General features: G+C 38.3%; 15 protein-coding genes, 1 long non-coding RNA gene and 2 pseudogenes across 21 annotated transcripts in view; 13 read left to right on the plus strand and 5 right to left on the minus strand.

Moving 5' to 3' along the window:
- The window catches only part of LOC131298900 (UDP-glycosyltransferase 90A1-like), a 1,674-nt gene extending 45 nt beyond the window's left edge, over window positions 1-1,629 (plus strand). The window contains exon 1 of the mRNA XM_058324403.1: window positions 1-1,629. This exon is cut by the window's left edge and continues 45 nt beyond it. Within this exon, the coding sequence (XP_058180386.1) occupies window positions 75-1,481 (1,407 nt within the window). The 5' untranslated portion in view covers window positions 1-74 and the 3' untranslated portion in view covers window positions 1,482-1,629.
- A 6,973-nt stretch (window positions 1,630-8,602) lies between these two features.
- LOC131298901 (UDP-glycosyltransferase 90A1-like) lies at window positions 8,603-10,128 on the plus strand. The gene has a single exon (XM_058324404.1). It carries the CDS (start codon window positions 8,639-8,641, stop codon window positions 10,043-10,045), a length of 1,407 nt encoding a protein of 468 aa, XP_058180387.1. The 5' UTR covers window positions 8,603-8,638; the 3' UTR covers window positions 10,046-10,128.
- Window positions 10,129-14,546: 4,418 nt separating this feature from the next.
- On the plus strand, window positions 14,547-16,305 carry LOC131298902 (UDP-glycosyltransferase 90A1-like). The gene has a single exon (XM_058324405.1). It carries the CDS (start codon window positions 14,610-14,612, stop codon window positions 16,026-16,028), a length of 1,419 nt encoding a protein of 472 aa, XP_058180388.1. The 5' UTR covers window positions 14,547-14,609; the 3' UTR covers window positions 16,029-16,305.
- A 2,450-nt stretch (window positions 16,306-18,755) lies between these two features.
- LOC131298904 (UDP-glycosyltransferase 90A1-like) lies at window positions 18,756-20,733 on the plus strand (annotated as a pseudogene).
- A 16,007-nt stretch (window positions 20,734-36,740) lies between these two features.
- Window positions 36,741-39,611, plus strand: LOC131298905 (UDP-glycosyltransferase 90A1-like; annotated as a pseudogene).
- A 6,386-nt stretch (window positions 39,612-45,997) lies between these two features.
- LOC131298906 (UDP-glycosyltransferase 90A1-like) lies at window positions 45,998-48,012 on the plus strand. Its single transcript, XM_058324408.1, has one exon. The coding sequence runs from the start codon at window positions 46,047-46,049 to the stop codon at window positions 47,442-47,444; it is 1,398 nt and encodes a 465-aa protein (XP_058180391.1). The 5' UTR covers window positions 45,998-46,046; the 3' UTR covers window positions 47,445-48,012.
- Window positions 48,013-48,269: 257 nt separating this feature from the next.
- LOC131298907 (stress-induced protein KIN2-like) lies at window positions 48,270-49,701 on the minus strand. The gene is made up of 3 exons (XM_058324409.1): window positions 49,544-49,701; window positions 49,376-49,444; window positions 48,270-48,542 (listed from the first exon to the last, which is right to left on the minus strand). The coding sequence occupies exons 1-3, from the start codon at window positions 49,598-49,600 to the stop codon at window positions 48,468-48,470; spliced, it is 201 nt and encodes a 66-aa protein (XP_058180392.1). The 5' UTR covers window positions 49,601-49,701; the 3' UTR covers window positions 48,270-48,467.
- A 5,433-nt stretch (window positions 49,702-55,134) lies between these two features.
- Window positions 55,135-56,270, plus strand: LOC131298908 (uncharacterized). Its single transcript, XM_058324410.1, has one exon. The coding sequence runs from the start codon at window positions 55,388-55,390 to the stop codon at window positions 55,883-55,885; it is 498 nt and encodes a 165-aa protein (XP_058180393.1). The 5' UTR covers window positions 55,135-55,387; the 3' UTR covers window positions 55,886-56,270.
- A 7,331-nt stretch (window positions 56,271-63,601) lies between these two features.
- LOC131298909 (RING-H2 finger protein ATL46-like) lies at window positions 63,602-65,502 on the minus strand. Its single transcript, XM_058324411.1, has one exon. The coding sequence runs from the start codon at window positions 64,948-64,950 to the stop codon at window positions 63,859-63,861; it is 1,092 nt and encodes a 363-aa protein (XP_058180394.1). The 5' UTR covers window positions 64,951-65,502; the 3' UTR covers window positions 63,602-63,858.
- A 3,041-nt stretch (window positions 65,503-68,543) lies between these two features.
- LOC131298912 (uncharacterized) lies at window positions 68,544-69,290 on the plus strand. The gene is made up of 2 exons (XR_009190572.1): window positions 68,544-68,722; window positions 68,782-69,290. It is a non-coding gene; the product is annotated as an uncharacterized LOC131298912 (long non-coding RNA).
- On the minus strand, window positions 68,814-72,588 carry LOC131298910 (RING-H2 finger protein ATL48-like). Its single transcript, XM_058324412.1, has 2 exons — window positions 72,416-72,588; window positions 68,814-69,319 (listed from the first exon to the last, which is right to left on the minus strand). The coding sequence occupies exons 1-2, from the start codon at window positions 72,489-72,491 to the stop codon at window positions 69,159-69,161; spliced, it is 237 nt and encodes a 78-aa protein (XP_058180395.1). The 5' UTR covers window positions 72,492-72,588; the 3' UTR covers window positions 68,814-69,158.
- A 2,223-nt stretch (window positions 72,589-74,811) lies between these two features.
- On the plus strand, window positions 74,812-75,919 carry LOC131298500 (WAT1-related protein At5g40210-like). Its single transcript, XM_058323987.1, has 3 exons — window positions 74,812-74,948; window positions 75,229-75,342; window positions 75,733-75,919. The coding sequence occupies exons 1-3, from the start codon at window positions 74,812-74,814 to the stop codon at window positions 75,917-75,919; spliced, it is 438 nt and encodes a 145-aa protein (XP_058179970.1).
- On the plus strand, window positions 75,238-79,958 carry LOC131298913 (WAT1-related protein At4g15540-like). The gene is made up of 7 exons (XM_058324413.1): window positions 75,238-76,684; window positions 76,807-76,869; window positions 76,992-77,105; window positions 77,881-78,115; window positions 78,199-78,357; window positions 78,774-78,925; window positions 79,497-79,958. The coding sequence occupies exons 1-7, from the start codon at window positions 76,500-76,502 to the stop codon at window positions 79,654-79,656; spliced, it is 1,068 nt and encodes a 355-aa protein (XP_058180396.1). The 5' UTR covers window positions 75,238-76,499; the 3' UTR covers window positions 79,657-79,958.
- A 6,628-nt stretch (window positions 79,959-86,586) lies between these two features.
- Window positions 86,587-88,270, plus strand: LOC131298914 (uncharacterized). 2 transcript variants are annotated; one of them, XM_058324414.1, is made up of 2 exons: window positions 86,587-86,901; window positions 87,491-88,270. In XM_058324414.1, the coding sequence occupies exon 2, from the start codon at window positions 87,501-87,503 to the stop codon at window positions 88,050-88,052; it is 552 nt and encodes a 183-aa protein (XP_058180397.1). In that variant the 5' UTR covers window positions 86,587-86,901; window positions 87,491-87,500; the 3' UTR covers window positions 88,053-88,270. The 2 variants fall into 2 exon arrangements, with proteins under 2 accessions (XP_058180397.1, XP_058180399.1); XM_058324416.1 differs by having other exon boundaries at window positions 86,593-86,730.
- Window positions 88,271-90,714: 2,444 nt separating this feature from the next.
- LOC131298501 (xyloglucan O-acetyltransferase 4-like) lies at window positions 90,715-92,498 on the minus strand. Its single transcript, XM_058323988.1, has 3 exons — window positions 92,052-92,498; window positions 91,684-91,697; window positions 90,715-91,601 (listed from the first exon to the last, which is right to left on the minus strand). The coding sequence occupies exons 1-3, from the start codon at window positions 92,245-92,247 to the stop codon at window positions 91,182-91,184; spliced, it is 630 nt and encodes a 209-aa protein (XP_058179971.1). The 5' UTR covers window positions 92,248-92,498; the 3' UTR covers window positions 90,715-91,181.
- Window positions 92,499-94,367: 1,869 nt separating this feature from the next.
- Window positions 94,368-102,703, minus strand: LOC131298915 (uncharacterized). 2 transcript variants are annotated; one of them, XR_009190573.1, is made up of 5 exons: window positions 102,091-102,703; window positions 99,655-100,026; window positions 95,305-99,556; window positions 95,117-95,181; window positions 94,368-94,949 (listed from the first exon to the last, which is right to left on the minus strand). XR_009190573.1 is itself a non-coding variant. In XM_058324417.1 (4 exons), exons 1-3 carry the CDS (start codon window positions 102,232-102,234, stop codon window positions 95,333-95,335), a joined length of 4,740 nt encoding a protein of 1,579 aa, XP_058180400.1. In that variant the 5' UTR covers window positions 102,235-102,664; the 3' UTR covers window positions 94,368-95,181; window positions 95,305-95,332. The 2 variants fall into 2 exon arrangements, 1 of the variants encoding a protein (XP_058180400.1); XM_058324417.1 differs by having other exon boundaries at window positions 94,368-95,181; window positions 102,091-102,664.
- Window positions 102,704-117,528: 14,825 nt separating this feature from the next.
- Window positions 117,529-125,289, plus strand: LOC131298916 (uncharacterized). 4 transcript variants are annotated; one of them, XM_058324421.1, is made up of 10 exons: window positions 117,529-117,947; window positions 118,349-118,469; window positions 119,268-119,426; window positions 120,044-120,103; window positions 121,004-121,102; window positions 122,768-122,872; window positions 122,963-123,106; window positions 123,359-123,466; window positions 124,278-124,329; window positions 124,946-125,289. In XM_058324421.1, the coding sequence occupies exons 2-10, from the start codon at window positions 118,371-118,373 to the stop codon at window positions 124,978-124,980; spliced, it is 861 nt and encodes a 286-aa protein (XP_058180404.1). In that variant the 5' UTR covers window positions 117,529-117,947; window positions 118,349-118,370; the 3' UTR covers window positions 124,981-125,289. The 4 variants fall into 4 exon arrangements, with proteins under 4 accessions (XP_058180404.1, XP_058180401.1, XP_058180403.1 ...); XM_058324418.1 differs by having other exon boundaries at window positions 117,583-117,947; window positions 122,768-122,890; XM_058324420.1 differs by having other exon boundaries at window positions 117,604-117,947; window positions 121,010-121,102; window positions 122,768-122,890.
- A 3,836-nt stretch (window positions 125,290-129,125) lies between these two features.
- LOC131298917 (uncharacterized) lies at window positions 129,126-131,407 on the plus strand. The gene is made up of 4 exons (XM_058324422.1): window positions 129,126-129,258; window positions 129,534-129,566; window positions 129,698-130,349; window positions 131,083-131,407. Exons 1-4 carry the CDS (start codon window positions 129,214-129,216, stop codon window positions 131,226-131,228), a joined length of 876 nt encoding a protein of 291 aa, XP_058180405.1. The 5' UTR covers window positions 129,126-129,213; the 3' UTR covers window positions 131,229-131,407.
- Window positions 131,408-132,831: the final 1,424 nt, after the last annotated feature.

Below are 132,831 nucleotides of genomic sequence, written 5' to 3' on the forward strand. Positions count from 1 at the left end.
CAAAGAAGTAACAGTAATCAAAGCCCATTAAATAGCACTGTAAGAAGAGGAATCAGCGAGAGAGGGAGAGAGAGATGGCTGCTTCTCCACGTTCTTCCAAACCTCACATAGTTCTCTTTCCATTCATGTCCAAAGGCCACACCATCCCACTTCTCCATCTCGCCCGGCTCCTCCTCCATCGCAACACCACCGTCACCATTTTCACCACCCCAGGAAACCAGCCCTTCATATCTGACTCGCTCTCCGACACAGATGCCTCCATTGTCGAGCTTCCTTTCCCACAGAATATCGACGGTGTACCTGCCGGACTAGAGAGCACCGACAAGCTCCCTTCGATGTCCCTCTTCGTCCCCTTCGCAAACGCTACAAAACTCATGCAACCCAACTTCGAACGATCACTCGAGACTCTCCCCAATGTCATTTGCATCATATCCGACGGATTCCTCGGGTGGACCCAGCAATCCGCGGCTGAATTCGGAATCCCGCGGCTTGTCTTTTACGGATGGAACAACTATTCACAGAGCATATGCAGATCCATTATGGTGAACAGTCTTCTTTCTGGACCCGAGTTAGACGATGAGCTGATTGTCGTGACCAACTTCCCATGGATTAAGCTCACCAGGAACGACTTTGATGAACCCTTCAATTCACGTGAACCGAAGGGCCCTCACATGGACTTCATCATAGAGCAAGCCATCGCGACGGCGAAAAGCTACGGTCAAGTTATGAATAGCTTCTATGAGCTCGAGGCGTTATATGTGGAGTATTGGAACCGTGCGTGGAAACCCAAGGTGTGGAGTATCGGGCCCTTTTGCTTAGCAGAATCGGCAAAATCCGATCCTCAGTACCATCGGAAGCCCACTTGGTTACAATGGCTCGACAAACAGCTAGCCCAAGGGAGTTCGGTTCTCTATGTTGCATTTGGGTCTCAAGCAGAGATATCTTCTCAACAGTTGCGGGAAATAGTGGTTGGTTTGGAGGCATCAAAAGTGAATTTCTTGTGGGTGACGAGGAAGAGTGAATCGGAACTTGACGATGGGTTTGAAGAGAGAGTGAAGGAAAGAGGGCTGGTGGTGAGAGAATGGGTTGACCAGAGGGCGATCCTCGGACACGAAAGCGTAAGGGGGTTTTTGAGTCATTGTGGCTGGAACTCTGTATTGGAGAGCGTATGTGCCAAAGTTCCGATTTTGGCTTGGCCGATGATGGCGGAGCAGCACCTGAATGCACAGATGGTTGTGGAGGAGATCAAGGTGGGCCTGAGAGTTGAAACAAGCAATGGGTTGGTGAAAGGTTTTGTGAAGTCGGAGGGCTTGGAGAAGATGGTGAGAGAGCTTATGGAGGGTGAGACGGGGAAGGAGGCGAGGAAGAAGGTGAAGGACTTTGGAGAGGCGGCGAAGAAGGCTGTGGAGGAGGGAGGCTCATCTTGGCATACCTTGAACCGACTCATTGACGAGTTACAAGCGCTTAGAAGTGATGGTTAAAAGTTGTTTGCCCTATTACCTTACTACTCCCTCCATCCCATTTTATTTGTCCTTTTTTGATATTTGTGTCAATTTTTAATCGTTTATATCTTCTAATATGAATTTTAAAAAATATGAAATATAAATTTTATTTGATAGTTTTCGATTAGATCTATAATACAAAATTTTTCAAATTATGAAAAACATTATAGAATGAGAGATACAAGTATTTAAAGAACGATACAAATAACAAAAATGGACAAACAAAATGGAACAAAGGGAGTACAACATTATTGTGCTTCCTATCGAATAATCCGCACTCATTAATCATCTCGAAGGATAGAGATAATTGAAAAAAAAATCCTAATTAAGAATGGCAACAAACGACACCTTTTAAGGATTCATCGGCACACAGTAATTATCCTCGATCGATCGTCTTTTACTTGCTCTTTTGGACATAAGTTGTCAACGTTTTTCACTTAGGGTGCTCGTTTGGTTGGTCTTAGCACGAATTTGTGCAGAAGAAATGGTTAGTGGTACGTACGTCGAACCACCTGCAGCAGCATATATCCTTCATAGCCAGTGCATCTCGCTGATTTCTCATCGCTAACTACATGATGGATGGATGTGTTTGTGTTCTTGGTCCTTTTTATCTACTATGCAAAGGTTTGTTTTGCAATTTTTTTAATGCTAACGTTTTGTTTTAGTTTCGGTATTGAACTAACGATTTGTCGCGTATTCTTAGTGCCCCATGTTGGCTGTGTAAGCTTAATTAAGAGATGAGGAGCAAGATGAGAGAGTCATAGGAGAGCCGAGAGGTGAGCCATTACGTACGTTGTTTGGCCTAAAAGGACATTAATGGAATTAAGATGGGAGTTAAGAGAACGTACAGGGTCGGTCACAACTAGGCATTCGGTGAGGTAATGCAGTAATTGGGAGTTAGGCTGAAGTGTGGCTCTGGTTTAGTTTGTGCATGTATAAAATAGTCCGGGAGTACAGCCACATGATACTTTAAATCACTTTACAATCACACATTCTTGTAGAGTCTATACACTTAGTGGTAGACTCCACATGAATGTGTGATTGTAAAATGGTTTGAAGTACCACGTGACGGTATTCCCGGATTATTGTATAATTTCACGTGTACGTGTTGATTGTATCAAATGTGCGAAAGGAAGGAGAATTTTTTTGGGTACAAATAGGGTATTGCTAACGTGGTACCCCTGCAGCGCATCTGGACCATCCAAAAATGCAACCGACGGTCCGGATGCAAAGGTACCAAACGAATTTATAAAAAAAAAAAAAAAGGAAAACGAAAATGAATAGGTTGTTTCGATCTGGTCCGTCAGTTGCTCGGCTTGGACGCGTTACACGGGTACCACATACGTGGTACCCGATTTACAACCAAAAATTTCTCGAAAGGAAGAGAAAGCCGAGAGAGCAGAGACGGCAGAAAACGTGGGAATCCCTTTTTGCGGGTTTCCTCCCGGATTCGGGGTTGGTGCTGCATGGCTCGGATGTTGTCCGTTCGGCAATCTAACGGTTCAAATCTTATCTCGACAATAAACAGTTTAGATGCAACATGGGTGGAGATGAAATTTGAACTGTTGCATTGCCGAATAGACAGCACCCGAACCGCGCAACACGGTGCTGTGCAGCGCCTGCACAACACCAACCCCCAATGGTTCCCCCACCATGAGTGATATTGTGTACCCATGTCTTTTAACTTTTCCATGAGTTTATTTTTCCTCAAAACTCGTCTCGGAAAGCATACTCGATTGTTGGAAGAATCTTATTTTTCGAACTAGATTTTTATATGGTTAAAATTCAACATCCTCATTTCCTATCGAAATTCTTTCATCAAATGTGCCCAAACGAGGAACCGTTTCAATTTTCCTTGACTTCACCACACTAAACAAATTTTTCTCACAAACAGTTATCCAACACCCATTAAATTCTCGTCAATTGAACGGAACATATATAGAAGAATCGAAGTCAAGACCTCCGTAGTTGAGATGCTAAATATCACCAAACAGACGCCAATACTCTCTCTGTTCCAAATTGAGAGTCCATTATTTCATTTTGGGTTGTTCCAAAATAGTGGTTCTTTTCAAAAAATGGAAGGAAAATTGTGGTATTTTTCCAAAAGTGTCCCTCACGGGTGAATGTAAATGTTATAATTAAAGTAGGCAGGATATAGGAATATTAATGGAAATGATAGGCATTGTAGGTGTAATCATTGCATGTCTCTTTAAATAGTTGGAATCCCTAAGAGCATCTCCAATCCATCCAAAATAGAGGATGGATGTAACACATTGAGGGGAGATTTTGTAATTTATTCCATTTTTTCTTCACTTTTTGTACTTTTTGGGAGAATCTTTGAGGGACCCATCGTCCTTTTTAGAGTTTTGGAGGAATTTTGTACTCCAAATTTACTTTTGATCCTCCATTTTTAGAGGATCAAATTTACTTTTAGAGGACCAAACTCTAAAAAGGACGGTGGGTCCCTAAAAAATTCTCTCAAAAATTACAAAAAGTGAAGAAAAAAGAGAATAAATTATAAAATCTCTCCTCAATGTGTCACATCCATCCTCTATTTTGGAGAAATAGAGGTGAATTGGAGATGCTCTAAAAGGGACTTTCAATTTAGAACAGAGGGAGTAATAAATTGCAGGAAATCACTTTTGAGTATCACCTTGGGGACGTTTCTCTAATTCTAGAATTCCCTTGTCCTTTAATTTATTTACTGAAAACAACATTTAACAAACGCTTGCAAACTAAGATACCCATGATCACGAACTTTCCTCATCTTGCCAAGGCAAATGTATGACTTTCAAAAGGAAAAGAAAAACAACATAGAAAAAAACAGAGGAATGTGTAATTCTCCGAAGCAGACACGAGTTAGGTGCCAGAAACATAAAAGATCAAGGTGGGCATCTCTTCTCCTTTTGCCTACCACTTTGGACAGAGGCCTGTTTGGACCACAGGGCATAGACCTGTTCGGATCGACACGGCTCCATCCATTTACATCCATCCATGTTTATTCCGTCCTGCTAAGCACATCTGTCCGAAAACTACGATACGGGATAATACTTATGATTCGTATCATTTCCTTTTAAAAACGATACATATCTCATCCTTTTATGTTTTTTTCTTTTTCTTTTCTTTTTCTTTTTATAGAAATCCTACGATAACGAAAAACCCATCGACATATTCTCGTATTTTGATTCGTACGTATCCTACGATTATTTAATGAAAAAGTCACACTATATTTTAAGAAGCGAAACACCAGGTGCGTTCCAAATCGTTTGATATAAGTAAGGCGACATTCAAAGCATTTAGTGAAACCAAAATTCAAAAAAATGATAAGAGATATGGCTCTTCTCCCCTTTCCTTTGCCAGCGCATGCACCAAAAAGTCTCAATGTGATGGACCCCACTATCCCTGCATGGGAGACTTGGAATTTCCCTCCTAAAAACCTATTTCCCATGCAAGTATGTAACACTTAGAATCAATTGCTATACTTTACCCCCTTCATCAAAAAAAAGTTACACCTTGCCCCTTAAACTATCACTTTTTTTATTTGGGAAATGGCAGACACTTTAGAGTAATTTATAATCAAAATATCTCTTTCTCTATGTGACGTTGCTATGTATTATTAAATTGTATAGCTTATACTTAAAAAAAATTCTTGTTTTTTTAAAGTATATTATCTGATTTTATGAACATGCTTCTCTCTGTCATATATTTATTTGCTATGTGGAGTCTACTATGATTTTAATTTAAATAAACTTGTCATTTGTAAATATTTTAAATATCAGTCATAAAACAATTTCTTACAAATGTTTCTATGAACATGGAATCTTTCAACATAATGTATTCTTATGTGCATGTCATATCAAAATTAAAAACACTCAAATTACACGGAAGAGTAACAAAAGGAGTGTGATACTAAATGATAGATTAAGGCCATGTTCCGCTAAGGTTCTCATTTTTTAAGTACCCTTTGTCTTTTTTTAAATATCGAGTACAATTATGCGTGTCATTTTCAATTACCTATATCTTTCAATGTATATTGCTAAATATATGCAATATGAATCTTATTTTATAGATTTTAATTGTTTTCATAAGACAATGATTTTAAAAATATAAAATAACTATACGTTGAGAGATATAAGCTATTGAAAATGGCACGCAGAACTATAGTGGATACTTAAAAAGGGACAGAGGGAGTACTTATTTTTCGCTTTATGAGACATGTTATTCTCTCACAATACATCACATTGTCTATGGGATAAAGTGTAAGACTTTTTAAATGAAGGGGTAAAGTAGAAAAGGATGATAGGGGTAAAGTAGAAAAGGATGATAGTTTAAGAAGATAATTTCTAATTAACCCAAGAACTTAATTATCTTTCTTATAAAATTCCTTCTTTTTGAATCCTAGGTTGAAGATGCTCTTATTAGCTACAGCTACCTTTTAATATTAGGTTTTGTTAACATATCTTACGATTACACAATTCATATCTCGATATTATTCATCACATGAAAAAAATGATACCGATGCACATTCGATTTCAAAAGACTGCTAAGCATCGCATGTCCTTTATTCTCTCATTAATATCTCATTTGATTTTACAACAAAATGCAGGTCACCCATCTCTTACATCCATGTTTTTATGATAAATGTGTGTTCTGATTAACTTACGTACAAATTCCAGAGCTTTGAAATTAACGTTAGTAAGAGCTTTTTGGTAGGCGGTAGAAGCCAAACCTGCAAACTCGGGATACAAGCTTCTTACTTACTGTCGTTCTTTCACTTGACAAACCCCTTGACATATGCATGGAGATTTGCAATTTAAGGATGAAATTACGTTCATAAATGTACCTTTGTCATTTGACACGTATACCTGGTTTCGATATGCAACCAGAGCAATTAAAGTGGTCTGTGAAAATCATCATCAAAAGAGATACTAATATTTTTATATATAAAATATAAAACACTAAATTCATAGGGGTTGAGAATCAAAATTATTGCGAAACGTCAATAGTTGTGATAACTTAAGTGCTAATTAATTAACCCGCTAATACTAAAAGGGAAATGATAATGCTAAAACCGTTTTTATTGGTACCAAAACTCTAGTGCACAAAAGACTTGTACCATTTGCAATGTACAAGACTTTTATGCACTGGAGTTTTGGCACCAACAAAAACAGTTTTGGCATTATCAATTTCCATACTTAAAATACAAATATATTACGAAAACCTGATTAGCAACGGATTAAAATAACAAATAAATTCGAAGGTTGAATCAAGCCGTCCAACAGCAGCAGGGTAGCAGAACCATATTTATACTAGTTGATGTTTCTCCTCCAACTTCTTGGGGAATTAATAGTAAAGACGTTAGGTGGAGATGATTGTTACAACCAAAGCCCCAGGGTATAGAACCTGTGAATTTTTTTTAATTTAATAATTAATTTGGTATTGTATCAGCTTACGCGCATTTTAATTAATTATAGAGGACAAACCACATCATCCTCTAGCGGGGCCTTTTAAAGCTAGATAGATCAAAGCTTTGTATTGACTTATCTCAAAGGTGGAATCTGTGCACTTAGGAATAACATGCTCCATACTCCAGTTCTATGTACTCGTAACTCGACCAAAAGAAAAACGAGTTTTTTTTTTTATGGTAAATAAAAATATTGGGGCGGCATGTGACGGCGTCCAACGACAAATAAATTTTCAAAAAAATAAAAACAAGGTTACAGTCAAGCAAATAAGGCAGGTGATCCAAACAGAGGCAGAAACTGTGTCGGTGTGAAAAACCGATGCAGGGCTTCTATTGTAGTAGCTAGTCAATGCACCGGCAAATGAACCAAGGAGAGAGAGAGATATGCCCCCAAACGACCCCTTTATAGAACTTTTGGAGGAAGCTTGTTTTGCTTTCTTAAATAAGTATTTAAAAAATAAAAATTTATTTTTAAGATTAAAAATAATCAATTTACAAAAATAATTTTTAATTTTTTATAGGATTTAATAGATCTCATCAAAATCTATCAAATAAGATTCATGTTGCATATTTTTTGATTTTGGTAAGCCTACTATTTCAAAACTTGAAAATTACAAATAAGTAATTATTTTTAAGGACCAAAAGCAGAATGGGGCCAAGTGACGTTGGAGGTATTCTCTATCAATTTTTTTTATCAGCAAAAATAAATTTCATTAACTCATAACACAAAATACATAGATAATAGGGGCTTGAGTACACCAGTCTGACCACCCAAGACCTTCTTCTCCTGACCACACGGAGGAAATTGATTTAAGCCCAACAAGCTAAGCCCAAACTAGAAGAAAAAACCTTAAAAAAAAACCCAACGGTTAGTAAGGAACCAACCAACGTACCCAAAACAAAACCTACAAAACCACACCAGCTCACCGGACCACCACCGGGGCCACCGCATCCCCCAAAATCACTGATAAGCAGCCGCACCCAAACTCCAGCCACCTGCCGCCGTCCAAACGCCCACAACCCCGACTCACCACCATTAGCAGCCACCAAAGCCGATAATCGGCGATGTACGCTCGCACCCACCATCCATCGGTACCAGAGGAAAGAGAACAGAGCAGATGGCATCGCCGGAGGGGAGGACTATTCTCTACCAATTAATACAAGTGAACCAATAAATAAGGCTATGGCCGTTGTGTTCGTCCTTGCCTGCTTGCTTGCTTAGTCAATGGACATGGGCGTTGCAAAAGAAATGCCTTTATAAAACCAAAGACCAATTGTTCCCCAGTTGATATGACAAACAGAGAAAGAGACCGTAGTGGTGAGAAACCCGTGCGGTATTCTATTGTAACCGAGAGTCTACGCCCATCCCTATCTTTTCTCGCTCCTCCTCCTGTCGCACTCAATTTTACCGTTAAAATATATTTTGAACGGTTCGGATTTTAAAAAACTTTTTCAGGAAATAGTTAACTTTTTTTTTTTAAAATTCGAACAATTAATTAACAAGACGGACGGTGAAATAGAAAGAGTGGTGAAAGAAAGCGGTAAAACCATACGGTTGGCCACCTAATTAGTCCACGCATAAACAAATAAACCTCACAAGAATGACAGTAATTGAAACCTATTAAATATAGCACTCTAAAGGAAGAATCAGCTGAGAGAGAGAGGGAGAGGAATGGCTGCTTCTCCACGTTATTCCGGACCTCACATAGTTCTCTTTCCATTCATGGCCAAAGGCCACACCATCCCACTCCTCCACCTGGCTCGTCTCCTCCTCCATCGTAACATCACCGTGACAATTTTCACAACCCCAGCAAACCAGCCCTTTGTTTCCGACTCTCTCTCCGACACAAATGTCTCTGTCGTCGAGCTTCCCTTCCCACAGAATATTGACGGAGTCCCCGCCGGGGTAGAGAGCACCGACAAGCTCCCTTCCATGTCCCTCTTCGTCCCTTTCGCCGCCTCCACAAAACTCATGCAGCCCGACTTCGAACAAGCACTTGAGGCCCTCCCCTCTACCACTTGCATCATATCCGACGGATTCCTAGGGTGGACTCAACAGTCGGCGGCTAAGTTTGGAATCCCGCGCCTTGTTTTCTACGGCATGAGTAGCTACTCACAGGGCGTGAGCAGATGCGTTATGGTGAATGGTCTACTTTCGGGACCCGAACTAGATGACGAGCCGTTTATCGTGACCGACTTCCCGTGGATCAAGCTCACCAGGAACGACTTCGACGGACCCTTCAATTTGCGGGGAACGAACGGCCCTTTCATGGACTTCATCAGAGAGCAAGTCATTGCAACGTCAAAAAGCTACGGTCTACTTATGAACAGCTTCTATGAGCTCGAGGCACTATATGTAGACTGTTGGAACCAGGCCTTTAAACCCAAGGCATGGTGTATAGGGCCCTTTTGCTTAGCAGAATCGACAAAGACTGATTCTAAGGTAAGCCAGAAGCCCACTTGGTTACAGTGGCTCGACCAAAAACTAGCACAAAGGAGTTCTGTTCTTTACGTCGCGTTTGGATCGCAAGCAGAGTTATCTTCTCAACAATTACACGAAATATCATCTGGCTTGGAGGAATCAAAAGTGAACTTTCTGTGGGTGACGAGGAAGAGTGAATCAGAACTTGATGATGGGTTTGAAGAGAGAGTGAAGGAAAGAGGGCTGGTAGTGAGAGAATGGGTTGACCAGAGGACGATTCTAGAACACGAGAGCGTTCAGGGATTTTTGAGTCATTGTGGTTGGAACTCCGTTGTGGAGAGCATATGTGCCAAGGTTCCGATTCTGGCTTGGCCGATGATGGGAGAGCAGCGCCTGAATGCACGAATGGTTGTGGAGGAGATCAAGGTGGGCCTGAGAGTTGAAACAAACAATGAGTCGGCGAAAGGTTTTGTGAAGTCGAAGGGTCTGGAGAAGATGGTGAGAGAGCTCGTGGAGGGCGAGGAGGGGAAGGAGGTAAGGAAGAAGGTGAAGGAGTTTGGAGACGCGGCAAAGAAGGCCATAGCGGAAGGAGGCTCGTCTTGGCGCACCTTGAACCAGCTCGTTGACGAGTTGCAAGGGCTAAGAAATGACCGTTAGAAGCTTTGGCCTAAAATTTCTATATTTGTTGTTAGATCACAAATCATTGAGGGGTAAATATGATTAAATATAACATGATTTTGTTTCCTACTCTATTCAGCACGGATACCGCACTTGTTGATTCCAAATGCTAGCTTCTGATCCTCATTTTGTTTCCTACTCTATTCAGCACGGATACAACGCTTATTGATTCCAAATGCTAGCTTCTAGTCCTCCCATTCCTTAACAAAGCTTTAAATTAATTGTCAACATAATTTGCCGCCGATAACCTTAAAATCCAGTGTATCAAATCAACTTCCCCGATCGATACGGCCAATTCATGTGCTCAACAATTTGTTCACCAACAATTGAATTTTAGCAAATTAAAGCTAATAAAAACTTTGGTCCGTTGCTCTCTTTCACATTTATTTAATTTGGTGGTAAGAATAAAGAAAGTCAGAAGTTTGTTGCCTTGGATAGTTAATGGTCAGCGTTCTAATAAGGCTCCTCTATATTAATTAAACGCAAAAACAAAAGAAAAAGAGAAAAATTAAAAAGGGGGATCTTGAGTTTGAAAAACGAGCTTCTCACTATTTCGTCAATTTGGTAGGTCATAACATTATTTTGCTTCCTATTTAATAATCCCCGCTCGTGAAACATTTAGAAGGGTTAACAATTGCAAAAACGCGGCTTAAGGATCCGTCACCAATCTTTAAGAAAATCGAATTCAAGACCTCAATAATTACGGTGCTACTACTTCCGTCTCAAATTGTTATTCCTTTTTGACAAATCGTGTCAGTATTTGAGTTAGAATAACATAATGATTAGTATGTTACAATATTTTTTAGGTTTTTTGTTATTATTTTCCATGTTTAGTTAATCTTCATGTTTCCTAGATAGTTTATGTTTTCTCGTTTGGCCACAAAAAATTACTCCTAGCGACAAAGAATTACTCTTGTCCGCGATGAATTACTTTTGGCCGCAAAGAATTACATTTTGCTGCAATGAATTACTCGTAGCCGAGAATTACTTTTAACCGCATCAAATTGCACTTGGCCACATTAAATTACATTTGACCGCATTGAATTGCACTTGGCTATATCGAATTACTTTTGGCCGCATTAAATTACACTTGGCCGCATCGAATTACTCTTGGCCGCTATGAATTACACTTGGCCACATCGAATTGCGGCCAAGAGTAATTCTTTACGGCTAGAAGTAATTCAATGCGGCCAAGAGTAATTCTTCGCGGCCAAAAGTAATATTTTCGGCCATAAGTAATTCTTCGTGGTTAGGAGTATTTTTTGCGGCCAATAGTAATTCTTCGCGTTAGATTCTTTTTCTTTTTAACTAGTGTAATAGGTAAGAGAACAAAATTGTTGTTCAATACAACTTGAACTGTTGGTTTAGATATATTGGAGTTTCATGATCAGTCTGAGATTGAAAATTACAGATTTTTTGTTGCAGCATTTTCAGTAGACAGAATTTCAAACTATACTCCTTACTTGGTTATATATAATTTTGGAACTATTTTGCTTTTCTATTTTTCTAGGACGTGAATGAAGGAAATAAGTGCGATAGGGGTGTCACTTTTGAGTGAGTGGACGTTTAAAAAATTGAATTCGAGTTGGAATCCGATATGATTATACATTCTTAATATCTCTGATAATATCCCTAAATGCAACTAACGGAATAAAATAGATTTGGTAAACATTTGTTTTGTTAGACTATTTTATGAATTTGGTTAGATAGATCATGTTTGAAACTTATTCTTAAAATGAAAATTTTCGAGAAGTAGATTTTGAAGGGAGAAGGAAATTTTTTCTAATTCACAGTTATTTGTAATGCTCATCTCACATGAGGTGGAACCATACTCATATTTGGAACTCACCTCATATAAGATGGCATTAAAAAGAACCGTTGTATTCACAAAAAAAACTTTCAAAAAAGTGGAGTTTGATACTTCATTTAGACTATACTTAGAAAGCATTGCGCTGTGCCTTTAGGCAAGTATAGAAATCTTGTAGTCTAAGGTCCTGCAAGGCATCCTGTAGTGCGCACATGGGCTATCGATCTTGACAACGAATGGTTGGATGTAATCCGAGCTTCTACAAATCCTACCCGTCCATTGTTTTGATGAAAATCCGAGCCGTCCATTACCGAGATGAACGGCCAGATTGGCTGCACTATAGTGCATTAATAAATATTTGGATCCACAAATAATGTGCATTAATAAATGTTTGCATAAATGTTTGTTTCGAACTTTGTACGCCATTTAAAATTTTTGATTAGATCTTTTAAACGGTGTAAGATCATCTCCAAGGGAAGTATTGAAACCAAAATCAAATTAGAGTTGAAGAGCTAGCCATGTCAACAAAATGCACTCCAAAGAAAGTACGTAGCAAACTTGTTACACTAATTTGGTATAGTTCTCTCACTCTTCAAGTTTGAAGTAATACATAAATGAGTACTCTGCAAAGTTGCAACTAAAAAAGTCGTGTTTTCATGAATGGTGAATAAATTCATTTATTTGGTATTTTGCAAAATAGGCTCTTCAAAGTTGCAACTAAAAAAGTCTTGTTTCCATGGTCAATGAATTCATTTATTTGGCAAAATAGGTCCTTTAAAGGCAAAACAAAAAAAAAAAAAAAAAAAAAACTTAAAACTTAAAGAGTCCTTTAGAGTGCACTTTTTCTAAATGACTCTTCAACTTGTTATATGTGTCACCAAAGTTATACGTGTTATAGAAATTAGCCACTATTCTTGAGATTACATTATTTTTTTCATCCAATTGCAGTGTGACTAATAAATATCCAAAAACATGGATGGAAGGAGCAGAATCAAGAAACAAAAGCCAGTGAGTTTGGCCTAACTTTTCAAGCGACTTTTTAGCAAATGGTCTTTCTGATTATTTTATTTTAATTTTTATAAAAATCGGGTCATATGTTTACGATACTTTTTTTTTTGGTCTCGATGAGAAAAATTCCACAAGTATAAAAACATACACTAAAATTGAAAAAAATTCATATAAGATGCCGAAAAGACCAAAAACTCGGAAAAGTCACATTTGAGCCGTTGTATAATTTTCTAATCGAGATCATGGAGAAGCGTGAACCATTGCGATAACTTTACTTACTAAATTTAACGAAATCATGAAAACAAAAACTGGTATATATGGATTAAAAAAACCTCTAAGATAGAGTATGGAAGCAACCTACCCAATATATACCGAAATAACGGTCCAATATTTTTCCCATCTAACATCAGCAAAGAGCAGACCCGGATCTACGAACTCGATTTCGGGTATCGACTCCTATTCTACAAATTATGTGTGAGGCCTATTTTCGGATTCCATGTAAACGATCCGAGCCCTTCATTGATTTTGTAATAAATTTTCAAGCTGAGTCATTTATATTATAAAATAGAGTGATTTTTCTCTAAAAATGTCTAGACATACAAACAAAGTAACATCTATAGCCATTCGACCGTATTTTCTAATAAAATTATAGACGTTGGATTGAATGAATATTTCTTATTATATACACCTACACTAATGTAAAAAAAAGAAGAAGTTATACTCCTATGTTTTTCTAATAGAGAAATATACACTCCTTCCTTTTTCAATTGATTTATCAAAAGTTGATTTCCTTACATTCAGTTGATTGCTTTTAGGTTGATTTTCCTACAGTAAAAAAAGGAAACAATCATTTTTGGAATCATACACGAAAAGGAAACAATCATTTTTATAAGAATACACACAAATCTTCTACGTGTTTCTTCGGGAAAATAACTTAACTATTTTGAGTTTTTTTTTTGAATAATTAATATTGATTAGTGAAGAAGGATGCTATATTGAGTTTTTTTTTGCCTTTGCGTTAAAGAGGTTAGAGAGATATTCAAAAATAATTATTTAACCATCGATTCAGAGTCGTGCTTTTAGACACGGGCATGAGCTCTTAAACAATAAGCTCTATCAAATTAGTAGTATATGTATGCATACGTACTTGATCCAATCTATTAATTTTTTATTCTGAATTCAAAATCATGGATTCTGGATCAATTTTCCCCTATGTTTAAATTTATTTTATTTATTAATACCCCTACAAGTGAGCAGGTACTCGATGCTTCTGGATGACTTTTGAGCGGCGATACTTTGTTTGCATGTAAATATAACCGTATCTGTTTTTAACTTTTCTCTCTTTAATTAATACTACTGTACTAGTATTCAAATGGGGTGGTTGGCGATGGTTTCTACCACCAAAGCCAAACGTGGAAGGGAGAGAGAGAAGTTGATTTAGGAATGAGTAGTGTTAGGGGCACATCACTCTCAATCACATCTCAATTACATCCTCTCACATACAAGCGAATCTCTTTAAAGGGATCCGTGCCTCTAGCATTTTTTTTAGGAATCTGCTTTGATTTGGAGAGGCACGATTTCGCGAAACAGAGTCAAAGCCACATTTCTTGAACATTTCGGACAAAGAAAGAAGAAAGAGTCAAAGCAATCCAATCAGGACCCCAAAAAAAAAAACCCACTTGATATAGACTTTATAGGAATCACCTTCTCAAGAACAGAGAGAGAGAGATGGCTGCTTCTCCGTCTTCTTCCAGACCTCACATAGTTCTCTTCCCATTCATGTCCAAAGGCCACACCATCCCACTTCTCCACCTCGCCCGACTCCTCCTCCATCGCAACACCACCGTCACCATTTTCACCACCCCAGCAAACCAGCTCTTCATCTCTGACTCGCTCTCCCACACAGATGCCTCCATCGTCGAGCTTCCTTTCCCGCAGAACATCGACGGAGTCCCTGCCGGGGTGGAGAGCACCGACAAGCTCCCTTCCATGTCACTCTTTCCCCCCTTCGCCGCTGCCACAAAACTCATGCAACCCAACTTCGAGCAATCGCTCGAGACTCTCCCCAACGTCACTTGCATCATATCCGACGGTTTCTTGGGGTGGACCCTAGAATCTGCGACTAAATTTGGAATCCCGCGCCTCGTTTACTATGGCATGAGCAACTACTCAAATGCCGTGGTCATGAGTGCCGTTATAAAGAACAATCAGCTTTCAGGATCCGAGTTGGACGATGACCCGTTCGCGGTGACAGATTTCCCGTGGATCAAGCTCACGAGGAACGACTTCGACGAGCCCTTCAATTCGCGTGAACCAGAGGGCCCTCACATCGACTTCATCATAGCGCAAGTCAATGCGACGTCGAATAGCTACGGTCTAGTCACCAACAGCTTCTGTGAACTCGAGGAGTTATTTGTAGAATACTGGAACCGTGAGTCTAAACCCAAGTCGTGGTGTATAGGACCCTTATGTTTGGCTGAACCGCTGACGAAGACCGAACCTTGGTCACACAAGAAGCCCACTTGGCTACAATGGCTGGACCAGAAACTAGCCCAGGGTAGTTCGGTTCTCTACGTCGCCTTTGGGTCTCAGGCTGAAATATCTTCTCAACAGTTGCGTGAAATAGAAGTTGGTTTGGAGAAATCAAAAGTGAACTTTCTGTGGGTGACGAGGAAGAGTGAATCGGAACTCGACGTTGGGTTTCAAGAGAGAGTGAAGGGGAGAGGGTTGGTGGTGAGGGATTGGGTTGACCAGAGGGCTATTCTAAGACACGAGAGTGTCCGAGGATTTCTGAGTCATTGTGGTTGGAACTCGGTGTTAGAGAGCGTATGCGCCAAGGTTCCGATTCTGGCTTGGCCGATGATGGCGGAGCAGCACATTAACGCGCGAATGGTGGTGGAGGAGATCAAGGTGGGGCTGAGAGTTGAAACAAGCAATGGGTCGGTGAGGGGTTTCGTGAAGTGCGAGGGTTTGGAGAAGATGGTGAGAGAGCTGATGGAGGGGGAGATGGGGAAGGAGGTAAGGAAGAAGGTGAAGGAGTTTGGAGAGGCGGCGAAGAAGGCCGTAGAGGAGGGAGGATCATCTTGGCACACACTGAACCAGCTCATTGATGAGTTACACAAGCAAGCAATAAGGAGTGGCATTTAGAAATTGTGGCAGACTTGTTGCATCTGAAAGGTAGGGAAGTGATGAAGATGATATTTTGTTTTCCCCTAATAGTAGTATAAATTGTCTTTTTTTTTTTTTTTTTTCTGCCAATAAGGATACCATAAGTTTCCCTTGCTATTGGTACTTGTGGTCCTCACTAGGGGGTTATAAAATCAATGACTAAATGGTTCCCTGATTTTGGTTTACTTATTCTCCAGTGAGCTATGGTGTTTTAAAGACTGTCAAAATTAGAGTATATCTTGAATGATCATTTTCCATACAGCATCCTGCAAGTAGTTTTCCATGCAAGGTTTTAAAAGACCATCGCTGCATATCCAACTCTTGGGAGAATAATTTTGTTCACCTTCTTTTAAAGAGTGTGAACATTGCCCTCTTTATAATGCTTCCATCTCGGTTCTTTGTTTGGGGGCTTTCGGTTTGGGCCCCTCTCGATCTTATGAGTAGTTGGGAAGTAGTCTAAATCAATGGACATTAATGAACCATCTTATTAGTAGTTACGAAGTAGTTTAAATCAATGGATATTAATGAACCATCATTGATGGATGTTGCACATGGCTCGATCAATTCGACGGTAGAAGTTGTGTAAGGTCCACGGAATCAATACACTTTTTGGTAATAATGAGTTAGCTTGTGGTGAAACCCACACAATTTCAACCGATCACAGGAAAGGTAATATTCACCCTTTTAAAAGGAGGGTGAGCAAAATTATTCTCACTTTGGGGGTATCCAATAGCATTATACCCTGGGAGACAGGGAAATTTGTTGTTGTATCAGCGGTTTTTTTTTTTTTAACACCTTTGTTTTGCTGTATCAGCTTATTCTCAATCAGTATTATTTGTTGCTGGTTTACGATTGGTAGAGTAGATTCAGTAAATTGAAAGCCTTTTCTTATTTTTTTTACAAATTTTGATTTAAAAAAAAAATTCACAACTACAACAACACTGGGAATTAACGAGAAGAGCAATAAGTGTTTGTCCTCCATGAGATTGTCTTTTCGAATCCCACGGCGGCCAAAATTTTCAATCGTCGGGGCCACTGGAGGGTTTGTCCGTTCATTAACTTCAAAGTCTCAGAATTAGTCGAGGTGTGCGCAAGCTGACTCGGATTTTCGGTATAAAAAATAAACACCCTCACATGGACTTCATCACAGAGCAAGTCATTGCAACCTTGAACAACTACGGTCTACTAGTTAGCAACAGCTTGTACGAGCTCGAGGCGTTGTATGTAGAACACGGAAACGTGAGTCTAAACCCAAGTCGTGGTGTGTACGTAGGGCCTTTATGCTTGGCAGAACCGCAGAAGACCGAACCTCGCTTCACAAGAAACCCACTTGGCTACATTGGGCTCGACTAGAAATTAACTAGCCCAGTATAGTTTGGTGCTCTACGTCGCGTTTGCGTCTCAAGCAGAGATATCTTCTCAACAGTATTTTCAGTAGACGAAGCTGGTTTGGAGAAATCAAAACTGATTTTTTTGTGGTGTCGAGGAAGAGTGAATCGGAACTTGACATTGAGGGTTTGAAGAGAGAGTGAGGAGAGAGGGTTGGTCGTGAGAGATTGGGTTGAGCAGAGGGAGACTCTTGAACACGGGAACATCCCAGGGATTCTTCAGTCATTGGTGGTTGAAACTCGGCGCTGGTTCCAATTTTGGCTCCGCCAATGATGGCGGATCAACACTTCAATGTGTTAAGAGTAGTTGTCACACATTGCTTGCAAAGTCCTCATCATTCTCTGACTATCCCCTGTCGTTCCCGACATAAGATAAGCCAATCTAGGGGCTTCTACTTTTGAGAAACTCCACTACGATGATCAAATACTGTCTTTATATCTGATTTTACTCTATCAATTAATTTGGAGATGGGTATATAAAGTTTCGATATAGTATCAGAGCAGGCACATTCCATCTCCAATTTTATAACAAAAATTAAATCAAGCCTCACACCCTACGTTGACAGACCCAAAAAAAATAAATTGAACGATGATAAAACCTAAAAAGTGGCCACACAACAAACCTAAATGATATTTCACTAGATTGAATTATAATTTTTACATCCCATCGTTTGGCTCGACAAGTGATATCTTGCTTTGTCTCTGGATATCATTTTGTTGTGTCTTGTTTTGAACTTTTTTTTTTTTATTTATCTGCCAAAACACCCCTCGGGCATCTTGTTTTGAACTGAAAACACCATTTAACCAACTCTAGCAAATTAAGGAACCCATGATCAATAACTTTCCTAATGACGCCTTCTCAAATGGATGATTTTCCCAAAAGGAGAATACATAATATGAAGCAGACAGGAGTGGGGTTCCAGAAACATAAAAGATCAAGGTGGCATCTGTTCACATGTTTTTGCCCACCTCTTGGAAAGAGGCTTGTTTGGACCACAGGGTAGAGGCCTGTTTGGATACGGCTCAATTCATAACACCCACCTAAATACATGCTGGTAAGCATCGAAATGACAACATCGTCACCAAGCACGGCATATTGCCTGCTTTTGTCATCTGTCATGATCAGGATCTCATTTGATTCTACGGCCTAATGCACCTAAATTACTGTCCAATATCTTTAGACCATGGAACATCAGCAGATGACAGATCTACAGTGTGTTTCTAGCGACCGACTTTTCTCCTTCAACTCCTTTCCTAGGGGAAGTAAAATTGCGTCCACACTTCTTCAATTTAAGACGCAACTTGTACGGTTGTAATTTTGAGGGAGACTGAGAATGTGAATCCTCGCGATTCTTCAACTTGGAAGGACTTGAAAAACAGAGGGATTTGATCGGCTACTTAAGCTGGAATCATGTTCATAACCGAGAATTTGATTTCAAGAGAAACTAGCCCACCACGGTAGAGAAGCAATCGAGCTTTTGAACACATGACCAACCAGGTCCTATGTGTTTCTATAAATAACATTCTTTAAGTTTTCTCTCTAACAAATGAATAATAGGTTGGACGGACACAAACGCTTCAAGAGAAGCAGCATGAGAAGAGCGAAAGAGAGACTTATTTAGTACATCACAAAAAAAGTCCACGCGAAGACTGATAAATCCCACAGGAATGACAGTTATCAAACCCCATTATATAGCACCCAAGAGGACGAAATCAAATTCTCATGAGAGAGAGAGAGAGAGAGAGAGAGAGAGAGAGAGAGAGATGGCTCCATGTTCTTCAAGACCTCACATAGTTCTATTTCCATTCATGGCCAAAGGCCACACCATTCCAATTCTCCACCTTGCCCGACTCCTCCTCCATCGCAACACTACCATCACCGTTTTCACCACCCAGCGAACCGGCCCTTCATCTATGACTCTCTCTCGGACACAGAGGCCTCCATCATTGAGCTTTGTTTCCCACAGAATATCGCTGGAGTACCTGCGGGAGTAGAGAGCACAGAAAAGCTTCCTTCCATGTCCCTCTTTGTCCCCTTCGCCACCGCCACAAAACTCATGCAACCGCACTTTGAACAAGCGCTTCGGGCCCTCCTCAATGTCACTTGTATCATCTCCGACGGATTCATAGGGTGGACCCTACAATCGGCCACTAAATTTGGAATTCCACGGCTTGTCTTTTACGGCATGAGCAACTACTCACAAACCCTGGCTAGAGTCGTTACGGTCAACTTTCAGGACCCGAATTAGATGATGAGGAGTTTGCGGTGACCAACTTCCCTTGGATCAAGCTCACTAGGAACGACTTTGACGAACCCTTCAATTCACGTGAGCCGAAGGGCCCTGATTTGGACTTCCTTACAGAGCAATTCATCGCAACGTCAAAAAGCTATGGCATAGTTATCAATAGCTTCTATGAGCTCGAGCCATTATATGTAGAGCACTGGAACCATGAATTTGAACCCAAGGCATGGTGTATTGGCCCCTTGTGCTTAGTAGAATCTGCAAAGAACGAACCTCGGTCTTACCAGAAGCCTACTTGGCTACAGTGGCTTGACCAAAAACTAGCCCAGGGGAGTTCTGTTCTGTACGTCGCGTTTGGGTCCCAAGCAGAGATACCTTCCCAACAAATGCGCGAAATAGCTGGTGGTCTGGAGAAATCAAAAGTGAATTTTTTGTGGGTGACGAGGAAGTGTGAATCGGAACTCGACAATGGGTTTGAAGAGAGAGTGAAGGAGAGAGGACTGGTAGTGAGAGAATGGATCGACCAGAGAGCGATTCTAGGACACGAGAGCATTCAAGGATTTTTGAGTCATTGTGGTTGGAACTCGGTGTTGGAGAGCATATGTGCCAAGGTTCCAATATTGGCTTGGCCAATGATGGCAGAGCAGCACCTGAATGCGCGGATGGTGGTGGAAGAGCTCAAGGTGGGCCTGAGAGTTCAAACGAGCAATGGGTCGGTGAGGGTTTTTGTGAAGTTGGAGGGTTTGGAGAAGACGGCGAAAGAGCTCATGGACGGTGAGATGGGGAAGGAGGCAAGGAAGAAGGTGAAGGAGTTTGGAGAGGTGGCGAAGAAGGCCAAAGAGGAGGGAGGCTCGTCTTGGCACACCTTGAACCAACTCATTGATGAGTTACAAGCACTAAGAAGTGACCGCTAGAAGCTTTGGCCATACTACAAGCTACAGTGGCTAGAATAATAGGGTTTTTTACCCCTAGTTTGGAATGAGATTTTTCAATTTTCTTGCCTAGCGTATCTTAATATAATCCTTGGCAATCGGCTTCGATTCCCGCCCTTCATGTTCTACTAAGCAAGGGGATCATGCATTAGGGTCGCTTCAACCTGTGTAACATTAGTTGTCATAGACAAACCAAATTTTAAACCGCGACATCTAATGCCTGAACCAAAGCATTTTTTAGCAAGACTTAATTGTTTGATAGATAATTTGAAACAAACACTTCTGCTCAGACATCTCCTAACAGTTAACATACCTCAGAACATTATGTTAAATGACTGACCCAAACCATTGTAATAGTTTTTGTCATAAAATAGCAGGTTTCTACCACAAAAGGTGACACATTAAAAGAACACATTAAACCAGCTGTTCAGATCAATTTCATAGCAAGCTAGAGAACACAATGAGGATGACGATACGTGAACTTAGCTCTTGACTGAGTTCTCCGGCTCCCTCCTCAGCTGAACAGAGAAGCATTCGTTGACATCGTCGTCATCCCTATCATCTTCATATTGCTGCTGTGTTTCTTTTGCCTATGTCTCATCCCACTCTGTCATATCAATAAAATATGGCAATCAAGTTAGAGACAAAGCATGCATGCATCAGACACAATGAGCATGGCAAAAAATCCTATCCTTCTATCAGAGCAACAAACGGGAACAACAAACGATTGTCACACCAGTTAACAATAATCAAGTACGACATGACTATATTTCATCCGCCGTTAAAGTTGAATTAATACACGTGCAGTTACGTGCCCTGAAGAGGTGTAGGTGCATGTGCTAGTCCGACATGCCCTACACTCATCACGCTGAGATGGGAAAGTCATACAAGAGGGAGGCGGTCCGAATAGCCTTGTACAAACGCTGCCGAGGTAAGCCATGAAGTTTACTTCAATAACGCAAGGGGCGATTCAAGTAAGGCGCACTTAGGCGACAGAAGCATAAATTTGAGTAAAAGATTCGTTAATGGCAAAGTCGTAAACTGTTGAGGGACATCTAGAATTTAGTCTCCCTTGATTTGAGTAAAACTCAATTTGGTATAGGTCTGAGTCAAGGAGTGGAGAGAATTTTAAGGAGTTTTTACTCAAATTAGGGACTTAAGTCAAAAAGGGGTAAGGCTGGACATGCTCTTACTCCTAAAAGTACATTGCTCAGTTGTTGTGGGCACCCATTTCAGATACAAGTTAAGCTGGTCCTTCGACGACGAGTTTGGGGTTCGAGTTGCTCTGTACGTAGTGAAGATTTTTACAATTTGCAACTTGCACGATAGTTGATTCGATAGTGCCAAAAGCTTGGGGCCTACAATTGTTGTACTTTAAAGCCGTTAGGCGAAGTTGTATTTGGTATGCACGATAGACAGCTCTGATTGTAATATTTTGTTATTTGATTTGATTGTAATATTTTGTTATTTGATTTTCAGACCTGAGAGTTTTTCGTAAAATTTTACAGTTGTGTGATATCAAAGGCCTAGGGTGATTCTAAAATCAATGGCCATGTCACGGACTCAATTCCCTCGGGTTTGGGTCGTGACACATATATGCCAAGGTTCCGATTCTGACTTGGCCAATGATGGCGGAGCAGCGCCTGAATGCACGAATGGTTGTGGAGGAGATCAAGGTGGGCCTGAGAGTTGAAACAAACAATGAGTCGGTGAAAGGTTTTGTGAAGTTGAAGGGTCTGGATAAGACGGTGAGAGAGCTCATGGAAGGCGAGGAGGAGAAGGCGGTAAGGAAGAAGGTGAAAGGAGTTTGGAGAGGTGGCGAAGAAGGCCGTGGAGGAGGGAGGCTCATCTTGGCACACCTTGAACCAGCTCAATTGACGAGTTACAAAGGGGTAAGAAATGACCGTAAGAAGGTTTGGCCTAAAATTTCTATATTTTTTAAAATCACAAATCGTTGAGGGGTAATTACAATTAAATACATAACATGATATTATTGTTTATTACTTTCCTGAATATATATATATATATATATATATATATATATATATATATATATATATATATATATATATATATATATATATATACAGATTCAATCAGGTAAGGGCGCCCTTACCTTGTTAAGGTAAGGACCTCCCATTTTCCGTTCGAATTTCGATGATCCGAGCCGCTCAATGTGTTTAGAACGTGATTTTAAGGGTACTCGCAAGAAATCGGCAAAAAAAATGACCCGGAAGGGCTTTATCCGAGCAGTTTTTGTTTGTTTTTTATCGAACGGTTCAAATAAAAACTGTTCGAATGAAGCCCTTCCTAATATTTTTTTTTGCTGATTTCTCGCGGATACTCTTAAAATCACGTTTTGAACACATTGAGAGGCTCGAATCATCGAAATTCGATCGGGAAAAGGGAGAAAAAGGGAAGCCCTTACCTTAACAAGGTAAGGGCGCCCTTACCTGAAGGGGACTGTATATATATATATATATATATATATATATACAGACACACGGATACCGTGCTTGTTGATTCAAATGCTAGCTTCTGATCCTCGTTAATTAATAGATATCTGTGAACAAAGATACTATAGTGACCATCCTAATAAAATGTAATTTGACACCCATAATTGCTACCAAGTGGCTGGATGCATTCAAACAAGCAAGCTAACAAAAATTATTGTTCGATGTCTTTCATATTTATTTAATGTGGTGGTAAGAACAAAGATCACCGAGCCTATCTGGATTTGACAATAATATTCATAATTGGAATGAAACCAAAACTAAAAAAGATCACCAGTTTAAAAATTCTTGAACAACCCGGGGAAAGGTTTCCAATGGGCCCATGAATGGCCTCCATGGTTAAGTGGTCATGGGTGGAGGCCCAATAAAATCTTGGGCAACACGAGCCTGCTCTATAGAGTATTAGAGCAAGTACACTAGATGAACAAAAATACATTTTTTGCTATTTTACCTAAGAGAAATATAAAAAATAGTTTACACCAAATGAGCTAATAGAGGAAAAAAAAATGCATTTGTGAATAGTTATTCTCTATTTTTACCTATGCATTATTCATATTTCTTTTTTATTATTATTTCTTTCTCTCTCTCCTCCCTCCTTTCTCCTCTCTTTAAACAATAAAGATAATAAAAAAATGAGTGAAAAATATATTTTTTAATTGGAGTTAGGTAAAATAGATAATATTGGTGTAGTGTTGAGAGAAATATGAATAGATAAAACGAAAAAAATGCACTGTTTACTAGCAATTTTACTAAACTATTGATAAACTTGCTGTTAGTACTTATGATATGAGAAGCCGAAAGAAGAAAAAAGAAGAACGAATCCGAGCGGTCCAGGTTTTTTGTGGACCACGTGGCAGAGATCAGACGAGTAGATAGGGGAACAAAAACAGCCAGAAGCCCTTTTGCGCCCCCCAAATTCTACCAAGACAAAGATTAGAAAGAAAGGGAACCCTAGAAGGAAGGAGAAGTCTATCGATCGGCGAAAAGAAAAGAAATCTGAGATGTCAGACGCCGCTGTTTCCGATCAAGAAGGAGATGAAGTATCTATATACCTCCGGGTAAGGATGGGTGATGGCGGGTGCAACTGGTACGTAATCAAGACTAACTCCGATACATCGGAGGACTACAAACCTGTGCCTCCGGTCTTCGCTCGGGAACCCAATTCCCGCCGTATGGGTGCCTGCGTCGCCCTAGGATCCGTTATATACAGTCTCGGCGGTGAAGAAGATCCCCCCGGCTACGTTCGCTGCTCTCCTGGCCCCAACTTACTACGTTGCAACCCTCTGTCCGATGGGTATTATATTGACACCGCTTCTCCCGAAAGTGGTTGGAAGAAATTGCCCCATTCCATGATTACACCTCGAGCGGACCCTTACGCCTTCACCACCAACGGTAAGATCTACGTCCTCGGAGTTACTAGTTATATTCGCTTCAAGACCACTCTTATGCCTGAGGTTTACGATACCCTAAACGACGAGGAGGGTTGGCGTTTTTTAGCTGACCCAAAAAATCTACCTGCTTCCAAAATAGGTGGGCATGGCGTTATTGATGGCGGTAAACGGGTGGTTGTTCATTTTCGTGATGCGCCCCATCTGTATTGTTATGATGTGGAAGCTGATTCGTGGGAAATTCATCGCGAAAATATCTTTGATTTAGATAGTGGGGCATCAGCGACGGTTGATGGGGTTTACTACTTTCTAGATGACGGAGACCCTGGGGTGATGTTTGGGATTGAAGTCGGCACTAATGCTAGTAAAACGGGACCCGCAAAGAGAGTGGCATTAGCATGGCAACCTAAAGATTATGAGTGGATACCCCAACCTTACGACAATTCCCTCGTCCCGCGGACACGCTTACTCTCGGTGGGGAAGGGGAGGTTGGCTGCAGTCTACAACTACGCACGTATTGATACTGGAGACCTTCATTTTTACTGCTCCACAATGCAGATGACTAGGTTGACAAATGCGTGCGGTGAAACTGTGTTTATGGCAGATCCTTTATGTTGCTCTAATGTCTTTGTCAGTGGCTTGATCCTCGAAGCCTGCATTGCAGTGTAAGAAGTACTTGTTGTTTAACTGTCTAATACATTGAGATAAGTCGTACTTGGAATATGACACCCTGATAGGGGAAGAGAGTATGGGTGGATGCATGAGTTGCATGAGAACTTTGGAAGTGGACAAGATTAGTGATTCAATTGGCTTCTCTTTGCTCAACTGTTTTGTTTTGGTCTTAAACTTGTGCTGCATTTTATTTGTTTAAATGGTCTGTATAACAGGGTAGACTTTTATATAGCACTTGCAGGTGTAGCCTAAGGTCAGGAAATCAGTGAAGCCCCCAACAGAAGGTTCAGATATGTAGCAACTCTGAAAGATATTCTTGTGCAGTTTCCCAGAGCAATATCCTTGAATGTTGAGAGCAACGTGTTGATGCGATTGTGAATGAACCTCCTATTTCGTTTACCACTTCTTCTAAGGGATACAAAACTGCAAGGGGTGGAGGTGGTCTGTTGAGTAAAAAAATAAGCCTCGAAAGCAACATTACAAAACATTTTGAATATTCAATTGACCGGAAAAAGAAAAAAAAAAAGAAGTTCTAAGGAAGATCTCTGATGATGCAGAGGGATAACTCTTAAGAGATCAATATTCAGTCGAAAAGGAACCCTTAAAGTTCATCCTACCGATTCAGACAGTGTTTCTTTGTAAGAATGGGGGCATTTTTGTTAGCTTTCGATAAAGAGTTCTCAAGTGCAACAAAATCATATTCCACTCAAGTACAACATATAAAGCAATAGCTGCAGCATATAAGCTCTACCTCAAACATTTTTTCATCATGATGAGGATGAGGAGGTAGACCATTGCCCCTGAGAGAACAGAACCAAAATATTGCGCTGATAAAAAGACAGTTATCATGCAATTCATCAAATTGGACGGTAAAGCAAATTGAATATTTACATGCAAGAGCAAGCCTAATCTCCTGATATATTCTCTCTTTTCTTGCAACAAATGGATGAATGAATTTATTTGGGAGGAGACCTGTACAAATACTAAACTTACAAAGTTAAAGTATCCTGTAGAATCCAAAGAAGCAACTTCAAATCATCTGGGTATGCCTTGTAAGTTCATGTAATGTGTTCCACCCTCTCTTCCGGGAGACCAACAAAAGGCACATCCAAAGAAACTTACAAAGTTAAAGTATCCTGTAGAATCCAAAGAAGCAACTTCAAATCATCTGGGTATGCCTTGTAAGTTCATGTAATGTGTTCCACCCTCTCTTCCGGGAGACCAACAAAAGGCACATCCAAAGAAACAACTTCAAATCATCTGGTATGCTTTGTAAGTTCATGTAATGTGTTCCACCCTCTCTTCCGGAAGACCAACAAAAGACACATCCTTATAGAGCCTCAACAAACAGTTCTATGAAAGACTTCAACTCAGAAGACATATTAGCCAAAATCCCAGAAAGATCTACATCAAACAATTAAAGGAAAATCAAAATATTAAATCAAAACAAAAAGCATATCAAAACAAATAACATAAAACACACACTTACCATTAGGAGAAGACTTGATAACATGTGAAAACCTTGCAGAGTTCTTGGCAAGGTCAACAGAAATATTATTTCTTAATTCACCACTGTGGGCATCCAACCTCACAAGATGAACCAAGAACGACATCTCTGGCAATTACAAAAACAAAGGCACAAGGTAAAGGTTCTAATATGCCAACTAACTAAATAAAAAGAAACATAATTTTTTAGAAAACTAAAATCACCTGAATAGTTTTTTGAATTTGGGTTCAAGATAAACCCACCATTGCTGAGTCTGAGTCTGAAGATGTTGATTAGTAAAGTCCGCAAAATTGTGTTCAACCCAAGACTCGATATCCACGTTAACCCGATCAATGAAGACATGTTTTTTGTGATCATTAATAAAAAGACAACGAGCAATTTTTGGCCCCTCACAGAGGGTCATGGCATCCATATAGGTAGATGCAGCGTCACGATTCGAAAAGGTTATAATGCTAACCTCCTTCAAAGCCTCCTCCCGATACAAGAAGCCAAACGACATTAAGGCAGAACTATAGTTCTTAAAAGAACTTAATATTTAATGAAAGCTACAAGAGGAGGGTCTTTCACTGCTTCTTCCCTTGCTTCTTCTAAATTTGTAAATTTGAGTAAATATTTGGGTAAAAATTTTATTTGGTATGAAAGTTTCAACTCATGAACCCATATTTTACTCAAATCTCAGTCATTCACCACCATCACTGCCCAAAATCCCAGACCTCAGGTCTTTCACTCTCTCGCCCTCTTCTTTTTTGTTGGATTCCCACCTCTCCCCCAAACAAAGCCACACTACACAACTCAGACAAATCCACACATATATCTAGCTAGAGAGAGAAAAAAATAGGAAAAAAGCAACAAAAGCACCAAAAGCAGATAGATAGAGAGAGAGAGAGAGAGAGAGAGAGAGAGAGAGAGAGAGCCGGAAATGCTGGTGAAGCTGGGGATCCAACCAGATTTCGGCAACCATAGCCCGATGAAGGGTTTCACGAACACCACCAAACTTGGGTAAAAGCTTTGGTTGACATCAAATTTGGGTGAAGATTTGAGTAAAACTCAAATTTGGTATATGTTTGGGTAATGAGTGGAGGAGGGTTTTTAGTGATTTATACTCAAATTTGAGTTTGAGTCAAGATTTGGATAAGGAGTGGAGATGCTCTTATAGGGCAATCCACCGATCTCCCAATCTCTAGAAATGTCTAGTTTTACCCATGTGTTTAATTGTAAATATCTTTCTAGTGCCACTATTCCTTCTACACACTTCTAAGTATCTTTTAGCTTAGATTAACACTTTCTCTATGTTATTCTAGAAGATTACAAATTAATTTTCTAACGTAAGACCAATAAGGGGTTGCTTTTGTTAGAATCAAAATCCGTCGACTTTAGAAATCGTGAGGGTTCAACCGTTCAAGTCCCTCTATCCCCAAAAGTCCGTTTGACTCGTTTCATGAGAAAAGAGTTTTTGCAAACTTTAGCACAAATTATGTTTGGGTTCCACATGTCTTTTTGGACAGATTCGTTGATATATGTACGTAAAGATTGAATAATTACTTTTTCAAAAACCATTTAAAATGTGAAAGTTATTGGGTCTCAAAATTGGTCATTTGATATGAAAGGAAAGTTGAAGAGTCCCACAGTGGTTAGTTGGTGGAGATTCAATGGGTGTAAAATGTATCTAGGTGATGTGACTTTAGCATTTTTGGTGTAAAATATCCTAGGTAGATATGACATCTTCAAGTTGGGACACCAAAATTTTGTAGGAGCGAGGGCATGGAGATAAAGTGGGCTTGGCCACTTGGGCCCATTTACCACAAAAGCGCCGCGGTCTGGCTCAGGCTTTGGGCTTTGATTAAAATGAAGGGAAAATGGCGGCCCAGGACATGTTTTGATAATTAATACTCGCCAAGAACATGCTAATAAAATTTGTTAATGCTGAAAATTTCCTTAGCAGGTATTAATTATCAAAACACATTTTTGGCCGTCATTTCCCCTATAATGAAAGGGACCATTTCCAAATTATCATTTTCTTTTTCAGGCCAAATTTTAGTTATACTCTTGACCAGAAGAATTTTTGGTGCCAAAATTCAGTCACTTCCCAACCGTCAGTTGCTATCCAAGTTTCCAACTGTTATTTTTCCGAACTAGCATTACGCTACCGAACCATTGTGCCTTGCCGTCTTTGGCCAGTGGCGCTTTCCGTTCGTATGTGTTTGCTGCCTTTGGGCGCACCTCTTTGAACCAGTTTCGTACCCCTTTGGACGGGAACTTGTTTTCCTATTTACACAAGCCTTGCACGTCATTTCATGCTTTCAATATTTCCGCAACACGCACGTGACTCTTCTGTATATAGGATTTGAGAGAGTTCTGCACAATTTCTGTTTGTTGGGCACGCAGTCAAAGTGCTTCTCCTGGGAAGTAAACGTCCAAAATCCTGAACACCGTAGATAGGGAAAAATCTTCTTTTTAAGGACACTGATTCATCGTGCCTTGATCCATTGTTAAATTCCATAATTTCTGTTTCTGTTGCAAGTCGTATTTAATTGCATTAAATTTATTCTCTTTTGCTTTGTGTTAGGAGCTGTCTAGGCAGCCAACAATTCATGGTTTATTTCTTCCAAAGGGAGAGAAGAATGTTAACGTTTTGGTTCGATACAATAAATAAGAAATTGATGGATCAATTAAACTTACTCCCGCAATTAAATACTTCATTGTTTTAATGAAGGAATGAAATTGATGAACGCACTCCAAAAAAAAAAAGAGCAACAGTGACAAAAAAAATTATCACTAAATTGTCATTAAAAGTGTGTTGCTAAAATTTTTTTGTAACAGTTTTTCACCTAAAGTGACAACAACTGTTTTGTCAGCATCGTTCATTTTTTTTGTAGTGACGTTAACATGTGCTTCTATTTTTTAAGATTGCTTCCGAAAAATAATAGTACGATGAAAAGTGAAAAAATGAACGCAAAATTTTTGAATAGGTTTCATGACAACGAAAATTTTGCCAGAAAATCTCCATGAGAGACGGCCTGGATTAAATAATATTTTTTGGAAAAGTAGATTTTTGTAGTGTCTTAACAATTTGTCAGAATATTTAGGGTTAATAATTCGATTGAAGTTCAAAAAGGAAAATCTTGGGTTTGGAATGAGTTTCGAAAAATGATTTTAATTGTTGTTTTTTATGCCTGCCGCCACTTTAGGGAGACAAAATCTCCCACTTTTTCCCCCATTTTAGAATTGTGGTGGCTCAAATCTGGGGAACCAAGTCTGACTTTGGCTCCGAGAGCCAATTGACGTAGGCAACATATTTCATGGCTACCCATAGGCACTAGTGAAGACATCTTGTAGCGGCAACTACAGCAGGAACGAGCTACGGATGGATACAGATCATGATTTATCCACCCTCATCTATGAGCGAATGAGTGGGTTTTGACATTGAAGCTATTTTTCGGCTTTTTTCTTTGTATTTTGGGTACCAATGTGTCCTACGTAATAATTTGTGTATGGTTATGAATATACGTTTGTCTTTACTCAATTTTTTGATTCAAACTCATGCATTGTACTACAATTTTTTTCTTTTCTGAATAGTACAAGAAAATTTTATTGACTTCGGAACATTGCAAATATTAACCGGACAAAGAGGAAAACCGCATCACAATAACGAGGAAGCATCCCAACAGAGTTGACACCCTACCACTCGACAATCACATGCCCCTTCAAACCCAACAAAAGCAATTGGTTGGAGATTCCAACCAAGAGCAAAACAAAGCTCACTAGGGCAGGCCCCAGTGAGATTACAAGAACAAGTTTAATACAGATACAATGAAAGTTCAACAGAAAAAAGGCATCCCTCCATATTGGTAAAGGAGAGACTTCCCATAAGATCAAAGTAAGAATGCAGCACTCAACAGATGCAAAACTTGCTGCCATGCATCCACAATTTGAACAGCAAAATAAGGCCACAGTACTGTTTGCAGCCAAATACCACCATTTGCAAAATCTGCATGCATCGATCACTACAGGTAAAAGTGTTTCAGCAGTTATCCTTGGAGCCAAACTTCAGAATGAAATATTTGTTTGGTGGGAGCACACATTGATAACATGCCCAATCTTCAGTCATCTCTATCTCTTCAATAAAATTCCTTTAGTCCCTAGCTTCAATGCAATTCCTTGAGTCCTCTCCTATCACAGCTTTGGAGAATGAAGCTCTAAAATCCAAATTAAAACAGAACAAGTCCTCTGCCTTCAAATCATTTTCGTGAATAAATCTACTTCCTCGGCAAAGGGTATGAGTCACCAAGATCCAGATTAAAACAGACAAAGACTCCCAGAACAAATGACACAGACACAAAACACAGGACACAGACACAGAACACCACCGGCCGGCACACGACAGACACCCAAAAAAAAACAGGCACTACCACCAGCAACAACCGAAGAAACAGCACCCAAAAAACAGCATACCTCAACCCCGCAACAGAGCCACCCACAAAGACACAGACATCAACAGAACCACCCGAAAGCAGAGAAGAAGGGCCACCCCAAAGGACAAAATAATGACAGACAAAGCAGAAAGACAACTCCACACAAGCCCACCCACACAAGCGAAAATAAAACCGCAGAAAAGAAGGACACACACTCCGGGACAAGCCACCCACCCCCAAAACATCTCAACCAGAGTTATACAGATTCCACTACACTTTTGAGTTGGAAAATGAGATCATCCATGGAATAGTCTAGCCAGCCATTCTTGGCTTGATGAGCTCTTTAACCTCCATCCAGTTTGGGGTTGCTCCTTCAAAATAACATGCATATGCTCTACATGACTGTAAGAGGAATGTTGTCCTGAACTACCCTCTGTTTTGGTTTTAGATTGCAATTCTTCCACCACAGTAACCGTGCTTCCATTGATGATGGCATCCCCAACCACCATTGCAGTATGCCAGTATATTGGTCCATATATATCTCCCAAGCATATTGCACAGTGCAGTAGCATATATATGATCGAGTGATTGCGGAAAATTTCCACAAAACTTGCACCTTGCACTTTGCCTCCTCAGGGTTGTGGATAATTCCAAACTTGCACTTTGCCTCCTCAGGCCCCGTTTGATAACAGTAATAGATTGATGAGATTCGTAAGGAGATAGGATTAGGATTAGGATTGGGATTGGGATTGGGATTGGTAATGAGAAGGGATTGTTAATGAGAAGGGATTGATAATAAGTATGTTTGTTTGGGATGAAATTAGATGATGAAATTATTAATATCATGTTTGTTGAAGATGGAATTAAATGATAGAATTGGATTGATAGAAGAAATTGGTAATGAGAAAGGGTTGGAATTGGATTACGAATACCAAGTCCCACGGGGTATTGCTAATATCCCTATGGGCCAGATTGTTCATCCCATGATACTACCAATCCGGACCAATTTTAGAAACCAAACAAAAAATTACTAATACCATCACCTTAGTAATCCAATCCCAACCTTCAATCCGTTTATCTAACAGGGCATCAGAGCGGTTTTCACCCTGCCAAGGCCCACCATCCTACCAAAACATTGAATTGTATATCGTGCTACATTGTTCCAGATCAGATTAAAAAAAAAACAGCTGCAGTTTTCACGCTACAATTTTTTTTCGTTTAGCTCAGCACCTCAGGCACTCTACAATTCACCCAAACCAACACACATTAAACTTATCCAAACTCAATCCAGTTATGGTAAGTACGTCTTGAGTAAGGATCGTTTTCATGCAACGATCACTCGAGTGGTTTTTTATGTGACGCAAAATGGGATCTGCCATTGTTAAATGTGGCTATTTCTTGTGTGATACCCCTGTATGCAAACGAGACCCACCAAGTTCCAAGTGAATGATCCGCATCAATGGGACAATATCATAGGTAGAATATTTCTGTGTCAATGGGATCTAAATCTAAAAGAGAATCAAAGTAACAAAATCCCTGCGGATCAAAAAAAAAAAAAAAGTAACAAAATCCCTATTAAGACCACGAACGAAGGTACGGGCTCATTATTGTTCTCTCTCTACAATGTTTACCATGGAGAGTAACATGTAACACTGTGGATGCAATATTTTAACATAACTTTCAAATCAACAACGTAACCAAGCAAGGGATTATCATAAGGCTCTCAGGAAACTTGGTAGCAATATTACCCCAGTAACACATTTCCGAGAGGATATCAACATAACTTGCAATTTTGTTGGCTGAAAGTTTCACCTGTCGAGGAATATTAGTATCATATGAGAGAGTAAAATTCCCTCCCTGAAGACCGATCTTGTTGTCCTTGCAATAATTGTGAAAAACTTTGCAAACTGCCATAAGCAGACGCTGTTGATTTCTTAGATCTCAATGTAGAATTATCCATTAAAAAATTAGCCTGATCGAATATTGATAAAGACTTGATTGAATCATGTCGTTTACGAGCAATGGTAACCTTGGTCCTTGGGTAGAAAATTATAAAGTGATATCTTGGATTTTCTGTACCTACACGTAAATGACCCTAAAGATAGCGTAGACAAAACTATTTTTTGATGTAAAATATTTTCCAAAAGTTAACCCAGCTTTATGAGAGATTTTTCAGTGCCGAGCGGGGTATATCCCACGTGGTACTCGCACGGCACATCCGAGCCATCCGATACACTTTTGGACGGATCAGATTGAAACTCTCTCTCTCCTCTCATCCCAACACTTTCTCTCTCTTTTTCTCTCTTCAAATCTGAACCGTTCAAAAACGAAATAGACGGCTCCGATGCGCGAGCGGACACCACGTGGTACCCGCTCGGCACTGAAAAAGTTTCCCAGCTTTATTGTGTAATTTTCCGAACTTTTGTAAGGGTTAACTTTTGGGGGAAGCGGTGGTTTAACTCTAGTTAGCGCCAGAGGCGCAGAACACAAAAAAAACAAAAGCGCGTTTTACCCAGCTTTGTACTTCTTTGGTGACATGGCAAGAGAACATTGGCTTGGAGGAAAAGGTAGGTTTTCCGCCGTGGGTGTAATAAAATTGATTTTGAAATTCTATTTTTTTTATTATGATACTCCAAAATTTATCTTTTAGTGTAAAAATTATACATAGCAAGGCATACTATAATACAAATTTTAAAATGTCATCATCAAAAATTGAAGTGCCAAAATAATTTTCCAAAATAAAAATATCTATCTCCTTTCTAAGAATCTGACAATATTTTTAATTTGAGTTTCTTTTCAACTATTTCTTCAAGTTTCCTATTAATTTTTTTTTTCAACTCACATTATCTTAGTGTAGCAATTAAATTTTTAGTTCTAAACAAGTGATCTTCTACGTAAAGATCTAGAGATGAGTTATTGATATACTTAAGAAGAGAAAGAGAGAAATAAGGAAGAATGTGAAAAGAAAGCCCGACTTGACTTGAATTTTGTGATGAGACAGTAATTGTAATTCTGTAACCACGTGGTAGTTTGGAGACTAAAGTTTAGCGAATTGATGTTTTCTGGGAGTAATTAATTATTCAGTGGTGCTGGAGCACCATCATATATCCCAACACTCTTCTCCATTATATGTTTAGAAGGTAACTCAAAATTTTATACTAAAAATACTCCTCTACCATGATTGTTAAATGTTGATCAAATATCAGTGTTGACCGTTGACCACCGACGTTAACCGTTGAGAATGTTCTTAGACGTTCTTAGCTCACACCTAAACTTAATGGTAATACAAAGAGTTCTGGATATTTCAAAGCTAAAAACGTTCTTAGAGCATTCTTAGCACACATGCCTATATCTCAGCACACGCCTAGACTTAATGATAATTCATTCTTAGATATTCTCAGTTCTGAGTGCATTCTCATACGTTCTCAAATCAACTGAGAACATTCTCATCTCAGCACTAAGAACATTTTCACCACACACCTAGACTTAGAGGTAATTCATTCTCAGACATTCTCAGTTCTGAGAATATTCGCAGCACATGCCTAGACTTAGTACAATTTGTTCTCTAACATTCTCAGCTCTTAGAACATTCTTAACACATGCCTAGACTTTTTCTTTTTTTTTTGATCAGCACATGCCTAGACTTAGTGGTACTTAAAAAGAGTGTTATACCTTACTGAGAATTTAGGTGCAATTTTCTGTATCTAGTGGTAAAAAGTGTATTCATGGGAAGAATGACTTGATTGTTTTTAAGGATTTATTATTTTGTTTCTTGTCTTCTTTGGTATGCATGTTTTCCTAATTTTATTTTTGTTTTTTAATCACCAACTTTTGTAGCCTATATAAAGACATGCTGAGGCATGGTTTACACACTAAATGAAAGCTAACCGATTGGGAATTCACTTTTCTTACACGCAAAAGACCTTTCTAATGGAGGACGCTATTTGAAAAAACTGAAGTTGGATCGATTAGTTTATTTGCAGTATATATAGGACTAGAAGCAAAGAAAATGAGTTAGCTGTTTTTGGACGCCACTCATACCTTACGATCAACCACTTCATCTAAGCAACTTAGATGCAAAGCACCACTATAGACCGACATGAACTATATATACCAGCGCTTGGGTAAACGGCAGAGAGATACACGTCGTTGTATAATTGTACCAACGCTTTTTCCAAGCATTGGTATAACATACTAGCGCTTCGTTTTGCAGCGATTTGGCCTCTGGTGTAGGCATATGGCTTGCCACTTATATACTTTTACCAGCGGCTTATAACGTCTATGTAGGTTCAATTCCTTTTTTTAAGAATACTACAGATTCAATTTTGAGCTACACCCTAATAAATTATAGTAGCCGCTTTCCCGCCAAGGATGGGATCAGGGGGGGTCTAGTGGCGGCGACCGTCATGACAAAAATTTTAAAAAATGCAATTATTATATGTAAAAAAAAAATTTATGCCCAACTTATATAGCCTCGCCACCACTAGATTTTTTTAATATACATTTCGCCACTGCTAGGGTAAAATCCTGATTTCATTTCCTGCCACATATCTGTTCACATATTTTTTCCTCAGAACTAAACAATATCAAAAAGCAATATAATTTACTCTTCATTGCAAGTAGTCCATATGAAATACCACAAGTAGAAGGAATGTTCGGGCGTAACCTTGTCGACCAATATTCAAAAGTAGATCAATTGTTCATAATTTCGCGTAAATATCACAATCCAACAAAAAGTCAACGATGCAGTCCTTAACACATATTGTGTTTATTTTCTTTATAACAGGACAGAGAGAGCTATTTAAATTTTTGAACCGCGAAAAAAGAATTTCATCCTTTGAAAGATTTCATATATCTAGTTATCGTTGTCATCTTTATCTAATCAGTCATTGGAATCCCAATCACTTAACATATATAGCAAGTGACCAATCAAGAAGACAAGTGGCAACCCTTCGGGACTTCTAAAAATATATGCCTGCATTACCATAAATAGTATAGGTTTTCCAGCAAGTGACGAATCAAGAAGGCTAAACAATAGTATACAAATACAGAAATCGACTGTCTCACGAAGTCGTAAAAACCTATGTGCATGGTGTTGTGCGAAGAGGATTGGCAAACCAAACACACACACGAACTGAAACAAACACAGAGAAAGAGAGACACAATTTTATCTGGTTCCTCAAAATTGGATACATTCACAGGGCAATAGATTCACTATCTGTAGGGAGTATTTACAATCACACTCAACCTCACAAATACTCAAAAATTGCTCTCAATCTCAATGTATACAAGCCCCGAATTACACAAGCCCAGACAAGCTAGCCCACTAATGCAAGAGTACATTATCAGATTATATAGCGAAGGGAAATTAACGTTGAGCAACGGACAATTGTTGATATGGTGCTCAACCATAAGCATATTCAATGCTCTGCAAGTTGCTGCATCTCTAAATTTGCAGTTGCTGGCTCTTGGCTCTGGTTCTCAACAGCTTCTAGAAATCCACAAATTGGTCCAATAGATTTTGAGCCAAAAACTCCGCACATGGATCTTCTCTTGTACAAAACCCCACTAAATAGCACTCAAGAGGAAGAACAAGCTTCTCCTGAGAGTGAGAGAGAGAGAGAGCGATGGCTACTTCTCCACGTTCTTCTAGACCTCACATAGTTCTATTTCCATTCATGTCCAAAGGCCACACCGTCCCACTCCTCCTCCTCGCTCAATTACTCCTCCATCGCAATGTCACCGTCACCTTTTTCACCACCCCAGCAAACCGGCCATTCATCTCTAATTCTCTCTCCCACACAGATGCCTCCATTGTCGAGCTTCGTTTCCCACAAAATATAGAAGGAGTACCTGACGGGGTAGAGAGCACCGAGAATCTCCCTTCCATGCCCCTCTTCGTCCCCTTCGCCACCGCCACAAAACTCATGCAACCCAACTTCGAAAAAGCGCTTCAGACTCTCCCCTATGTCACTAGCATCATATCCGATGGAATCCTATGGTGGACCCTGTTGAAATCAGCACATGGGCTGCTAAAGTATGGCTCCAATTCTCTCATTGGTCAAAGATTGGATAAAAGTGGCAGCCTTTGTAGACTTCAACAGGCATGCCTAAAATCTGAAAAAATCTCAGGCATGGGTTTGGAGTAATTGCCATGCATGTCTGGCATGGCTTGTGAATATGAAGTCTTTGAATGGCCTATAAATTGAAGGCCTTGGTTTTCTGTAAGAGTATCTCTCTTGAGTGAGAGACCAGAGAGTGAGGTAGTGTAGAGAGAGTAGAGCAGTGTGAGGGCTCCTCCTTCGGGAGGGAGCCGAGCTCCTCCTACGAGGCTCTGTCAAAAACAGAATGAGAGAGCATTTGAAAATCAAAGAGAGTTTGACAGCTGCATATGTATGCATTTGTATCAGTCTGTGAGTGAGTGTGAGTTTGAGTGATTTTGTAATCCTCCTCCTCCTCTATAATAGAAATTCGTCGGCTCACTCCCGTGGACGTACCTGATTTTGGGGAACCACGTAAATCTCTGTGTCTCTGTGTTTGTATGTGTTCTTGGTTTGATCGTTTATTTCCGCAACAGAGCTAACAATCTGCGGCCAAATTTGAAATGCCGCGCCTTGTTTCTTACGGCATGAGCAACTACTCACTGGCTGTGCTTCATGCGGTTTTGACGAACGGCCTGCTTTCAGTGCCGAGTTAGATGATGAGCCGTTTGTCGTGACAAACTTCCCATGGATCAAGCTATCTAGGAACGATTTTGAGGAACCTCTCAATTCTCGTGAGCCAAAGGGCCCCTACGTGGACTACCTTACAGAGATTTTCAGCGCAACCTCAAAAAGCTATAGTATAGTAAGCAACAGTTTCTACGAACTCGAGGCATTATACGTAGACTATTGCAATCGCCGTGAGTCTGAACCCAAGTCGTGGTGTATAGGGCCCTTATGCTTGGCAGAGCTGCTGAAGACCAAACCTCCGTCCTGCCAAAAGCCCACTTGGCTACAATGGCTAGACCAAAAACTAGCCGAGGGCAGTGGGGTTCTCTACGTTGCATTTGGGACTCAAGCAGAGATGTCTTCACAACAGTTGCACGAAATAGCGATTGGTTTGGAGGAATCGAAAGTGAACTTTTTTTGGGTGACGAGGAAGACTGGGCCGGAGCTTGATGGTGGGTTTGAAGAGAGAGTGAAAGAGAGAGGGCTGGTAGTAAGAGAATGGGTTAACCAGAGGGTTATTCTAACACACGAGAGCGTCTGAGGATTTCTGAGTCACTGTGGTTGGAACTCAGTGTCGGAGAACGTAAGCGCCAAGGTTCCAATTCTTGCTTGGCTGATGATGGCAGTGTTGGAAAATGGAATTTTACCAAAGAGAATTTGGTGGGATCCACACCGCGTGAGGTGGGCCCTACAATAGTGAATAAATTTCATTAAAGATAAATGAGAAATTGTCTCATTATGGGAATTGGAAAAACCAAACGACATGTGTGCGCGTCGTCACCAAACACCTAAATTAGACTGGGGCTGGAGTCAGCTCAGGATTCGTGGGCCTGCGACCTGTGGTTCGAGATCTGTGGTCTATGATCTAATCTACATTGGTTTGGAATTGATTGTGCTTTATTGGGTTTGTACCATTCGCGTTTGAATGGACCAGAATCAGTTGTGCACGACTGATTAACATTGGGTTGAATGCCAAGAATAAAACCCACAATTTGATTATGGAATCAATTGCTACATTAATGGCTAGTTGTTGCAGTTTTCTCCAAAAATTGAATTCTCCGTATTCAATTCCCTATATTTAATGAGAATGCTCTTCCTCGTTTATATAAAGGAGTTCAGCTCATTTGTTACAAAAGACCAAGAAATCTAAAAAGTTTCTCCTTCTTCTTGAAATCCTTCTTCTAGAGAGAGAGTACAGACACAAATTGGTTCGACGGGCAGTCTACGGTGGTGCTTTGGCGGCTGAATGGGAACCGAGTCGACCCTGGGAGACAAACACCGACACAACCTTCAGCACCGGTGAGGCGGCGAATTTGTCTTAAGGGCACCATTGAATAAAACGGGTCTTGGTTTGTAGTATCTCTATACCTTGCTTACAGCTTATGTTTATGTTTCATATTCTGTAATTCCGTTTCATGTAATATTCTGTTCGATTGTAAATTTCCAGAAATTAGTAAAATCGATTATTGTTTTTCGCACTATATTTTCCTACAAGCGGAGCAGCACATTAATGCGCGGATGGTGGTGGAGGAGATCAAGGTGGGGTTGAGAGTTGAACAAGCAATGGGTCGGTGAGGGGTTTTGTGAAGTAGGAGGGTTTGGAGAAGATGGTGAGAGAGCTGATGGAGGGGGAGATGGGGAAGGAGGTAAGGAAGAAGGTGAAGGAGTATGGAGAGGCGGCGAGGAAGGCCATAGAGGTGGGAGGCTCGTCATGGCATTCATTGAACCAGCTCATTGGTGAGTTACAAGCTCTTTGAAGATAAGTATAGCTTAATTACTTCTTGTGGGATGCTTGTTTTGGAAACTTAATTGGCGAACAAAGAAGAAAGTGGAGTTTTAAGAGGCGGTTTGGATGATTAGAGAGGTGAGTCGTAAATGTTTGATTAAGACATTAATTTTCGATTGAATCTGTGTATTCATGTATTCAGTGAGAAAAAACTCTCTCTTAGAGAAAGAGAAATCAGTGGGTTTCTTTGTGTGTGAGTGAGAGAAAAAGAGAGAGTTGCTTTTTGTAATTTTTGTGTGAAATATGCTGTGTTTGAGTTCATGCTTGAAATTCTATCTCATCAACAACATTAAGAAGTGACAGTTAATATTTCTTTGTTGAGAAAGAAAATTTAACAAGGCCTTCCATAAATAAAGTTTACGGATGTCAATCTCGATCGTCTAAAAGTATTTTGAACAATTAGATTAAAAACAAACTATTAACGGTAAAAAATATTTATTACCAGTAATAGTTTAAAAATATGTCTCAACCGTTAATTGCCGAAATAGACTAATAAGTTGCACGGAGCCATCTCTACCGTGAATAAGTTTCTCCCTTCTTTGTTTTTCTCTTGATGGGTTATATAAACCATGTTTTAAACGACTTGACCGCCTTACTATTAAGAAGCTTCTCATGCGTTTAAATGCTCGACACTCGTAGAAGCCGAGAGACACAAAGGCCTGCCACTACTGTATGAGAAATTTTTAGGTACAAATAGGGTAGAGTCTACATGGTACCCGAGTGCACATCTGAGTCGTCCAAATTCCTTTGAACTATAGGATTTGAGAGAGAGGGAGATAGAGAGAGAAAGAAAGAAAGAAAGAAAGACAGTGGTCGGTTGAGGGGAAAATCTCGAGTGTTCGGATCTGAACCGTTCAAAACACATTTGGACGGCTCGGAATCATGGTCATTGTGACATGAAGATACGACAAGTTTTTCTCATTTATGACAGTTAATTTGTTGAAATGTACCCCTTTTTCCTATGAATTTTCATTCACAGTGTGCAATCATTTTGAAAATCCGAAAATAGAATAATAAACAACCAATATGGGACGGAAGGAATAGCATAAAACACTAAAGTTCAGAATGGCACAAACACAAGTGGACGCACAGTCAACTCTGAGTTTTCGAATCCATAGCAAACCTTTTAAATGGAGACCTTGCTTTTATTCACAAATAAATTATTAAGTGACTAATAAAATAATGTCTTTTGTTAATGTATGCTCCCTTGGACACATGTTAATAGAGTGATTATTCAGTGCCACCGCTACGTACTACTTCAGGAGAGCACCCAAAAACAATTCATAATTTCTCAATGTTAATAGCCATTGAACGAATTCAACTACACCCACTAATGTACCCTTTTAAAGCACACGATAAAAGTACGTAGTACATTCCTTCAAATCGACTGGGTTCCTTCCATAATGTGGATGAAATGCCAACAACGGTTCCACTCTAATGATAAATCCCTCTTTTTAATGTCGTTCCATTGTAATTTGCCTTTTCAATTGTTCCACAAAATGCCAAGAACCGTTGTTTTTTTTTTTTTTTTTGTTAGTATTTCGTACCCAAGGTTGGTTACTCGAAATTTTTTTTTTCTTTTTGCAATAGTTTGTGACGCAACGGAATTTACAAGAGAATAGTTAGCGTACTGTACAAAACGAGATATACACTCTAGTCCACGAGCAAACTTTGCGCACAAGAAAGAGAGACTCGTTTCTGAATATTATTGATGGAAAAACTGAATACGAAATTAGGTTAGAACTCCTTTTACAAGGCTTAACCCTAAAAACATGTCAAAAATAAAGAGTCCCGGAATTTGGAGAAACTACCAAAATTCAAAACGGGAAATAAAAACAAGACTTTCCCAACTAAAACCAACTTCTACGGAATTATACGCTAAGAATTATTAACGAATTAAAACTTTCATAAAACAGTAAAAACTTCTAATTGAAGCCCTAAATGAAAAAATTGGGCCGAAATTCACCATTGGTCACAACTTAGAGTCGTGAGTCTTGATCGCAACGCGAAAATAAGTCAGTCCACCAAGTTCGGGCCCAATGTGAACTCGTCCAAATTTTGCCAATTCGAATAATCTGCAATTAACGTTTGTTTGGGCTTCCGACGCTTCGACTGGTCCAATTAATCCATAAAGTCAGCCGCTACTTGTTCTACATCAGTTTGTTGGTTTTTCTTTGTCTTTCATATCTGATTTGTGTATATTCAGTCATTAATCTACTTTTGAGAAGTTAGAGCCCTTTGTTTGATTTGTCTATATTCAGTCAATTTAGTCTTTTTGTGGTGCCAATTTTATTTATATATATATATATATATATATATATATATATATATATATATATGTATATCAGTCCGTCTCCCGTAAGGACCACCTCATTTTAATAAAATGCGGACCTCCCTTTCCCGATTGAATTTCTATGATCCGAGCCGCTCAATGTGTTCAGAACGTGATTTTAAGGGTACCAGCGAGAAATCAATAAAAAAAATAACCGGGAAGGGCTTCATCCGAGCAGTTTTTGCTGTTTTTTATCGAACGGTTCTAACAAAAACTGCTCGGATGAAGCCCTTCCCGGTCATTTTTTTTGCCAATTTCTCGCGAGTACCCTTAAAATTACGTTCTGAACACATTGAGCGGCTCGGATCATCGAAATTCGATCGAAAAATGGGAGAAATAAGGAGGTCCGCATTTTAACTAAAATAAGAACTCCCTCATTTGAGACTGACTGTATGTATGTATATATATATATAGAAAAGTCACATTGCTAACCACGTCAGTTGGTATCAAAACGCTGTAACTTTTGCCGTGCCCGGTGCCCCGTAGCAGCCTCTAACATGAAACTGAAAATAAATCCACAATTATTATAAGTTGAACTCAATTAATCGCCAAATACAAAGTCAATAATAATTAGTAATATAACAAAATCATCGGAATCGAAATTGCGAAGTAGCGTGAACAATGAACATGCGACAGCGTTTCTTATTAATTAGCTATTAGGAGTAGTAATTAATACTATAAAAAAAGTCAAACACAAACTCATACGCAATGGATTAAAAAATAATCTCAAAGTTCAACGGTACGTGGTATCATGTCCCTATCACAACCTAGTTTTATCAATATGCATGTACCTAAATAGTTGTCCAGTATTTTCTACCCTCCCAAACAGTGGCGCGGAACTAGAATTTTAACCTGACGGTTTAGACGTTTAGTAGGCATATATTTTTTATCGGAAAGTAAACTTATTATATCATAAGGTTTTTGTTTTTCAATTTATTTCATTTGTACATAAAATAATTCTTTAAGCTACATCAACTATTACGTGCTTATTTTTTATTTATGAAAAAAATTGAGAATTAAGAATATAAAATAACCGATTTTTATCAAATAATTATCAATAATATTTAAAATCAGATATATACAAAATAAAAATTTTAAAATTTGAACACTGGGAGAGCTAGAGCCGAAGGAACCGAGGCCCGGGAGCCAACATAACTTTGCCCCTGCTCCCACATCAGTAGGTACGTAAGCAGACCCATACCTACAAGTACTCCTCGCTGCTGTAGGCAGTGCAACAAACCGACGTCAGTTGGGACGTCATTTTGGGGCCAAGTCAGGTTTCATCATAACGGTTCATATTTGCGAAATAATCTTTGCGTTTTGATATCTGTTGAGGTCGAATCAAGAAAATAATATTGTTGAATGATCTTGTCACCAAGTCTTTCAATATTAACAATTCAGATCACTGTAATGCTAGACAAATGTTTAATTTTTCTTTAAAATTCACTCAGCGCTTAGGATTCTAAATTCTGAAATAAAAAATTTAAAAAGACTAGTTGCTTAGAATTATTTCATTGAAGTGGTATTTTGTATTTTACAAACCACTTGAATAGTTATTCCAAAATTGTTGAACAACTCAAATTATTTATGTGATGCAGTGGGCCCCAAACACTATGAGAGAGAGAGAGAGAGAGAGAGAGAGAGAGGAGGAGGAGGAGGAGGACTTGGCCCAAAATGACCTTCAAAATGGAAAAATAATTCAGCGTTTTGTGGGTATATCCCACGTAGTACCTGCTCGGCACATTTAGATCATTCAATACACTTTTAGACTGTTCAGATTGAAACTCTCTCTCCTCTCACCTTAACACTTTCTCTCTTCAAATCGAAGCCGTCCAAAAATACAATAGATGATTCGGATGCATCGAGTGAGTACCACATGATACCCAACAGCAACGAGCGGTCCTCGCTACAGGACCCGGAGTGCATCTAAGGATAGGAGCTTCTCTCCTCCAACTACTTGGGGAAAGAGTCCTTTGATTGGCGGTCAAACTAAGAATACATTTTCACGTACTCCTATAAGTTTTTAGTACAGTACTATTTTATTACACTTTGAACCTTAATAATAGGTCAGTGCACTATTTGTGGCATTTTCAACAAGTAAAACCACCTTTATACTTCACATGAAGACCCATTTCGGTTATGTTTAGATTTGATAAGAATGTATGGGCTCGTTTGGATGCGGGATTAAGTTTGGAGGTGTTATGTAATAAGGGGGGATTGGATAGTATGGGGTATTATTTAATAAGGGATGGCCCACATTGATATGATGTTTATGGAGGGGGTATTAAATAGTAGGTAGTTTGGATAAGGTATTAGAGAAGGGGGATTAAATAATACTTTGTTTGGATGGAGGACTAATATGGGGTATAAGAAAGGGCGATGATGTAAAAAGTTATTAAATGACTCTTTTGCCCTTGTACAATATTAAATTTTCATTAAATTAAATATAAAATTACAAAATTCAATGAAATTAATTAATTTAATAAGTATAAAAAATTAAATTTTGTATTGAAGTGTTTTTTTATAAATTTATTTTTTTTAAGTGCTCGTAATACCCTTCTTTAATTTATATTTATAATTTACTTATATATGCATTTTAATTGATCGAGGGTGGGATGTATAATTAATAGCTCATGTGCATGTGTGCAGTGTGGTGCACACAATAATTTTCCTTCCCTTGTTCTTATCGAACCCAGGTCTCCTGACTCACCCATTGTTTTTACTTTGTATCACCGGTGAGAGAGAGAGAGAGAGAGAGAAGAAGAAGAAGACGAAGAAGCAGCAGCCCTCCATTGTCTGCCACCGCTCGCCGCCTTTCACCTCCAATCTCGCCTTCTCTCCTTCGCCGGTCCTAGGTACTTAGATCGTCTCTCTCTCTCTCTCTCTCTCTCTCTCTCTCTCTCTCTCTCTCTCTGAATTGAGGGTTTTCAAAATTTGGGGTTTGAAATTCGAAATTGGTGGTTATTACAATTTTTCAGTTGTGGTGGCGTTTTGTGGTGGCTCTGGTGGTTGTGGGGTGATATCCGATTGCTTGTGATCTGTGGTTTTGGTGAAGAATTGTGACAAGAAATGAGTTCCTCATGGTGGAAAAGGGGGGTGGAAAAGGGGGATTAGGAGGGGTAGATTCGTCCGAAAAAGAGGGAATTTGGGGGGATTCGACAGCAACTGGTGGAGGGTAGCCCATGGCTAACACCCCCTCAGCCGGTGTTAGCTGGTGTAGTGGAATCCTCTGATTAGAGAATACCCCCTCCCTTTTGGGATCCCAAACGGGGTATAAGGTGGGTCCTATGTGTTAAAAGGGTGGATAACATAACACCCCTTTACAATACCCCATCCAAACAGGCCCTATATGGAGTATTCTAAGCCCAACCCAACCACCAATCAATCAATCAATCGGGCTATCAATTTAAGATCCAAATTTTAAGGGAGAGAGATTGTGATAATAAATCCTCACCATCCTTCCATTTAGAAGGAAGTAAACAACATACTGATTTTTATTTATTTTTTATTATAGCTCTCAAGTTAGGGAGAGAATGGGAGGTTTAAAACAATTAAGTGAAAAAGTCAATGCGAGTATATATAAATTATAATCGAAAGTCTACACCATATTATATGTGGACACACACACACATATATATAATCGAAAGTCTACACCATATTATATGTGGACACACACACATATATATATATGCCCAACAAATCTAGACACAATAATTTTTGGAGTTGTATTCTAAATTTGTGTTTCTAACATTATTTAATTGTAAAACCATCAAAGAAAATATTATTCCATTGCAATCAGACCGTTCATAGATAAATTGAATGCAGTTACCAAAACCCATTAGCTAATTAAAACGAGAGAGAGAGAGAGAGAGAGAGAGAGAGAGAGAGAGAGAGAGAGAGAGAGAGAGAGAGAGAGAGAGAGAGAGACTGCATTAGTGAAAACTTATTATGCTGGTCTTCTATTGCACCTAGTCAACGCAGAGATACATCAATCCCACAGAAATGATCGACAGTTATCAAAACCCATTAAATAGCACTCGAGAGGAGGGAATCACCTTATCACGAACACACAACAGAGAGAGAGAGAGAGAGAGAGAGAGAGAGAGAGAGAGAGATGGCTGCCTCTACGTTTTCTTCCAGACCTCACATAGTTCTATTTCCATTCATGTCCAAAGGCCATACCATCCCACTTCTCGACCTTTCCCGACTCCTCCTCCATCGCAACATCACCGTCACTGTTTTCACTACCCCAGCAAACCGACCCTTCATCTCTGACTCTCTCTCCGGCACAGATGCCTTTATCGTCGAGCTTCCTTTCCCACAGAACATCGAAGGGGTACCCGCCGGGGTAGAGAGCACCGACAAGCTCCCTTCCATGTCCCACTTCGTCTCCTTCGCTACCGCCACAAAACTCATGCAACCCAACTTCGAAACAGTACTTAAGACTCTCCCCTGTATTACTAGCATCATATCCGACGGATTCCTATGGTGGACCCAACAATCTGCGGAAAAATTTGGAATTCCTCACCTTGTTTCTTACGGGATGAACAACTACTCATGGGCTATGTATGATGCCGTTAAGAAGAAAGGCCTACTTTCGGGACCCGAGCTAGATGATGAACCGTTCGTCGTGACCAACTTCCCGTGGATCAAGCTCACTAGGAACGACTTTGAGGAAAATTCTCGTGAGCCGAAGGGCCCTTACAAGGACTTCCTTACAGAGATTTTCATCGCAACCTCAAAAAGCTATGGTATAGTTAGCAACACTTTCTACGAACTCGAGGCATTATACGTAGAATATTGCAATCGCCGTGAGTCTGTACCCAAGTCGTGGTGTATAGGGCCCTTATGCTTGGCAGAACCGCTGATGACCAAACCTCCGTCCTACCAAAAGCCCACTTGGCTACAATGGCTCGACCAAAAACTAGCCGAGGGCAGTGGGGTTCTCTATGTCGCGTTTGGGACTCAAGCAGAGATATCTTCACAGCAGTTGCACGAAATAGCGATCGGTTTGGAGGAATCAAAAGTAAACTTTTTGTGGGTGACGAGGAAGATTGGGCCGGAACTTGACGATGGGTTTGAAGAGAGAGTGAAGGAGAGAGGGCTGGTGGTGAGAGAATGGGTTGACCAGAGGGCTATTCTAAGACACGAGAGTGTCCGAGGATTTCTGAGTCATTGTGGTTGGAACTCGGTGTTGGAGAGCATATGTGCCAAGGTTCCGATTCTGGCTTGGCCGATGATGGCGGAGCAGCACATTAATGCGCGGATGGTGGTGGAGGAGATCAAGGTGGGGTTGAGAGTTGAAACAAGCAATGGGTCGGTGAGGGGTTTTGTGAAGTGGAAGGGTTTGGAGAAGATGGTGAGAGAGCTGATGGAGGGTGAGATGGGGAAGGAGGTAAGGGAGAAGGTGAAGGAGTTTGGAGAAGCAGCGAAGAAGGCCATGGAGGAGGGAGGCTCGTCATGGCATTCATTGAACCAGCTCATTGGTGAGTTACAAGCTCTTTCGAGATAAATAATCCATTTGGATTATTTTTTTTGTCCTTGTTCAATTTTTTTTTTGAATTTATTAGTTTTTTGTCAATTTTTTGTGAAATATTGCTTCGTGATAATGAGAGAAATCTAAAAAATTAAAAGTTATGGTCTAAACCCTTTTTTTAATAAAGACTAATAGTATAAGTCAATAAGCAAAACAAATTCGTCCTTATTCAAAAACATTTGGATTTTGATGTCTAAGTTTTTAACTTTTTAGATTTCTCTCGTCATGATGACAAAATAATCCGCAAAAAATCGACGCAAAATTAATAAATGTGAAAAAAATATGAATAATGACAAAAAAAAATAAACGTCGTCGACTTTACTTATGTAGCTAGCCAAAACAGGCATTGTTGTGGGATGCTTGTGATGGAAAGTCGGGGGAACAAAGAAGAAAGTGAAGTTCTAAGGTGGATGTATTGGGTGTTGTTTGGTCGTTATTTATTGGAGAGTTATTTAACTAGTGGTTTCTTTGTGTGTGAGAGCAAAAAAGAGAACTGCTCTTTGTAATTTTCTGTGACAGTGTCAAATATATCATGTTTGAGTTGTGTGTGTAGTCTTTATATCCTATTATTATGTACAAGTGTCTTTCTTGGCGGATCACGGGATCATCGATTAATAGTAGAGACATGTATATTAAAAGACAGAAACTGATTTTGGCGCTTCAACTTTTATTGATGGTGCTCCATTTTTCACGTCAAAAGTGGAGCGCCATCAGTAAAAAATGAAGTGCGAATATCAAAATCCTAATAGACTTGCAAGAACAAAGCTAGGTTGAGATCCATATGCAAAATGCCGTACAAGCTGAGGCTAAAAGTCATTCTCATGACCACTTGAAAAATAACAATGTTCTCAATTATTACGAAGTGAGAGATCTGATGAGAAGCTAACATAAACTGCTCAATCAAAAATTAATCAAAAGGAACAACAACAAAAAAAGAGAAGAAAAAAAACACTAAAAGATAGTTGGTAGAGATCCGTAGATCCATCATCACTAAAGCCTTCACTTGTTCATGCCAGTTGCATTCTTGACAGCATCAGCTGCTCCTTGTGCTTTAGCCTTCGCTTGCTCACCCGTCTATGCAATAATAACAATTAGATACTTGGAATAAAGATTCTTGCTTAATTAAATGAACACTATGATTTTCATCCGACTTTGTTTTTTTCTTGTTCTATAAATAAGAATTTTATTGCCTGAGTAATTAAGATTATTGACGATGAAACTCAAAACACGTCCAAAGGCAACACCTTAAACTCATTTTATCTTCTTTCATATACATGAGAGCGCTAACTGCGTTTTTGGTATCAAAGGTTTTAAAAACTTTGCATTTGATCTTTTGGATGAACCATCTTGTACAAATTAACTAAACTACAAAAACTGAAAATTACAAATTCGAAATTATTGCAGAAAAAAAGATTACATATATATAGCTAGGCAGCATTTTTTATACCCAAGGTTTTAAAAACTTTGCATTTGATCATTTGGACGAACCCAGGGTTGACTCTGCATTTGTGAGGTCTAAAGTGAACTTTTTTAAATGGGGCCCTGAGTTTACTTTGCATAGTTAAAGATACTTGTGAAAAAAACTTCATATGAAGTCATTACAATTACTCCGTATTTGAGAGCGTAAGAACCCAAAGTCGATAACCATTACAATCATTCGATTTTTATGTAGGCCTAATTACTATATGGACCTATATATAAAATCAGAGGCCCTCAAAATTGGTATCAAAAAATCAGGGCTTAAAGCAGTGGCTTTACGCATTTTAGTTTTAGCTCAAAGCCGGCCCTGGACGAACCATCTTGTACAAATTGACATAACTACAAAAACTAAAAGAAAATACGAATTCAAAATTATTGCAGAAAAAAAATTGTTGCAAAAAAAAAAAAAAAAAAAAAAGAACTAGAACCTCTTGCATAGTTTCCTTGCAAGATTGGGCAGCATTGCTAGCCTTGTCCATCATTTGGTTGCCCTTTTCCTGCAACAAAAAAATAACAATTATAATCACCATCATTAGAAAATTTAGAAAATTCAAAATTGCAAAATAAGTAAAGTAAAGCAACGCTAATTAACTCACCTGGGCTTGGCCCTTGGCCTGGCCAGCTTGGTAACTTGCGTTTTGAGAATTGTCCATTGCTTAATTCAGCTTCTTTGAGTACGAACAATATTTTCTAAGTATGGCTCCAACTCGAATTTCTTGTTGTAGATTGTTTTTGAGTTGCCCAAAAATTTATAGATTTTGAAAACAACCCAATTGTCGACACGTGGAAAATAATCTGACAGGTATCATCACTTGCTGAAATTTTGGTAATTCCCATTGCCTATTGACGAGGAGTAGTTTTGAAGATCCATAATTCAAGGAGTAAACCAGTTCAAAGGTACGTGGTTGAGAATTTAGATTTTAAAGGAGGTGAGAAAAATTCTTCAATTGTAAAGAATCAACTAAAATAAGGAAATATTTAAATGCATCGCAGGGAACAAATCTGTTAGTTGATGAATCCATTGGCACAAATAATTCAAGGTTTGTATGAAAATTTAACGAGCTATAAAAATAAATTCAAATTTAATTTGTTTGTTTATTTGGTGAGTATACCTCAAATGAACATTAATAGATCCTATGTCAAGTAGCTTGAATTTTTAAACTGAACGAGCCGAATAGTAACTTATTTGAGCTAGGTTTAAATTAAGACTTAAGGAGCTTTAAAATTTGAACAGGGAATTCAAAAATAGTGAAGCTCTTTTTATTTGATGAGATTGAGAGAATACAATCTTAAACTCAAGTAGCTTATAGTTCGTTATTTAGGCGTGTCTTGTAGGGACGCGTCTTTGTATTTTATTTACTACTACCTTTTTTGTTGTTTTTTATTTTATTTTTTAAAGGGTACCTTTTTCTCGTTGATCTTTCTTTTCTTTTTCTTTTTTTTTTTGATCCGCCCTTTTTCTCGTTGATCGACCTACTCTTTTTGTGATGTAGTGCCATGTCATTTTTGGCCACCCAAGTATGTTAAAAATTTGTAAGGTGAGAATCTCATGCGGTTGCAAATTACTTGATACACACTCAAAAAATAAAACAGATGACTTTCGGCCCATTTGATGACCGATTTGGCAACATTAATTCTAGGGGAATTGATATTCGCGCTTTAAAATTTACTACAGACGCTCCATCTTTTTGTTTTTATACTGTGATGTTACCAGCAACATCACAGTGTAAAAATAAAATATACACTAATGTTGCCAACAACATCACAGTATAAAAACAAAAAGGTGGAGCGCCTGCAGTAAATCTTGGAGCGCGAAAATCAGTTCCCTAATTCTAGTTATATACACCGTCGGTAAAAACATTTGTTTCCTCCAAATCAATTACATTGCGCCCCGGTTGCCATGTTCTTTAATTGGGACAGTTGTGTTTGACGATGTGACACAATATAATTGATTTGGAGAAAATTAATATTTACACCGCTTTTATTCTCTTTAAACTAAGCAATGAAATCCTTGCACCACCACTTGTCTTGTAATTCAAGTCAAATAGTTTATTTACCGGATTTAGCCCTCCACCACCATCCTCCCTGGACAATAATTGGTTTAACTTGGGAATTAATAGGACTCAAATCTCCTTATTGTTAATGCAAATTTCGCATAACATTGCAAAAACAAAATTTATTCTTGATATATGATGTTTACATATATAATAAAAAGTGTGACCAAAGAATTGGTTAAATTTGCATGTATTCGTGATTCGCTAGGGAAATAATGTTTGCACTCCCTAACATAAGTGAGAAGAATTATTCAATGCCCCATTAGTGCCGCAGACCCTTTTATGATGTGGGACTCGAGACTAAGAGATGAGTGCCGCATTGCCAAGAACACCACGTGACGGTACCCCTTCCTCCATAACTCGAGATAAATAAAAAATAAAAAATAAAAAAGCTTTAAAAGAATCAGTTATGCAGCCCATTGGCAACGGAATGCCCTTCCCCTGGGCTTGGACCCGAATCCTTGATACCCCGGAGAGAGAGAATTTCTGCATAGTGACGGCCATTTCCTTCTGGACAAGGGGGTGAATTCGTCTTTTCATGGCGTCGATGGTGATTCGGAACGTTCATCTGGCGGGCTTGAATTGAGGTAAATAGCTGGGTCAAGTATAAAGAAAGAACTAGCAGAAAAACAAGATGGATGGTTTTTCTGGCCATTAATAATGCGGACGCTTTTACTTCTTGAAAAGATATCTGAGAGAGAGAGAGAGAGAGAGAGAGAGAGAGAGAGAGAGAGAGAGCTATGGTTACATGGTGCTTAAATTTGTGTTCTGTATTTATAGTGTAAGATGGAAGTAGTACTGCCCAGTTTGATCACGCATGAGAGATTCAGAACAACGTGCATATTACGAAGCAAGGGAGGAAAATTCATGGAGAGAGAGAGAGAGAGAGAGAGAGAGAGAGAGAGAGAGAGAGAGAGAAACGTGGAGCGAATTTTGGAGAACAATGTTGAAGAGTAACATGGCGAAGAGCAGTAAAGTTGGAATTTGTGGATTCCCGTTTGCATTGTCTATTGGACTTTTATCATCTCTCCTTTTAGGCTTTTAGGATTCAATTTGGGAAACCAATATTACTTCCTTCCCTTCAAGTTGTTCATTACACACGTTACAGAGCATAATTTCAATCGTCTAATCCAATGATTGAAAATCCAACTAGGTAAATCCCTTTTTTCTAACCAACTAGGGATAATTCAGTTCGTCAGAACCCTTGCGTCTCATTAGGAGGTCAGGAATTCGAGTCTCTCTAACTGCGTATGGGTGTTCTTCCCGTATAGAGCTTTTCCTTTTTTTCTTTGTTTCTACCCTATAATGGGCTTATTTATTGTGTTGGTTGAGTTATTGAGCTTGGTTATCTCATGGATACTTACAATTGATGTAGGGTCCTGGACTTATACTATATACTTCATATCCGATGTAAAATGATCTTTTCTAAATAAATAAATAAAAACCTTTTTTCTTGGTCATATGATAAATTTCAACCAAATAAAGGTTATTATCTTGGTTTAGAACTACCCTTTTCCCTTACTTCTGATTCAAAGTTTTCTACTTTTCTTTGTATTTGATCTTGACTAATTTATCTCTCACAATCAGCTTGTTTGTATTCTCCCCCGTATTTTTTTTTTCTTTTTTTGGGTTTGACAATCATGGGTGTCCGAATCAGCTTACGCGCACATTTTAACTAATCTACTCTCAGTTCGGTCAAAAACAGATCATTCACGCCAAGACTATGGTATGGAATTCACAAGAAATTACTTTCTTGCGGCTTGACCTAAAGAATCAAATTCTGGTCAATTGTGTCGACAGTAAACCTACAAATCAACCGGGCTAAGGCAGGAGTTTGAAGATACAAGAGTGAGTTTTATTCGAAGGATTGGCAATTCGGCGGCTCATGTTGTGGCCAAAGATGCTATGAGGGAGTGGGATTCGATCGTGGGAATTCTATCCCCCCCTTGGCTTTTTTCATCCATCATGTGAGGATAAGAGCCCTTCTTGATGTATTGATTTTATTTTCTTGAGATTAATAAAATCTATCCTAAACTTTGGCAAAAAAAAAAAAAAAAAACCTGGGCATTTTCTTCCCCGTACTGATCTCCCTGATGGGTATGAATAAAGGCCGTAACAGAAGAACAAAATATATCGAAAGTTGTAATGGTCTTTGTTTGACTATTCTTGGCAATAGAACTTTTGCAGCAGAAGAAACTTGGGTTGTCTTGCTAAATAGTCTTTGTTTGACCAATATTGCCGACGGAATTTACCACTCCATCTGGCTTTAAAATTATTAGTACTAATTAGAGGGATGTTATGGTTATTTCACAAGGTTAGAATTGCAAAGATATTTTGATCATCCGTATATGTTACAGACAGTATTTTGATTATTTTTGTCCAAAGGAGATATAAGGTCATTTTCTTCATTTAGTATGTGACATAGTATTTTGATCATTCTACGATATAGGGATAATTTGCCGATTTGGGACACGTAGTGGCATTTTAATATGAGTGATTCAATCTAGACCCCCAAGTTCTCCCCACACTCATTCAGAATCGCCCCTCATCTTCTATCATTTTCTTCTAAATATATTTTCTCCAAAAGTTGTGCTCGTATTCTGCAAATAACCTCCAAATCACAAATTATTTTCATTAATTCCAGTGGATCTTGTGAAGGAAACCCAGCCTCGACTTGGATAGACGAATCATTAAAAATTTCCTGGGCCTGGGCTATAAAGGATGGGCTTTTCTATAGAGAGCTCATTAGTGCTAAAGGCCCTTTCCCCAAAATGTCGTCTTTAACTTCATATTCTCCCTAGACTCCGTTCACAGCCGAATGAAAGCCGAGTTTCAAAATGTTCAGGTTCGTTTGTTAAGTTTAAACTGAACTCAAGCTCGAACAAACGTATTGAGATCAAACAAAGTAGTTTATTATATTTATTTTTATTTTGAAACAATCTACCTCCAATGTGCGGCTGTGCCTGTACCATCCACTCGAATCTCAAGCTAGACCGTTTATTCCATGGACCCTCCAAGGAAGCGCCACCCGTTCTAAAATCCCAAGCGTTTGCTACAAAAAGGTTCTTCAGTGTGGCAGTGTCGCTCCCGGGACTGGAGGAGCATGCTGTGCACGGCAAATCACAGTCATTTCGGTCTCGCTCCGATAATCGGAATTGTTCACTTCGTAGAGCTCGTCTTGTAGAATAAGTGTACCAAAAATCAGGTGAATATCATTAAATGCATCATCTGAACATTATTATTTTGAAACGAATAGATCTAAAACACTAGATAAAATCCACTATTTTTTTGGTACGTTTAATAATTTCAAGATAATAATGTTCGGATGAGACACTTAATGATATCCGATCGAGCTGATTTTTGGTATATTTGTTCTACACGACGAGTTCTACGAAGTGAACGATTCCGATCATCAAAACGAGACTGGAGCAACGGTGATTTTTCGTGCACAGCACGCTCCTCCAGTTCGGCTCAACTCGGCTCGTTTAGTAAACGAGCCAAGCTCGAGCTCGAGTTTTCGACTGGTTTAGATAAATGAGCCGAGCTTGGCTCGTTAAGGGTGGTTGGGCTCAATAAAGAGGCTCGTTTAATAAATGACTCAGCTCGGCTCGTTAAGACTCGAGCCGAGCTCGAGGTCGAATTTTGGGCTCGTTTAGTAAAAGAGCCAAGCTCGAGCTTGACAAAGCTCGGCTCGTTTACAGCCTTAGTATTCAAACTACTTCAAAGCATGGATTATCCTAAAATTTTTACATATATTATAGCAATTTTTTTTACGTTTTTTTGGGTGGTCATGTAACCATGGGGGTTTTCATGTAGAGCCGCCACTGCATTTCAGGCATTACGTAGACACGGCCGGGGTGGTCATGCGACCATGGTGGTCTCCATGTGGAGCCGCGCACTGCTGCTCATGCACTACGTGGTAGCCGCGGGCAATGAAAATTTTCTCGTTCAAAACCAATTCGATTGCGTGATGTCAGGTGACCGTTGCGAAATAGTAGGCGAAAAGAAACGGAGCCAGCCAAAGTTACAGGTGGCAACAATAAAATAAACAACCATATTCCACTTCTCCAGTATCAGACTGCAAATCCAACCGATGCGCCGTTTAGCTGTCAACAGTCAAAAACTTCTCACACCAAAGCATTTTCCCGTTATACCACCGACTTTAATTTCCCTTAATTTTCTCCCACATATATATACACCCCCACCATAACCAACAAAATGTGAGAGACCACCACAAAAACGAGAGAGAGAGAGAGAGAGAGAGAGAGAGAGGGCAAAGAGAGGGGTGTGGGGAGAATTAGGGCTAGGGTTTGCAGAAAGCAGAAAAGCGCCATTTGTTTTTCCCTTTCTGCGGCCCTAAAAAAATCCCCTAATTTTCTCCCCCCCATGGTATCCACCGCGGAAACCACCCCAGACGTCTCACCAAAATACTCCGACGACGAAATGCACGACATGTTGTTCGCCCGACGCGGCTGTTGTCACTGGAACATCCCCATCTTCTCCAGCGTCGTCGGAAACTCGAACAACGCCGCATCGGGACCCTCCTCGATCTTTAAGTGGGAACGGATATCGAATTCGTCCCCGGAGAAGGAGGAGGAGAGCGCGTGGTGGCTGAGCGCGTTCAAGAAGTTGAGGGAGTGGTCGGAGCTCGTGGCCGGGCCGAGGTGGAAGACGTTCATACGGCGGTTCAACAAGACCCGCGGCGGTTGCTGCGGGATGAGGAATGGTAAATTATTCCAGTACGATCCCCTCAGTTACGCCCTCAATTTCGACGATGGGGTGGGGCAGAACGGTCATTTTGATTTCTCGTCGAGGTACGCGGCGATTCCGGTCTCGGCCAAGTCGTCGTTGGATCTGGGGACGGACACGCCGGTGTTCAGGTGAGCGAGGAGTTCGCTTTTGTCGGCGGCGAACGTGGGTCGCGGCGGCTGCGGCGATGAGGAACGAGGAGGATGGACGGAATTGAGAAATCATTCGGTGGTTTTGACTTTTGTTTTGAGGCCCCACATAGGGTCAGGTCGTCTGGATTGTATGGGATGTTTTTTTTTTCTTTTTTCGTTTTTGTTTTTTGTTTTTTGTTTTTTTTGTTGAGATTTTTTTATTCTTTTAAATTGAGGGGTTAAAAACAAAACCTTAGTTTTGGGACCTGCGTTGCATAAAGGAGGGCGAATGGATGGTGTCTTGGGGGCTGTAGGTGAATGGTTCATGTTTCATTGATTGATTGAATAGTTGTTGTGTTAATATAACAATAATAAAAATCTTGCCCAAATGAAGGTAGGTCTCAAAGCATTAGCTTTTTCCATTTCATTGTCTCTATATGTAATTTTCACGTTTTTATGTTTCCTGAACATTTTCAGAATTGCAACTCACAAAGTTTGGCTAAAGTGGGCAGAGAGATAATAAGTGATTTTCTCTCGTGAGGTTGCATGTTCGAATCTAACGAAAGTTAAATATTCTAAACCTTGGGTCACTGGAGAATTTGCATTGTCGTTAATTGGAGGGCTCTAAAATCAATCAAGATTCGCGCAAGTTGACTTGGTGCAAAATATGGAGTCTTTGGAACCATGTTGATGGAATAGACCTCGAGTCGCGTTATTATGTAGCTTTTCGAAAACAATATTCCCACCAAATGGCCTGCACAGAGTTGCAGCGAATCTGTTTCGAGAATATATATATATAATGAAGCCTGATCAAAAAATCTTTGGCCCGTGTCTGCACACATGAAGAGCAGACAGAATTCCAAGGCTAAAAGAATCAACAGAATCTTCGTTTCTACAACATAAAGAAAAAATAGAACATAAATCAACTAATTAGAGAGTGGGAGAATTTCTCGAATTTTAGAGTGTACCGAATGGCTTGAACTCGGGTTCCATTTATGGACCCCGATTTTTCCAATCAAATGGGTCATGTCCCTAGATTGCACCCATTAATCCGTGACCGTTAGTGTGTCCCATGAGTTAAAATGTTAAGAACAGGGTTTTTTGGAAATCATGGCAAACTAATTTTGACTTTGAACAAGTTTTAGCTTCCGCCAAGATGGAGAATCAAGGGCTCATGGAGAGGGAGAGAGAGTTGAGATTTTCGCGATTTGACAGTGGAAACTTTTCGTAGGGGCGAAACTGTATAATTGAGCAACTGTTTTACCTCTACGAAACGAATCGAGAAGTAATACTTACAATATCAGTTGAAACTGATTTTTTATAGGGTCTCATAAAATAATATTTTAAAATTTATAGGCATTTTTTGAATTATTATGAAACCTAGAGTGGACCCCACATAAGATATAGTGTAATTATGTGGTGTAAAAATCTAATATACCTAACCTTTTTGTATTCGTTCAATTCTGATCGACCTTTTTTCAATGTGAAATACTCCTCAATTTAAGACTCAGCCTTGATTTAAAAAACTCATTCACCGATACAAACAGCTTTTAAATGCACATTAACTTCATTCAATTAATCGTAATTATTGATCAATTTTGACCTACGAAAGGAAATTGATTTTGGCACTCCAATTTTAGCCATTGGCACTTCACTTTGTGTATGAATCATGTATAATTACAAAATAAAAGGTGAAATGCCAAAATCACATCCCCTACGAAACTATAAAATTTATGCATTAGTTTGGTATGAAATTAGTTTAACCCCAACTTCCGCCCTAGATGACCTAATTTTACCTTTAGTGAATAAAATATATTAGTCTAAGAGAAAAACACAATTATCTTAGTCCAAAAGTTAGTCTGGTTGTCTAGTGGATTTACTCTTTACACAAATGATCATGGTTCAATTTTCAGAATCAAATCACAAGAAATAAACTTCTTATGAATATTCTAGTCTCGGCATAAACAAAATTAGAGAAAAATCTAGTCGACATGCATCTAAACTAGGGATGGCAATAGTACCCTACCCGCCCCGAACCCGCCCCGCCCCCGATCGGGGCGGGTTTTCCACCCTATTTTCGGGTATCGGGTCGGGGTAAAAATTCCCAAACCCGCCCGGGTTCGGGGCGAAAGTGCCCCGCCCCTAAACCCGCCCCGCCCCTGCCCCGAAATACCCGCCCCGCCCCGGCGTATATATATATAATTTATTTATATATGTATATATACTTATATACATGTTATTTCATTTTTTTTAGCATTAATCCAAAAAACAATGTCTCTTTACTGTCAAGTAGCCTAATTAAATTTAAAAAAGAAATAAAATTTGATATTTATTGGTGTTTAGTGGATTTTTAAAAAAGTTTTCTTCAAATATTTATAATAAATTCTACACATAAAGAAATGGAAGGAAGTATCTAAAATATTGATTGCAATTAAAAGTTTAGATAAAACCGTGATACCAAAAGACACAAAAATAATTTCAAAAATTTTATTTTCTAGATAATTTTTATTATTATTAAGCATTTTTTTTATTTTTTCACTTATACTTTAATTTTTTTAATTTTTATGGGGCGGGGCGGGGCGGGTAAACCCGTTCCCCGATCGGGGCGGGAACGGGGGTACCCAAAAAAACCCAGTCGGGGCGGGCCGGGGCCGGGTGATGTTTTCGGGTCGGGGTAGGCAAAAACCCGCCCCGCCCCGCCCCGCTGCCATTCCTAATCTAAACTGACTCGGGCACCCTTAACCTTCGGAGGGAAAAAAGGCACAAATATCTTATTCCCCGTATCACGAGCTAGAAAACGACGTCGAGGGTCACAAGTCCATAACTACTCATAAGAAACACACATTACTTGTAAATCCACGCGCCTAAAAAGAGACATTAATAAATATCGCAGTATCATCGCACTAATTTAGGGAGCACAGTATCATCGAGAGGTACTAGTTCTTTTCTTTTCTTTTCTTTTTTTTAATCCTATTGAGTGAGGTAGTTCAGCAGTCCAAAACTCCAACTAGTACAAGAGACGAGAGATGATGATCTATTGACCCATGGGGGAGGTTGGCCTCGTGCTTTTGACTTTGGACTTGCCGGTTTATTCCTTTTATAAATTTTAGGATCAATTTTTCTTATCAGTAATTTTTGGAATCATTTTATTCTCATATTTAAGCATGTAAAATGGTTGTGGAATGAACTGTATGAATCAATCTACCGTGAGCCCAAACTGGTCCCGGGACGCCGGAAAAGAATAAAGAGAGACAAGATGCTGAACAAAAAGTACAAGGGACGAAACATGGATCCCAAATTCCTAACTAAAATTGCGAATCTGGCCCACTGCAATTGGCTGGCGACCTTTTATTATTTCGTGTTTTCATTGACACTTTAATCTAATCAATGATGGACAACAATAATTACTTTATTATCCTAACAATCATTCTACCACCACATCCAATCACACGCTCACATTCATAATTACGGTGGAGCCAGCACACACTACAAATCCAGTATGTATGGGACCAACTCTTATTATGAGTATGGGTGTGTATTTGGGTGTATAATTGAATGTAGTGTTAGAATTATTGTTATCGTAATGCTTTCCTTTCTTTTAAATCCTATCATCGATGCCACCTTCCTTTATTTAATTCCAATTCCGGAACACCAAATCCCAAGTTTTTTTTTTGTTTTTTTTTGGTAACGCAGTGTGTTTCCGGGTCAACTTGCATGCATCAAGGGACTAAATCTCTACGGCCCCCGTCAGCCTTTGCTAACCCAAAAGTTTTTACGCGTGAGTAGCTCCAATAAATTTTTCAAGAGCAGAAAAGTTAAACTTGGAACCTCGGGATGGGTTACCTAATGCCTAGTTTATTAGTGCAAAACTGCAAACTGGTCCTTCGCGGGCAGTTGGTAGAGTTATTTTACAAGTGAATTTTTATTGGTTAGAGTCGTCTCTTGTATCGAGAGAAATTAATCGTTAGACGATCAGATGCAATTAGCAGAGAGGTTCAGAAACAATGAGTGGAGAGGATCTGGACCATTATTTCAACTCCAAAGGAAAAAAAAAGTCGCTCTATCTTCAGATCGGTTTGTCCAGGAAAAACAATATAGCAAAATCAAATTATTTGCAGACAAGAATGTATCAAATCAACCGATCACGTAAGAACGAAATTAAAGCTGATAAAAGAGCCCAACTAGGACTTCCAAGATTCTAATTCAAAACGAAACGAACATTTGGATTTTTTAAGTTTGGCTTTAGTAGTAATAGTTATAAATAAATAAAAAATGTTTAAGTTTGAATTGTTTACTTTTCTGATTCATCTCAAAAGATCAAGAAAATTTGGCGTAAAACTAACAAACGCGAAAAAAAAAATTCAAATAAGGACAAATAAAAAAAAGTCTAAAAAGTACTTTTAAGTGCTTAGTGGAATGGAGTCAGCTAAACAAGCCCACTCATACCTGATTTGAACTTTTTTTTTTTGAACAACGAATTTTTTTTTATTAATTAATCTTTGAAAGGGTTGCAAAGAGTGATTCGAACTTGCTCTGAAAGCTTAACAAATGTTTTCTTTTAAGTGCTAGCCAAAAATAAAAGACAACAAATACCTAGATGATCAGATGGACGCCAACCAAGTATGATCGCACCAATAAACTTCCAAAAGATAGCCATGAGTTGCCCCAACAAAAATATCATGTAGGGTAAGAACACTATAGGCATGAATATTATTGTGAGACATATCGTCTTTACAAGAACTCGATCTGCAGACAAAATATTCATTTGAAGATGAAACTAACAACTCTAGAGAAGACGAGAGACAAAATTCTCACAAATCAAACGACTAGTAGTTTATCTGAAGAGACGGAAGAAAAACAAAACAAAAATAAAAATGTAAAAGAATATGTTTAGAACTAGTACCATACTACCATGGCCTTCCCTCCCAGCGCCACTCAAGGGTATGAAACCCTAAGGAAAGGGGGAGGGACAAGAAAAATATTTGTGGCAGCTAGGGTTGTTTGTGTGTGGGTGTGGGGTTCTACAGCAATTTGCATGTGAATGTTATATCACGTGCACTATAAGTGTGTTTTCTTCTCATTAGCAGTTAGCAAATGTGTGTAGTTAGTACCCAAATGGATATGCCTAAGTCACGTAATGCGAAAGAAAATGAATGAATGAACGAGCCATGCTCCTAAGAACATGAGCGTAAAACCATCTTCCAAAAAATATACTACTCTACTAAACAGCGAGAAGTAAAAATTCTTCCTCTGAAAGATTACGAGACTAGTGGGGCATCATCCTTTGTGTTAGTGCGTCTTAACGTGCATTTGAGTGGGGTAATTTGAGAGAGAAAGAGAAAGTTCACAAATGTCTTCTGATTACCTCATTTTAACTAAACCATTGAACTTTGAATACTACTACTACTACTTTTAATTTTAAACGTTTTTCGTAAAAAAGTACTCCAGTACTTGTAAAGTAACAATTTTAGGCCACTTTAAACAGGACCACTTTCCTTTTCGGACCATCACTATGTTTAAACTTTGAATGAACAAGTTCCATTTCTGCAATTAGTAAGCAATTTGGAATCCAATTCTCCTTCCGATGTTAATAATGTCAACTTCGAACATCTCTCAACCAACACTAAAATCAGAGCACTATCTCAATCTTGTTTGTACTTGCCAACAAGTGATCATCATTCACAATTGATAATTTCATTTTTAATCGGATTTTCAAGTTATTATAACAAAAACTTACTGTAATTTTAAAAGCAATGTTTACAAACAGATAGTTATCCAAATGTAAATTAAGGTAGGTAGGAAGAAATCTAGGACCGATTTCATTATTAGAGAAGAAGGGAGATTCATGGGAGAGTGGAAAAAACTTGCTAGAGTATATTTGATTCGATAAGTTTGAAGAGTTTATAAGGTAGGTAAGCAACATAGGGCTCCATTAACCAACTGGGGCTAGCTCAGTTGGTCGGAATTTTTGCCATTTCACTAGGAGGTCAGGAGTTTGAATCTTTCCACTTGCGTGTGTGTTCTTTCATTTGTATTTGTTGGGATTATTTCTTCCTTTAACAGGGGGCTTATAGTTAAGTTGGACTTATCCTGTTAGTTCAGTTGTTGGACTTGGTTATCTTATGAACTCTCACCCAATGAATATAGTGTCTCATGATTTGTATTTTGTAATTCATAGATGATGTAATGATCTCTCCTAACGATTGAAAACAAAAAAAACAAAAACAAAAAACACATAGGGCTCCATTCTAATGGGTCAATGAATTGGTTAACCTCTTAATCAAATCAACCAATTCACTTAGTCAACACTTAGTCAATTGTATCGATACTTAGTCGATTGTGTCCAGATCATTGTCAATCACAAAGACTATTAGTAATTACATTTGCGAATTATGTCATATTGGTTATAGTATGCTCGATTAATTAAACTCTTAATCAAATCACCTTCGGTCTGAGTCAATTATAGAGATCAATCGTTTAATCGTCACCCTAGCACTAATTGATTGACTAGCCTTCATCAATACCACTAATGATTATCACAATTTAGTCACCATATCATGTCCATCGAATGAAATGATTCAGTTTGACGATGCATAAAAGTACACTAGTAGATCAAGGGTGTTTTTAAAATGATTGGAAGACGACCGCCACCACTTATCCCCTCCACCCTTGCTTTAAAAGGATCCCCGTTTCTCCACCACATCTCTACCACTTATCCCCTCCACCCTTGCTTTAAAAGGATCCCCGTTTCTCCACCACATCTCTACCCCGTGATCCGCTCTCTATGAGCCTCTAAAATTTCAACAAGTTCGCCATTTACAGGCAAATCCCAAAGAATTTCAGTGTCCAAGCATAAGCTATTCTGGACACCACTGACAGCTAAATAAAGCAAGAACATGCATCGTATGGGTCCCGCAGAATCAAGAAAACCACACAGGAGAAAAATTCCAACCAGATGTGATAACTTCTTCTGTACCAGATGAGGAACTATTTGAATGTTCCAACAGCGTCAAGTTCAAGATTTTCAGGAAGAAAGTGAATGAGCTACAACATCAACACTGTGGGAGTCCCGGAAACATCGGAGGTTAAACACTGACAAAATCCGTGTTTTGGTCAAGCTAATCGCGATTAATTAGAAGAAAGAACAGTTTTGAAATAAAAAAGCTCTCATCATACCAAAGATATTTTCCAAGACAGTGCTTTCATGGATCCCACCACCACCACCAATGTCCTAAGACTCCCAATTCAAAGATGATGATTCCCCACAAATGATAGTGCTCACACTATCCAAAAAAGGGTTAAGAAAAATGATTAACAAGAAAAAAGAAAGGTTGATCAAACGTATAAAAGGAAAAAAGAGAGGAAGAGAAAAGCCCGAAATACCACGAAAAGACTGGAAAAAAGGAAAAGGAAACTCTAGAGCTTTAGACATGCACAATGGCAAAAACAGGAGATCCAAGCTATAACTTCAAGAAATCATTTAGCCCTAGAAGGAATGGCAAATATATTAACACGAATGGATGTGAAATATTTTGATTACGAATTTTAAGATATTCGAATAGTTTTTGCAATTTGGATTCTGGACCACAGCGTACAGAATAAAAGTGTCGCAACCTAGTCGTAAAGGAATAGGATCCTCAATAAAAACATGAAAGTATTTGTCAAAAAATCAGTGCAGTTTGTGTCAGCAACTCAACCGGCTTCAGATAGAACATGGTAATTTAGATGTTAAACCAATTTTTTACTTTTACTTGAAGAGAAGAAGTCATCTCTATCTTTGTAGGCCGTAAGGCTTCCAAGTTTGAATCAAAAGACAAAGTACACATCTGTAACGCCATAACCACCATAAAAATTCTCAACCATTGCCAAAAATTTAGATAGGAGGAAAAACGAAAGGCTTAACAAGCTTCAATCTATTGTCAATGATCAACCGTGAAACCAAGCAGGTACCTTTCACACCAAGCGAAGGAGAATGACTCATTGAGTATCCATAGAACTTCCGAATCTTCCTTTCTTAGACCAGAGCCAAATCTTGGAAACAGAATAGCTATCTGTTTTTGACCCAATACTAATCTTCTTCCCCTCCACATCCCCGTCAACTGAGGGGTTGCTGTTGCATTCTCTTCCTTTCACAAGCTTAAGATCCCGACCATCTCGATCATTTCTCAAGGTCAAGGCCACTCTAAGGCTTGTATCACCAACCACATACTGATACGAACCCAATGAATAACACCTTCTTGCATCCAAATTACTGCTACTGGTTTCACCTACATCTGTCTCCCCTGCACCATCGTTTAATTTTCTGAACTTGCCAAGTCTCACTGGAAAACCCCCCTTTTCACTAACAATTTCTTCCATTTGCACCGTCTTCTGACTCGAAACGAACCCATTTTCACTGTTGTTGGGAAACCCATCCTCGTCTCTCAAATCGTCGTAATCGAAGACCGGATTTTCAATAGATGGATTAAAGAGGGTCCCTCTACAAAGCGGACAAGTTGAGTTTGTCAAAAGCCAGGTGTCTATGCAATTAATGTGGAAGGCATGGCTACACACAGGAAGCAACCTAAGCTTATCTTTCTCGGTAAACTCACAGAGGCAAACGGCACAATCGAACGGCTCTTTATTAGCACCCACTATCTCTTTATACATAAAGACTGGTAGGGCATCTATGAAAGCTTGATCCAGACCAGAGTCATGGAGATGAAAGAGTTGCTGTAGTTGTCTTTGGAGGGCATCAGAGGATGAAACTTCTGGGTATCTGTCATTAGATTGATTTGGAGAAGATGGTTGTTTCATGAGGAATCTAACAAGTAGGTGGAGGAGACCGGATACGAAAAACAGAACAGCTAAGATTACTATAATAAATAGAACAGCTGGGCTAATTTTGGCACCTGAAGATGGTGATGGTGATGAAGGGGTTGATGGAGGTGAGGATGAAGGTGAGATAGGAGGTGGGTATTCCATTAAACCATCTCTTTGGGTGATTTGGTGTTGAATCCAAGACATTTTCAAATGGGTGTGCTCAAAAACCCATCTTTGGTCTCCCGCTTCTGACATTGCACAGATCATTGGGGGGGAAATCCAAGACTTTCTTGCTCATAAAATCAGAGTCACCATACCCCCCAACTCACTCTGTGAAAACAACCTAAAACAAGAACTTGTCTCTTTCATTGACATCAAACCCTAACCCTCAAATAAAACCAACAAAGAACACAACTTTTGCCCTCAGATTTCACAAAAATCCGATCTTTTTTAATGGTTTCAGAGGAAAACCCCCAAGTCTATGATTGAGCAATAATAAGAAGATGAAAACAGGGAAAAAGCAAGATTGAGGGGTTTACCTACCTCGATTCTAAGAACCCATTGTATTCTAAGAAAAAGCTCTGCTAGTGGACCCTCCTCAAGCTGCAGCAGCAGAAGCAAAACCCTAATCACAGATGCTCTCAGGGAAGAGGAAAGTGAAACAGGAATCCTCTCTGGTTTCCTATGTCATAAATATATGTATACTTGTATATCTATGGTAATATATTGAATATTTTCCTCTCTTTCTTCTCTCTCTCTTCAATTTCTAAACAGGGAGAAGGGTGATGCCAAAGGGCGGGCACTGACACTGGACAAGTAGTTCCCAAAGTGCGAGGTAAAGTAATATGCCAAAAAGAAACAATTTTTGAAAAGATTCGCACGCTCCAAATGAGCGCGTGAAGGGGGTTGTTTGACGTTGTCGAGTGGGGGCAAAGTGGGCCTGGGCTTGATTGGGATGTGTTATCTGCACAAGGCCCAGTTGACAAGCCATGCTGTGCCTTTTTGGTCCGTGCACAAAAATGAGACAAAACCCAAGAATAAAATAAAATAAAAAAGTAATAAACCCACAAAAGAGGGAAACAAAAAACTCCAGGAGCACAACTTTCGGATACAACTCCAAACACAATTTTGGCGAAAAAAACATTTATAGAACGGCTTGATTGGGATGTGTTATCTTGAAAAAGAGGAACGTAAACTCATATGTATGTATCGAACGGCTCTAAACGCATTTGTATTTGAAGTTGTGTTTTGGAGCTGTGTTCTTGTTATTGCTCTTGTTTGATTTGGGGGTAACATTTGCACCTTGGGGGGTAATGTTTGAAGTCGTGTACTCCAAGCCATATTATTAGTACATGAGCTGGCTACTCTCTATTTCAGCTCGAATATTTACTCTCTTTGCTCGTGGAGACGTTATTCCATTCGAATTATTTTTTATTGGACCATTCCAATGATTTGAGCCTAGATCATCTAAGAAATTAAATTAATTATACATTACTGACATCTGAACGAATCTCATTTGTTTAATTTGAAAAACAAAACGATTAGCAACAATTCTGACTGTCTACATTGTCCAAGAATGTTGACGGTGTTTGATGAAAGGGTGATTTAATTAGGCTCTTATGGTTACCTAATCATTTTAATTTGTTTTAGAGATCATCTATATACATGGAGATCTACAAATGAGTAGGTAAAATTCATAAACAGGATTATTAATTTGGTCGAGTCCCCATAGATGAGCCAAGTCCATTATTACTATTATTATTTGCTTTGGTAATCACCCCATTATTTCTTCTATCTTTTCCCTTTTTGGACTTTTCCAAACAACCAACGGCTGAAGATTTTGTTCAGAATTTAGGGAAGCCCAGAGAAAATAATTGAAAATTATAAAAATTTCTTAATGCTTTAGTTGAGATATTACTTGGGTTTGTGGGTTTGGTTTGATGTGCCTTAAAAGGATAAACACATGAACCCTTGCTTATTTTTAAGTGCAAAGACAACTTGTTAGGTGAGGATTTTGGATTACAACTGGATTTAATTATGAGGAGGAGATAATGGTCATTAGGTAAAATGAGGAATGATTCCAAACACCACCATTGACATTTGTTGATCCTGCATGTGTCTCTTACTTCATCATTTTTGCTTTATAATTACAAACAATTTGTCAATTGATGATGATTTTGTTCGGCACACCTTTAACTAGCTACCACTTTCGGATTCACATTGTGTATGACATCTTAGACAAAAATAGAAGTAATCAAGTAATTACATGTTCAATCTTTTTAGCATATGTTTTTGGATTGTTGTTCCTGGTACTAGAACAACAATCTGTGCTCACTATCGCGTGTTTGGTTCAATGATCGTGTTTGATGAAAGAAAAAGATAGAGGATGAGAACAATAAATTGTGCTATTGGGTCTCATACTTACGCCTCCTTTTGCATCGACAACGCGCGTGAATGATGACTTTAGATATACAAGGAGAAAAAGAATTGAACTTATATACTGTTCTCTTTAGTTTATTGCGATTGAATTGGTGTTAGAACAACGCGTGCGAACATCGTAGGGTTCAATGGTTGTCTCTGTAAGGCAAAGAGTGACGACGAGCTAGAGCACTGAATTGTGGTAGGGTTCACAATTTCCATTCATGTCACATCAAAAAGGTATATAGCGATCTTAGTTATATACAATAAGTAGAAAAAATGAACTTAAATGTTTCCTTCTAACTACTAGTGTGAACCGTCGTAGGGTGCGGTGGTTGTGTTTTTAGAAAGAAAAGAGGGAGGATGAGAGCACCAATCGAATTGTGTCTAGGGTCTCATAATTGTTATCTTGACTATCTTTTATATATAGCCTCTAGCTTGTTGTGATCATGGTTGTGCACCACCAAATGTGCATTCAAATTTATACTTTTTGTGTGCCTACCATAATTCTTCTCCCAAAGACAGATAGATGCATTATGCACCCACCAAACTTGAATGAAAATGAACAAGGGATCATTTTCTCAAGTATATAGGGTCAATGGCCAGTACCATATTCGTTGAGACAAGATGTTAATGCCAACACCAACTTGTTGGCCTTTTGTTGCGTGCTTGCCTAAGCTTTGATAGCAACATTATGTATAAAAAGTCAAAAATACCCCTGATGCTATATTTCCTATCAAGCTGAACTTGACCTACGGTTCTTATACAAAGTGACTGAAGCAAAATTTTAGGGCTGATATTGGACGTCCTAAATTTTTTGGGGTCATAGACAAATATAATTTTATGTATTTTGGCAACTTAATATATACTAGTATTGCAACGGAGTTATTCAATGAAACTTCGGGATAGCAATTGCCTCTGACTAACTCTACGTCCATCCCTTATATGACGTAATATCGGCAACGCGCTTGACCATATGAAGTAAGAGCCACTAGCTCCATAATTTTAGTACTCCAAAACTATTCATCCATTGATATCTAGGAATATGAAACCCCATAGTACCTTAGGAAAAACTCTCTTCTAGTATTTGCATAATATATTGCTTCTGAAATCATGGACCTCTCTTCCTCCCTCTAATTAGTAGCAGTATTGATTCTAATTTCTAACAGCAGCTTGATTTTATACGAAGCCTTGCCTCCGGTGACCGATTCGCGCGTTTCCCATCAATCTGCAACAAATTCGCCATCCTCTACTCACTCTCGCCCTCTCGACTCAGGTTTTTGTCACACTAATTATATGGACCACTCTTCTCGGACCACTGAAAGAACCCATTGGGCCAGACCCAATCCATACTATTAATCCCCAAGCGACATGCAAGTGTGCTGAATCAGTGATTTGTAAACATATAAGGAAATTAAAGTACAAGGGATTTAGTCTTTACAAATTTAAGGTGTATTTTCATCACCTTTTCTTTTTCCTCTACCCACCTCTCCAGAAATCCTTGATCCAAAACAGCCTAAATTCTTGGAAAGAAGCTGCATCCCGCAAATATGCCCAACTAAAATTGAAATCAACGTCAACCAGTTCTAGAAATACTACAATTTACAACGATCCCAGTTGTGTTCAAAGGATTAACAGAGAACTTCAACAGACTGAAAGCAGAAGCCTCAAGAGTATGAGACTCAAAGGATTAACAGAGAACTTCAACAGACTGAAAGCAGAAGCCTCAAGAGTATGAGAGCATATTGGCATATAAGATATTACGGTAAATACATTGGTCAATTACACCATTCTTTTGTTTGAACTGCTTGCATGAATACAACTCTCATTCTTGAAGCAGCAATTTGCTTCAACCAACATGCATGTTACAGAATCTCAGGTTCAGAATAGTGCTCGCGCCACAACTGTTGGCTGTAATTTGCTTAAATCAAATCATTATTTCCTTAGAATAAAAAAGCACATGATTGCTGTCGAACTATACTTTCCTTGCTCAAATAACATTCGGGAGAGACAAAGCACAGTTGCAAAGCAGAAAAACTCAACCAGCAGGAACCAATTTAAAACTTGTCCCCATAATAATAAGCTGTGCCACCCATTAATGCAACGGTAGCACCTTGAGCAACCACACGAGCTCTCATTAGCTGCTGACCCAAGTGAGAATTGCCCTGTCTGAAACTGATTAACCCAGCCGTGAGCACTCCTGCGGTGATAAGTGCACCTGAAATAGAGAAGGCCGCAATGTATTCTCAAAGATAAATAACGAAAAATTCCTACAAAGTTCCACTCGCAACAATAACCTTTTCATTTATAATAGCTTTAGTGTTGATTTCAATCCTAGCATGGTAAGAAATCTGACAACAAAATGATTGATTCTCTTTTTTATCGACAAGGATCGGATCCTGTTGTCTCTTATTTCATTTTTCTCGTTCATGTAAGAATTGGGAAGTTAATCAGAAAAGGAAAATGGCACAAACTATAAATACTGTAAAAAAGTGCCAAAATGATATGTGATCTCGTAAAAAAAATGGAGGTTAAACCATGTTGTAAGTCTTGGGTACCAAAGTAGAAAGTAAAGAATAACGAAAAACAAAACAAGCACTCACAATGACACAAAAATTTACGTGGTTCAGCTTATAGCCTTACTGCATAGGGCAAGACGGCAAGACTATTTCAGTGTAGAGGAAAAGTTTGAAATGAACAAGACACTCAAATGGTTCTCACACCCAAGTACCCCAGAACTCCAGAAGTATATGCTACTTCTTGCATACCCAAATTATACAAGAACTCATTCTATAGTTCCTTACCACTAGACTCTCTCTAGGAGTTCAATTTGTTTCAGCATGGTTTGAAACTTAGAAATGAAGCTCCTATTCACGGTTGAAGTCTAGACTATTCATAGTTGAAGTCTAGGACTACATCGCAATATAGAGGAAACTTCAAGGGGACGGATGCAATTATCTAATCCAAACCCCCTGGTCAATTAGAACGCCAAAAATGTGAATTGGCAATGCTTTGGAGGCTTTTCCATTTGTATTCAAAAGAGGCAAAAATCATGTGGCCAAAAGATTAAGCCACACGCACCGTGAATGTAGGGTTATATTTCTGGGACACTGGGGTACTAGAAACATTTGACTGTCTTGTTCTTTGGAAACTTTTCCTCTATAGTTAAGTCCTCTTACCGTCTTACTTCGTGGAGTAGGCTATAAGCCGAACCATGTAAATCTTTTGTGTCATTGTGAGTGCTTTTTTTTTTTTTTTTTTCATTATGCCTTATTCTTTCTTTTTACTTTGGTTTTGGTACCCAAATTACCGCCTTGTCACAAAAAAAAAAAGAGATCATTCTACGAATAAATATGACTGAGCCAACCATGCACCAATACTACATGTACTACAATACATGCCACCCTCATCTACCATATTTGCTACCACACCCCATGCTGCCACCTCCATGCACCACCGTTAGATCAACTACCACAAGACTTGCCACCACCACCCTGCCAACATTTGCAAAACAGATATGCTGAACAACAATGTTACGTGGACCAGGGTCAAAAAGTGGAAGCACATGCGAGGTTAGGAGGCTGGTCCTATTTTCAACTACTCCCCTAAACTAGGATACGAGGACAAGGCTCCTATGCAATAGTGATCCTTTGTTTCTTCCATCCTCTAGTGCAAAATGTACTGTATAGTGTATTCGACATAGCCTGTTCAACATGGGTACTTTGCTCCAGAGTTTGTATTTAAAGTTGCATCTGCTGGGTTCTAGAATGTTCTTATTTTCTATTTCAAATTTCACCAAATGTTTATCCAGGCTTGACAACTTAGGCTCCATATTCATTAATCTTACAAGTCGTCATACCGATGGCATGCAATGTCCACCAGAGTGTTTTCTTCCAAGCATCCCTATGACAGAAGGGGTGAAACATAAAAGATTCGACCACCACCCAACCCGCATGATCACATCCAGAACGAATGTTCGATTTTCCGAACTGCAAAAAGTGCAGAACTCCAGGCCATAACCAACTACTTCTCCAAAACCAAAACTACCAGTCTTGCCGAATGCTATATCATCAACTCTCCGGATGCCACAATTACTGAAACACTCCACTCACCACCAACACATACAATTTATTCTGATCAATGCCATGCTTATCAATTTTGCACAAACAAAACAACATTCATTTGAACAAACTTAATTCAAATGAAATCAAATATGTCCACTGTAGAACACCAATCTAGTTTTACATCATCACATCCATAGGTAATCAAAACATCCCAGTATGAATAGGACCAATCTCTTGTCAGATAAATCCATATTCAAGAGAGAATTAATCATTTTTTTTTACCATAGTAAAGGTGGTTGCGCACAACCTAGTCTACGCACATCCTGGAGTCGAGGGTTGATTCTTATGCTTAACCCAATGAATTCAAAACACGTAAGTGAACCAAATTTAGTACGTGCTCAAACAACCAGATGCGTTGAATTTGTGTGGTTTAAGTTACGAGAAGGAGAGGGGACTAGCGTTATACCATTTCACCAACAGTAGTTTCCATTTTCTTACTTAGAGAACTCCAGTCTCCAGCCCTTGCTCTTTCCTTACTGATTTTTTTTTAAGCTCAGATGAGTAAAACCTCCTATAACTAACTCTAGTTTATGACTCAAACTCATATCGATTTGAGTTTTATTCAAATCAAAGGAGACTCTAATATTCACTCAAAGTCATTTCCTCCCTCTCAAATTTACAACATGCTATTAATAAACAGTTCACTCAAATTTGTGCGTAGACTTGAGTTTCCCCATTTAAGTGCTCCATACCAAACGAAGCTTTTACTCAAAATTTTATTTCGATTTGTGTAAAACATTGAGAAAAGGCTGGAGATGCTCTTATAAACCCCGTAACAGAACCAAATTTCGTATGCAGACAAACACTAACAAGATGGGTTCCAGGGCAGTTGACTTCGCCGGTATCCATGTTTACACCACCAAAAACCAACATCAAGTTTTTGTTTAATTTTCCCCCTACAATCCGAGAACGATTGAATACTCTTCATGTCTTCTGCCCTATCGAATGCACTGAAAAAATATATATATAGAAAATAACACTTTCGACCAAACTTACAGGAGAAAAAGTTTGACAATTTGGCAATAAGCGAATCGCATGGGATTCACCTCATTCACAGAACTCGTATCCGTATATACAAACACAAGATGCAAGAGCAGATATATATATATATATATATATATATATATATATATATATATCTGTATGTAAACGCATAAGGGTAGGAAAAAAGAGGGGTATTGAGGAGATACCGATGGGAACATAGGGGTTCTTGACGCGTTTTTTGGCCTCAAACAGCTCTTCCAGTTCTGAATTGATCGCTCCCATCTTCTTCTCCTCCCCGTAACGGAGAAACGCCTCACAGAACCCGCTTTTGTGTCCCTCCCTCCCACGCTTGTGGCCTTAATTCGGACACCAACAATTCAAACGAAAAATTTCAAAATGGCCCCCTAAACTTTAACAAAATATGGAAATGGTGCCATATCTCTGTTAGAGAAATCAAAAAAATTATACTGTATAAATTTATGGATAAAATTGGAGAAATGTCCATTTTTTTAAAACGTTTTGTATCTCGCACATACGAAACCCGCAACAAAATCCACACAAGCAAATAATGCATCCTGAAAATGCATTTTTTATAAATAAATAAAAAAAGTACAGCGCTTCTTGAAAATGCGCTTTAAAGTTTTTTTTTTTTTTTTTTAAAGATAAAGGATAGTGTTGCAAAACTAAGTAGAAAAAGTTAACTTTCATGGTTAACAATTGGTGTCGAATAAATGAGCATGATTTTGTGGAATCTATATTAGGTCTTGCAAAGATAATTCAAATCGTAAGTTATTCTTAAAATATTTTTTCCTTTATGGATTCTTGTAAAAAATTAACTTAATCCGATATTCGTAAAGGCTTTTTCACTATTCGTAGAAGCCCTACGAATTTTGAAACACCCTACGAACTTTGAAACAACCCTTATCGATATCGGATTGACTTAATTTTTTTCAAAAACCCATAAAAATTTATATTAAGAATAACTTGTGGTTTGAATCATCTTTGTGGACCCATAATAAGCTCTGCAAAAATCAAAAATATCATTGCCTATTTAATGGAAAACAAATCAAAAAAAAAAATTCGCACATCTTTTTTTTTAACGGCAAAAGAAAAATTTTATTAATCTTTAAAGTTATTATAAAGATTAAAAGGATCATGAAGAAAGGCTCACAACAATAGGAATGCATCCCAACTAGGGGCACCCAAACTAATGATAATCATAAGCCAAAACATGAACCAAAACGAACAAAAAAAAAAAAACAGTTGACAAGTCATCAACTTAATGAGAAACAGAAATAAATTGGTAGCATCATCCATGACATGAAGCCATAGAGCTGTGGAAAGAATTCGGCTTTGGCATCTTTGGTTGAATTGAAAAACTAGATTAGAATTTGCCACCACCAGGGATTCGGCTTCGTTGATTGGAAGCAATTGGAATTCATCATTGAGTAGAAACCCCAAGTAAATCATCTAAACCAAATTACTAAAACTTTAACGGACAATGATATTTCTGATTTTTGCGGGGCCCGTTATGGGTCCTATAAAAATGATTCAAACCGTAAAATATTTTTTATGAGTTCCAATTATGAGTTTCTGAAAAAAAATTAATTAAATCTAATATGGATAAGGGCTGTTGCAGAATTCACAAGGCCCCGACGAATGCTGAAAAAACCAGAATTACTCCTAGCAGCGAAATTTTGAAAGAAGAATTACTATGCACGATGGTCTGTTGTTTTTTTTACATGGTTTTCGTAATTGGGTTTTCAAGCGAGTCACTCGGGGTTATTGGATTAAATTAGGTTTGGCGTGCCTCTATTACCAATTACCATTGATATAAAATCCAAAAAAAGCTTTTAGAAATCTTCTAATTGGTCCAAAATATTTTTCTGCCAATCTCTTGGACATTTTGGGTGAGTCACTACATTTAAGTTTTATTTTTTGGATTGATCATCCGTTTTTCGATGAGAGTAAAAGTAAAAAAATTATAATGAAAAACAAGGAAAATTGCCTAAAAATTGATTTTTTTTAATCTACTGTGGTTCTTATATATATTTTTTCAACTTCGATCCATTTTTTATTTTTTTTTTCGATTTCACCTGTCGATCCGACAATTAATTCCAACAATTACAATTTCTCCTGACCTTTTGGCAGCGAAGAATTACTCATGGCCGCGAAGAATTACTCCAGCCGCAAAGAAGTATTTTTGGCTGCAAAGAATTACTCATAGCCACGAAGAATTACTCCTGGCTGTAAAAAATTACATTTGGCCGCAAAGAATTACTCCTGGCCGCATAGAATTACACCGGGCCATGAAAAATTACACCTGGCCGCGACCTAGCCGCATAATTTGTATTCTAGTACCGTCAACAATATTGAGAATCCAGACGAAGGACACTAAACGTACCTCTCTATCTCTACTATAATTGTACTGACAATCATGGGAGAATAGGAGTAGGGAGCATCCCCCACTGAACAGAGTTGAATGAGGAGGGCAGAACTGTATGTGTAAGAAATTGTAGGCAGGAGTCTAGCACAAACATAACCAGAGTGCTATGGAGTGGAGCGGCCTTGCATTAGAAACGCAGCCCCCTTTGCAGCAATGATGGCGGTGGAGTGCACAGACATTGGTATGTCAACAATAGGCAAGGCAGCCATGACCAAAGGGATGAGCAACTTTGTGTTAGTTGTTTATTCTAATGCTCTCGGAAGCATCATTCTCCTGCCTTTCGTTCTTAGCAGGTGCCCTTCTGTCTCTGATTTTAGATAGCGGATTGTCTTTACTTATTATTGCCAACTCATGACCTGTTAGTAAGCCATTTACTCCTTGATTATTGATCAGAAGGAAACAAGCTCCTTTGACGATTCAATCCTCTATAGATTATTCTTCCTTGGGTTATCGGGGTAAAATACTTGAAAAGACTTTCGCCTGACACCTATGGATTATTCACTTGGTTTATTTAGATGATTTCTTCAATCTTTGCATCTTTCAATAGCGAATCACTGTGAATTTCTGTTGCAGGAGCTTGGCACAGATGCTTGAATCTACTGGTGTCAAGTACAGTTCACCAAATCTTTCATCTGCAATGAGCAATCTTATCCCAATATTTACATATGTGCTTGCCATCTTATTTAGGTAAGGTGCTGTCTGGTGATTCAATTTGTTTAGTATGAGTATCAATACTCATTTTGAGAAGGATTAAGGTTATCAAAATGTATTGGCAATGTTTAGAAAAGTAACGATGATTTTACTAAGGTGGATAATTGGTGTTTGCTGGGATGTTGATGGGGAGCCAATTCTATTTCTTTATTATTAAAAGTTTGACCTTCTTAAGAGCATCGTGGTTTTTTTTTATGTTTCTTTGTTTTGGGTACATTTCTTATGATTTTGAAAGGTCAAGTTGGTTTCTTCCTTCTGTTTAATAAGACATTGTTAATAATTTTGTAAAGATGCTTTCGTCCTTTTGTTTATTAAAACATTTGCATTGTTTTCTTAAAGGTGCTTTGTTCATGTTGTTTAATATAGCATTCTTAATAACAATTTTCATTGTATTTACCTGCCAAGTATATCAGTGGTGATGAAACACTGTATTGTGTATCTCTTTTATCCATTCCACCTCCTGTGGCCTAGTGCCACAGCGACTAGATATGGGCCAGGCCTTGTGCATGTAAGCTCTTGGACACCCTCCCAACAACTCGGTTTTCAAGGGTGAATTCTACCTCAGGGGTTTGCATCATAAACATCTTTCACTTTACAGTTTTAGGAGGAGAAGCCCTGAAATGTCTAGCATAGTTACTTCAAAGCAGTGAAGAGCTCTGATGTTGAATCCTTTTGCCAGCGCTGGTGGTTGATTTTGTTTTTGTGTGGTTGATTTTGGCCTTTAACACAAGATTGGTCACCAAGGTGGCTAATAATATATCATTTTCGCAGTGGACCTTGCCTGCAAGACTGGGATGTCAAACTTTACTTTCCACTAGTTATCAGGGGCGAATATAGTATGCTTATATTCATCTGAGTGAGTTGTTCATCTGGTTTAATTTGTATTAAAGTATCGTAATACAATATCATGACATTAATGGTCCTCTCTCTCTCTCTCTCTCTCTCTCTCTCTCTCTCTCTCTCTCTCTCTCTCTCTCTCTCTCTCTCTGTGTGTGTGTGTGTGATTGTACTGGCACACGGGAGGATAGGAGTAGGAACTATCCCAGACTTAACATAGATGGATGAAAGGAGGGCAGAACTGTATGTGTAAGAAATTGTAGGCAGGAGTCTAGCACAAACATAACCAGAGTGCTATGGAGTGGCGGTCTTGTATTAGAAACGCAGCCCCCTTTGCAGCAATGATGGCGGTGGAGTGCACGGACATTGGTATATCAACGTTAAGCAAGGCAGCCATGACCAAAGGGATGAGCAACTTTGTGTTTGTTGTTTATGCTAATGCTCTCGGAAGCCTCCTCCTCCTCCCTTTCGTTCTTAGCAGGTACCCTTCCGTTTGTGATTGTAGACAGTGGGTTTTCTTTACTTATTCTTGCTGGCTCGTGGCCTGCTAGTGTACCGTTTTCTCTCTCTTGATTCATCACAATGATGTTTTTCATTGATCAGAAGGAAACGAGCTCCTTTGACGATCTCAGTCCTCTGCAAATTCTTCATCCTCAGCTTAATAGGGTAAAAATATACTTGAAAAGACTTACGGATGATACATATGGATCATTCACTTGGTTTATTTAGTTGATTTCTTCAATCTTTGCGTCTTTCAATTTAGCAAATTACTATGAGTTTCTGTGCAGGAGTTTGGCGCAGATGCTTGAATCTACCGGTGTCAAGTACAGTTCACCAACTCTTTCATCTGCAATGGGCAATCTTATCCCAATTTTTACATATGTGCTTGCAATCTTTTTTAGGTAAGGTGCTGTCTGGTGATTAAATTTTGCTTAGTATAAGTATCCGTACTCATATTGAGATGATCAAAATATTTTGATAATGGTTAGAGCATCTCCAATCCTTACTCAAACTTTTACTCAAATTTGAGTAAAAGCTTCATTTGGTGTGAAACACTCCAATGGAAAAACTCAAATCTAGGCACAAATTTTAGTAAATGCTTCATTAATGGCATGTTTTCAAATTTGGTAGGGGAGAAGTAGCCTTTCAAAATTTGGGTTTTTTTTTTTTTTTTTTGTATCCCTTGATTTGAGTAAAACTCAATTTGGTATAGGTTTGATTAAAGGAGTGAAGCGGATTTTGGGGGAGGTTTTACTGAAATTGTGAGTTTGAGTATAAAAAAGGGGCAAGTTTTGGAGATGCTATTACAAAAGCAATGATGATTACACTAAGGAGTATAATTGGTGTTGGCTGGGTTGTTGATGTGGTACCAATTCCATTTTGGTTATTATTAATAGTTTGATTTTCAAAAGAGCATCAAGGTTTTGTTGTTTCTTTGTGTTTTTTGGTATATTTCTTATGATTTTGACAGGTCAAGTTGGTTAATTTCTTCCTTTTGTTTAACAAGACATAGTTAATAATTTTATGAAGGTGCTCTCTTCCTTGTGTTTTTTTCGAACTTTGTCATTAACTTCGTAAAGGTGCTTTCATTTTGTTAAATAAAACAATATTGTTACTACTTCTTTGTATATTATGTGCCGAGTATATCTGTGATGTTCAACACTGTGTTGTTTCTAGGATGGAAGAGCTAGATTTAAGAAGCTCAAGTGGTGTAGCCAAATTCTTAGGTGCCTGGGTATCAGTACTAGGAGCCTTCACAGTTACCCTATACAAGGGCCAAAAAATCCTTTCTGCTTTTCCTCTTTCAGGGATTCCTCACCAATTTCTTGACTCGCAACAACCAAATTGGGTCCTTGCAGGTCTTCTCCTTTCAATGGCTTTCCTCTTATTTGCCTTAATGGGCATTTTTCAGGTAAATTAATATCCACACATAAAAGGTGTATACTTTTATTGACTTTTCAATTTAGATGGAACCGATTAATTTTCTCTTTCCAGACAGCAGTTGCAAGGGAGCTCCCCGAGAATACAACCATAGTTTTCTTCTTCTGCTTCTTTAATACTATCCTATGTGGAAGCTTCTTTCTAATAGTGGAAAGAAATCCACAAGCATGGAAGCTGAATCCTGACATTGAGCTGATTTCCGTTGTATACTCTGTAAGAAGACTAAACACTTGATATTTCGATTATGCTTTTGGGGTAGTGTGTGATTTGGGAGTTCCATTGTTCTAATGTTTGCGTCTTTTGATCCGTTACATGCAGTTGAGTTAATGCAGCTTGATGTTGTTGACCGTTTCTAGTATGTCCTTTTCTACCAGAATAGACAAAACCAATTTTATAGGTTCTTGTAATCCTTTCCAGAGTATCGCAAATGAACCCATTATTCAGCAATTCAACTAAAGACTTTGTAGTGACTTCTTCAAGTTCCCACAGCATATAACCAACAGACTGTGCAGGAGTCTCAATTTGCATATAAATCATTTCATTCATTTCTTCGGCTGTGATGTGTTCTCTTATATTGATGCATCTTAGAGGAAGCGATATAACACATACCTATTTGTCTTCATCCTTAGGCGATTCTCGGTTGTGTAGTCCACAACAGTGTTTGTACATGGTGCTTGAAGGAGAAGGGCCCCGTCTTTGTTGCCATGTTCAAACCAGTGGGGATTGCAATTGCAGTGGCCATGGCATCCCTTTTTCTTGGGGAACCCCTTTATCTTGGCAGGTACTTGTGTGTTTCTTTGCTTCACGTAGTCCGAAAAGTGAGAGCCCAAACTCTGGTGGGGTTGCCTACGTGGAGTTGGTAAATCATACTGTACTCATTCAACTTAACAATCACATTGAAACACACGCGTATGCAAGTGCACACATGCTCAAGCACCATTCAAGCAATTAAGATTTTAAGGCCACCATTTAGATTCTGTTTTCTTGATTCGTGTTTAGAAAATGTAGAATACATATTTGTTTGAAGGTTTTTGCAACTTGCCCTCTTGAGAATTTTCGATATATAGTTCATTGATGTATCCATTAGATATATACTTTCGATATTATCGATGACCATTCTGCTTAAAAGATAAGATATGTAAAATGGCCTATGTTTTAACTTTAAAAAGTTTCTGTTTGCAAAATTTTGCGTAAATGATTTCTATAAGCATAAGCCATACATAGCCTATTGTTTCAAACTAGGTCTTTACTGATTGTATCTCCTATATCTTCCGTAAGCAGTGGTCTAGTGTACTAGTTACGACCTTTATTACGAATTGTTGAGATCATATTTCGACTTAATGTCTATGCAGTGTGATTGGAGCAGTAATTATAGCTCTTGGATTCTATGCTGTAATGTGGGGAAAAGTAAAAGAACCGAAGTTGGTACCAGCTGACAGTGGAATTTGTTCCTTTGAGTCATCCTCAGAGAGGACCCCTTTTTTGCAGAACAAGCCCAAGGAAGAAATCTAGAGAGGCGTTTGTATCGTCTCTCAAATGCCACTGCTTGCATCGCTAGTGGGAGCTTTATGCGCTCGACATAGTCTTTCACTTGATACCATATATGAAAAACTTTGACATATATGATACTTGCCCTCTACTGGAAGCAAAGCCCCTGCTGTAAATTTTAGATCAGTATCTCCACTCTCTTTCCTTCAGTTGTGTGATTGTTGTACTGCTTGTGTACAAATACTAATATATTGGTTTGTATTTTGTAACATCACGTCTTCTGGGCAGAAATGAGCATAAACAATATTGTTTTGGATTTTGGAAAATGGTCTTTTGTTTCGCTGTTGGAATCCCTTCTCCAGCATCTCGAAGCGAGCAAGAATTTTTTTAGGAAGATAGGCTGAGGATTCTAATTGTCCGAAAATACAAGAAAACAACAAGGAAAAAATACAAAATACAAAATACGAAGTAGTAAAAAAACAGCAGCGGAAAACCCACGAGTCCACTTAAGACTGGATTTCGAAGAACCAAATTTGCATCAAGCGAAAGCACCAAGCCTCCCACCGTTGTCGTCACTTCCTTCGCCGTCATTGCCACTACCGCTACTGGTGAAACTACACCACCGTTGCCTCTAAGAAGCCGTAGGACGCCGAAGCTCTCGATCCACCACAGATTGGTGGTGGTCAACCCATAAATAGAGGCAACAGGGAGATCTAAACTCTCACTCAAAAGAGAAAGAATCTCAACTCAAATCCACAAAACGAGAGAGAGGAGAGGAGAGGAGAGATCGAGTCCAGAACCATAGGACAGATTGAGAGGAGAGGGGAGCAGTGTCTCAATTGTGCATTGGTGCACAACACGTGATAGATAGGCGACCAATGTGCATTGGCGCACGCCGCACAACACACGTGCTTTGCGCTCATTATGAGGTGCGGGTCTTGTTATTGATCTAAACCCTTCAATTTTTCGTCTTGTCGAGTAACCAATCTGTGTAAAAATTCAGGTTGATCGGACATTGGTAATTGTTGGATCGGTATGCATTTACCTTACAGTTTCCACTTAAAACCATTTCTATTTTTCTTCAAGAAAAATGCATTCTGAAAACATAGGTATCGATGTCCAATCAATCTGAGTATTACATGATATAACTATCGACCGAAAGAAAAAATAAATGGTAATTTGAGATCCGGGGTGTGCCCCATAATGGATACACAGCAAGTTTTTTTTTTGGTAAATGATGCGTTTTATAGCCAACCAAACAAGAATCTCAGGGGAGAACCCTTTATACAAACAATCTTTACAAAGAGAACCTACTACACACTACAAGAATCAATCAATCTAGCAAACTAGTAGAAATGCGCCAAAGATCACATAATCTTTGGTTCGTTACAATTTTAGGGATGTTCCTTCATGTACAAATTCTAAGTCTCATATTTTCTGTTATACAAGCTAAAATACGATCTGGATTCTTTGGGTTCCCTCCAAAAACACGAGAGTTCCTCTCAAGCCAGATGAAATATATCCCAGCAGCAAGTGAAAGCTTGAACACAAGAGCACGGAATGAATTCCCTTTGCAGAGGCTAATGGCATAATTCAGCTCATTCTCCCATTCACAAGCTGGTCTAAGAATCTGAAATTTGTTGAGAATAGATTCTCATATTTGTCTAGAATAAATGCAGTCAAAAAATAGGTGAGAAACAGTTTCCTCTTTCTGCGAGCAAAGAATGCAGAGAGGGTCTATTTGCATGCCCCATTTCATGAGTCTATCTTTTGTCGAAAGCTTGTGTTGTGTTGTGCATTAGAGAGAGAGAGAGAGAGAGAGAGAGAGAGAGAGAGAGAGAGAGAGGCATTTTTCAAGTGAGCCAAGTACAGATACCAATGACAAGGGTCACAGGAGCTACTAGAGTTCTCTTGATGGGTTCATTTCATGTACTCTCTCTATCACATGGATTGGATTGAATGGCCTCCATTTGAACATGAGTTATTGATGCGTGTGTGCTCTCTTTTGTCCAATCGAATATCTTACCAACCAAATTAATTACATTCAAATTTACTGAATAATGATGATGAAAGGAGAAGAAGAAGGCACCAGCATACTTACTTTTTCTTGAGATTAGGATCGACTTGTGGTCCATCTATATATTGGTTTTTAATGACTGGCTTCCTACGTAATGAACTGTCGAATTTGGTAAACCAAATTGGACCCTTTCGTTTAACTCAATTGTGTCCAATTTCAAGTTTTCATATCTTTTTTGCAAACATAGATTTGCTCTAGTATTGCAATCTTATAGTAACAACTAAGGCCTTTTTTGGCTAAATAATCTTCTAAGATTATTATTTTTTATCCATATTTAAAAAGATTTTTGCATGTGTTACTTTTGCGTTAATGTTTTGTGAATTAGTGGTTTATCTCAGCGAAAGGAATCTAAAAAGTAAAAAATTATATTCAAAACTTATAAAACTTTTTTGAAAAAAAACATAAATAATCCCAAACAGACTGATTTTTGAATTTTTTTTATTCAAAAAATAATTAGTCTTCAATGTTATTTTTCTTTTTCGATACTTCGCATCAAGATGAACCAATAATTCACATAAAATGACACAAACTAATAAGTGTGAAGAAAATTTGAATAAAGACAAAAAAAAAAAGACTGCTGGTTTTGTCACTCCCTTTTTTGTTAACGCCACTCCCCTGACGTTAACAAAAAAGGGAGTGGCAAAATCATTTTCAAAAAAGAAACAAGCTTAAGTGTGGAGTAAGTAAAATAATATGTCAATCCCAAGGAGTTGGTCTCAAGTAGTCTTGACCTGGGATTTATGTATTTGCTCTAACCTGAAATCTCAGATTTGATTTTCTTGCCAACAATTTTTGAAGCCATCTCACACCCGCTGTCACGTCCCAACTCTAGTACGGGTCACGTGACCGGCCGGTGACAGAATCACCAAGGCCTCCAACATTCAAAGCATACTAATTAACGTATAAAGAGTTAATTACTATTTAATTAACCAAACAACGCATCCAGCCCTCAACTTGCTATCTACAATAACCTGGAAAATTAGAAAAAAATTTCATAAGCCAAAGTTCGGGTGAGAAACGTATACCAAAATTACAAGTTTGACCATGGAAATACCTTACTTAATAAAACAGTTCAAGAATAAAGCAACATTTCAAGTAATCTCATCAAATTTTCTAGTAACATGCATTTTGATCCTTAAATTCAATTATTTGGTCCAAAAGATGGACACTTTTCTTCTTCCCTTTCACTTTTGCACATTCGAGCGGTAATAACATTCAACGGTATTTTTGTCAGTCGGTTGGGGAGCGACCCCATTGAAGAGTGGTAAGATATCGTTACCCAGTGATGCTTGACTACATCTCCTACCTTATTACTTCATGCCACTAGTTTCTTTACATGTTCCCTAGCGCTCGAGACACCGTTCGAATGATTCATATTATCACAAGCATATACTAACAAGAAGTAAAAGCCAAGCTCCCAAAACATATTGTCATGGTCTAGATTAACTATAATACAAAAGATTTAATAAACAGGCCATCACATGTTTTTTATTCAACGTCACCAATTAAACCAAGAAAGCAGATCGAATTCCACACTTTTCAGCAAAAACAAGCAATGGCATTTTATCCCAAAATTCAGAAAAATACATGTAACCAAGGTATGCGCAACTCACCAAAAATGATGCGTCTAACTTGACTTGGCACCGAACTAGCCCAAGGCACTAATACCTATACAAAATTTACCACAATTACTATTTGTTACAGTTGAACGTAATGGGGTAAACTAATTTCCAAATCGGGCCATCAAATTGGCTTATGGACTGTTTTTATAGTTCTAAAATGACAATATTATATACGTAACCTATTGTCTCTTCTGAAGCTATGGGTAAAAAAAAAACACAAATTGGAATAGAATTCCTACAGTTGCTAGGGTAGATATATACGTTGGAATTTTGCAAAGTCAATCTCTTAAATGGAGGCTTATAATAGTCATAGCATCAACAGCAAATAATCTACTTGAATCAATTAACGGCGACGAGTTTCGAAACCAAACTCTTTGCCGGAAGGGGTTTCACTTGTGTGAAAATTTCAGGGGTCCGGGTGCTGTGTATGCGAGAGGAGAAAAGATATGGCGGAAGGTGAGAGGGAATGACCAGATCGATGCGATGCTATGTGCATTGAACGTGTGTGAGTTGTACGAAATTTAGCCCCAAATCTGCTTCCTCTACTATAAACAGAATACACATCTCCTATTGTTATCGATAAAATAGATTAATGGGTGGGAAGATTACCAACAGAAACTGTCGAAATCCTCTGGTGAAACGACCCGAACGGCAAGCGGTGAATCTCGGCAAAAGGAAATGCGTAATGGGTACAGGAGCCTCTCTCCCTTTCTTTACTCTTTTTATCTCTTTTTTGTTTACTTTGTTTTTGTCTTTTGAATTGATAATTAATACTTATAATAGGATTATATATATATATAGACACACACACGCAAAAAGACACCTGTAATAATTCTCATGACTCAGCAAATTTCACGTCCCGTTAACGCAAACTTTGACCAAACGCCTTCAGATTTCAGTCTCTGAAAAATCTAAAAAATTCAACACAAGCTAATAATAATTTAAGGGTCACCGTGGCGGTGTCGGATTTTTTTAAGGGAAAATCCCAACGTTGCGTTACTCATACAGTGTGTCGGGTTTCTATTCGGACCACGGGACTAAACTACTACTTTAAAAAAAAAAAAAAAAAGGTAGGATTTTACACCCGCGCATATGCGTGGAAAACGGTTGTCTGAGGTACGTGTAAACTGGTCTGAGACACCATGCATTACCAAAAAAGGAAAAAAAAAAAGTTTCATATGTTTGTTTGTAGAGAAGAGGCGTGTTGAGATAAAATAGTGGTGCATTTACAACTCGTTTGGTCGGTTCATATTTTTTTTTTTTTATTTGTTTAAAATAAGCAATCAGCAAATATAAGTTTGTTGGTGGGCGTATTTGCTTATTATTTATTGACCAAAATCTAGAAACATATAGTAGTAAACAAAAAAATAAAAGCAAACGCATTTGCTTATTCGTCATACTTTTTTACTTTTTTTTTGGAAAGACATCATACTTTTTTACTATAAAGGAAATCTAATGGACCGTTAAAAGATTCTTTGTTTCATTGTATTGTCATTTGGATTGTATCTACTCATTTTTACGAACTCGATTATCCAATTTAAACATTTTGTGGGTCTTTTACGATATCATTCGGATAATAAAAATTGCTCAGTATTTAAAATTTATTGAAAAAAAAAATCATGCCAAAAATTTTATCCATCGAATATCAATAAATACAAATCCGAATTGAAACACATTCGTTAACAAGAAATGGATTAGCACACTGTACTAGAAATTATTTCAACATAAACAAATTGCGCTCATGTATTGATGATTGTTACTTAACTTGATTTTGTCGCCTAGTTTTAAAAAGTACATGACTCGAAAAAAAAAAAAAAGGGTTCAGCTCATCTCTCGTCTATGAAAAGGAACTAGACCGTTCAATTGACTCGTTTATGAGTCTCTGCCGGTTCGACTTTAATGATATAAATACTTTGTATTTTAGAGATTGTTGAGAACATTAGTCACACCAAAAATTAGGTTGACTAAATATTTTTTGGTACTTTGTCAAAATACATTTATTTTTTAACATAACAAAGATCACAACATCGTATCAGAATTCAACCCATTTATCTCGAGACAAAAACAAATGCATTCCAAAATTATATCATTCGGTGTCCGATCAACCTAATTTTTGACATGATTGATATTGTCAACAAACTACTATAAATTGTTAGTGATTTAAATCATCAAAGGGGCCAACAAAAGAGCTAATTGGACGGTCTGGTCTAATCAAATAGTCCGATGATCCTCTTCCTAAAAAGAGGGTTCAAATAAAAGATAAGATAGGGCACCCGCTTCAGCCATTCATTTAGACACGGACGACTCAGATGTAATTCGAGTTTCTATAAATTTGAATCGTCCATTGTTAGAATTAAAATCCAAACTATTCATTGCCGAATTAAACGTCCAAATCGACATCATTACACGCTGTAAGGCCGAAGTGCCCCGTACATCCCCACGTTGAAAAGAATGTTCACTCGAGTCTCGACGTTAAAGTCAAAAACCTATTTGTGATTACAGTTAAAGTCGGGAAAATTTTAAAATAATACCTGAACTTTGTATCAAATGTCACAGAGACACCTGAACTTAAGTTTATTTCAATTAAACACATGTACTAACAAAATCTCCAAATTTAGACACTTAAACTTAAGTTTATTTCAATTAAACACATGTACTAACAAAATCCCTAAATTTAGACCCCCGCCGTTATACTCCGTCCCAAAAATTGTTGACATGGCATCTTCAATCCATTTAAGTTGCCTCATTGCACATGTTTCTAACAAGAGACGATGCACCCAAGCGAAACCCATAGGCAGACTTCAGGTCTAGGGTTGAAGTGAGGGAAATGGTGGAACAATAGGCAGACTTCTGGAGAGAGAAATTGAAGGAAATCAATTAGGTTAAGGTATGTTTTTTTGCCCAAATCTAGTTCTTCTTTCTGCTCGGCATACTTCTAATGATGGGTTTCGCTTGGGTTCATCATCCCCTGTTGGAAACACGTGTAATGGGGCAACTTAAACGGGTTGGAGATGTCATATCAACAACTTTTGGGACGGAGTATAACGACGAAGGTCTAAATTTGGAGATTTTGTTAGTACAGATGTTTAATTGAAATAAACTTAAGTTCATGTGTCTAAATTTGAAGATTTTATTAGTACAAATATTTAATTAAAATAAACTTAAGTTCATGTGTCTCTTTGTCATTTGATACAAAATTCAGGTGCCACTTTGCAATTTTCCCGTTAAAGTCCCACCAAATTTTCAGTGATTTTCAGAAAATTTGTTTGGTGAACTTACCCCAGAAACACACTCCTCTCTTTGCCTTCTGTCAAGAAAACGTTTCATCTTTATCCCACCCGTGTTCCTTTCAGATTTCAAACACTTGCACCAAAATTTCACATGCTGTTGCTTCTTCGAGTAACTCTCTCTGTCTCTATTCCTTTCCCAACTATCCCCTTTGTTTTTTCCAACCCTTTGGCTTCTACTCCTACCATGTTTCCCCATTTCTGAATATCTCTCTCTCTCTCTCTCTCTCTCTCTCTCTCTCTCTCTCTCTCTCATATATACTTTACTTCTCTGATCTCTAAGGTAATTTTACTCTTCACCAATTCAAGCTTCTTGATTTTTTTAATGTTTCTGCTTTTTTAATAATCTCAATTGTGCCGGAGGTTTTTTTTTTCAAGAGTGGGTTACTCTAATCTTTTCTCCTTGAGGTTTAATTTGATTTGAATCTGTCGTTATGTTTTCTCTTTGGGGCGTTCTGAGATCTTAATTTTTTTTGTGGGTTTAGAGTTTTATGTTTTTTAAGTCACTGCTTGTGGGCTGCTTCTATTTTCCTTTGTGGGTTCCTTGGATTGTATCTGTTTCTGGGTTACTTTGCTCTTCATTGTGTTCTTTTATCCTTTTTCTTATATGGGTGTAAAAGACATTTCTTCTCTTGATAATTGAAGTGGAGTTCAGTTAAAAAATATATTAAAAAAAAGAAAAAAGAAAGAAGTGGAGTTATGCCTTCTCTTTAGTTGTTCTTTGAAGAATTGTCTTTAATGCATCTTGTTAGAACTTCCGTTTAAAGGCAATTTCAGTTTAGGGTTAGGGCTAAGGATATCACTATTCTTGTTTATAGAAGTCTGGGTTGTATTCGTTAATTAGTCTTTTGAAAACATTTTTTGAATTGCAGTTTGAAGGCAATGTCACAAGGCTATGGGATTGAGCTCTACTTTGATCCAGCACTCGAAAACCAGGTCCTTAAGGCCTGGAATGTACTGGCTCGCCGCCAAATAAGTACTCACCTGATCGAAATAGAATCCAGACCTCACATTACCCTCTTCTCCACTCCTTTTACCGACCCATCAAAGCTTGAAAACATAGTCAAAATTTTTGCTTCAAAGCAAGAATCCTTACCCATATGTTTCTCCTCAATCGGAAGCTTCCCAAATGACAATAATGCCTTATTTCTTGCCCCAACTCCATCATCAGCCCTCCTTCAGTTCCATTCCCAATTGTGGGATGCCATGAAAAAGGAGGGCATTGAAATTGGGGAGGAATATCGCCCTGACTCATGGATTCCTAACTGTCCTGTTGCTGAAGAAGTGCCCAAGAGTCGAATGGCTGAGGCCTTCACTGTTTTGAGGGACTTGAAATTGCCGGTCACTGGGTATGCAATGGATATTGGTTTGGTGGAGTTTTCTCCGGTTCGTGAAATCTTCTCATATATGCTTGGAAACACAGTAGAAGCATGAGGTTTGAAATTTGTTTTGTTGTGTTCATGTTGAATTAGATTTTATCTTTTGAATGTGCTATATTTTGCTGATGTAGAAACCAAACACAGTTAGTAACAATGGTTCAGTTAACAGCAGGGTGAAGAATTCTGTCTTTACTGTGAAAATTACTTGTGCTTGATTTGGCTGGATAAAGTTACATGCTTAGTTCAGAATCTATTTTGCTCTTATTCAGGTTTTACGTGGATTTTTTTATTTTATGTTTTTGACTATCTGATCTTATATGGATGTACAGATCCTTTTGTTTGGCTCCTCCACTGGATTCTCTTCAGGTTAATGTGAATATAATAATGGAAAGAAGGAAAAAATATTGTGCTTTTTGCATTTTAAATCAAGACTTCATAATAACTTACACTTGAACTGCATAGGCAATATGATATGCGCCCAGATAGGGTATGCTGAATAGCTTTCTCACTCTCATTGACATTTACAAGTTGTAATTGCTCCTAGTCTCCTGGATCTCTTTTACTTTCTTATCTGTATATTTTATTTTCTTAGTTAAAGTATAGCGAAGATGGTGAGGAAACTAAAATGAAAGTGGAATGTCAAATCCAAGAATCTTTAATTAATGTAGTTGTTAGGAGCTTATTTTCAAAAGGTTTGTCAGTTTATTGTTTATGAGATTAGGTTTCTCTATAGAACTAGGATATTTAGAAGGTTAGTGTTTGTCTTGTACTTAATAAGTTGCTAGGAGCTTAGGTTTAGAAGAGTTCGGTAGTTTTTTACTTTGTTTTTTCAACATAACTAGGATATTTGGGTTATGGAAGTATGAGAAAAATGGTTGAGGGAGTAGATGGTGTTCCATTCGGTATGTGTCTAGTTGAAGGAGAGAGAGGAAGACGGGATTGAAGGGAACTGGTTCTTCTGTTTGGTACAGGAGATAGGTAGACGGAAGAGAGGACAAGAAAGAGTGGGGGATCCATAAATCCTCTTGGCTCACGTTACGCTATCCACCCAATGGGCCGGCTACCAGATAAGGATCTATTTTATTCTCACTTTCTTAGCCTTTTGTTCCTTGAGAGGATAGTTGGAATTTAAAACCTCTTTACGTCCTTTGGTTTGAGTATTTCGATCATGGATATGGGTATGGAAAAGGAAATGGAAAAGATGAAGGATGTAAATCATGTAACCCTTGAGAGCCATTGTGTCCTTTAAGTTTTCTATTTCTTTGTTCTCCTTTCATTGGCCAAATCCTTGATCCAGATAGAGCCTAAATTGTCTCAGCCAAGCTTCAATCCCTTAGAGTACCCATTTCCTTCCTTCCATTCTTTCCCTCCTTTACATCATTGCCACCAAACTTGGTGTCGAGGCCTGGGGAATCTGGCTGATGATTGGGATCTTTTATTTTAAGGATTTGTTCAACACTGTTCTGTTCCGTGCAAGTGCGGTGAACTTGTAGATTAATGGAAGAGGAGCATTCAGTACCTTGTTTGTACATAACCCATCATGTTTGCTAGGTAATAAAATGTAGTCTAGAACAAAGATAAATGCTACTTTGAAATCATTTTAAGACGAGGAGGTTTATTATCGAAATAGAAAGCGTGACCTCCACAATGGCATATGACCGGCTTATTACTTTTGACGATTGATTAGGAAAGAGAGGTTAGGTAGGACATTTCCTCGTGAAATGTATATGTGCTCCAGATGGGAATGTCATCAGACAGCTGCAAGAAGAAATGTTCTTTGTTGTTCACAGTAGTGATGGATTATCTCATTTTGCATTATACTATCGGAAGTTGTTACAGGATCAGAGGAAAGGACTGTTAATTGGTTGCACTAATTGGTTGTTGGTTGGGCTGGCCTAGTTTAAGGATTATGGCAATATTACTACTGTAGTAAATACAAGTAGGGTATCAGAGGAAAGCTCACTGTGTGATCTTGCCTGAAATGGAGAAATATGTCATATCTCTTGATGTGCAGAAGGTTTTCTTTTGACGTGTAAATATTGGTAAATTTGGTGGAGGGCAATTAATCTTATTATATGACTCATGTCTTGTTGATGTGAAGTGATGTTGTGCTTCTTTGCCTCGAGAATTTGACAGGATCGAGTTAAAGTCTGATTTCACCTTGTGCGTTAGATATGGTCTCTTGGTCCCCTATAATCATTTTTTTTTTTTGCGATTCAGGATCAGAACATCTTTCTGGTTTTGACTGAATTAGGCATCTGCTAGCTCGATTCTGAAAGTCCATGTAACGTTATTAAGCCAGTTTGTTGGTTTCATATGCTGAGTAAAAGACTAGAATAGCTAGCCCTTGTGGGTACCCTCTCGTATCCTGGCATATGCGTCAACCATTTGTTTGAATCATGATAAATGTTGGAAGTTGGAACAACAATACTCCTCTTTCCTTACATTTTTTGAATTGAATTTGGGTAGACCTTCAACTTTCATCATCATCATCACCTGATTATGCTCATTGTAATCCCTTCGGTGAAAATTCGGTGTTTCATAATCTGCTTTATATTTTTTGCGGGTTGTGTAAGTTATTATGCAATAGCAAGGTGATTTGATCTACACAGAAGTTTTGACAAAAAAAAAAAATTACGACAACATTGGATAACATAAGACTTGCGTTAGTTCAGAAGTGTGCCAGCATTCATGATGAGAAGGGAGAAGATATGCATTATAAGCCATTAAGCGTTACAATGCTCGGTTCTCTCATAGCCTCTCTTTTTTCCTCTTCTTCTGTCTGTTACATAAATCTTGCTCGAAAATACAATCGATATACAGTACTCTGGGAGGAATGTAATGTACAGTATATCTCAAATAAACAGCAGTGGTGTAACTAAAAGGCGTATCTCTTGCCTCGACCCTCAGCCTCTGTAAGAAACCCTATTATCTATGTAGTAACTCTGGGATTACAGTATAGTTCAAAAATCTCAGGACAATGTCAAACAAACATCAGTGTATCACTGGAAGGCACTTCTAGGGCAACATTCCTTCCCAAGTTCCCATCTTGAAATACATTATTCTATGTCCAGCAAAAAGAAATATATCTTAGTATTTGATAAGAATATGTCTCACTATCAAATTCTGTAGATCAGTTCAGTAATATGTGCAAGAATGGAAGTATAAAATTAGAGAATGACCCTTAACCAAGAGACAAGCCATCTTCCCTCCCGAGCATTTCCAACAAAAGATCATTCCAAGCATCAATGGGCCCAGGCAAGCACCAGTGGACACAATCATCATAGCCCTTCATCCATTTGTTAACCCAGTAAGATCCGGGGTGCCCATCTGGCCTCAACAACATAGCCCTAGTAACATCCAAAGATTGTAAGTTTATCCCACTTTTCTCCCCAATCTTTTTCGGCCTTTCGATTTCCTCCACTTGAATTCTCCTTAGTTCAAGTGGAGTAGTGATTCTTAGGATTCGGAGATGTTTTTTCGGCTTGAATTTGTCACTGTATTTGCTTGTGTTGCACTTCCATGTGTAGTAGACTTTAGGAGGGCTTTTAAGTCGTATCCTTGTAATCCTGTTTTTCTTGTAACTCTGATCCGTTTGGATTTCTTAATGAAGATTTGCCTTTCAAAAAAAAAACGAATTCTCCGTAGTTCCAATTCAAACCCTCCCAAGTCAATCTCATCTTCACCCTAAGGACTAGCCCTGTTGGGATTTATCCCACATCGGTTAATTATCTCCTCCAAAACTAGTATATAAGCCTGGGCAGCCTCTCCACTCTTTGTCAATTGGTTTGGAGTTGGATGCTTTAACATGGTATCAGAGCTAGGCTTTCGGAGGCTTTTCCCCGTTGTTGGTGCCATAGTTGCACTTTGTTTCATTGTGATCCGTGTGTTTCAGATCCTTTGTTGACCTCTCCACGTGCAAATCGGGGGTCGCACATGCGGGGGAGTGTTGAGATTTGTCCCACATCGGTTAATTATCTCTTTCAAAACTAGTATATAAGCCTGGGCGGCCTCTCCACTCTTTGCCAATTGGTTTGGAGTTGGATGTTTTAACAAGTCCTGTTGCAATTTCCTCCATTGTCCCAAGTCCCGTTTTCGAAATGGGCCGGTGAAAACGTCCATAGAAAAGTCACCATTCCCTTGCATTCATTGCATCCGATGATCCGGCTCGAGTGCCAATCTGAATGACAATCGGACAGCAGATTCGAGTCCACAATCTGTGATATTTGGTTCGTTGCAAAAAAACACATCCAGTCATGTTTTTGCCCTGGAATAGGTACATCTTTCAGAAGAACCAGTGGGCGTCAGAGAGGATCGCGTAGTCTAGGGTAGGTAGTCTTGTGGCACATTTTTCATCAGTCGAAAATGCCGGTGTTTGAGCCGTTGATGAATCTTTCCTTGGACGACAGAAGAAACTTGGTCCACAGGATCATGAGGGTAAAATCATGGTGAGGGAAGTGCCATGTTCAGAACCGCTATTCCGAGTCCTTGTAAATGTCTGTCGGAATTTCCTCCTGCAAAAATTTGTAAATGCCTGTTGGGTTATTGTGTGGTTTTTAATTTTTTTTTTCCCAATATTGTGGTTTTTAAATCGGTTAACAAATTTTTCCGAGTAATTGCTTAAATATGTGTTAGCAAACCTGAAGCTGATTATTAGACAAGGGACGTGTAGGTGCACGTAGGCAGGAAAGTTAACTCATTCTGTTTTCATATTCCAAGAGCCTTAGCATCCTTGTAGCCTGTAGGCCAACACAAGTAATCTACAAGAGCATCGTAATTTCTACAAGCAAAGCATATTAAGGGTAGGATATTTTGACCCATCGATGCGTTCAGGGTAAACTGCAACCAATGGCTAGGCTAGAAATTTTTATCAAGATAGGCGCGGCGTTGAAAAATTTAAACTCCCAGAATCAATCTTCTGAATATATGATGAATACAGTTGTCCACGTTTTTTTTTGGCTAAGCTAAGGTACAAGGTGGAGAAGGGGTTGACTTGTGTAGCTTATCACCCCTGAGCGTGGCTATAGGGATTTCAAACCTGCAACAGGTTCTAAAAGGATCAGTCACTCATAAATTTCTACCTGCACGTCAAGGTACGAGCAGAACAAAGACCTTTTTCACATGGCATTTGGTTTACAAGCGTGTGCTATCGCAAACAAATTCGACCATGTGAGTCTGCAACCATGGAAAAGAACAACATTTAAACTCAGCTACTTCGTCAACTCGTCCGCCACCAAATCGTTAGGCATTCCCGCAATCAACTACTAATACTGTTTTAGAGTAATCCACAACTTTACATTAAAGCATTAGAATGACTTTGACTTTTACCTTTACGATAGCGTTACCAATTTGAATAATTGACCAAATTTTTCGCACATTCACAGATCAAGTAGGAATGGATCTGGTATGAGACATAACTTCCTACTCACCCTGCCTTATTGCAAAAAATTATTTTGTGCTCCACTTCCGAGTATGTAATCCCACACTTTTGTGAGAGGAACAAGCATTACTCCTGGAGCACAGAATAATCTCATACACTACCCGTCGAAAAACCTTCCTACCCTATTAGTAATAAAATTAGGAACGATAAACAAAAAGAAATTTCAAACTCCCTTTTTTTTTAAATCCACTCTTTTTTCATCCTCATGAATTTACTATGTTGCCATTTTTCCAATACACTTTATCACACATCCAAGGGCAAAATTGTAAATTCACATGAATAAAGACAAAAGAGAAAAGATTGTAAAAAGGGGTGTCCGAATCGTTTCCCAAAGAAATAAGCGAAAAGTAGAGAATATCTGGCCCCACACAGAACCAACCGCCTTCCTTTATTTTTAGAAGGAGAAAAAGCACAGCAGAAACAAGGGAGGAAGAAGGCAGCAGTGGAAGTCTGATGTGGTTTCAAAAGCACATCATTCTAGTCGAGGTTTGGCCTTGTACTTGGTATTTTCCCCAGAACCTTGAACGTTAACTGAAGGCCTCCACTAGTAGACAGCAGCATGACTCTGATAACAAAGCATGTAAAATCCACTAGTACTGAGCATGGTTCGAAATACGGTATCAATTGCAATGTCAGAGTTTCGGGGCATAACAGTCGTAGCGCAAAGGTCAGTAACTGGAGACATGAAAATATTAAAATTTCGCACAACATAGGGAAAAATCTACCGATACCGTAACGGCCATATTGTGCCCGTAACAGCGGTAACAATACGTTACAACCATTACGTAAAGGCCAATACCGTTACATATGCGATTTTTCTTGGCACCACAATATCAGCCATAACAGGACTCGATACCAGCCAATACAGTCACATATCGGCAAATTCCATAACGTATCACCGATATTTCAAACCATGGTACTGAACGAAAATAGCAGCACCAGAGCAAGATTTGCACTGTTCTCATTCGAACGTAACAGAGTTGCAAAAGGGGACAGTAATTGAGTTGCGAAATGAGGCAATCCCCAGGTTATAATACATTTAAGAAAGAAATGGAAACTATCAACACATCAAACTATGGCGGTTGGTACATGCAATACAGTTATGGATGGAGAGGTGACAAGATACCAAAATCTAAGTAGTCAGGACTCGGGACTACAGTTGTAACTATGCAAATAAAAGGGGAGAACAAGAAGATACAAACCAGCTACCTTCAGGGAAGTTCTACAAGCTCAGTTCATATGTGTCAGCGCAAAATAGTTACAGGACAGCAGACCAAATGTGCTCTCCAAAAGTTAATATCTACAACGGGAATGGATCCGGAGTTGGCCACCATGTAAGAACAGATTTGAGCAATACAGATGCTTCTAGTACTTCAGGTGGTCTTCCAAAGGTGAAAAGAGTTCAACAGCAGAGAATAAAGTGCATCACACCTTCGAACTCATTTCCTCCATAATGCTCAAAATTTGACCAATTAGTCAACTCACTGCTTGGATTTGCCACCCTCAAAATAGCTGCAAGAGTAAAAAAAGACTAAGGATGAATTTTTGAAACGCTGAGCTCTGTAAGGCTGCCAAGTATGGCATTTTAAGTTTGCAAAAACTAGTTTTCGAACGCCGCATGCAGAAAATACAAGTATTACACACACTAAAAAAAAAAATTTGTCAGTTTCAATTCCTACAATCATGTGTATGTTGATGGCCCCACTTCTGAATCAGCTCCACTCTGGAAGATGTACCTCCATGCCTACACAAGACATAGAAAACATATCTCTCAGAGTTCTATTTCAAGTGCATTCTATACATAATATGAACTCTGACAAAATCAAGAGTCCAATGACCATAACAAAAGCTTGAATAGACGGCTCACCGGATACTAACTATGCACCAACTACGTCCTACTGCCATGAAGATTGCTTGTAGCTAGCCCTATCTCCGTCCCGCCCACCATCAGGCTCCTTTCTTTTCAGTGGTGCCATCTGATACATCTTCATATGCTCATCAGCCGAGACTTGGGGCCCACTAATGGGTAGCTGCCTTAATGTCGAAGACAACCTCTCGTCTCGACGCTCCAAATCTGTACCACCTGGGCCTGTATTGAGATCCAGGGATTGACCTCCCCATTTTCTATTTTCATGACCAAGATTACTTGTGCCACCCGGAAGGTTCACCATGTAGGGCCGAGGGTAGTGTGAAGATACTACACCTGAGGGTCCCACCATCTGCGAAGGAATGGAAGGGAAGCAAATGGGCCTACCAGAGGACGAATCATATGCCGTTGAACCACCTGAATACAAATTTGACGACACAGGAAAATTGGTCTCAAATGGGAATCCTGCATACTGAAATGGGGCAGCATGGGAAAAAGGAACAGCAGGAGCGGACGATAACACTGGGCCCCGGTAGAATTCAGGACCAAAAGAGGTGCCACCAGAGGGGGGACCCATGATCCTTGGGGACCCAGTAGCAGGAACAATGGGATAACTCTGCTCCCCTCTACCTGAGAGGACAGACGGAATTGCAATGGCTGAGTAGGAGTTGCTTGGTGGTGCGAACCATGACGAAAAATTCCCTTGCTCTGCAACATTCATTCTCAAACCAGGGATTGGTGATACAAATTGCACATTGTTTTTGGCACGTGGTGCTGTTTCAGTGGGCCCTTCCTCAAAACCAGGTCCATTGTTCAAATCAAAGTCCCTAGAACTGGCATTCAACCCAGATTTAGGTAATACACCAGACAATGACGATCTGTTGGACAACTGGGGAATTTCCAATTTATGGCTGTTGCTAACTGGAAACTGACCAACATCAGGACACTCACCAACACTGTTCAAATCAAGACCAAGTCCACCACCACGACAATCAAGTGGACCAGATTCCAAACAAGTCTCATCCAGTACATTCAGGTCAATGTCGAGACGAGGGCGTCCTTTCTTGCTATCAACAGGAGGGGAATCACTTGTACTTATAGGCATTTCCAAAACCTTTCTGGGTTCCGCTGGCCTGAACGCACTGGTAGCAGCTGATCCTTTCCATCCAAGTTCCCCCTTTCTCTTCAACAGGTTTTCCGGGGGGAAAAAGGGTCCTTTGGCAGCAGAAGCTACGGTAACTGAAGCTGGAAAGCTAGGAGACATGGAGGAAACAGGAAAAGGTAATGGGCACAGATACACAGGGGACAAATTTCCTGGAACTGATGATTTGGCAACTTCCCCTTGGGACCCATCATCAACAGGGAAACTTTCATTCAGATCAAAGTCCAACTTTACTGAAGAACCACCATTTGCACTGGAAGAACATTCCCCCATCCCACCAGCTTCAGTTTCATCCAACCTAACCCTGATAGACTTTACACACTGTTCTGTTTGTTGCACAGGGTTAGTGGAAGGCTCTTCATGGGGTGTGGGCCCATCAGGACAGTGACCACTGACATCTTTTGGTTCAGATTTCTCCTCCACACATTCCTTGTTTTGACCCAGATTTGATGAACTCAAGTCGGTTAATTGTTTCTCACTCCGCTCAGTCTGACTCACTGCTTTCGATTCAATAGCCTTCTCATCCTTCATTTCCATGCACACAAAATCAACAGATCCAGAAGGTATAGTAGTAGCATCCTTTTCTCCACCTATAGATTCTAGGTGGCTGTTCGCTGTAATGGGTGGTTTTTCCTCCGTTAAGATGCCTCTCTTGTCCTCCCTGCCCACATCCAAACAGGATCGAGAAGGTGATGCTTCATTATCTTTCTCAACTTTTTCACAAGCAGAGTCTTCTGGAAACTTTACTGCACCACTTTCGACAACCTTTTTGTCAACTTTTTCTGTTTCATCGGAATGTGGACTCCTCCCCTTAAGTTTGGAAGTTGATGGATTGTTAATTCGCACTCGGACAGCACTTGACTTTCTATGGGCATGCAACTGGTCAGCTCCTTCACCATCCACCTTGTCCCCTTTTGTACCATCTTTAGAAGAGAGAACCACTGAATCATCCTTTACAAGACCAGGTTTGCCATCTGATTTCAAGTATGAGCCAAATGCATTTCGTTGCAAATCACCACTGGAAGAATTAATTTGTCCGCTGCACTCCCCTGTCTTCTCTTCAGCGCATATTGAAGCAACTTTGCCATCTCCAGACAAGTTAGTCGACAAAGGCACAGCATTATTTTGAGATTCATTCTTAACAAGCGAAAAATCAACAGAATTACCTGCCGTAGCACGATCATTTGCCTCATTATCAGGTAGATCTGAACTTTGAGCGGTATTATCATCGAACTGTCTCGATTTCGTATCATTTTCAGAGCAAGAGTCCTCAGGGTCAGATCGTGATACATCAGACCTAGATACCTCTCCAGCAGCCACACTGGCAAGCAGATTCATCCCAACATCATCACCACCGCCCAAGGCAGTTGGACTAGCTTCAGAGAACTGGACACAGCTTTCAACCAAAGCATTCATAGGGCTGAAGGAAGCATCATATGACTCCCCATGTTTGGTTGTAGCACCTAATGGTGAAGCAGCAACTTTGGACACTTCAGTTGGCTTCTCACCATCTTCAGCAGTCCTCCTATCACTACAAGGAACAACATTTGATGACGCATTACCTTCATCCATGTTTGTGTTTGAGGCCCCGCTAGCTTTTAAGGCATCATCACTTTTCCCCTTGACTTTTATATCATGATGATCAAGCTTCTCAGACTGTGCTGAAGGAGACACCTTGACTACTGTAGCAGTGGGATCTTCAAAAGAATTTCCATTAGCAGATGGTGCAGGACTTCGACCAGTGTTCGGCAACCGGACAATCAGTCTATGGCTACTACCATGTTCTACAGGGGGCACATCAGTTGCTCTATCATGAGTCCCTCTAGTAGGTGACAACTTTTCAGAAGCCAAGTGCCTACTTAGAGAGGTTAATTTTCCCAAACTAGTTTCCTTTTGAAACCCTGATACGGTTGACCCTTGAGTAACAACATTTGACTTCCGAAGGCGAGAAACACCACCTGACATCTTACTTAAATTCACCGAACCAGCAGTAGAACTCCGCCCACGATCACTCGAGCTAGATTGGCTATTGTTCTGAGAGTGACTGGAACTGCTGCTTTTCTCCTCCTTAATTGTCGCTAGAGGCACATCTGAGGATCCACCACCAACCAAAGCAGTGGAATTCAATTCCTTTCCGCTACCTCCAGAAGAAATAACTGATGCAGCTGATTTTGTTGAGCTAGCAGAACCAAGCTTATCACATGGTGTTTTACACGCAAAAGATTGTGTGGGTCCAAAGGTACCTCCATTACGCCGGTTGTTCCCCACATGAGAAACTTCGGAAAGCACTGACCTTGATGGCCATGAACCACCTCGACTAGACCCAGACTTGGCATCAATAATATTCATTTCAGCTTCAACGCGTTTCTTCCATGTGTCAACTAAGCTCCTAGCCTTCTTCTGAATCTCAGAATGTTTATGACTTCGCAACTGATTCACTGATTTGCCAACGTTACAAGTTTGTAGTGCATGAAGATTTACAGGCAGCTTATCTAATGCTCGAAGCGAAACCAAAAGAAACTCTTCAACAGATCCATCACTTTCCTTTTGGTTATTAACATCACCTATCTTTCCCTTGTGAACCTCCTGTAGCCATTCATCCAGAACTGGTAAACCCCTAAGCTGTAAAAACCAACCAAGGCAATCAAAATTGTCTGTAACAGTTATTACACCAACAAGCATTAACCGACATGCCAAATCTAGTTTCCTTTCTACAGTTCCAGGTTGCATTAGTTGAACAAATTTCTCAACCCCTTCAAAATCTACAAGCCCGCCATTGTGAGTTATTTTAGCAATCTCAGACCTCAATATGTTGTCTGGACTCAATTGACCACAATCTGTATCATCTCCTCTGGAGACACGCTCTCGCTTGACAGGATCAGAGGCTTGCTCGCCCCGATCCCTCTTTTTACCCTTGACCTGAGAAGGTAAGGGAGAAGTACTGTTATGTATACTTTCTGAACCAGGCCTTAACTGCTGTATTCCACTTTGACCATTCAGGGGCTTTGGAGAGCGTCCCTCAGACTGCGCTGCTCCATACATTTCTAGACGTGTCTTGTCTAACAACTGGTCTACTTCTTCCTGCCGTTCCTGTCTCAAAACAAAACAACAAAATTTTATCAAGTGCATTAGAGATAATGAAGTTGCCAAATTAGAGTGTACATCACCAAAAGAATCTAAATACTCACATTAGTGTAGTCTTTATCAGTTAACCACCATAAACACTTGTTCTCAGTATCATATACTCTTCTGCACACAAATGAGGATATCCCTGAAGGAAGCTCAACACCTTTACGAAGGAATGTGACTTTACACGGGTGGAGTAACGATGCAGCTGGTATCTCATCCCTGTGAAAGGAGTAAAAAACCTCGTTGGGTGCAGCCTCTACCAATGTAGTTTTTCCAAGCTTTATGTCAGCAGGTCGGTAGAGCCAATTTACAGACAATCTGGGATTTTCCTCTTTGCCTACGATTAGAGAACGGATTACTCCAATGAAAGGTTGGGAATCTTTGGGTGGCTTGAAAAGTGCACAATCACCTACACAAATCTTGCGTCCATCCTACAAAAACAAGCAAAAGCCTAAGTAGAGAATTTAACTCCGTGGCATACAACAATTGCACTTCTAAATGGCAAATTGCTTGGGACATGAATGGGATACGGACTATGGAAATAAAAGCCATACGGACAACCAACAGAAACTACCACTAAGAATGTGAATCATAAAGTAACTATTACTCTCAAAAGTGGCTTAAAACCTACAGAACGCTTAGCTACTACTCTAAAAAGCGGCCAAAACCTACAAAATGCAAAACTAACTTCATAACTAACAATTACTGAACAATTAAAAACCAATCCCAACACAAGGCACGCTGTTAACTGGTTTCACAAGGTCAATAATAAACTTTCTCAGCATTCAATTTCAACCACCAAAAATAAAACCCAATAAAAAAAGGAGCTGCAGAAAATCAATCTGAAGACCACTTGGAGGTTTCAATCACTCGTGGAAAATGGCTTCCAATTTACACTAAATCGGCCACTAGTCCAGAAAACAGCCTTATTTCATTGAATGATCGTTGTTTACCAATTTATCAATAAGTGGAGCTATGATTAACTAAAAGCAACAAGTTACACACAATGCTGACTGCTGAGTACTAACCAATTTTTTTTTTTTAGAGATACTGGCGTAATTGAAGAAGAATTGGTTGAGGGCAGTTTAAAGATGAACAACTGCAACAAGTTAGTTTGGCGGTGGAAATGACTATCTCTACGAATATAGCATACAACCTGTGATGGAACCGAGAATGGCCAAAACTTCAATAAGGAAAAACTTACAGTATCCAATAGGCAATAACAACCAAACTGACCAACACAACCACCAACAAATTACAACCATTGAAAGAATGGGCTGACCCAACTACGAAACAGAACCTATCAAGGTGCGCAGTTGAAAGAACTCAAATATATGTGAAACCTTTGTTACATGGACTCATCCAACTGTATATTCGTTTCAGAAACTCAATGCTTGGGCATTGGATATAGAATATTTGACAATGGCACCTGGTTAAGACACCCGGGTCTGCACCTGATTAAGACACCTGGTTCCTATAATATTTATGATGGAAACAAAACTCTAATTAGCTATACAAGAAACACTCCTGACCTTCCACACGGATTGGATGTAGAAAATCCTTATTTGTCCTTGACCTCTTGACGTCAAGCACATCCCCCCAATTATTTACCATATATTATCACCAGTGACTATCGTACCTTGTCCAATAAGAATCAATTTTGCCGATACATCCCATATAACTTTTTGAGGCATCATGTATCGTAAAATTTCAGTTCATGAACATTGACAAAAGTACTGATCCTTGGACACATCCGCACCCTGTATGCTGGGTTTGTGAAGCCTGATTTGGTCTAACTTGCATTTTATTGACTATTCGGGGTTCAACCTAGACAAGAGTATCACGGTGAGGATGTAATTACACCGGTAATTGATTATGTAAACCCTAGTTTATAAATACTTGCTACACGCAGTCGATGTAACTTGTACTCCATTCTTCATTTGATACGTATTGGAAATTAGTGCGAGTCAGGGATGTACTCAACTACACAGTTGGGAAACCAAGTAAAAATAATTGTCTTTCTTACTCAGTTTGTTTGTATGGATCTCTCTTCGCACATTGCATGTTTGTTGATTTGGCCGATATCTCAACACCATACTCCTAAGTCCTACTCCTACCTGAATCCATGTAACAACTAACAGCCCAAAACCAAAAGCCAACATAAGAAACTTTCTTGGAATAAGATAAATTACCCTCTTTTTTTGTCTTTGGGGATGCCCTGGCCAAAAAAAACAATACTAGGCAACACAAATTATAATCACATCACCAATGGCCACTCAGTATGATAAATTGGCATTAACAAGCTCTTCTCAAACCATATAAACGCGTTCCGTTTCATCAACGGAGGCATTTAAAACACGATAAAACAAGAACAATCGATACAACAACATGGATACCATATCCACAAAAATGACTTCAATCAAAACACATCTCTACACACGTACACACAATAGAAACGTCAGTCTATATATGCACATGCGTATGTGTAATTTTACTTTGTAAAAACCACCGGGGGTAATCACGGCAGCTGAATCCGAACCAGCTAACGACGACGAAGACGTATCGGCCGCGGGGACTGACCACATGTGCCGGCGGCTTATCCCGAGCTGCTGCTGCTCACCTTCCCGCCGCCGACGCATAATCTCCCCCTCCGTCCATCTCCGCCGCCGCCGGTACCGCTGTATCCTCCTTCACCCCTATCGACAAACATCAATAGGAAAACCCTAGAGCGGCGATTGATTGAAATTCGAGGTGTTTGGAAACCCCAGATCGTAGCGGGGTTCACGGGGTAACGGAAACCCTAGGAGATAGGGGTCGGGCGGTGGTCGGGATTGACGGGATTGGGTGGTTAGGGCTGAGGTGGCGATTCGAGTGACGGGATTTTCTCGACGGGGAATTCGGGTGATCTTTTTTGGATCACAGAGAGAGAGAGATAGAGAGAGGATTGGGTTAGCGAAATTGAGAGATTTTTGGGGGCCGGGTTTCGAGCGAACGGAGACGTCGCGAGGAGAGAGAGAGAGAGAGAGGGTGCGATGATGGTACGCGAAAAGGGTGGACGGAATGGAGGAGTCCAGTCGGATCAAAAAAAAAAAATGTTTGGAGGAGTCCAGTGAAAGAGTCTAGGCGAGGAAGTGAACGGTGATTGATGCGTGGGGGGGGAAGGGGAACGACGCCGTACTGATCATAAATGTTTCTTTCCATTACTTGGATTTGTTGATTTTCCAGATCTACTTTGAGATTAGGAGAATCCATTTGGAGTTTGTTGTTATGTTGGATACAATAAATATTTTCGGATACTACATTTAAATAAAGGAATGCTTTTCCCTTAAATGTCAATCCCGCTGTCTACTAGCGCGGCTATTAGTGTGCGTTCTTATAAACTTATAATTTGAAACTTATTTTAGTATTTTTTGTTATGCAAAATGTTTCAATCTGAAACCCAGAATACGATGTCTATTACATTTATAGAAACAAAATTACAACAGAATGAAAAAAATAAATACAGAAACTGCAAACTGAATATGTAATACAGTTGTGAACCGAAACCCGTGTTTCATACGATGTCTTTGAAACAGATTCACCGCCTACCGGAGGGTGTTAAGGTTACTCGGCCTCTGTCTCCCAAGATTGATCCGGCTCGGACCACGAACGTCGGAACACCACCGATGAACGTCTTGGCAAACTAAGAGCTTGTTGATAACTTAAATTCATCACTTAAAACTGAATCAATTAAGTAATAAGTGATTCAGTAAGTTTAATAACGACATTATACATTACTTAACAAATTAAGTGCTACTTAAAATGTAGGCTAAAAGTTTGAAAAAAATTAAGTAGCTTTGAGCTACTTAATTCTGGCTGAATGCTTGTGGACTTGCATTTTAGCACTATACCACCACCATAAACCACTCCCACCACCACCACCACTCCTACAACCACTCCATCACCACCACCACGTCGTCCCCATCACCACCACTCCACCACCACCATCACTCCCACCACCATCACCACTACACCACCACTCCTCCACCACCACCACCACTCCCCTATCACTCCATCACCACCACTACTATTACCACACTGCCACCACCACTACCACACTATCGCCGCCGCCACCACCATAATGCTACCATTGCAACTATCACTCCACCGACACCACTCATTGTCACCATTACACCATCACTCCACCGCCACCACCACCATTACACCACCACCGGCCACCACTCACTGCCATCGTTACATCACCATCACTCTACCACCACTATCGCCAACACTCCAACACCGTCGTCGCCGCCGCCACCACTCCATCACCACCAACACACCACCACCACCACAATCACCATTCCACCATTATTATAAGTACATTGTGACCATTAGTAAATTAAGAGAGAATCAGAACTAAAATTAATTTATCATTTTTTAATTCAGTACATAATATGTTTACCAAATGGCTTTTCAGCTTAAAAAATTCAGCATTCAGTACTTAATTTTTCAGCATTCAGTTTCAGTTTTCAGTTTTATCAAACAGGTCCTAACTCAGAGTCTGTCTGTCTCTCACACAAATAATGAACTTAGGAATTTCCGATGAATTTCTCAAACTGTGTGCAGAACTTGTAAACGGGACGCGCCTTACATAGGCTGAAAGAGACCCTTATGTTGCTGCCATGGATCGAAAATACGAGCCTTGAATGCCTGAAATGAATTGGGGAAAACCCCCCAGGCCACAATGAAAAGGGGAAAACCCCCCTCATGAATATGGGTAGTAAAGGACATGCCAATCCATTCAAATTTTTCAACATTTTTTATTTTTCGTAACTTTTTTCGTAATTTTTGAGATTAATTATTTGTCTCAACGAGAGGAGTCTAGAAAGTATAAAATCATGACCGAAAACAAAAGAAAAGTTCACTAAAAATGAAAAAAGTATCAAATATCTGTATTATTTGTTTAAAATGTCGTCTTATTCGAATTTTTTTAACATCGGCCCATATTTTTATACGCTTCCGATTCGTCTTGTCGAAACGAATGATTAATCTCAAAAATTACGACGAAAAGCTAAACAAAAAGTTACGAAAAATAAAAATACCGAAAAAAAGTTTCCAAATTATAAGTTTACAATAAGAACACTCCCTTAGTAATCGGGACAAAATTTCATATGAATTTATTTCAAGAAAATAGCACCTAAAAAATTTTGACCTTGTAGTTGTAGGGTTGTAGACTTTGGAAAGAACAAACCTCGAAATGAAAATTTTCTAGTACTATTATTTTTATGTATAAAAGCTTTTTATTAATACTATTAGTTTATTTCTGCGCATGAGATTATTTCTCGATTTGTTTTGTTGTAACTATTTGAATGTAATCTTTCTACGGCCCAAAATTAAAAAAAAAAAAATTCTATTAAATGCTAATATGCTATCATCTGCTAGAAAGAAAAAAAAAGAAAAAAAAATAATTTTTAGGCCTAGCAAATTCACTTTAACCAATTTATCATTAGTGAAAAATCATTAAAAGATACTTGATTTAATTTAAGCCATACCCATCCTAATATGCAATAGTTAAAAATGCTGACTCTTTCGAATTTTTTTGTAGTTTTAACTATCGAGGCTATAATATTTGATGATGAACTTTCTATAATCCATCCAGAAAACATAATCAAATTGAGAAATCATGTAAATATATGCAAATTCTTCACCTCGATGTTATTCTAATATTGTGCATTATAATTCCCTTTACAAACCAACAAGGTAACAATCCGCTCACAATCTAATTAAGTGATTTTCATGATACGAGCTCTAATACACTTTTTGGCTTCCAAACTCGTGCACGGAAAGAGCATTGCATCCGAAGACGAAGAAACAAAGTGTAACGTCTTTGACAAATCTGATGCTGCATTACGCACACTCAACAATCATAAGATGAGCAAATCTTGGCTGTAATGAATTACACCTGGCCATAAAAGTATTGAAAGCGTGATTACTATTCACAATTCTCTTGTGTTTTACATGTATTTTGGCCGTGAAGAATTACACCTGGCCACATATAATCACTCTTGGCCGTAAGGAATTACACCTAGCCGCAAAGTATTGAAAGCGTGATTACTAATCACAATTCTCTTGTGTTTTACATGACTCTTGGCCACGAAGAATTACACTTGGCCGCAATGAATTACAGCTGGCCACAAAATATTGGAAGCATGATTAGTATTCACGATTCTCTTGTGTTTTTACATGCCTCTTGCCCGCGAAGAATTACATCTGGCCTCATAAATTTACTCTTGGCCGCCACGAATTACACTTGGCCGCAACGAATTACACGTGGCCGTATATAATGACACGTGGCCGCCACGAATGACACGTGGCCGTATATAATTATTCTTGGCCGCAACGAATTACCTGACCGCATATATTTACTCTTGGCCGCAACGTATTAAAAAGCGTGATTACTATTGATCACGATTCTCTTTTGTTTTACATGCCTCTTGGTCGCGAATAATTACACCTGACCACATGCCCTTATTATGGAGGAAGACCAGACGGAGAAGATGGAGCCATGCATCCAAGATATTGAAGAAGGACTTTGAGTGTTTGTTTAGACGGTTAATCAAAACAAGATTTCTCCTCCTCAACATTCTCAACCATTAGCTAGCAAAAAAAGATATTAACTTGTAGTTCAATATTTTGGCATTTGAAAATGTTGCCAACGATTTTTGATAAGCTGTTCATACTTTGTACGTGAGACATAAAATTTTTATTTGGTCCTTGTGTACTATAAACCAATATACTTGAGACAGTTCTGTGCAAAACTTTAGTTCTCTCCTTCGACATTCTACATATTCCATAGCAAATTCACTTTAACAAAACTGGAAAAGCTGGAAAAATTAAGATAAGTACCGCTGCCCACCAATTTATCATTAGTGAAGAATTATTAAAAGAGATACTTGATTTAATTTAAGCCATACCCATCCTAATATGCAATAGTTAAAAATGCCGACTGCAATCCATCTAGAAAACATAATCAAATAGAGAAATCATGTAAATATATGCAGATTTTTTACCTTGATGTTATTCTAATATCATGCGTTATAATTCCCTTTACAAACCAACAAGGCAACAATCCGCTCACAATTTAATTAAGCGATTTTCATGATACGAGCTTCTATACACTTTTTGTTTCCATTGATCACCTAATTCTTGTTCTCTTTTTGTTTGCCTTTTCTGAAATTTTGTTTTAAATTCTGTCAATTTTATTTATACTTTTCTGACTCTTCTCGTCTAGAACAATGATTGATCCACCAAAAATTGTGAGAAGAGTACAAAGGAAAAAGAAAAATCCACAAATTACCAAGTAATTTATTTAGTCCAAATGTCTCTCAATGTAAATCATCTTTCAAAGTCTAGTTGATACCTTTTCAAAAAAAAGTCTAGTTGATGGAATAGGAGTGCCCCATTGCCTCCTTGCTTGACAACAGCCATTATTGCTCTGGAAATAGGTTGCCCATTTGCTAATCTCTCGCTACTGTAAAATGAGAAAACTTCGATCATCGTACCCTAGTGATCAATCCAATGGCATAACCTGCAAAAATGGCTTATGATAGTGGCATCACCACAATATGATTGATTTAATGGATAAATAGTTAGAATTTCCTTGCTCAAATTAAAGCTTACGCGCGTTCAAAGTTTTTGTAACTCTTTGGTTTGCTAAATCTATTTTTTAAAGCATGCGATGAGATCTACGCTTCAATCATGACATGACGAGGATGATGAAATATAATGCAAAAAATAGTATAATGGTGAGAGCAATGCTTCGTAACGTGTGAAATAATCTACATGAGCAATGCTAGGATGCATGGATCATCACCCTTTAGTTTTTTTAGAACATTAAACCACACCTATAAGACATTCTAGCCGTGATAGCAAGTTCATGAGCGTTGTTCACCATTACACGATTCAGAGACACAAAGATAATAGTAAACATAGAAAGCAAATCCAAAAATAAAGAACATGCGATGGCCGGCTATTCCCTTTAGATGACTTGGGATGCCCAATTTCATCGGTGACAATCAATCCGTACGTAGGAGCATACTAACACACATAGCTAGTCAGCCTCACATGGTTTGCCCTATCAATAATGTAGACTTTCTTCCTAGCTAGTTTTACCGAACAAGAACGTCGTGAACTTCATCCGACTAATTAGGCTTCGGAGAGTGAAGCTTTCTGAAATCTATACTACGTATGACGCAAAAAGGGTCTATTATTGAGAAGAGCTCTTAAAGCTTCACGTGCTTTACAATAATTGGCTATACAATGTAATTAATGTGGAAATTAAAAAACTCTCAATTAAAAATTGACGGAAGGGGGAATCCTAACATTGTAAGCAAAAGCAGGGGAGGTCTCTGGCATTTCAGAAACCTCAGGGGAGGTTTTTGCATTTGTCAAAAACCTCAGGGGAGGTGGCAGTATATTAACAGAAGGGGGAATCCTAACATTGTTAGCAAAAGTAGGGGAGGTCTCTGGCATTTCAGAAACCTCAGGGGAGGTCAGTGAAATTTGCCAAAAAAAAACAGCTTCGTACCTTAGGCGAATTTGTGATATTTTACGTGCCTTTAAAAAAAAAAAAAGAAAAGGTAAAGAAGCCAAACGGAACCCAATTGAATAACCCAGTCAACTTTTCTGCATCCTTTCACACATATAATGAACCGAGAGAAACTTATTTCACAGCTTAGACGTGAACAAGTTATTTACAGCAACAATCAATTGCGACTGTTCAAAAATATTTTGGGCTAACCGAATTTTAATAAAAAACTTATTGGAAAAAGTTTAACTCTTTTTCAGATAAATTTCATTTACTTCCGAATCATTCAAATTAGCTTCGTAAATAACTATTCACGCCTCCGCCGTTGAAAAGATTTTCTCAACACCAATAGGTCTAGGATGTTGATGGGATATAAAAAGAGTGATTGACTGATTGTTATTGATTTATATAGGAGTACTTGTTTTTATAATTATTAGCCGAAGGTAAGTTGAAACTTGAAAGCAACCTTTGAAAAAAAGCATTAAAATGATTTGGTTGGGGAATTTTTGTCTTCTCGTTGGACTCATCAAACAAAACTGGAAACATTAAAAGGGTTTGGCCAGGTAGGCATGATAAAGTAATTAAGGAGCTTGTTCTCTAAGTAGTTGCAAGTTCGATTCGCACGAAGGTCTATCAGAGGTTTGTTCGGTTGTTAACTTTAGGGTTTTGGAATTAATCAAAATACACGCAAGCTGACCCAGTTTGCCGGATATCCGGTTGTAAAAAAAAACAGAATGGAAGTAACGGAAAAGGGTTGTTGTCTGGACTAAAATGAAAATTGTGCACGAGGACACCTGTTGTGAATGCGACCCATCTGAATCAACCTTCTGAAAATTAACACTAATAAAAACATTTAAGAAAATAGATCAGCTTAGGCCTTAGAGTTGGAATAATTAATGCTACGATCAGTACCACTATATAGCATGTATGTCTCACATGAAATTAAACGTACGTGTCGTGGGTTTTGCATGAAGGCATCGCGTCACGTCGTTTGCGGTATCCCGCCTGTACCGGTCAAGAACAAAGACGAGCAAGGTTATTTGCCTTGAGCCATCAAAAATTGATAAAAAGAGGGACCCCAAAGAGTGATTAGTATTCACTAAATATACGTTTATGAATGAAATTAATTTAGAATGAGCCCTTCAAATGAGAAGAAATTGATGATACAAGCATAGTTATTGCTTTTGTCTCAAAATATGCAAGAAAAATGATCTTTAAGTAGTTCTGAGACAACCACTGCTTAGTGCAGTTGGTCAGTCATTGTCTTCCCTTTGTGGAAGGTCTTGGGTTCGAGCCCCACAGGAGGCAGGCCCTTTAGGGGGTCAGGGCTATGAATAGCTTCTGGTCATCCCGTGCTAATTAACTCTAACATTCCTACTAACCCCCGCTGATGTATATCGTTGTGACCAAAAAAAAAAGTAGTTCTTCTGATTTTTGTATTGGAGCATATATACTTTTTGAGTAAAAATTTTGCCTCTGGAAGCCTGACTTATGTTTTTATTATTTTGCTTGAATTATACATAAACGGTTTTCATTTTCCCTTAAGTTTGTCTTGGGCCTCCAAAATGTTGGGCCAGCTTGGTGGTACCACCAAAATAGGAGTATAATTATAGTAATACAATGGAAAACCGTTCTGTGTACCGAAACAATTTTTTTTAATCCGTTCTTGCAATCAACAAGTTGAGGTAAACCGTATTTAAAAAATTGTTGGGAAGTCCACTATAGCATATTTGTAACCCACTAAATCCACTTCTAAATTTCATAACCCCTCTAGTCCACTAATTAGGTTTTGGTGAGGCCTTAAGTCCAATTCAATTAAAAAAAGAATTAGTTCAGGACCAAAATACCCTTACCTTTAAAAACTGTTAATCTGATATATCTCACTCCTATAAAATCTCTCATATTCCACTCCTATAAAATCTCTCATATTCACGTTGTTTCCATATCCAAAAAGGAAACAGAGTCCAAACGAGAGAGAGAGAGAGAGAGAGAGAGAGAGAGAGAGAGAGAGAGAGAGAGGATTACCCTTTCCATTCAAATCCCACATTTTTAGCCCATTATCCGTTCTACGTTTGAAATCCCAGCAATTACGTTGAAATAAAGCGACAGAAGATTCTCCTTTTCTGATACATTGTATATAACGTAATTGTACATATATAACGTTATATACTCGTTTATCAGTTCTCATTTAACGTGCGATACTTATATTTTATGTTATATACTCATTTATCGGCTCGCATTTAACGTTATATGAGTTTTTGAAATCTTTTTTTATTATAATACAAGAACATATAACATTCCACGTTTACATCTGAACGTACATATATTAACATAAAATGGTATATGTTCTATAATTTTTTTGGAGTTTTGCTGCACAAAAACTCCCATATAACATTATATTTTTACTTTATTGAATTGGTCCGCGCAGCGGCCTCAATGACTTGCTTCGAGTAACAATATATGTTCTTTTTTTGTTGGAAGGTACACAAGTCAGCAGCTTTCATATAATGTTATATGTTCTATTTTTTTGGAGTTTCATAGCATAGAAACTCACATATAACATTATATATTTTACTTTATTGAATTGGTCCGCGCAACGGCTTCATTAACTAACTTCTGATAACCGTATATAAATAATCTTATATATGTTTACAATGCAAAAACAAACAAAGAACTTTATATGTGTATTATTTTGCCACATAAATAAATACACACAAAAAAACGTAATAAGTGTGACAAAAAATAAACATATAGCCTTATAACATTATACATGAGATTCTGTCCTTTCTAACTCTAAAAAAAATGGAAAAAAAAAGAAGAGGAGATCTTGTAACTTCTTTCCCTTTGTCGCCGTCGCTTTCTTCACGGTCGATTTTGCATCACATGTAACTTAATACTCTTCACCCCTTGAACAACTGCACAAATAATAAGTCAGTAAGGCCGCTGCACGGACCAATTCAATAAAGTAAAACATATAATGATCAGAGTTTGATATAATCATATCTACTCGCAATCAAAACCATAACTTATATATTATTAACTGTTCAATTGTGCTTTGCTAATGAGTTCCTATATATACCTTAAACTGGACTCAGTTACCAACATTGATATAATCATATATAACCCTATATATTTGTTGAACAGAACATCATATATAATGTCTCACGAGATAGTAGATCGTATATAACGTTATATAAATCAGAAACTATATATACATATATGCAAAAGCGACAGAACATCATATATAATGTCTCACGAGACAGTATATTGTATATAACATTATATAAATCAGAAACTATATATACATATATGCAAAAGCAACAGAATATCATATAAAATGACTTACGAGACAGTAGATCATATATAATATTATATAAATCAGAAATTATATATACATATATGCAAAACCAACAGAACATCATATAAAATGTCTTACGAGACAGTAGATCATATATAATGTTATATAAATCAGAAACTATATATACATATATGCAAAAGCGACGAAGGGCGACGATCGACGACGAAGGACGACGGCGAGGAGGAGTGCGATGTCAGCGACGAAGGGCGATCGACGACGAAGGAAGTTTGGGATGTGGGTTGATCTCTGTTTTTCGTCCGTTGATCTCGTTGTTGGAGTGACGACGGCAATCGAGTGCTTGACGACGGCGACGGAGACGACGCCGGTATTTGAGTGCTTGAGAACGGCGACGACGATCGAGTGCTTCTCGCCGATCGAGAACGACGAAGAAGGGCTGACGCTGAAGAAGCCCGACGATCGAGTGCTTCTCGTCTGGGTTTTGTTCTTCTGGAAAAGGTGCTTCTCGTCTGGGTTTTATTCTTCTGGTTTTGTTCTTCTGGAAAAGGTTCTTCTCGTCTGGGTTTTGTTCTTCTGAAAAAGGAAAAGGGGGGGGGGGGGGGTCGGGATGGGTTTTATAATGGAGGAATCCGAAAAAAAAAAGGGGAATGGAGGAAAAAACGGGATAAAATATTTTTTGAAAGCAGGGGTATATTAGACTAACCAGGGTTATTATATCTTTACTAATAGGTTAGTGGACTTAGGGGGTTATAGAATTTAGAAATGGACTTAGTGGGTTTGGAAAGTGGTATAGTGGACCTGTGAAAAATTCTCCCAAGTGTATTTGGACTAAATTAATATTTGGTAAAGATTAAACAGTATTATTACCTTTTAGTTAATATTTTTTTAGTTTTTTGTCATAAGTTTTATATGACATCGTTCATTTCGATGAAAAAAATAAAAAAAGTATAAAAATGTAGGTTAAAGTTAAAAAAAATCTCATAGAAGACGACCCCAAAGACACTAAAAGATTGTCTTTTTCGTAATTTTCAAACTTTCCCCTTCCAAATATACGATGATGTTTTCAAATTCATAAAAATTCTCCCTCATCTAAATAAACAAGATAAAAAAGAATTATGACTATATTCTTTTCTAATACAATTTCTTTTCTCCAAAAAACTGATTATGAAAATTTCAAGCTTAGTCTGTTTGCCATAGTTGCATGAACCAAAATCTATTTAAGATGAAACGTGACTCATTTTTTCTTGACAATTGAGCAAACGGCCCGATTTGAAGAAGCAGCCTACGAACTCGTCTTTCTATGAGCTGCAATTTAATTGAGTTTGGGAAAATGACGGCTCAGGACGTGTTTTGATAATTAATACCCGTCAATGACATGTTAAGAACATTTGTTAATATTGAAAATATCGTTGGCTAATATTAATTATCAAAACACGTCATTGGCCATTATTAATTATCAAAATATGTCATTAGTCGTTATTTTCCCATTGAGTTTCCAATTGGCCCGAGCAATCAAGAACGTAATCCAACTTTTTATTTTTGGGTGGAGAGATTTCCATACAACTTTTTCATTTGTTTGGGTTTCTGGGTGTGTTCCAGAACCTCAAATAAGTACTTATTTTTTAAAAAGGCAAATTCAAGTTAAAAAATAATGGGTTTATTAAAATCTAAAAATATGCAATATGGATCATGTTTGAAAGATCTCATTGAAATCTTTTGAACGATGGAAAAAAAAATCGGAAAATTATTTTTCATTTACATTATTTTTGAGTTTGAAAATGTGAAATAAGTACTTATTTTATAAGAAGGTGTTCTGGAAACTCAGGCACGCTTGATTGTTCGGATTATTTGTGAAAAAAGATTGAATAAGATGGGATTAAGGATCGGGATAGAAGTGCCAAGTGGGTCCATGAGATAAGTGATAGGATTATTTGAATATTGAGATTAGTTGTATTGTGTTTGGTTACGGTGGGATAAAGACAGTGAGGATTATTTGGCCGTTGAGGAATGAGATAATCCAAAGGCAGCGCAATAGCTAATAATAGTATAATATCCCTCCGCCTCTTATTTGTTAAATCCCTCACAGGCTCGCAAGGGTATTAAAATAGACCACCATTGTCCGATCTGAGACTTAATCCTTTGTGCAACGAACGCTGGACTATAAAAAAAAGAGAACATGTGAGTCCACCCCTTTAGTCCCACGCCTCTGTTATCCTGCAATTAATCAAACATGGCAATCCAGCCATACCTATTTTTGGAGCTTGTTTGTATTTTCGCACCTGGATAATGTCTGGCATCAAAACTTATCTCTCCACACTTGTACTAATTTTCATGATATACTCTTAACCGTTTTAAAATAGTGCACAACATATTTGCTTCGTAGAACATAATATACATTGTCTTAAATGTGGATTGGAGTTCGAACATAAGGGTATTTACAATGGTATGATAAAAAATGGATAACCAAAAGTTGCCACATTAGCTTTTGATTATTCATTTAAGAGATTACTTAGGTTAGCAACGTAGAGGTTCACAATGATATAATCAAAATTGGATAACCATGACTTACCACATCACCTTTTCAAACTACAAAAAACTAAAAACTGCGAACATAGAAAATAGTTTTTCTAAAAATAATTTGGAAACTAATAAAAACTATTTTTAGAAATAGAAAATAGGTTTTGAATTTTTTTTCCAAAAAAACAGGTCTTTCTTAAAAAAACAGTTTTTGTGTAGCTACAATTATTGAAAAAATATTTTTTTTTATATAAGAAAAGGTTTTGAAAAAAATAATTTTAAAACAAACAGTTTTAAAAAAAAAAAACAATCTTTTGTATGTAAAAAAAATTTTTGTTAGTAATTTTTTTATGAAAACATTGTTGAGAGAGAGAGAGAGAACATTTTTGCAAATTTTGATTATACCATTATGAGTCATACTTTGCACCAACATTGTTAACTTTTGATTATGCATTGTGGATACCCCAACATCTTAACTATGTCTTCTACAATGCACAGATACCGGGACAATGGATTCTTTTTTTCAACGGTGTTATCATCAAAATTCAAAAATGAGTTAACTAACTACTTTGAGATATCAATTGTTATTCATCTCTATGTTGTTATAGTCAGTATAGGAACATTTGGAGATGTGGGCAGATGATTGTACTTAGAACATGATGTTGTTCCTTTACTCTTATTATTCTTGTAACAATTTTAAGATTAATGGAAAAAAAATTGCCATTCAACAAAAAAAAACATTTCGAGATGGATACGTACAAGATAAGAGGGAAAAAAAAAGGGGGTTCCAGGATAAAAGAGAAGCTGAAAAAGAGAGGGAAATAAAGGAGCTGCACATTTGGAGATAGTTGGGTACGAGATAGTTAGAGAGGAAGCTGAAAGAAGAGAAAAATCAATGGGAGAAAAGATTGGTGCAATTTTGTTAGGCATTGAAAACAGATCGAGATGGCAGAAGGGTGGTGATGATTGAAAGTATGGGGGCAAATTGTTTTAACTTAAATCTGGTATAGAATGCTCCTAATTATTTTCCAATTAAACATTTCTCTTCTTTTCACTTTCCCTGAGTCGTCTCGTAGTAGAATTTTAGGGTTTCGATGTATGAAAAAATCTATATTATAAAACAGAACGATTTTTGTTTACACATACCAAAATGAGCATATCTACAGCCGTTGATCGTCTTCAAGCTAATATTATAGCTGCTCGATTAAGAGAATGTTTCTTTAAGTTATACTATGACCTGCTGTTGTGGTAATATAGACATTCCTTTTCAATTTGTTATCTTTTGTTTTTTTCATTTTAAGTTGATATTATTTCAAGAGGGTTGATAACTAACCCCGTAAATTATTGCCTTTTTTTATTTCTTCTCTCTACCTTGGCATGAGCTTTTAAAGTGAAGCAGAGAGTGGGTAAGTTATATTGGACCGGTAAAGCAAACGGGTAGAGTAAACAACTTATTTAAATTGAGACTGTATTTCGTTTGAGCGTGCCTTTAGATACGGACATCCGTTGGTCTCTTGTCTTAACAGACCGCTCAAAAGGAGACAGCTACAACCACTTTTTTGTCTAATGTTTTGGAATGATATTTTCGTTTTTTTTTTTTTAATTTCTACAAAATTCGGATAGCGCACCGTTCGGCTCGACGACAAGAATCGAGAAACGGAAAAATATAAAATTATAGATCAAAATTAAAAAAAAAATCATACAATAATATGACAAAAACCAAAAAAATGTCCAAAAAAAAGAGGAAAAAATTAGGGCCAAGGGGCCTTTGTTTTTAGAATACAGTCATACAGAGAAAATTTCTTGATATATTCTGAGACGGCACAGTATGTTTTCAACATTCCAAATTTCAAACACTGCTATCTAGGACACTGCTACCTTTACATCCGGGCCATCCAAAACACTTTTGGACGGCCGAGATGCGCTCGGCACCGCTGCCAAGCACCTCTGCTTGGCAGCATCTCCCAATCCGCTAGGATACTACTGAATTCCCAAATTCCATAAAACCCGTAAATTGCTAATCCCCCCCCACCCCCCCCCCCCCCCCCCCCCGACACACACCCCCCCGGTCCCACCTCCCATTTCCCATTCTACCCTCTCTCTCTCTCTCTCTCCCTTTCTTTTCTTTCGCGTTTGTTTCTTCTTTTTTTTTTCCTTTTCTTTTCAGTTTCGTTTTTTTTTTTTCATTTTATTTTCAGTTTCGTTTTTTTTTTCATTTTATTTCCTTTTCTTTCTTTTCAGTTTGAAATTTTTTTCTCTTTAATAATAGGTTCAAGTCTAATTCTAGGCTTTGTAAAGTAATTGAGAGAAAAAAAAGTGTTTCAATTGATCATGTTTATCCGACTGTTTTATTTTTATTTTTTTGTCCTTTATAGATTAAAAAATATAGTTACAAAAATAAGTGTTTTAATTTTCAATTCGTTTGAACCAGTGCAAAGATGTTATTTTTCTGATCATTTCATCTTAAATGGTTGTAATAAATTTTTGATTTCAAGGCCTTTCAATGGACACCCTAAGAGAGTCTTGAAACTAAATAATGAGTCTTAGGGTATTTGTTGAAAGGCCTTAAACCAAAAAATTCATTATGACCATTTAAAATAAAATAATAAAAAAAAACGATCTTTGCTCTGATTTAACTGAATTGAAAATTAAAGCACTTAATTCTTGAATTATATTTTTAAATATACAAAGGGTGTATTTATAGAAATTAAATAATTAAAAGTAATTAAAAAAATTAAATTAAAAAGTAGGCGGGCCCGAGGGCTCTGCTGTTCCCATTGGCACAGTAGCCCCTACGAAGCCCCTAAAACGTTTCCGTTTTAGTTTTAAAAAAAATAAAAACCAGCCATTTGCAATCCTATGGAGTAGAAACGTGATTTGAAGCAATATACTACTGAATCAGTTAAGAGGATCTATGCTAAATAATGGTTAATAAATTTATTAAATTGTACTATAGTTAAAAAAAAGTAATCCTAAATATAACATTTGTATTCTGAATTAGTACGTCGTTTGCAAAATACATTTCGTAATTAGTTTCCGAACACTAATTGTAATCTTAATGAATTTTTTGCTTCAAAGCCTTTCAACGAGCACCCTAAGACTCATTATTTAGTTTCAGGACTCTTTTAGGGTTAGGGTGTTCATTGAAAGGCCTATGAGCCAAAAATTTATCACGACCATTTAGGATGAAATGATCAGAAAAATAATATCTTTGCACTAGTTCAAACGGATTGAAAATTGAAACACTTATTTTCGTAATTATATTTTTTAATCTATAAAGGACAAAAAAAGAAAAATAAAACAGTCGTATAAACATGATCAATTGAAACACTTTTTTTTTCTCAATTACTTTACAAAGCCTAGAATTAGATTTGAACCTATTATTAAAGAGAAAAAAAATTCAAACTAGAAAGAAAGAAAAAGAAATAAAATGAAAAAAAAAATCAAACGGGAAAGAAAAGGAAAAAAAAAGAAAGAAAGAAGGAAGCTGGAAAGAAAGAAAGAAAAGGAAGAGAGAGAGAGAGAGGGGAGAAAGAAAGAAGGAAGCTGGAAAGAAAGAAAGAAAAGGAAGAGAGAGAGAGAGAGAGAGGGGAGAAAGAAAGAAGGAAGCTGGAAAGAAAGAGAGAGAGAGAGGGGAGAAAGAAAGAAGGAAGCTGGAAAGAAAGAAAGAAAAGGAAGAGAGAGAGAGAGAGAGAGAGAGAGAGAGAGAGAGGGGAGAAAGAAAGAAGGAAGCTGGAAAGAAGGAAGCTGGAAAGAAAAGGAAGAGAGAGAGAGAGAGAGAGAGAGAGAGCGAGAGAGAGAGAGGGGGGGGGTGTGTGTGTGTGTGTGTCAGGGGGGGGGGGAGTAGCACATACTGAAATCGTGGGTTTCTCTTTCTCTCTCTTCATAGTGCAGAGGCTAGCCAATACTATCTCCTCTACCACAATCCCCTTGCATTGCCCAACTTTTCCCAGGTAACCAATACTTGAACTTCAGTTTTTAGTCTCTTTACATTCCCTTGCCTTGCTGTTTATTAGTCTCTTTACATTCCCCTGCTTGGGTATTGGTAAAGTGAGAAAATAAAGTGATTGAATTTGCATCAATGGAACCCATTTACTTCTCTCCTAGTTTTAGGTTTTAAAATCAGGGTTTTCCCTGTTGAAGCATTATACCTACAATTAGGGTTTTCTGTTGGATTTTTTTCCCCTTGAAAGATGCGCTTTTTTCGAAACTTTTCTCCAATTGATGGAATTTCACTCCTACCCGTTTCACTCCTACCCATGTTGACTAAAAGAGTTACATTAGTCAATATTTTGCTTACAAGATTTCAGATTCCGGACTTATTACATTAGGCACGGTGATTGTTTGGTTACAGGTGAAGTGAAGTCGAAACGGCAATGGATCGAGAGAAGGATGCTTTTTACGTTGTAAAAAAGGGGGACATTATCGGCGTCTACAAATGTTTGAATGATTGCCAAGCTCTACTTGGATCCTCTGTAATATTTCACTATCTTCTGACCTATTTTCATTTGTCACTCCGTAGTCCGCCCACCTATCTTGCTGCATTGCTTGATTGGCAGTTATTAGTTCATTATCCTGCAAACTGTCACCTTAACATGGATGTCTTCCCTCACCTTTTTTGTTTTGAATTCGATTGGATTATTCTCATTAGGGGTGGAGCTATCAAAAGGGTGAGTGTGGAATGTGCCACCCCTAGTTAAAGCTTAAAAACATGTGTAATTTGTTTTAGAATCAGCTCGCATATACAACACACATAGAGTCTCCTACACATGCATATATTGGTCTTCCGTCTTCGACATGACACACAAACTCTACCTAGGATGATCATTTGAGCCATGAAGATTATCACATTGAATGGGAAATAGTTTTGAAATGTGGTTTAGGATTAATCTTAGACGATTTTAGGGTTCTTATAACATGTGTACTTTTCAATGGGTATTTGGATGATTAACCATAAAACATATCTATTTTTAATGTGGGGAATTTTAAATGATTAACCTTAGAACATGTGTGTTAGATATAAGGATTTTATTATTAGTGGATGATTTCTTCTATTTCATCACTCCCGAATTCAATATCTGGCTCCACCCCTAATTCCCATTGACTTGTTTGGTGGTGTTTCTAGATGAAATTGAATTTCTGAGTCTACATACGTCTATTCTTTTTGTTCCATGGAATAAGTTGTTCTCCAATTATCTAGGAAAAGAAAATGAGGTGATTGTTGTTCAATGCATTTTCTAATTGTTGTGGATTGGTTGCTCTTGTTTTTGTAGGTGCGTGATCCTTCTGTAAATGTCTTTAAAGGGTATGGCTTGCGAAAGGAGGCCGAGGACTACCTTGTCTCTAATGGGCTTAAGAATGCTGTGTATTCTGTTGCAGCAACTGATGTGGAAGACCGTCTTTTTGGTCAACTTTCTGTGTGCCCTTTCCAGGTTCGATACTCGAGTAGTCTATTCATTCTTACCTTTGGTTCTTTGGTAAAATATAACTTTCCATTGAGAATAAGGCAATAAGGCCTCTGTTGGGTCCCGTGGTTTATATTTTCTACTTCTATCTGTATGCACAGTTCCAAGGAACTTGGCTAATTAAATTGATTGGTGACTTTTTCAGCCATAATGGCTTGAAATCAGACAGAGCTTCTCCTCCAACTTATGAATCCCTTTTATTGCTGTAAAATCGGATAGTTTCATGAATCTCTGCCCCTTTCCTTAGCATTTGTAAAGGTGTTTTTGCCACCCTCTTTATTTGGATTGGTTGTCTGGAGAAGGGAAGTTTCAAGACTTTCAAGATTTCTTTAAAGTATCTTTTGCTTCTGTCATTCTTTAAGAAATTTTAGGCTTCTCTTCCTCTTGATCATGTTCCAGCTCATTGAACCATGTCGAGATACTAATTGGGTCATTGAGTTATGGGATTAGCATTCAGTGACGTTATTTATCTAAGAAAGTCACCACAAGATCTCTCTGTAATTCACGTAACAGATTCAATATTAATACAGCTGTGTAGATACATAGAGTGTATGTATTATAATGGAGGATCTGATTTGTTTCAGCAACCCCCTTCTTCTAAAGGAAAAGCATTGGACCAGTTGATTTCAGACAGGAGATTGCAGGTAGTCTTCATTCAGAAGTGTATTGTGATTAAGCACAGACATCATTTGCTTAACCAGTAGAAACTTTTGGGATTTTGAATTGTAGTTAGCATGCAATGCCACGAAATATAATGATTTTGCTCAGCTGCATACAAGCAAACTGTGAGCTACAGTCTCAGACTTTAATAAACACTTCTATGTATAGTGTAGTGCTTTCTATGGCAATCTGGTTTTATGTACAGTAGAACAATTGTTCATTCGGTAACCATACTGCTATCTTTTGACCTTAGTAGCACGATGCGGGGGCGGAAGCAGAAGCGGGAGTGGGTGTGGGGAACGGAGGCACCTATAAGCTTCTAAGGTTGAGAGTGCTTAAAGAGAGTATATTGATTATATAAAAATATGTATATAAAATATTTTTAAATACTTAACCATTAAAGGAAAAGTGATACTTGCTGAAAATTTTCCCCATCTTTTAGTGTAATTATTGGAAATTACATATTCTCAATTTGCAAAACTTCTTGACTAATATGATTCTCATATTCTTATTTCCACAATGGCATAACTCCCTTGAAAGTGAGAGAATAATTGCCTTAATGGCCCGATAAGCTCCCATCTTAGTTAGGTGCGAGGTCTCGTCTTGAAGGGAGCGAGCTCCCGTCAAGCTCTCATCTTGGGAGCGCCGATTCGAGCTCCTGTCTAGGGAGTGCATCCATTTTAGAAGGATCTTGCTACTAAGCTTTTAACTTGCTATGATATAGTGAACTGTTACATGATGTGCGCTGCATTTGCAATTTTTTGCCTTGCATTACACGTTTTTTAAAGACTTGGAACGGGGAATATACTAAATACTGCAATGGAGGTTCGGTATTCATGTGATTATTTTCCCTTTATTCCAATTTTTTGTTATATGTTCTGCAGCACAAGGAAGTTGTACCAACCTCAATCCCCGTATCTCCTCAGAGTAAGCATGCTGTGTTCCAGAATATCATCCAAGTTCCATCTGGTTCTTCTATTTCAGTAAGTTTCCTTCCTCAGATTTTAGATTTATTCCCAGAGAGTTACATTTTTCAACTGCCTTGAATTATTTTCAGATTTCTGACCCACTGATAACTTTTTTGTCTTGTTTTTGGGAGTGAGATATGTGCCACTGTATGCATGATTTGCCTTACTGCACTTTTTTTTGAACAGTCTCACCAAACTTCATTCACAAAAAAGGATTGGCTTAGATTCCTTAGAATCCAATGAATTAAAGCTAGTAACTGTTTTGAGTGTTAATTTTTTTTTGGTTGGTCAAAGAGAAACAATGTTGTTTATGTGAGTTGAGAAGAGGCAACAAAATGTTGCTTATGTGATGATCCAAGAAGATGTGCACTTCGACCTTGATTTCTGATTGATACAGTTACTATGTTGTGGACTTGTTGGTTTGGGCTAGTTTTGAAAAGAAATGAGGCCAGTTGTGGTATTGTGCCCTCTGCTTTATGTTTTCCAGTTTTTTTTAAAGAACTATGGGCTATCCATACATAAAGGGTTCTGTTGGAGATTGGAACATTTCCAAACCCACGGTCCGTTGACTCTTCTAAACATGAATTCTTGGTGAAGCACATTGAAAGAAATTTAACGGGTGTGCGATGCAATTTTGTAACATGGATTGTTTGCATTGCAAGTTTATGGGCTTCAGGTAGGATGAATGGTATTTTACCATGAATATAAAATATTCATTGGTTGATAGTTATTGTTAAAGCATCCAACTCAGAACGTAGTGGCAATGAGTGGAGAGGCCAGCCGGGCTCACATATTAGTCCTGGAGGTTATAATTAACCAATGCAGAACAAACTCTAACACAGAACTGCAACATATTTGTATCTGAGATTGATGTACTACCATTTTTGTCTTTTGACCTGCACATGGAGAAGTAAAAAAATGGATCCATAACATGTGGATCACAACAAACAAGGTAGAACCAATTGGCAATAAGTGGAGAGGCCACCCAGGCTCATGTACTATTATTGGAGGTTATAATTAACTGATATGGGACAAACTCTAACAGTTATCTTCACATGGATGTGGTTTTGGGTCGTTACCACATGGAGCTGTTTGCCTGCAACATTGAAAAAACTAAAGAGTTTATTAGTTCAGTATATTTTATCACCGAAAGAATGGTGTCTTAGTGTTTCCCTATGTGCATTATGGCGAAATTTTCAGGCAAGTTTGCTTTTGGTTGTTTCTGGTGGGTGAAATATAGAGAGTTATCTTCGACGGCAGCAAAAAATGGTATATTATATTTTGTGCTCTGTTACTCTGATCATTATTCTTTTAGGAACTCAAACAACAATATTTTCCTTAATAGATGAACAAAAGAATGCCGTTCAGGGAAAAAAAAAGATGAACAAAAGAAACAATCTTGCCGGTCCAGCTAAATATATGCCTGCCTTCGGACATATTTTGTCGGAACCCGGATATCGTTGTTCGCTGCTAGCCGGTGTAGACACTTGTCAATAGTTGTATCATGTTTGGTTTTATCTGACTTGAGTATATGTTTTAGATACCAAGTGCAATTTCCCTTGTGGTAAACTCCTTTGCAAACTCTCAGATATGTCAAGTAATTATGAACTGTCGTCTTATTTACAGTTTACTCATTCCTCTCGTGTCTGCATATGATGATTGCTTCATTTGCTTTCATAGGCACAGGGCTTCTGTACTCTTGAGTTTGATGGTGCCTCGAAAGGGAATCCTGGACTTGCTGGGGCAGGTGCTGTGCTACGGGTTGAAGGTGGAAGTGGAAGTAGGGTATGCAGCCACTTCATGGTTGTAAATATATTCATTTAGGTAATTGTATTATTATGTTAAATTGTCTCTCTTAACAATGGGCTTCAATAGGTTTGTCGATTGCGGGAAGGTGTTGGCATTGCAACTAATAATGTTGCTGAATATCGAGCATTGCTTTTAGGATTGAACTATGCTCTTCAGAAAGGATATAAACACATTCGTGTACAAGGAGACTCTAAACTCGTCGTTATGCAGGTTTGAGTTTTTCTCCATATCAGCAATTCAGCATCATTCTTGTCTATCCAAGGCTTATAAAATCAGGTCCAACTTATAGGGTTACTACTATTGAAATGACAAGGCATTCTCTGATTCCAAAGTGTCTTACTTTCTTCTTTTTAGCTTTTCCTGTTCTTTTAATTTCGGCTTGTGGCCATGGTTACTTTGCAGCCAGTGTTTGTCTTCTCATTTGGTTCTATTTCTGTGGATTGACAATGTACTTGTGTACAGGTTCAAGGTCTGTGGAAACTCAAAAATCAAAACATGGCAGACTTGTGCAAGGTGGCCAAGGAGCTCAAGGATAGGTTCTTGTCTTTCGAGATCCGTCATGTTGAAAGGGTAATTCGGATTACTCCTGTTTTCTGCTTTGAATTTCTGCACTTTTAGAAGCTTTCCTTCAGTTTTTTGCAATCTCCAGCTATTTAGTTTTGCAGATTTTTTGTTTATTTCCCATCACATGGCACTATGTGGTGTATACTGTATACTTCAGCATGAAACATGTGTTGAGTCATTGGATGGCTTTAAAGAAAATATTGTCCTCATTGGCTCATTGCAATGTCTTTACCCATTGCGGGAAAAGGAAAATAGATTCCTAAAATGTTGTACATTATGTAATTACGGCAATATCAAGCCTGTGTCAACTGCCTTCCTGTAATCATGTCAAATTGTGTGCATACTGCGTAGTGTGGACTCTAGAACCCAGAGGAATGACTTCCATCAGAAGGCGTCCAGAAAGTTTTTAAGAACTTATGTTTTCTGTATGCTTAGCAAAAATAACTAATTGAATCTCGAAAAAAAACCAAAATAACTAATTTAAACATGGGATGTGTGTTATTCACAATGTCTGGTGCAACTTGCAGTCTGGATGTTAAGATGCTAGTGGGGAAAGGATTGAAGTGGAGAACCTTAAGATGCTAGTGGGGAAAGGATTGAAGTGGAGAACCCCAATCCCACTTTTCTATCTCTCATCAACTCAGTCTTCGTCATTTGATATATTGTTTAGTGATTGTAATGGTGCTCTTACTAACTCTCATGCTTAGGCTTGAATTCTTTGTAAATTGAACAATGCTACTGAATTCGCAATCGTTTATCTTCTGTTGGTCTGCTTTTTCAGTTTTCAGTTTAATCCTCACATTTTGTGTTTCTGAAGGACTTAAACTCCGCAGCTGATGTCCAAGCAAACCTGGCTATACATCTCAAAAGTAAGAACCTACAGTTTCTTATGACTGTCTTAAAGTCTGCCCGTTTGATTAGTAAGGAAATGATAGAAGGCAATGAAAAGAGAATCCTTTTGAGGGGTGTATTAGGCGATTAGCAACAGTATTATGAAAACTGTGAGAAAGTACAATTCCCGTACGCTCTATTTGTGCATGTGAAGTTGCCCTTTCGTTTTCCTGCAAAAGAAGAGCATATATTCTCATGAGAATGGTTTGTCTTACTTTGATTTCACATTTATCCATTGCCAGCTACTTAATCTGATCTAGTTATTTGCTTTAGACTATGTACGGTTAATTTAGGTAAAATACGTACTTTTCTTCTAACTTTCATTCTATTTAATTTAGGCAAAATACGTACTTTTCTTCTGACTTTCATTCTATTCAATCGGGATATTGAAACTTTCCAAAATTTCTTGCAAAGGTTTCGTGGTCATCAATTCCAATGCAAGAAAATAAATTTCATCTTCTTTCACCACACTTTTTTACAATTTTCACTCAGCATCATCTTTTCGTAACCAAACGGACTCTAAATTCCACTTCCTGATCGTGTTATTATTATGTTTTGCTTCCAAGAACCTGATACAATCTCGTGCTCGTGTAGATGGGGAGGTTCAAGAGGAATGGGAGACAAAATAGTGCAGAGGCTTGGATTCAGTTGTGTTTTTTATGCTTGGAAGGAAGAATGGGTTCAGGCATATCTAGACTTCTTGTCAATAGGAGCTATGACTCTTTTTGTTATTAAGGTACATCAATGATGTGTATATAACTAAAACTGGATCAATGACTGCCACTTTTATTGCTGTGATCTCTGTTACATGGACTCGTGCCCAAATGTCTGGTGTGGGTACATGTCCAAGTGTCCGATTCCCTTTTCATTTCAAGGATACAGGGACACGCTTGACCATGTAAAATTGCTATTATATAAGTTGTATTGTCTAGCTTAAATGGTGCTTACTTGTTCTCTTAGACCCTTTCATGTCGTATGTTATAGTAGTTCCATAGGTAGCTCGTGAGAAATTTGAAGTAGAGAATTTGCTTGTTTAGCTGTTGCCCTACTAAACATGACGCGAATACTTTACACAATTTGAAGAGTTCATGTAACATGGACTGTGACACTAGCGAATTACAAGCTTCTCGTCGGGTGTGAGCTTGTCTTAAATTTTACTGGGACTCGCTTTTGACCCTGTTGTTAGCACTTCCACTTCGCTTTAAAGAAATTTCAGCATCGTTGTGTCTCCATATTGTATCACAGTTTTACCTGGGCAATTTTTTTTTGGGTAGTCTGGCCCTTTCAAGTTACCTGTCGCGCTAAATCCATAGCTTATTGACCATACTGTAAATTTTTATTTGCCCGGCGACTCATCCGTTGCTGCATAAAGTAACATCTTATAAATTACGTAGATTTCAGTCTGTGTATGATGTATCTATGTCATGTTATCACAACAGAGTTCCATCCAAACAAAAAATTCCAACTACGGAGCATATAGAAGGCCAAGTTCTAATGTACCAATATAAGCTTATTCTTTCTTTTGATCCATGGAAACAAATACTTCGTTGTTTTGGATTTATTTTTGATGATAAAGGAGACATAGCAAAGAGGACAATGAAATTGACAAAAAGTACCTAATCAATACTTCTTTTTTTTCTTGACTTGGTTGAATCCCTTGCCATTATATAGGCATGGATGTTGATCAAAGATCATGATCAATAATGATAATTATGTCTATTCATTTAATCCTTAAAGTTACACCTTTTGGTTTGATAATGTATATTCATTTTTAAACCTAATAGGCCCACCTTTCTTTCAAACCCGTTCACCAATAACAACATTTAATATTCTGTGAATATATATTTTGAAAATGAACCAACAGATACGTATATTCCAATGCTTTTTAAAAATCATGACCGACACCTCAAAAAAAAAAAAAAACTTCTTTTTAGTGTTGCTTTGGTTTGCTTTTCTGGGTTTTCTTGGTTGTGGGGTAGGCTTGCTCTGCCTTGGTGTGACTGATGTGTTTGGGTGGACTCACAAGATCGACTACCTATTTTTAATCTTTATTTATTAAAAAAATTGGGATTGGAAGAATCCCAAGAGCACAGTGTGAGGTGTTATTAGAGGATAACTTATCCCAAATGCAGCCCCAACTAAAACTCATTCTTTTCAGATTAGTAATAGTTTAAGATATATATGATATGAGAGGGAAACTATACAAGAAAGAAAAACTTTTCAGATTAGTAATAGTTTATGTTGACATCAGATGGAAACTATACAAGAAGGGGAAGAAGAAAGTAATCCCCATATAAACTTCGCAAACTCTGTGTCCGAATACAGATGTGTTCAAATTATGTACAACTAATTAAGAGCACCACACCCACAAACTCAAAAGTTTCTCAAATATGGCACATGCCGTTTATTTGCCTTGAGAAAACATATTGCAAAGTTGCCATTATTTATTGAGAGAAGGAGAAAAATGAGAATGACAAAATGGCAAGGGTGTAGTACCTTTGCCATATTTTTGGCAAATGACACTATTCGTTGACAAAAAATAAAAAATGGCAAGGGTAAAACGGCAAACATAGGTGTGAATGCTCTAAAACTCTTCTTTTCATATTTAGAACTCCAATTGTTTAAGATGATATCATAGGGAAACAATACAAGGAGGGAAGAAGAATCCAACTAGCGGCAGATGAAAGGATTAATTGTTAGAAAAATTTAAAATATAATATTTTATTCTGTGTGAATGTGAATCGACTGTATTTAGAATCGTGTCTATTCAATAATGCGTGCTCACTCGTGGACGGACGCGTTCCTCATGAACAAAGGTGATATTTCTTCCCTGGTGATTATTCAGAAAATTAATCACCAGTTGTTCCATATAAATATGAATATCGTGTCCTTCATTCTTTTTAAAGCAGACAGATAATTCTCTAATACTTTCATAAAATATGAGATTTTTCATTTGAGAGAGTACAAAAATAAATTTGGGTTGCTGGACCGATCGATTGTAGTGTGCTTTTGTGGGGGCATCCGATCAAGTAGTAGTGCTGGGACATAGACGTCAATGTAAACCGTACAAACTGTATAAAGGGGACGAATCTGTCTTAAATACATAGTGTCACACTCGCCTTAATCACCATCGATTTTTAAATTTTGAGTTTTGATTTTATTACATCCATATCATTTATTTCATCCCAAAAAGTATTCATACATTCTAACATTAATAGTACAAATTACGTTAGATTTGGGAAACTGTCGGCCAGTCGTAATCTGATCGAACTCCAAGTTTTATTCTTTTTTGGCCCTTGGCCGAATGCACTACATGCATCAATATCAACTTACGCTTGTGTGATGGGACTGGTTTCCGCATCGGGATTTTGGGTTTGTGTGTATGTGTGTTAAAAGAGTCCATCTCTTTCTAGTCAGCAATTGTCTACATGAGTGGTCAAGTAAAATTACCCTCTTGCCCCTCTACCGAAAATAGCAAATATCAACTTACATTTTAATTACACGAATCAATGCAATACATCAGGCAAATTTTGGTATGGGTGTAAGAATTTGGGGTCCAAGCCTTTCCCAAGATTAATTAGGATTCATATGTATTGGACGATTGTAGATACTAGATACAAGTTTGTCTCAATTTGTAAATATAAATCTGTTGAGGTAATACTGGTCATGATAATATTTAGAGTGAGTTCACGCAATATTTAGAATGACTTCACGTACTATTTTTGAATTAACGATTCATCTAGACGAGAGGAGTCTAAAATTAAAGTAAAAAATTATGACCAAAAGAAAAAAAAGTCCACTAAAGAAAAAATACCAAACAACTGGAGTAGTATTTTTTGTCTACAGTGTTGTCTTACATAACTTTTTGATAAACTTCGGTCAATATTTTTATTCTTTTCTGATTTCTTTCGTCGAGACGAATAATTAATTCTAAAAATTAAAATAAAAATTAAACAAAAATTATGAAAAGTAAATTTTAGACGGATTGTTTGGGTGCGCACACCGGCACGGTCTCTTCCCGGTGAGGTTAGGTGAGATGAGCTGTGATTCCCACGAGATTTGGTGTCCATGTTCGAGTCATTTGAAATGGGTTTATTTATTTAATAATAAAATGGGATTGTTTTCCTAATGACCCTCACAGAATAAGGCCAACGCAAAATTGGATTGTCTGACTTGTTTGGCCGTTCGACAAAAAAGAATTTTTTGATAGGCTTTAGGCGAGACTAAGCTTTGACTAGGGTAGTTAAAACAAGAGCAGTCCCATCTCAGAGATTTGGAGCACAGACTTGGGACTCTAGTATTTTTCAGAGGAGGGAATTAGCTTATTCACAGAGACACTTGTTTGTTTCGACAATTAATGGTTGAGATATATTTTTGAATTTTTGATAGGTAATAAATATTTCTGACTAGGCATAGTTTGTTTTTTATCCGGACCGTCTAAAATACTTCTGGACACGCGAAATTGAGCGTTGTAAATTTTATTTACGGAGGCTCTGTAAATAAAGTTGTTCCCTTTTCAAAGATTTTAAGGCATTTTTTTAAAGTTGTTCCGCCCCATAAAGGAACACAGAAAGGTGTGCCAAGCGAATAAGCACACGAGTAACTAGACAGAAAAACCCACAGCAAACATCCATTGCTTTGAACTGGGGAAGGTTAATCTGACAATTCAACACCCCTAATGGGTTTCTAGCTTCTGTTTTCCCTTTGTTTTTTGGGTTCTTTTTTAGGCTTTTGTAGTGAACATTCATTCATTCTGTATACATATATATACATAGTTGTTGCATCTACCTTATTCATCACTTGAAACAGCTAGCTCTCCCTTGTCTTTTGGTTCTTTCCCATATCCACATTCTTGACCACTAATGGCAATGAAAGCTGTGCTGCTTCTTCTTGTAGTTTCTTCATGGGTATGTCCTCTACTATCACAATCACATCAACACGCTGTATAAACTGCCCTCTGGTTTCCATCTCTCTTTTAGTTCTAGCCTTTGGCTCAATAGACCGACTTGTCTCGGAGATTAATTCTACCGTCCATCCTTATTATACCTTTCCCCCTTTTTGTAGAAGTTTATGTTTTCAAAATGGGGGAACCAAAACCATATGCCACGTTATGTCTTGTTTAGTTGTTTCATTTTCTCGTTGATTTGCATTGAAAATAACCAATAAAAAATTGCGTTTGTAGATTTCGTCCTATGTTATGGCACATGACCATGAGGTAATTTCACACATACACTCTCTTAGAATTTATTCATTTATCCTGCTCAGAATTTGCTAGCTCTAGCATGGAATGGTGCCTCAGATTTTTACTTTTTGATCCAACTAATCAGTTATTATTATTATTTTTAGCATGTCTATCCCCCAGCGAAGGCTCCAGGCCATGAATATTACAAACATCATTATCATCACGCTCCGATGCACTCACCAGAGGCTTATGATCATCATCATGAGGAACACCACCACCACCATGAGAAACATGATCGTCACGATGAACATTATAAACATCATCCTCATGCTCCAATGCATCCACCAGAGGCTTATGATCATCACCATCATCATCAAGAGGAAAATGATCATCATCATCATGATGAACAATATAAACATCATTCACATGCTCCGATGAATCCACCAGAGGCTTATGATCATCACCATCATCATCATGAGGAAAATGATCATCATCGTGATGATCATGATCACCGTGATGAGCATGATCATCACCATGATGAACATTATAAACATCATTCTCATGCTCCTATGCATCCGCCAGAGTCTTATGATCATAACCGTCACCATCATGAGGAACATTATAAACATCATTCTAATGCTCCGATGTATCCACCAAAGGCTCATGATCATCATCATTTTTATGGTGATCACACTCACCACGATGATCAGCACCACCACGATGATCACCATCATCTTGCTTATGCTCCGAGAATTGCCCCTATGCATTCCGAAGAGAGGTTTAGAACAGCAAGTCCACATACGGCTCCTATGCATGGTAAAATCTAACCCCTCCCCATTAACATGCTTAAAATGTTAGTCCGTTCACTATGGAAGTGGAACTTGCAAGTTAGCTTAAGGGAATGCATGGGTGCTTCTTCCAAGTTCACATAGTCTTAGATTCAAATTCTCTAAGCCTCACAAACAGTACACACACACACACACACACACACATATATATATTATATGATGATGTTCCATACTATCCTAAAAGAAAGACACATGCACATGCAAGCATGTGTAGCATAGAATGCTAAAGTAATAGTGCAATTTTGTTAATCAATACACTAGGACAACTCGTGGACTAGACCTTATTATATTAGCCTCATTTCTAGTGAGATATGCACAATGTTATATTCATCAAAATTTAAGGTTACTGAAAATTTCTCTAAAGGAATGAACGCAACTGCATGTGTCACTACTTGACTCCAGTGGCTTTAAAATCTCACCAATGAGCATGAAATTCGTATGCATATTGAAGTACTTTGATCCCACTGAAATACTAAACCTATCCGTACGTAATAATGTTATAATAAAGAGAGTACGTATCATGCATTTCTTTTTTTGGGTAAGTTGAAGTATCATGCATTTCTTATCTAAAGATATAGAAAGTCATTGCATGGGACCAGTTGTAACTTAAAATTTGGTATAGGAATTATACGCATTGATAGCGTAGTTTAATTTGATTAGCATTCTTCATTTGTTTCCTTTCGATCGATGTACTTACGCAGGTCGTCGTTGCCTATTCAAGTGCAAGCGCTACTGCGAAAAACAGAAAGACCACCACAAGGAAATGCATGATAGCGAAAAAGACCACCACAGGGAAACACCATCATGCATGAAAGAATGCTTTACTTTCTGTAAAAAAAATGCATGAAGGATTACGGGGACATCAACGGCAACAATCTCAATTGCCCTTGAAATCGGATGCCGATCGATCTGCTCTAGCTTTCTCAATCACTGCGTGATTTCCAATTGTTTTTTGATGTTTTCTCATAGTTGTTGAATCATATTTTATGTTGTAATAAATGGCTTGTAGAAGCCTCTTGTTGGGACGATCTTTTCCATTTACTGTTGTTATGGTTTAAGACGAGATTTGTTTAAGTTATTAAATTTACTTTATTTTTGTGGTTTCTGAAATTTAGTTATTTTTTGATCAATTTTAAAAGTTTATTTATTCATCTTTACGTGGGCAATTGAAAAAGAAAAGAAAAACATGAATGAAAGTCTAAAAAGTCTACCAATGACAAAAATTAGCAAATCAAGATAGCTTTTTTGGCATTTTTTTTTTTTGTATTTTTTCAAGTTTTTAACGAGGCTTGGTCACATGTTTCTATTTTTTGCGTAAATTAAATCATAGTTTTAAAACCAGCCACCGCTTAAGTTTACATCCATGAAATCATCTCTTAATTTTTTTTTAGGTAATTAAACCATCTATTGAGCACAATTACTAAAAACCAGAGGGCAAGCCCTTAGAATCAGTCCAAAGCAGGCAAGAGATGAGGGAACCAAACACATCGACACCAAGGAACAACAGGAAGCACAACCCGAAAAGCATTGCATGCCATGACTTTATCAATATTTTTTTTTTTACTAATTTTTCATTCTGAATGAAAATTTGGTACGTTGGATCACCCACTTTCAGTCATTTGATTGAGTTGATTTTCTACAGGACCATTCGAAGAAATGTTTTCAAATTAATGAACATGTCAAATCATTTATGTGGTACACAGAATTGGATCCCAAGTGCCGATTTGTGCACCATTGATGCACACCTTGTTGGTTCCCATAGAAGGGTTTTGTGAATCACGGTTTTGTTGAGGCGTTTGGTTCTACACATCTGCGGATTGCGGATATAATTTTGCCCTGGAACAATTTCTCAAAGTATACTAACGGGAATAACTCATCATCAAGTGCACTTTAATACGTGCGTAATTTGAAGATTTTAAAATTAGCTCGATGGACTGACAATAACAAGTGTGAAAATATTTATTAAAAGGGGTAAAAAGTACACATGAATACATATTTTTTTTAAATCTTCTTGTGTGCTTCTGGGCTGACTAGAAAGACCGATTTATGAATGAGGTGAACCATTTCCACACTGATACGTATTTATGTGTATATGGCAGGTACACATATATAAATGTATATATGGTATTCAAATCAAATTAACTACATTAATTGATTGCGGACGCAAATTGAAGAATATATACAAGCAAGGATATTTCTCGTTCGACCACGTGAACATCTATTAATAGGCAATATTTTATTGATTTCAACCTAAAATTAAGCACTTTTGAGTTACTAGATATTTCTAATTACCTTACGCCATAAGCACATCGGAAATGCTGAGGACATGTCTGTCGATAACTCTCCAGACACTTTTCTCTCATAAGCAGTGGACTTCACACATCTGCGGGCTCTATTTAGTGGCGGAGTCAGAATTTCGATAAGCGGGATTGGGAATTTGAACTATATGT

The sequence above is a fragment of the Rhododendron vialii genome, chromosome 8a, assembly GCF_030253575.1.
Source record: "Rhododendron vialii isolate Sample 1 chromosome 8a, ASM3025357v1".
Taxonomy (NCBI): domain Eukaryota; kingdom Viridiplantae; phylum Streptophyta; class Magnoliopsida; order Ericales; family Ericaceae; genus Rhododendron; species Rhododendron vialii.

What these genes read in the sequence shown, in the direction of transcription:
- LOC131298909 (XM_058324411.1), bottom strand. Translation starts at nt 64,950, where the DNA reads ATGATCTGTGCAATGTCAGAAGCGGGAGACCAAAGATGGGTTTTTGAG.
- LOC131298901 (XM_058324404.1), top strand. Translation starts at nt 8,639, where the DNA reads ATGGCTGCTTCTCCACGTTATTCCGGACCTCACATAGTTCTCTTTCCA.
- LOC131298906 (XM_058324408.1), top strand. Translation starts at nt 46,047, where the DNA reads ATGGCTGCCTCTACGTTTTCTTCCAGACCTCACATAGTTCTATTTCCA.
- LOC131298917 (XM_058324422.1), top strand. Translation starts at nt 129,214, where the DNA reads ATGGCAATGAAAGCTGTGCTGCTTCTTCTTGTAGTTTCTTCATGG. An exon ending in TTCTTGTAGTTTCTTCATGG is followed by an intron (nt 129,259 to 129,533) that starts GTATGTCCTCTA and finishes TTGCGTTTGTAG; the next exon opens with ATTTCGTCCTATGTTATGGC. An exon ending in TTATGGCACATGACCATGAG is followed by an intron (nt 129,567 to 129,697) that starts GTAATTTCACAC and finishes TATTATTTTTAG; the next exon opens with CATGTCTATCCCCCAGCGAA.
- LOC131298501 (XM_058323988.1), bottom strand. Translation starts at nt 92,247, where the DNA reads ATGTGTTTTTTTGCAACGAACCAAATATCACAGATTGTGGACTCGAAT.
- LOC131298913 (XM_058324413.1), top strand. Translation starts at nt 76,500, where the DNA reads ATGGAGTGGCGGTCTTGTATTAGAAACGCAGCCCCCTTTGCAGCAATG. An exon ending in TTCATCCTCAGCTTAATAGG is followed by an intron (nt 76,870 to 76,991) that starts GTAAAAATATAC and finishes GTTTCTGTGCAG; the next exon opens with GAGTTTGGCGCAGATGCTTG. An exon ending in CCTTAATGGGCATTTTTCAG is followed by an intron (nt 78,116 to 78,198) that starts GTAAATTAATAT and finishes TTCTCTTTCCAG; the next exon opens with ACAGCAGTTGCAAGGGAGCT.
- LOC131298915 (XM_058324417.1), bottom strand. Translation starts at nt 102,234, where the DNA reads ATGCGTCGGCGGCGGGAAGGTGAGCAGCAGCAGCTCGGGATAAGCCGC. An exon ending in CCCCCGGTGGTTTTTACAAA is followed by an intron (nt 100,027 to 102,090) that starts GTAAAATTACAC and finishes TTGTTTTTGTAG; the next exon opens with GATGGACGCAAGATTTGTGT. An exon ending in CTGATAAAGACTACACTAAT is followed by an intron (nt 99,557 to 99,654) that starts GTGAGTATTTAG and finishes GTTTTGAGACAG; the next exon opens with GAACGGCAGGAAGAAGTAGA.
- LOC131298907 (XM_058324409.1), bottom strand. Translation starts at nt 49,600, where the DNA reads ATGGACAATTCTCAAAACGCAAGTTACCAAGCTGGCCAGGCCAAGGGC. An exon ending in AGGCCAAGGGCCAAGCCCAG is followed by an intron (nt 49,445 to 49,543) that starts GTGAGTTAATTA and finishes TTTTTGTTGCAG; the next exon opens with GAAAAGGGCAACCAAATGAT. An exon ending in GCAAGGAAACTATGCAAGAG is followed by an intron (nt 48,543 to 49,375) that starts GTTCTAGTTCTT and finishes ATTATTGCATAG; the next exon opens with ACGGGTGAGCAAGCGAAGGC.
- LOC131298902 (XM_058324405.1), top strand. Translation starts at nt 14,610, where the DNA reads ATGGCTGCTTCTCCGTCTTCTTCCAGACCTCACATAGTTCTCTTCCCA.
- LOC131298914 (XM_058324414.1), top strand. Translation starts at nt 87,501, where the DNA reads ATGTCACAAGGCTATGGGATTGAGCTCTACTTTGATCCAGCACTCGAA.
- LOC131298908 (XM_058324410.1), top strand. Translation starts at nt 55,388, where the DNA reads ATGGTATCCACCGCGGAAACCACCCCAGACGTCTCACCAAAATACTCC.
- LOC131298500 (XM_058323987.1), top strand. Translation starts at nt 74,812, where the DNA reads ATGGCGGTGGAGTGCACAGACATTGGTATGTCAACAATAGGCAAGGCA. An exon ending in CTGCCTTTCGTTCTTAGCAG is followed by an intron (nt 74,949 to 75,228) that starts GTGCCCTTCTGT and finishes TTTCTGTTGCAG; the next exon opens with GAGCTTGGCACAGATGCTTG. An exon ending in GTGCTTGCCATCTTATTTAG is followed by an intron (nt 75,343 to 75,732) that starts GTAAGGTGCTGT and finishes TGTTTAATATAG; the next exon opens with CATTCTTAATAACAATTTTC.
- LOC131298910 (XM_058324412.1), bottom strand. Translation starts at nt 72,491, where the DNA reads ATGGGAGCGATCAATTCAGAACTGGAAGAGCTGTTTGAGGCCAAAAAA. An exon ending in GAACCCCTATGTTCCCATCG is followed by an intron (nt 69,320 to 72,415) that starts GTATCTCCTCAA and finishes TCTCTATTTCAG; the next exon opens with GTGCACTTATCACCGCAGGA.
- LOC131298916 (XM_058324418.1), top strand. Translation starts at nt 118,371, where the DNA reads ATGGATCGAGAGAAGGATGCTTTTTACGTTGTAAAAAAGGGGGACATT. An exon ending in AAGCTCTACTTGGATCCTCT is followed by an intron (nt 118,470 to 119,267) that starts GTAATATTTCAC and finishes TTGTTTTTGTAG; the next exon opens with GTGCGTGATCCTTCTGTAAA. An exon ending in GGGTATGCAGCCACTTCATG is followed by an intron (nt 122,891 to 122,962) that starts GTTGTAAATATA and finishes GGGCTTCAATAG; the next exon opens with GTTTGTCGATTGCGGGAAGG.